The sequence below is a fragment of the Amblyomma americanum genome, chromosome 1, assembly GCF_052857255.1.
Source record: "Amblyomma americanum isolate KBUSLIRL-KWMA chromosome 1, ASM5285725v1, whole genome shotgun sequence".
Taxonomy (NCBI): domain Eukaryota; kingdom Metazoa; phylum Arthropoda; class Arachnida; order Ixodida; family Ixodidae; genus Amblyomma; species Amblyomma americanum.
In genome coordinates, this window is record NC_135497.1 from 183,132,936 (window position 1) to 183,277,114 (window position 144,179).

At 45.7% G+C, this 144,179-nt stretch overlaps 4 protein-coding genes, 2 long non-coding RNA genes and 2 other non-coding genes across 8 annotated transcripts; 5 read left to right on the top strand and 3 right to left on the bottom strand.

Moving 5' to 3' along the window:
• Window positions 1-18,066: 18,066 nt before the first annotated feature.
• LOC144094013 (uncharacterized) lies at window positions 18,067-27,327 on the top strand. Its single transcript, XR_013306376.1, has 5 exons — window positions 18,067-18,286; window positions 20,798-20,914; window positions 21,155-21,310; window positions 25,094-25,204; window positions 27,269-27,327. It is a non-coding gene; the product is annotated as an uncharacterized LOC144094013 (long non-coding RNA).
• A 7,596-nt stretch (window positions 27,328-34,923) lies between these two features.
• On the top strand, window positions 34,924-39,213 carry LOC144114323 (uncharacterized). Its single transcript, XR_013311014.1, has 2 exons — window positions 34,924-35,460; window positions 38,192-39,213. It is a non-coding gene; the product is annotated as an uncharacterized LOC144114323 (long non-coding RNA).
• Window positions 39,214-49,865: 10,652 nt separating this feature from the next.
• LOC144115080 (uncharacterized) lies at window positions 49,866-51,500 on the top strand. The gene has a single exon (XM_077649223.1). The coding sequence runs from the start codon at window positions 49,866-49,868 to the stop codon at window positions 51,498-51,500; it is 1,635 nt and encodes a 544-aa protein (XP_077505349.1).
• Window positions 51,501-51,553: 53 nt separating this feature from the next.
• LOC144115084 (uncharacterized) lies at window positions 51,554-53,518 on the top strand. Its single transcript, XM_077649236.1, has one exon. It carries the CDS (start codon window positions 51,554-51,556, stop codon window positions 53,516-53,518), a length of 1,965 nt encoding a protein of 654 aa, XP_077505362.1.
• A 2,445-nt stretch (window positions 53,519-55,963) lies between these two features.
• Window positions 55,964-98,796, bottom strand: LOC144114324 (large neutral amino acids transporter small subunit 1-like). Its single transcript, XM_077647976.1, has 12 exons — window positions 98,594-98,796; window positions 96,777-96,886; window positions 95,909-96,042; window positions 80,465-80,590; window positions 79,105-79,204; window positions 78,744-78,788; window positions 74,773-74,896; window positions 71,908-72,011; window positions 70,279-70,375; window positions 67,724-67,873; window positions 62,905-63,079; window positions 55,964-59,092 (listed from the first exon to the last, which is right to left on the bottom strand). The coding sequence occupies exons 4-12, from the start codon at window positions 80,526-80,528 to the stop codon at window positions 59,028-59,030; spliced, it is 924 nt and encodes a 307-aa protein (XP_077504102.1). The 5' UTR covers window positions 80,529-80,590; window positions 95,909-96,042; window positions 96,777-96,886; window positions 98,594-98,796; the 3' UTR covers window positions 55,964-59,027.
• LOC144115088 (putative L-type amino acid transporter 1-like protein MLAS) lies at window positions 82,581-83,234 on the bottom strand. The gene has a single exon (XM_077649243.1). It carries the CDS (start codon window positions 83,199-83,201, stop codon window positions 82,581-82,583), a length of 621 nt encoding a protein of 206 aa, XP_077505369.1. The 5' UTR covers window positions 83,202-83,234.
• A 41,364-nt stretch (window positions 98,797-140,160) lies between the features above and the next one.
• On the bottom strand, window positions 140,161-140,234 carry TRNAS-UGA (transfer RNA serine (anticodon UGA)). Its single transcript has one exon. It is a non-coding gene; the product is annotated as a tRNA-Ser (tRNA).
• Window positions 140,235-140,704: 470 nt separating this feature from the next.
• On the top strand, window positions 140,705-140,778 carry TRNAS-UGA (transfer RNA serine (anticodon UGA)). The gene has a single exon. It is a non-coding gene; the product is annotated as a tRNA-Ser (tRNA).
• Window positions 140,779-144,179: the final 3,401 nt, after the last annotated feature.

A 144,179-nucleotide genomic window follows, 5' to 3' on the forward strand; every position in this document is an offset into this window, starting at 1 on the left:
ACGGTACACGGTCATCTAGAACTCGATCGCCAAGGCCGGGACCGAACCGTTGTTTTTCGGGTCGGCAGCCGAGCTCAATAAACAACTGTGCCACCGCGGCGGCTTGCCCTTCACATTAAGAGAGACTTGGTTCAGGACAAATCCTTTATTTCTTCAAAAATCATCGCTCCCGTAAATATCAGCAACAAACTGAAGAAAAATTCGGCGTCAATAAAACTATGTAAAGAAATTAAGCGAGAATTTCAGATATTCAGATAACGTTTACACGATCAGGCTGCAAAAGAATGAGTTTATACTCCGGAAGCACATGGAACGTCCAAAGATTGGGCACGACGCCATATCCAGGAGGCCCACCATGGGTGCGGGTGTCGAAGCGTCCGCAGATATCTTTGGTCTTGAAGAGAAGGGGGCCGTCTATCTTCAGCTTCAAGTACATAATCACGCCAGCTTGGCGCAGAAGCCGCCGTGAGCTCGAACGCCAGCGCTTGCCTCATCTTCTGATTGATGAAGAGCGGCCCATCACTGGTGTTCGAACTCCTTCTCCTTTGCGCCTTCCTGCAGCCACCCCGAAGGGAACTCAGGCGCCATGCTAGCCGTCGAATGCGCCAGCCATATAGCGCAGGACACGCCGCACGACGACACCGAGGACAGGTGTTGCCATCGCCGGAGACCTAAAAGTAGCAAGGCCAATTGCGCGACGGAGTCCTCGAGAGCCAGCGTCTAAGAGAACCAGGCGTAGGTCGGCGAGGTGTTCCGCTTCTTCGGAGACCACAGCGTGCCAGGCGGCGACTTGGGCTATGACCGACCCGCTTGCCACATTGAATAGCGCGGCCATTGTCAGGTGCAGTCACCTCGCACTGTTCGAGAACGGCGGGAATGTTGATCTGCGCAAGACAGAAACGGCGTTTAAGCGACTGGGCGGAGAGCACAACGTATTCTATTACGTCGATGAGATGAACGCAGGCCACAAACCCTCCAAAGAGTGCACGTAGAACGTACCTTAAAGAGTGGATGCTCACTCCCTGGCTGCCAGGCTTGAAGCATGACGGTGTGGTTCCACTGCTGTTGCGACTCGAACCTGTAGGGGCAATTCGGCTTCATCGCAGAATGGCCGACAGCAGCAGCTCCAAGTAGAACGGCGGCTCTCCGCGCTCGGGTACCTCCGTGGGCTCGTGCGACGCGCGAGGATTCAAGAATGGCTCCGCGCCATTGGCAAGGGCCGACATTGTCTCCGAGCGTCGCCGGTGCCGCCAGTAATGGTTCAGCAGAACGCTGGAACATCGTCGAGTTGCACCGAGATGGGGACAGCAAGGCCTAACTTCGCCGGTGTCGTCGATCAGTGCAGCAGCAATCGCGTGGCTCTTGGGGCTCGAAAACTCTCGTGTCCAAAGCAAGATGTTCGACGCGTGACTAGCACTGAGCGTGGTTCGATGACACGTACGCCGCGTTACAAGTGCAGTGGCCGCACCTGATTGGTCAAAACGCCGGAAGCGGATGTGGTGATTCGTATGGGTATGCAGCGAAAAGAGTCGAAGAAATCGGATGGTGACGTCAAACCATGAAGCCGGGGGAGAAGAGGGAGGCGCGTTTTTTTTTATGGAAATAAAAGTTGTTTCAATCAATCAATCAAGGAAGATTTAGAGAAGAGGCCATAGCGCATAGAGGAGGGAAAGCTCAGGAGAGGCCCTCGCTATTCGAGCTGCACGTCAAAAAGTTAAGACAGTAACGCGTTTTCGCAAGCACTACTGGCAGTCTATAGCCGATTGCGCAGCAAAGGAAAACGCTGGACGCAGCGGCGTCGTCTGCTACATTAGGGCCACTTTTTTACCTATACTGGCTACACTAGTGTAGCATGCTAGAATCTTTTTTGCCAGTGTAGAAAAAGTATCGCTCCGCCCATCTACACGGACGCATTTCTTTTACGCGAAGTGTAGCACAAGGACTCCACTTTCTACACCACTTTTTTTTAAGTGTAGGCTAGCAGACGAAAAAAGAAAGCGCGCGTTTCAAACGAAAAATAATAATAAGTACTAATAATAATTGGTTTTTGGGGAAAGGAAATGGCGCAGTATCTGTCTCATATATCGTTGAACCCCTGAACCGCGCCGTAAGTGAAGGAAGAAAGGAGGGAGTGAAAAAGCAGGAAAGAAGGAGGTACCGTAGTGGAGGGCTTCGGAATAATTTCGACCACCTGGGGATCTTTAACGAGCACTGACATCGCACAGCAAACGGGCGCCTTGGCGTTTTGCTTCCATAAAAACGCAGCTGCCGTGGTCGCGTTCGAAGCCGGGAACTCTGGATCAGTAGCCGAGCGGCCTAACCACTCAGCCACCGCGCGGGTAAACGAAAAAAAAAACTTGATTCGTTTTGGTGGAAAGGAAATGGCGCAGTATCTGTCTCATATATCGTTGGACATCTGAACCACGCCGTAAGGGAAGGAAGGAGGGAGTGAAAAAAGCAAGGAAGAGAGAGGTGCCATAGTGGAGAGCTCCGGAATAATTTCGTCCACCTGGGGATCTTTAACATGCACTGACAACGCACAGCACACTGGCGCCTTAGCGTTTCGCCTCCATCTAAACGCAGCTGCCACGGTCGGGTTCGGAGCTACAGGGTCCGGCCTTGGTCATAATCAAGTAGCATTCGGCGAAGGCGCTTATCGCAACTGCGGTAAGCGCGGGAAAGAACTTTCATTTGTTGTAGTAGCCTACCATGGTACGTAGTGTCTTTCGTCGCTTTTGCCTGCTTCGTTTTGAGACGGCGGATGTATGCGCCCCTGTGATCCTTGGAGGCTACACTCGGCAAAATATGCTGGTATACTTACATCAGGTTCATCGTAGTCTCGTGTTAATCGCAGGGCTAGAAGGTTAACGTCAGCAGATGAAGTGAAGGGACAAAGTTTTTTTTCAGACAAACTGTGTATATATACACACCCTCTGCCAAATTACAGAGGAAATAAAACCAAATCTAGCGTACACTACGAACACTATGCTTTTGGTTTTCTTATTTTTCCTGATATATGTTACGCATGGCGCCACTGAAATAGAACTTGTTGCTCTGTGCAATGTGTCATGTTTCATTCCTTTTCTTTAAACTGTGTGTCTTGGATCAAGGTGTGTATTTAATGAAGCTTCCGAACCAACTATCCCACCTTAATGCAGTGTAAAGTACTGCTTTTAAACTTACGCTGCCTGAAAAGTTGTAGTACACATCTACCCTGGAAGCTTTCTGAGTCCAGCTTGCTGGCACGAGGCTTATATCTAAATGGCCCCCTGCAACACTTTGTATTTGAGAGCGCATTGCGTTTTGAGTGTAAAGCTGTAAAATGCGCTCATGATGTAAAACAAATCTTCCTTTGCTAGAATCAATTTATAACTTCATGCATGAGATCCCTGAGCAAGGTTGTTTATGCCGGGTTGTTTGCATGCTATAGTAGAGTAAAAGTGGCCCACATTCTGGCCACATTTTAATCGTGCTCTCTGGTGAATAGCACAACCCTCTCAGTTTTTTGCTGAGTGAGTATGCACGCGCATGGTTTTAGCGGAGTCGTGAAGAATGCTGCCATGCATGGTCACACCTCACCTTAATGTTCAACCTGCCTTTTACCTTATTTATTTATTTCAACTTCAAGGGTCCCTGACGGGACATTACATGAGGAGCGGGCGCAAGAACAGCGGTTAACAGTGAATGTTACATGGGAATCAAGACGATGGCATGGCATCCTCGATGGCAGTCTTGAAATGGGCTGGATCAGGGATTAGTGCTATGTTGGAGGGTAGGTCATTCCAGTCGCGAGCTGTGTGAACAAAAAATGATTTCTGAAAAGTAATAGTGCGGGCACGATGCGGGATGACGCTGTTTGGATGGCCTGTGCGGGGTGTTCGACGTACTGGTAGAATGAGCTTGCTGTCACGGGGTGAACAACGGAAAAACCTGTGATAAAAGGCAGAGACGTGAAATTCGGCGACGGGAAGCGAGAGAAGGAAGTTTTAGTTGGAACCTCATGGCGGATATGCAAGAGTATCACGAGTAGTTTGAAAGAATAACGCGAGTGGCCCGATTCTGAACAGATTCAAGGGCTGAGGTAAGGTTAGACTGATGGGGGTCAAATATTGCGCAAGCGTATTCAAGATTAGGTCGCACAAATGTTTTATAAGCTTGTAATTTTAAGGAAGAAGCTGTCATGCGCAGGTTACGCCGGCGATACCCAATTGCTCGACTAGATGAGTTTATTATGTGGTTAATGGGGCAAGAACATGCTAAGTCACTAGCGAGGTTAATACCAAGATACTTAAAAGAGTTAGCGGAAATAATGGCAGTATCGTTAATTTTATAAGTAGGCGGAGTATAATTTCGGCGGCGGTGAAAAGAAATTTGCACAGTCTTTGTAGTATTTAGGGACATTAGCCACGTAGTGCAGCACTGCTGTATTTTATCCAGGTCATTTTGGAGGATGTAAGCATGCTCGGCGATAGTTATGGGGCAGTAGAGTACGCAATCATCCGCGAAAAGGCGGATGCTAGATGTTACTGTGGAAGGCAAATCGTTTATGTATATTAGAAAGAACAAGGGGCCAAGAAATGTGTTTTCGGGTACTCCTGAAAGAACGTGTGAGTAAGATGATGAGAAGCCATTAGCGGAAACAAATTGTATGCGGTCAGTTAAAAAGCTTCGAATCCAGTTCACGACGCTAGGATGAATGTTTAACAGGGACATTTTAAGTAGAAGGCGAGAATGGGGCACTTTATCGAAAGCTTTCTCGAAATCTAGAAATAGCGCATCAGTTGGCATATTGCGGTCAAGATAGGAATGAATGTCATGCAGGAACAAAGCTAATTGGGTTTCACATGAGTCGCCTTTCCGGAATCCGTGCTGGTTTGGATGAAAAAAAAGTTGACCGATGTTAGAAATGTGGCAACATTAGAGTAAATGATGTGTTCGATGATCTTAGAGCATACACTGGTAAGCGAAATGGGTTGATAATTACCTGGGGATGATTTGTCACCTTTCTTAAAAACTGGAATCACCTCCACAATTCGCCAGTCATGTGCAACGGAGCCTCTATCAAGCGACTGTTGAAAAATGAGGGAAAGAATAAGACTGCAAACATGGTTAGTATTCCTTAAGACTTTGGAATTAATTCCATCGATACCGCAGGAAGATGAAAATTTTAGCGAGTCGATAATATTAACAATAAGATGTGCCTTGAACGTGATGGCATCCATTGGTGGATGCGGCAAAGGCGCGGGATCAGGGACATCACGAGTTTTTTCATTAGTGAAAACTGAATAGAATGCATGGTTCAAGACACGGGGTACGTCGGATACGCCGACTGGTGAGCCAGTGCTGTAAATGAGAGAAATAGTATTATCGACATCGGGGATCATTGTTTTCCAGAAGCGCTTAGGGTTGCTTGGTAACATTTCAGGGAGGTGTAGTGGAAAAAAAAAACGGAGTTTAGTTTGGGTAGCGGGATCGGAATATCGGATGGCAGTGGCGTGGTAATTGTTCCAGGCACATTTAGTGTTAGATAACTTGGCAGAACGGAAAAGGCGCTTTTTCCTATTATTTAAACGCTTTAGTGTAACATTAAACCATGGAGAACGTTTTCGCTCTGTTATGCTGATGGAGGGGATGTAAAGTCGAATCAAACGCAGCATTTCTGACTTGAAGAGAGGCCAGTTCGACTCAGCAGAACGCAAGTGGTAGGTAGAAGCAAAATGATTATGGAAAACAAGGTCACGATTCATGCTATTGTAGTCTCCATTGTCGTATAGCGTTAGTACCTTTTTGGATTTAGGACTTTTGGTAACGCTGGCAGAAAAGAAAGTGTGAAGTACAACGTGGTCACTAAGGCCCGTAATGTACGAAGGAGCACTGAATTCGTCAGGGTGAGTAGCTAAAATAAGGTCAAGAATGTTTGATCTACGGTCAGTCGTGCGGGTGGGCTCAGAAACAATTTGAGACAGGCCTATAGTTAGGCATGAGTTTAAGAATTCACTAGATGCCTGACTTCTTGTTAGGCATGAGTTTAAGAATTCACTAGATGCCTGACTTCTTGTTAGGGTGCGGGACATATCATTCCTATCTATGGACGGAAAGTTCAAATCGCCAAAATACAAAATGGGGGTGCGTGGATAAGATGAGATCAGCGAATCGAGCGTGTCATGAAAGAGCGTTATGAAGGAACTGTCGGTATCAGGCGGTCGACACCATATACCGATGGGTACGCGAGGGCATGAAGCATGACAGCACACCCAAATCATTTCCGATGAGGTTAGTGCGTTAACAATGGAACAATTTAGAAGGCGCTTGGCAGCGATAAGGACGCCGCCGACACGGCAGCCGTCAGGTCTGCCGTTTTTTGTTCCGCAACACAGTGATTTAGCCCCACAGCACTATCTGTTTAAAAGCAGCAGCATCAAAAGATGGAGCGCCACCAGTACTGGTGCCTTATCAAACACTGCGCGGAATGCTACCCTTGCCGTGCTGCCTTATCAAAACCAGTGCGACATGCGTCGTCTGTGCCGGCGTAACTCTTCTAAAACCGTGCCATCGATACCGGAAAAACTTTGGGGCTAGTATCATCATCTGTCCCCATGTTTGTTTGCAAACGTCAAAATCGTGTATAGATCATTTGTCCCGTGTGTAACGTGAACAGCGGCAAAAATAAATAACAAAGAAAAGGAAATTAAAAACATCAATTCCTACATACAGGCTTCTGTCTGCTAGCTGATATGTCTGCTGTCTAGTCCGTCGTTTTCCAGCAGCTTAAATGCTGCTTCAACTGAACAAAAAGAAGCACACTAGAAAGGTCTTTCCGGTTGCTGACATCAGGAAGCGTAACCATATGAGAAGTTGCTTGTGCTGTATACCAGCTACATTTCCCGCGATTTTTGCATGCAAGGGCGCCCACTTAAATTCGGCAACGGAACCACTGACACGCAGACCCTTCGCGAGAAAGGAAACCGTTCCATTTGGCTCTCATCGTGGTCGAAACTGCTCTGGAGGCGACACGCAATGGAGCGGCGGTCCGTGATCAACACAACCGTCTGTTCTTGACCGGAGGGAGCTCCAAAGACAGCTTCGGCCGCAGACTAGGCCACTGTACCATGCAGACAGATAACCAGTATGTATACAGCACGCGGCATGCGCAGCATAGCTGCTCCGCACTTGTCTGTCGCGGCAAGCACTAGCACAGAAATGTAGAATGCCCCCTCTTCGATGGGCAAATCTCTTCTAACTTTTCACTGCTACAATATACCTCTATCTCTAAAAACGGGTTCGGTAAGCACTACGTGGGAGTTACATTGCCAGTGACTTTGGTTTCATCAGTGGAGTCCTCTTCGGTCGCACCTTTTTTGTTCGTTCTGCATTGAGTACTGCATCGTTTTAATTTTTTTAAGGAGACCTTGTTCCCGGTTGCGTCACTCAAGAATAAAAATTTGCAGAGCACTGCAGACTGCTGCAATGGAGAAATGCGAAATCATTTACGTCTGAACGCAAGCATCTTATTTTTTTTTTTTGGCTCGTCATTACTGTCACGTTACAGTAACCACGTGACCCTTGGATGACGCCGGTAACTTTTTTCGCAATTCATCGCTGTCTAACATCAGTACGCATACCCAACAAACTTTACCGTCGTACACACCACAACGCGTTCACTTCGTGCCCCTCTAACACGCTTTAACCAACGACTGTTCTTGGCGCACAGAATTTTTGATACTTTTTTCGAGACAATTTGTTTCTCCCTCCGGATGCCGGTGGAGCTGGCCTTCAGCACTTGCTTGTTCGTCAGCTTGTTTCAAGGTTTTTCTCTTTTAAAACAGCAAACCGTCCTTCCTGCTAGCCGTGTTAAACAGACGATTAGGTGCTCATTTCCCTATTCTGTTTGCGTCCACTGGCATAAGAGAGTGGGCACTTTGTCGTGTTTTCTTAAGTTACCGGCACATTATATTTGCTCACTTTACGGTTTTCCTTCAAATTCCTCCAGAAGACAGATTGCAAAAGTTCTGACTGAGACGTTGATTCCTGTTCCAAAGTATTGGCAGCCTTACCTCTCCTTTCTAGACAACAGCGGGTGCAACGGAACACGTTCAATCGGCCGCAAAGACTTCCTTGTTTAAACTTCACACGTCAACTTTACCTGTCAAAACATGGCTTCGCGAAAAAGGGACTTTTGTGCCATAGTCAATGAACTATCGCTTGTGTCAGCAGCCAGAAACTATTGATCATCGTTTTGTGTCTTGCCGTGATGCCATACTTTTTTTTTTTGGACATTCTTCAACGGAGTCTCAAAAAGGGCATTGAGATTACACGCTATACAATAACATTTTCGCCTAAAGTGGAAGGTTCTAAGGTTCTACTTAATATTTTACTGCTCATGGGACTGTTTAGCCTGTGGAAGAGCAGCATGACAGATCGCCACGCACAGCCGCGCCACGTTCATCAAAGTCTCTGTTCAGGGAGCTGTGTGTATGGTGCGGGGAGTACATGCTGCGCAGGATCGACCCATGCCTGGCTGCCATTACTCGATGCATGCGTGCGTCTCCCGGAATTTTGATGTGCGGGCAAAGTGAGAGCAGGATGCTGGTGTGACTGTGTATGACGGGTTGCGGGATGCGACCTGGCTAAGTCGGGATTGAAGCCTGTAAGGTTGGGTGTAGTTCCATGCAATGGGGAAATAAGACACTTCGTGGCGTATGTGTTGCGTGCCCGCCTTACAACACCGAGGGCCTGGTTTCGAGCCGCAATGCCGGGGAGTTTTTTTTTTTTTCCGACTCGTCCTTTTCGTGCGGACACGGTCTGATGACATGCTCAGTCGACACTCTCTGCTGACAGGTCCTGTACACGTCATTCATGGGACAAGAAATGCTTTCGCATTAAATTATTGCATGACTCCTTCTTGATCACGGTTCATGATTTAGATTTCGTAAGGAGGCCACGATAAAGCCTATTCCATTTCTGCTGCTCTAACGGTAGACGACTGGAAGTTTAAAATCTTTCAAAACTTAAGTTCTTGCCTCAAGGAATTTTCGGGACGTATATTTGAGGAACTGCAGAATGTTCGTGGCCCGATGTACAATCATGATTCTTTTTCAAATGAATCGGTAGCCAACGTATATTTCATTTACTATTCCCGCCTTCAGTAAGCGCGCCATCGAACCACAGCGCAAAGCATAGGCTTTTTTCCTTGCGCATTGCAACGCCAACGGTCCAGTAAGAAAAAATTGTTTTTTCGTACTTATGGTGTATCATACACGGTGAGTGCATAGGCTGCTAAGCACTGAAATTGTATTTTAGGGAAAATACGTACACGGTCGTCCACTTCTACCTTGAGCACCGCTCTGCGTGGCCTGCGCTCCGTGGAGCGCCTCTCGCGGGGGCCTGGAAACTAGCGCGCAAGCGCACTGACAGCTGTAGGCGGCAACGTTTAGGTGGGGCATCAGCTGCGTCGTCTGCTTAAGCGCGGCGCTTCTGCCAAGGTACGCTTGCTTTGCTGTAAAGCTAACTTTGCTCTTGCTATGCGCACGAAAATCGAAAGTCCGGCACGGTTCCTGAAGGCGCAGCAACTGCGCTTGGTTCTGTGCAGCACATGGTTGTGTGCAGCACAAGCGGAGTTCATGTCTTGGCATACAATTAAAAACGTGGCCATCCCAGAAATTGCGGTACTTTCGGTCCTTAGGCAGTCGAGGTGCTCTTATGAGTGCCAAAATTTCCTGTCACTAATTTCATTAAAAAAACAATAGTCGAGTTCAGCTTACAAGCTAAGGTCATTCTCCAGCGAGAGCTAGCTGCATTACTGTGCTAAGCGGCTATGATTGGCTCAATGGGTCTTTCTGCTTTCAGTAACTGCAGGTGTGGCTTTTCGATTACAATAAAAAATACAAGCAATGCACAGTTGTTGCGACCACAACATTTTTTTAATTGCTTTCCAGAATGCCGGACTGATACATTGTGGTGGCTGAAATGAGTGTATCAATGCACTCCATGACAAGGACAACGGTGCAAGTATGCTGAAACGCTAGGTTAATTCCCGTATCTCACGGTGTCGCGGGCTAAGGGTGCATTCGAAAGTAGCATCAGGACAAGCAGACGCATTCATCTGACTAAAAACCCAAGAACCAACCAAGCTAGGTAATCCATAGCTTAAAAGGACATTGAGAACAAATAGAAGTTGACCTGTATAGATGGAGTACCGCGCATTAAGCGAAAAGAGACCCCTCTCCACTAAAATGTATCTTTTATAAGCTAGAAAAGACCATAAAACGAAGTACAGGTGTCGCCATTCCCGGTCGATTTCGCATGTAAAATGCGCACGTCGACACGCAAAACGCTATTCACTTCAAACAGTGGCAACCCGTCCTTTTCGGTATCGGCGTCAAAAGTTCGATTCGACTGATGGCGTCTTCACACTTGGCGCTCTCTTTCCACAGCACCCGAGCCGGTGAAAAAATACCCCCAAAACGACGCAAAAAACTGTGAAACGGTGTCGCCCACAGAGAGGCGCTTGATTTATATGAACTATAGGAGTCACGCGCTGCGCTTGCTAATGCGAAGGCGGCGATGTTTTGCCGAGTTCAGCTGCGCGCTACTGATGCGCCGAGTTTAACGCAATCGGCTTTTGAAGCGTAAGAGAAACGGACGAAAAGCTTGGATTGTGACATTGTATTACACTGTCTCTTATTGCGTACTGCTTTCAACTTCTTCCATGTAGATTCGTGCTTGAGCGAAGCTCTGATTGCTGGAAAAATAAAATTGTATGGTCATGAGGCGGAGCGATTGCCAGCGGTGAATAGTCCAAGTACATACAATGCCAACGCTCTTCTCGTTATCTGGGTTTTTCTAAAGAATTAAACCAATCTTCTTTTCCTGATATTTTGATGAAGAAGTACGGCACGGCGGAAACGCGGGATTCATGCACCGTAGGTACGCTGTAAATTGATTAGGTTACAGCATAGCAAAGTTACCTCTCAAAAGAAATTCTGGGGCCGTATTACGTACCGCTCTCAATATTAAACGCTCACAATGCCCCGCTCCTATTGGTCGGCCTTGGCCGGCGGACATAAGAATGTTCGCGTCACCGGCGGCTTCTATTCACGTAATGAACACTGCTGCAGTGATGACGTTGCGCACTTAATTAGGCGGGCTGAGTGTGACTCAAACTTGCAAGCAAAAAACGTAGCCCCAATAGTACGCCCACAATCTTTGCGAGGGAAAATGGCGACAAACGTAGCAGCGTGCTGCGGCGGCGCGAGTATCGAGAAGAGTCCGCGAAGACGCTTTTGGTTTGCCGGTCGAGTTGCTTCGACGCGAGTTTCGCCTGGACAGGGACACTGCACGGTGGTCGCGTCAAGTACAGCGGAAGTTCATGCCTAAACCTGTGCTGTATCTGTTTTCTTTCAAGTCTGCGACTCCAACCTTCGAATCCTGGCCGCAGACCCGCTGCCCCGGCTCGTGCTACGACGCATTCGCCTGGCGCTACTTGTGGCTGCGATTTGAGGTGGTGAGATACATGTTGGAGGAAAATGAAAATTGATTTTTGAGGAAAGGAAATGACGCAGTAACTTCCTCACCTTTCTCAGCGGACACCCGAACCACTCTGTAAGGGAGGTACAGAGGAGGGAGTGAAAGAAGAAAGGAAGGAAAAGTTGCCTAGTGGAGGTGTCCAAAACGAATCCGACCACCTGGGGATCTTTAAGGTGCACTGACATCGCACAGCACACGGCCGCCTTTTGCGTTTCGCCTCCATCCAAACACGGTCGCCGCGGTCGGGTTCGAACTCCGGCACACCGGCTCAGTAGACAAGCACCTTAACCACTGAACCACCACGGCGGGTGCATGTTGGAGGACGGAGAGTTTCTTCGGGGTAAGCAGTAAGAAAGCACTGTCTCGGTGACATATATCGAGCTACAGTGGTCCGCATGCACTGAAGCTACAAAAATGATGCGTGCTCGTTGCACTTAGGAATACGCATTGCGGTACGATACATACGCCTTGTGCGAGTTGCCCCTGTGTTGTTACTGAATGCAGCAGAAACACAAGGCACATAAAGCATTGTTGAAATTCATAGTATTCCAGGCTCAAACCAAGCCAGAAGGCCGTTGTACGGCACTTGTGGCGTGTTGGAAATAGCAGTGAATCGTTTACATCAACATGAGCTTCCAAAGGTGTCATTTCAGCGGTGTTTGCCTAAACATCTGAGTTGTGCAAAGGTTTCAGACGCTACATCACAAGCCGGAGTGAGCGGCTGTTATCATGGCAGCATGTGCAGCGCTGCACAACCTCTCCTTGGAGGCCCCTACTTCAGCGGACAACGAGGATGCCCCCTGCCCCTGAAGACAATGGCCCGTCTCACCTATACTTCCGGGGGAAAGCCGTGCGTGTACATGTGAGCCAGCTGCGGAGGAACTGTCTCCAGCAGCGACTGGTACAGTTGCACGGGCGATAACATAGGCAATGAACTCGCCGGCCAAGCCTTTGCAGGCAAGGCAGTGTCCAGCCAATGCTTGTGTGTATGTTGTGGTTGTTTTGGCTACAGCTAGGGAAGTGGCAGCTTTTTTTCTTTTTCTTGTTCGCGCTGTGTGTCTGGAAGCCAGCAGTGGCAAAGAAGCAAGCGTGCACACCAGCTGCCATATCATCATAGAGTTCGCCGCGCAGCCACTTCAGTCTCGGTCTCCACTTGATATTCGAGCCGAAAAAACTCCTCCAGCAAGCCAAAAGCGTCTTCATGCACCCTCCTGTGCCGTTGCCCGTGTGGACCCAGCTGCCCCTCCACTGCCGTCATCTTGCAGCCTGCCTGTGCTGTGCGGAGAGCCACCTGTGCTCGCTGTTTGCATGACAAAGCACGTCAATAAATAGTGTAATGTTGAAGCAGGGAGGGCAATGTTTGATGAAATCAAAGAGTACCACCGAACCTTTATTTAGTGCATACTGCACCATTTCACACAGGTGGTCACATGAGCACACGCATTAGCAAAACATATTGCATGCCATAACATTGACAATAATTCCACATGTCTTGTCAAGGGCATCACAAATTGTAATGCTGACATGATAAAAGCAGATTGCAAGACTACAAGCTCAACTGGTAATTATTACAGCTTCTGCACAGCTTGTGCAGGCAATAAGCCCAATTTTGCAGCAAGTGCACAAACGTAGTACACAAGTAGTGCAATGCTCAGTAAGCACTACATAATAGATTTTACGTGACTACAAAACCTTTAACATGTACCAAAGCGTTGATATAGATGATGTAGCAAAATTTTGTTATTTATGCAGAAGACACGACATTACTATTTTCTGCCACTTTGCCCAATCAAGTAATTAACCAGGCATACAGAGCACTCATAAGTATTGAAGAATGGTCTAAATGAAACAAGTTCAATGTAAACGCTAATAAAACATAAGCCGTTCCCTTTCGTCCAGAAAATAGAAATGTATTCATCGATAAAGATATCTGCCATAATAATTCATAGAAATTGTAAGCTCATTTAAAATACTTGGTGTCGTCTGCACGGAACAGATGTCATGGGATGCCCAAGTGGATCATATTTTACAGAAGTTGTTATGACTCGTTAGCTTGACTAATATATACAAACATATCTTCCCTACCAAGGTTAAAACTCTGTTACACCACGCATTGTTCTACTCGCACATAAAATATTGTCACTTAGCCAGGGGAACGACAACCCTAAGTAACATGCATAAAATATATGGACTGCAGAAAAAATGCTAAGAAATATTTCCTGCGCTCCTGATGACCATCCACCTTTTCCGCTCTTTCAGAAACATAACATAATGGCCATATATGATATGTACGCTTAACACTTAGCTGCAGCCTATAAAAACGAAATTAAAAGAATGTCACGGTATGTCACGGTTTGTCACGGGTATGCTTAAGTGCATTCGCAAAGCAATAGAAAGGTTCGGAAACGCATCAATAAGCTTTCTTTCGTGCAGCAACTTCATTATTCCTAGGGGACTCGTGTCCTGGCACACAGACTTGTGCAGAAAGTTCGCAAACTGAACGATTTCAGCGGAAAATGCTGGCTCCAAATCATATTTGTAGGTCTTCACCAAGTTCTCATCCTGCTGTGCCAGAGAGGCCTCGCTCCCAACTTCTGTCAGCAATTTTAAGAATCCGAACCTTTCGCAGAGTTCAGTGTATACGCAGCCTTTCGGACTCGCAAAGCAGAGCCTAGACTGTCAAGTATAACATTGTAGGTATGTACGATAAACTTTTTTCTACCCTGTAGCGCACTATCGCTTTTTCCATCCGGGTGCTTACTCAAAACGATTCGTTAGCCCTCATCCTGATAACATTGATTGGTACTTATTAGCGTGCGTGCTCTCTTTTCGAAGGTATCAAAGAGAGGTCACAAAGAATTAACAAAGCCTTCTAGAGAGCTCAGCAGGTCTACAGAGGTTGAAATGTCTAGGCCTGGTTTCTGAAGTGCTGCGCTCATTTTGTCAAAGCGCTCCAAGATTTCACTCCAGAAAAGCGCCATGAATGCAGTCTCTAGTTTTGTCGTTTTCTTGAAGAGAGAGTGCGCTTCGTTCCTAGTGTCACCGTTTTCTTCCTCGTTCTTTGATATAGCTTCAAGGCAACACAAGACTGCATTGAAATTTTTCAGAATGGCCTTACATGATTCAGCGTGTCTTGACCACTTGGTCTCAGAGAGACTTTTCAAAACAAGCTGCTGGCCAGTTCCGCCCATGCTGTTCAAAATATACCTCCATCGCTTAGGTGAGGCAGCAAAGAACACATACAGTCTCTGAATTACAGTGAAAAATTTGACTGCCTCAAGGCAACTGTCAACGCTACACGCGCCAAGTTCAGTGAATGACCAGCACACAGGACGTAGACTGCCAATTCGTTCAGGTGTTTGATTTGAGCTTGCAGTTCTTTGTATTTTCCTGACATATTACTCGCATTATCATAAGCTTGGCCCCTACAATCATCAATTGAGATGCCATTGGTCGTCAAGAGGGACATCGCGGTATCGAAAAGATACAAGCCGGTACGCGATTCGATTGAAACAAATCCAAGAAAGCGTTCGTACACTTTCCCATCTAAATAGTATCGCAAAACAACTGACAGCTGACCAAAGTGAGTAAGGTCTGGAGTTGAATCAACAAATAAAGAGAAGTATTTTGCGCGTTTCACTTCGTCAACGAGACGTTTCATGACAGCCTTTGTCATATGCTCGATAAATTCATCACGAATGGTTTTTGACAGATACAATGGGCGACCTTTTCCTTTGTTCCCGTAGCGTTTGATGTGCTCCTCTATAAAGGGATCAAACTTGGCAATGGCCTCATGCACTCCCATATAATTGCCATTTCTCGGTGAACCAAAAATCTCCTCACTGCCCCTAAACGCTAGGCGCTCAGCTAGAAGCTTAACTACAACAACTACGCGCTTCAACACCTCTGTTCAGTGAGTGGTCTCTGTGACAAGTTGCTTAACTATCTCCTTGTCAATTGTGCTGCTCGAGTTAGAGCGGGCGAGCCATGCTGCCACGCAGCTCCGATGCTCGACGCTATTTTCATGTGCGCAAACCTTTTCTTCTGCTCTTTTCCAGTAAAAAAAGCCGGGAGTGGTGAAAGCACTGGGGTTCCTTGAAATCGAAAATAGTTTGCACATGAAACAGTAAAGGGAACCTTTGGACTCCGAGTACATTAACCAGTGTCGCTCGTACGCCTCCCCTTTTACAGCCTTTCGCGCGAAAAGATGAGGTGGCATATAGCGTTTCTGAGTTTTGTATTGCCTTTCGGAAGACGGGAAATTTTCCGCCCGATTTTGAAAATACAATGGCCCTTTCTCAAGGCATACACTCCGAAAGCTGTCAGTAATAGCGTCCGGCCACTTAGCAGGATCACTTCGGAGAATCTCGCAACGTACCTCTTGCTGCGGGGGTGTCTGTACTTCTCTGTTGCCGCAACGAGAAGCCGTCTCATTCGTCCTCTCAAGGCGCACTTTGTGGGTGGGAACATGATTATTTGAAGCCAAACTAACAGGAAACAAGTGAGTCGGTTCTTGGAGTGTTGTTTCGTGGCGCTCGTCAGAAGAAGGAGGCTCATCGGGGAGGTTTGGCACCTGTTGATCAGCAGTAGTAGAAATCGGGCGTGGCGGACCGGACACCTGGAGCTCTGTGGCAGGGGCCCGGCCGAGTAGCATAGACGCTGTTGACTCAGGAACAGGACAGGGCTCGGTTAGCGTCGGTTGCTCAGAAATATGAACTACCGAGGTTGGCACCGTTTTCACAGGATCCAGACAACCAAGATGAGTCAAACCTTGCTTCTTGCCAGGCAACCGTGGTGATGGAGTTGGCAAGAACTCCACAGAAGTAAAGTCGGTACTGTTGGGAGTTTGACACGGACATTCAGTAGGAACTTTGTCATCTTTGGTAGCTTCTTTTCACGCTCTTCTCTTTCTAACTTCGCCTTTCGTTTAGACGCACCACTTTGACGCTCCCGACCGAGCATTTTGGCACGAATGGATGCTAATTGTTCACCGCACCGGGCACTTCGTCCGTCCGACGCGACCGCAGGTGTCCAACGGTGGCCGTCCCGATGACTGGCGCACGCTGCCTGGATGGCCCGTGGCTGGCCGAGAGTGGTGCATCCCCCGGGAGCTCTTCAGCGGGCGGGCTTATGCAAGCTTAGCCGGCGGCTCGGGGCTGAATCGACCCGCGATCAACTTCCTTTCATAGACGCGCGCCGCGTCTGTCTGTTACTAGCGCCAAAGCAGGCGTTCACGTAAGCATAAAGTTCCTTGTACAAATTTCCTCCTCCGTACAAACTCACTCCTTCTCCCGTTCCGGTCTCGTCTTCCTATTGGCTAGGAGCAATAGTCTGTTCTGGGAGGTTCTCGATTTTTCTTTCGTCCCGTCGACGCCGAGGGCGAGAACGAAGGGGAGAGTGCGACTCCTAGCGCGGGCGAAGTTACGCGCCCTCCGTCGCCTCTGAGTCATCTTTTTCTACTTCCTTCTGGAAAGTTCGGCAGCCAGTCTGACCTACTTTTTCCGTCGAGCGCGCGCGAGGGTGCGCAGCCACTAGGCAGGAATGGGCCCTGGGGACAGGCCTCTGTGTCCAGCTCTACAACTTCCCTCTTCACTCTTCTACAACCCTAGCCCGAACAGTGAACATTCCATGCCCCACGGCACGCGAACAAAAACACGTGTGACGTCTTCTTTCCTTTCCTGCCTGGACTCTGCCATCAGACTCATCATCATCTGCTATCGGACTCATCTTCCCCGTCCCCCCAAATTACCATCACGGTAAAGAAAAGTCGAATGGGAGGCATTGTTGGGTACTGCAACACATCCTTTCTATGAGAAGGACAGCGGCGGAACTATTTGAGAGGTGAAGGGTGGCGTGGTGGTGACGAGGGGCAAGGGAGATTTGGGTCCTCATCCCACATTGCATGTTTTAGGTGTTTCCCCCTCCTCTCCAGACAGCACTGGACAGACGGACTGACAGGAAACCACGAAAAATCTTCCAAGCAAACTCACCTCGCTTCGTAAGAAAGACGGCCCCGCCGTGGTGGCGGGGGATTCCTGTTTTTGCAGCTCGACAAGCTCTCCCCAAATGATCAGGCTAAACGCGTGCTGTTACATTAGGCGGGGGGGGGGGGGGGGCGTCTGCTCGTTCTGGTTTTCTCGCTTCATACATGTCGTTCGAAGTTACGTTGCCAATGGTTCCACATACTAAACAGGGGCCAAATTACGCAACTGTGACAAATTCTGTCAAAAGTTATTGACGGTGACGTCAAAATGACGAAACGATGAGACGTCACCACGTGACGCAACGAGGAATCAGCCAATTACAGCAGGGCGGCGCCCCGAGAGCATTCGAGGGGCCGTCTGCTAAATTTTTTGTAAAAAGAAATAAGAAACAAGCAACGATGAAAATAACTAATATTTTATTTTGCCCAAACATTGTGTTTAAAGTTCGAAAATAAGAAGGAAAACAAAAAGCGTTCGAAGTTGTGCTGCTAAATTGGCTGGTGGGTAACTTCCAGTGCCGCGGGGGTGTGCTGACGGCAGTAAAAATGCCGCTTTGCACGAAATCAGCTGTTTCACGCCGTGTTATTGTTTTTTGCGCGGCGTCTGGAATCGAGCTACTGTGCGGTTGACCTAAGTGCGCAGAAAAATTTCAACGAATGCAGTGAAGGCTACGTGACTACGAGCAACTTGCAAGGAGCGCACGAAACGAAATCGACGAAGACAACTTGTTGAAGTCTGTGTTCGGCTCTTTCGATCGATGACAAAAATTCCAAAAGGTGAGGTGTTGCAGTATGTGACGAGTGGTTGTTTGTTTATTTCCCCTTGGGAAACATATTGCAGCATGGTTATTTCAAGTTTTAAACTGGCCATTGAAACGACCCATTGTATCACCGCTGGTTACCCGGTGGCACTGGGGATCGAACTCCGCACCTCCCGCTTGCGAGGCAGATGCTCGGACCACTAGGCCACTCCTGTATGTTTTATGCATTTTATAAAGCCATTCACTTCCAAAGTACCATTTCATCTTTATAGCAAAACCACAGTTCGCCTAGCTAGACAAACCTGCTGCATACAAGCCAGCAGAAGGGTTGCACGTACATGCTTCGTTAGGAAAACATAAAAATCAAGCAGAGCCTGCCCTTCATGGTACATTATACCCTGATTTTGAGCAATGATCAAGATGGGCAGATGGTCATTTCATTGAACACTTGCATGATACATTCGTAGAATCGAAAAGACAAGTATTATTGCAAAATCTTCAAGCAGTGTTTATTCTCCGAGAAAACATATCATGAAAAAAGTGTTGGATTAGTTATGGTGCACCTTGTATGGGGAAAGGGGCTCCCACTTTGTGAAAGGCTTAATTTTGGAATAACGACAGCGTTTAGACTAGTTGGGTTACCATGTTTAGATAGTGGATGTGCTCAAAAAGACACTGGAAGTAAGCGCACTGTGTGGAAATCTCTTTCTGTATCCTTATTTTTTTTAGCCCTTTCACAATCTAAACTTAATTTTGCAAGAGAGCAAGGAAAACGGATATTTAAATTCTGATAATTAAGGATAAGAGATCATGTTTCATTGTGTTGCTTAAAGTGTACATTGTATCGCTATTGCTGTATTGCAGCACTTCCGTCGTGACATTGCATTGCAGCCTCTTGACTTTTGTTTATATAATAGGCAGTCCTCTTTTTCATTCGATTGCAACACTTTAGGAGTTACTACAGATTTGTGTGGTAGCGAATTCTCAGATTAACGGTTTGCATTATTACGCCATCATAACTTGCTAAGTGTTTCACTGCAGTCTTGTTACTAGAACAGCCTCTTGAAAGTATTCAGCCTGGTGGTCATTGAGGGTCACTGTTCACAGATCAAAATGCCGGATCAGCTGTATACTCTTTACAGCTACCAGAACTATGGTACATTTCATGACATGCTGGCTGACGAGTGCTGGAGCACCAGACTGGGGATTTGAATATAACAATTTTCAAATGTGTGCTCGGTATCACGCTGTTTTGATCCAGTTGTGGAGAGGTTTTCTTTTCATATTTGTTCTGTCAAACATTCAAATTTTGGGCAATATGTTGTTGCCTTTATCTTGTGTTCGCTTTGTTGTTGAGGTTTAGTTTTTGTGGCACAAGCACTCCACTCTATTACTTTTCAGTATAATTTAAAATTTGTAGGGCACGCCATGAAGAATAAAACTTCTACTTGAATAATCTGCATGTGTTTATGTTCTTCATTGTTGATATAGAAACTAAGTTGAGACAGCTTGTATTTTAACTCTGGCTAGAATTTTTAGGAGAGCCTCAGTAACATAATCACATGACCAACACAAACTCGGTATTATTGTTTGTGCAATAAAAAACAGTTAAAATATTTATTAACAGCTGTCAGTGTAGGACTGGCCTGAAATGTTTTGTGCTCTATGTAGCTCTTCTCTGAGGCAAGATTAATTCATCTGCACCTGCAGCCTGATACCGCCAAGATACCAATTCTTGAGTGAACTTATGATATTTTTTCACTGAGCAAACTTGCATCATCTTGAAGCATGGAACTTGAGCTGATTCTTAACAGCTCTAGTGTAGCGAATTTCATTATCCTCATCGCTTAGTTTACATTCACCTCAGGACAATGCCCTTTTCCAGTTTAATTATCTGTGTCTTGCACCAGCTGCATGCCACACTATCAGAAATCTCCTAATCTTATCTAGTGAGCATATAATCAGCTATCTCCTGCTATACTTTCCTTCCGGTGAAATTCATTTTGTTGCGAACAATGCACAAGCTGTTTCCTGGCGTGGTGCTCAGATTATCTGGAATGAAATGCTTGGGAAATGGGTCTCTGATCACCTTGAGTAGACGAAATTAACTTGTGCTAAGGCACTCTTTGGCCACAGATGCCCTTGTGCCATTAAAATCCATCAAATTCATTCTGTTGCCCTAAGATACCATTGGTGATTCATTCTCTGCATTGTATGCCCTGGCCAGATCCATTTTCTTCTTTTAATTTCTGCCAGAATATTAACAACTTCCTTGTTCATCCCTGTTTTGGTTTCACTCGGTCAGTTATTCTATTAATAATTATAATCACTTTATTGAAAACATAATTTGGGCTAAATGGCATCAAGTTTGCCACTGTGCACAATGATATATATGGTTGGTCTTGTATGTCTTTACTTGTGTGGTAATGTTTATTTTGTGCTCACTGTCTAAACAACCTTATTTGCCTATCATATCCTAAGCCCTTCTATACCTATCTTCCTTCCCCCTGGCTCTTTCTCTTTTCAGTCATTCCTCCTCTTTCCTTTACACCGGCCATTGGTCACAAGGCTGCTGTGGGAACGACAGTCAGCGCTGGACCCTTTTTTGTTCATGGAACCTGCACTGCTACTATTAACACTAATAGTACGTTATCAGTATTTTTGTGATACTGCATTTATTGTTATTTATGAAGTAGTTGGCTAAGGCAATGGTAGCAGTGTTGGATATTACAATATATCATGCATATATCTCGCTTGCAATATATCAGTGTGTTCACTATTACACTACCCTCTATTTCTTTCAGTTGTTATTTGGCTATAACTATATTGTGCTTCTTTCCTAGCTTAGTGCACTCAAACTAAAACTTTGCTCTTTGTGTCGCAGGTAGAATCTACAATGATTGCTGCTCTGTGTCTTGTAAGCAGGAGGCAGTGTTCAATGGAGCCATGAACTTTCCTTGGAATTGAAAAGCCTTTGCCATATTATGCGCTGAACCACGAGTGTGAAGAGGAAAATGTCATGCCTTGGATTTCTGCAGAGGTGAGCCATTGCGGTGAATCCACCAGCGCGAAAGACAGGGATGAGAAAGGAGACAAGACAGGTGCTGACTCTCGACTAAAGTTTATTGGCGTGAACAGGGAATATATAAAAAGCCAAGCAATACCATAAACCGCGCAGTTACAGATAAGCATACAGGACAACATGAGTCAAAAATCGCCCTCAACATCTGCCTGATCGAGATAGTCCAACTCATTGCGTGTTAACACGATAGACAAAACACTCACACATTCCTCACGGAGTCATAAGATGTGTCTAGCCTCGATAATCTCCCATTTAATCTCTGAATTTACTGCCAAAATGCGTGTTGCCAAAAGGAAAGGGTAGCAGACTTCACATCCCGTGCAGTGTACAGCAGAGTTACCCCAACCACCTAGCCAAGCCCCTACCCGTTACTTCAACCACCTAACCTAGCCAAGCCCCTACCCTCTTGTGTTCCCGTAGTCTTACATTCATACACCTTCCAGTTGCACCTACGTAAACCAGACCACAAGATAATAATATCTGATACCACATTCATTTTACAAGGTACATATACATTTCACTCTACATGTGTACTTTTCTCTAGCCACAGTCACAGAATTATTCTTAAAATTTTACATACTTTAGACAGCTAATAGGGGCCGAGAAAGCCACTTTACATCATACCTTCTGGCCACATTTTTCAAATTGTGCGACAATCTATGTACATACGGTAACACAACTGGTCTTTCGGCATCTCGCTGGCTGGCCCCAGCCTGATTGTGGCAGTCACCGCAAAACTGTCTCAGCTTCTTTACCAATTTATCATATGCTCTTGCAGTAGCAAGGTTGGGAAACCCTGCGTTCGTTAACCTTAAAATCTGCTCTTGGAAACTAGTCGCCATGCTGTGAAAGCATAATTTCGTCAATTCTGAGCCCGCGCTAGAAAGTGCAATGCTATCTTTCACTAGCTTGGAATGGTCGACATGTAGCCAGGTAGCAGCTTAACACTCGCCAGCACACATGAAATGTGCAGAACATCAAGGTACGGTCTAGAAACCACACCTCTTTTTCTTGGGACATTTGCTCCAAGGTAAACCTGAAATAAAGGTCTTGCTCCTTAAACAACTTGATAAGATGTACAGGTCCCGAACTATCACAACCTTTATAAAAGACCAGGAAATCATCGACATAGCAAAAGATCTTCCCCCAGCCCATGCACATTCTGGACAATTATTCTATCCACCCTACTCAAGAAAATATCGCTTAGCACAAGGACAACCTTCGAACCACTACATATTCGAGACTTTAGAACATATACCGCACTGCGCTACTCTACAAACATGCTCTTCAAATAAATGCTATTCAATAACATACTCTTCAGATAAATTTCAGAAAGGATTCATGCAAAATTATCTCTGGTTATTTGCAAAAGCATCTGTCTACTTCGCATCATGAAGATCCATTTCTTGTACTCAATTCGCAGTGTGGTTGAGTATCTTAAGAATGACAATCCAGCGGATTGTCTTGTGATTAGTGTCGATGTAAAACTGTTTTATTCTATCCCGTATGAAGATCTTGTGAAAAGCTTATGAATGTGTATATCGGAGCACAACGATGAGCTTGTGTTTAGGAACGGGTGTGTAACATAAGTCTTGTTTGGCACTTGCCTCCTTTTATTTGAAGTGAAGAGCATGTTTGTGCAGTATGGCAGTGCAGCATATGTTCAAAAGTCTGCTAAATGTATCGATTCGAAGGTTGCCCCTGTGCTAAGCAATATTCTCTTAAGCAGGGTGGATGGAATGATTGCCAAGAAATTGCATGGGCTGGGGGGGGAAATCTTTCGCTACGTCTGTGATTTTCTGGTCTTTTACAAAGGTTGCGATAGTGTGGGACCTGTACATATTGTGAACTTGTTTAAGGAGCAAGGCCTTTATCTTAAGTTTACCTTGGAGAAAATGTCCCAACAAAAAGAGCTGCGGTTTCTGAACCTTACCTTGATGTTCTGCACACGCCATGTGTGCTAGCGATATTCACCCAGGAGTGTTAAGCAGCTACTTGACTGTTGGTTGAACGATTCTAAGCTAGTGAAAGATAGCATTGCGTCGTCAAGTCTAGGCTCGGTATTGGTGAAGCCATGCTTTTACAGCGTGACAACTGGTTTCCAAGAGAAGATTTTAAGGCTAATGAAAGCATGATTTCCCAACCATGCTATTGCAGGAGCGTGCGATAAATTGTTAAAGCTGAGCATATAAGATTGGGCAAGTTGGTCAGACATGCTAAAGATAAGAATGGCACAGCATCAAGTAACGAGGACAACAGGAGAGCACACCCACGCACAATTGCCATCCTTGGAGCGGATGCAGAATCTAAGAGCGCATACTTGACATTCAGCGTTGGCAGCCAAGGATCGGGCTCGTTCAAACTTTAGCGTTCAAATCCGTGTTTCCTCGTTTCCTTGACTGTCAACGCTGAATGTCAAGCACGCGCTCTTGGATTCTATATCTGCTCCAGGGTTGGCACTTGTGCGTGGGTGTGCTGTCCTGCTTTTCTCGTTACTTGATGCTGCGCCATTCTTCCCTTTAGCATGTTAAAAGCTGAAACCCCTTCGCAGGGACTGGCGTGATCAGGCCGGGGCCAGCCAGTGAGATGCCAAAAGACTGACTGTGTTACTGTACATACATAGATTGTTGCAAAATTTGAAAACTGTGGCCAGAAGGTATGACGTAAAAATGGTGTGTTCGGCCCCTAATAAGTTGTCTACAATCTGTAAAATTGTTAATAATTTTGTGAATTTCGTTAGGGAAAAGCACATGTGTCGAGTGAAACGTGGCAACATATATGTGCCTTGCAAAATGTATGTGGTGTGTCGGATACCATTCTCATGTGGTTGGGTTTATGTTGGTGAAACTGGAATGTGTATCAATGTACGACTACAGGAGCACGAGACCTATTTGGATATTGGTAGGAATTGTAACTTATCTGCATATTGCAAGGGATGTGAAGGCTGCTAGCCATTCCTTTCGGCAACACGCATTTTGGCGCTACGTTCACAGCAGATTAACCAGAAAATTATCGAGGCTAGACACATCTTATGACTCGGTGACGAATGTGTGAGTGTGCTGCCCATAGCATTAACATGCAGCGGGTTGGACTGTCTAGATGAGAGGAATGTTAAGGGCAATCTTTTACTTATGTTGTGATGTAGCTTATGTGTAATTGTGTAGTTTGTGGTGTGTAGCTTTTCTGTATACTCTCTGTTCACTTCAATAAACTTCAGTTGCGAGTCAGTGCCTTTTTTGTTTCTTTTCTCGTCCCTGTCTCGTGCTGATAGATTCAAGTACTTGTAGAGTAGATTCACTGAATTGTGTACTTGCAGAGGCTTGTGAAAAAAACCAGAGGAATTTTCTTTCCTTTATGCAGAATGGAAGGTTGAAATTTTTTTACTTAAATGTTTGCAGCATTAAATTCTATTCGGAAAGGTAAAACCCACTTTATTGTACATTTTGTGTGCAATGGTTCCGATGGCTGCATGCAACTGAAAACATTCGTCCAGGTTACCTAGCTAGCGTCCTTCTTCCTTGTGCCACATTTTCTGAAATAATATTTTGTCAAATTTATTTCAATCAGAATTTCTAAGAACATATTAATTGCACCAAATTTGGTGATCATATATGACATAATTCAAAGCGTGATGATCATTGGTATTTTTTAGTCTGAGGCAGTACAATGAGAAGTACATAGTATATAGTAAAATTAAATATGACCAGTCTAACATAAACAAAACTACTCTTTTTTTTGGAGGAAAATTTTGTTGCTACCGAAGTGCTGGAGTGACATGGCATTATGAAAACGTGGACAGTGTGCTGTACTCATGATGGCACGAGAACTTGCGTACAGTGCTTCAGGCAATTGGTGAGTACCCTGGTGCTGTGCTTCTGCTAATGTAGCCAAATTATGTTTATAATCTAAGAGTGTATCTGAAAACTTAAGCAAAAATTGAGTAGTATTTAGATATTCGTACACCAGATACCACTGTTGAATTGGTTATTAACGAAGTGTCTCACATGTACCCTTGTCTGCTGAATATAGTAAGCATGGCTTTCGAGCTGAGTGCCTCCGACGTATGAAAAAAAATGGCCACTGGGCTGCTCCACGACGCGTAGAGCAGCCCAGTGTAGCACATTCAGGCTTCATGGAGTGGAGAATGAAGGCAGTAAATAATTTAAGAGTAGAAAACGCAGCACAAACCACAGAACCAGGAAACTGACAGAACACACCGACCCTGATGACACTCTTTGCATGAAGGGTGTTATAAAGTTGCCTGTCATGTAATGCAAGATGGAGGTCGCACAGGACGGGTGTTAAATATGAGTTGATGCAGACACCTGTCATTACGTAATACTCACTATAGAACTCGAGCAAGAAGCAAAGGTAACAGCTGAGCATGGCCAGACTCTTGTGCTTTCCTCCGCAAGCAATCTGGAATTGCACTTAGAAATCTTTTATTCTTTCGCTTGACATATACATCATTGCTGCTAGTGGCGAGGAAAAGTACATACCCTTGATGTCAAGTGACAGTGCACTCACAGGGCTGGTAACAGCTCACTGAGGTGTTGTGATATACCTACAGGGCACCTCATGAGAAATTCTTAGGCATCAGAACATAGAGCCCTTGCAGGAATTCTCTCAAAGTTTGTTGCCACATGGACCTCTTCGTAATCAATGGCCCGAAAAGGCGAGCCTTCCTTTAGTGTCACAAAAAAGGCCTAGGACATTTGTCTTTTTGCTTCTCCATTAGTGCCAAAATGTTTGCTAGCGAGATCTTTCGCAGATATATAAATATTTCCCAAAATGTCAAGAAGGAGACTGAAGCTGTGCCAAGCAGTACCAGTAAAAAACGTATCACAGCTGTTCAAAAAGCACAAAGACTCATGCCTTCATCCTTCTTTTGCATCAGACACATGAGGACACTTCATTTTTCTGGGTCATCATTTTGAAAAGGTTCACATGGCAATGGCCTTTGGTTAAATTTCTGCAAAGAGCCCTTTTTTGAAACTTGAGAAACCGTTCCTCGTGAGGCACACTGCAGAGATATTGGAATGCCTTAGTGAGCTGCTTCCGGTACGTGTGACTGCATTATCACTGACATCAGACATTATTACATTTTCTTGCACATGCTGAGATAATGGAAACTATGAGTGAAAACATGCGGTTTGGGGGAAGTGTGCTTCCTGGGGCCGTATTCCAAGTTTGTGTCATAATAAAAAGCGTCATAATCTGCCGCAACGGGCACACCTAAGTGGTTGAAACGCCAGAAGCGGAAGTGGGGCTTCGGATGCAGCGAAAAGGGTCGAAGAAACCGGACGGTGACGTCAAACATATAGCACATAGTGTACGCAGCAGATGCTCGACAGCCAACATGGCGGCATGCTCTGAAGTGGAGCCTCTCGCTTCGAAGTGAACTCGTCGATATTACTGCGTTTTTCGGCCCGGGAACTGGATATAAACTGAGTGCGGGAGTTTCGCTTCGTCTTGTCTTGCCTATAACAAATTGGATGGACGATAAATTCGGCAAGCGTCCCGCTTTTTTCAGATGTTACCAATGTTCCTTGCTCGCTAAGTTGTGCATTTAGTACTATGTACAGAAAGGCACCTGCATTGAATTGCATCTGGCGCCCATCCTGAGCTACTTTCTATTTGCACAAAATGATAGACAACTGTAAAGACTTCCATGAGCACAGTGCCGCCCGGGAAAGCGCATTTTGTCTGCTTCTTTCTGGACTTGTGGTTTTTACTGTTTACTGTTATGAGAAATGAATTTTGGGCAATAAATTATAACGGGTTGGTTCTCAGTGAATGGCTTTTGCAAGCTTCTACGAAAGCCAATTGTTCAATAGCGGATGGTTGAAATGTATTTGTGAAATTTATATTTGGTGTTGTGTGACTACTAAATGAGGATTTTTTTATGCTTTTCAGATGGATCCGACAGCAATGTGCAGATGTACAATGTGTGTAGTTTGCCATGAAAATAAAACGTATGTACTTGTACTCACCCAAACATTTACCACTCTTTCATTCTAAGCTGCATTCTTTGTACGTATGCAATATATAATATGCATAAAGGAAAGCCTTGTACATAATACTTATTTCTTCGACACCTGGAGGGCTATATCTGCAGTGAACATTGTGGGCAGAAGCTATACGAAGACGCATGTTCATGTACTACAGAAAGTACATAATTACAATACAGATAATTTCCGCTCTAGATGAAATGAGTTCCGAGTGAACGGAGGACGTATGCATACACATTGCGGAAACTTCAATAAGAACAAAACAGAAGCATTCGTTGTGAAAAACGATTTCGGTCTCGTGCATAGCATGGCGTAACTTTCCGTCACCAAGAATGTGACAGTCGTCATACGGAGTCTCTGTTTCTGACATTAAGTCCGTACCTCATGTTGCGGAAAACCCTCCGGCAACGCATTACCAGCGGGTTTCTCTGTACTGCGAAGCATTTTTTTTTTACAGTGTGTCACAGAGGTGACGACGGCACCCACCTCTTCTCTGCACTAACTTTACAAATTGCCTCCAACACCCGTTGTACGCATTTGCTCACCACCGGTTGTGCGTTGCAGACGTACGCCTCATTACCAACGGCAGCTTGAAAGCCGCCCATGGCAAATAACCGCAGTGCACATAGCACCTAGCGCCGTACCGACAACGCGCTCGCACGCGCACCTCCCAGTTCATCGGCGACTTCGTCGCATAGCCACTCCACAGTCTGCTTCTCCAGTCGAAAAAGGTGTCGTAACAGCTCGTCCGGCAAACCAAACGCGTCTGCGTGAGCCCTCCTTCGCCGTTGCTCGCGCCAGAACAGCCACCTTAGTCGTATCGCCACGTACACCGCCACCATTTTCTGTCACAAACTCAACGGTCAAATTGACGGCCTCGAAACTGTCACAAAAAAATGTCAATTAGCGGCTGCATAATTAGGTGTGCAACGTCACCACTTCTGCCACATCCGTGACGTAATCTGCAGCCACCCATGACGCAAAAAAGCAAAATGGCCGCCGGCCACGACCGACCAATAGGAGCGAGGCTTGTTGACACCTTTTTGACAAGTTTTTGACAATTTTCTTAATTGACAGTTGCGTAATCTGGCCCCAGGTTAGAATAAATGGGCCGCCTCCTACTGTCCGAGGTGAGGCCCTGGGCTGCAGCCCCCTAAGCCCCCCCTAGTCCAGTGCTGCGCGTGACCTCAAACATATAGCCTCGTGCTCGATCAAGACAACAACCTCAATTGAAGCCGAAGAAACAGCCATAGCGTTTGCCATTTCCTCCTCCGCTGCCACACTCATTCTAAGTGACTCTAAAACAGCAATCACGAATTTTGCGCGGGTACAGATTCATTCTACCACCCGAAAAATCCTCAATTCTCGCTCCACAGAGCCGCGACCAGTTCAAATACTTTGGGTGCCAGCCCACGCTGGTAACCCCGGCAACGAAATGGCCCACTCTTGCTCGAGCGTATACGTCAACCGAGCGGGGCACTCAGTAGACCGGGGTAGCGCTAGGGACCGGCTCGTCACCTATCATGAAATAACCCTCCATTACAAGGAGCAGACTCGTCTATCCCCCACCACACGTCTACCTCTCGAAAGAACAACAAACTACCTGGACACAGCTGCGGGCTCACAGATTCCCTTCACCGGCTTTGTTAGCTCTTATCCGCCCCAGGCCAATACAGGCCCCAATGCTCTCTTTGTGGGTTTCCGAGGGCCAACTTTTACCACATTTTATATCTCTGCCGAGGATTCCAACCACCTGGAACCTCACGTACAAAGAGGGATGGGAGATCATGGTCTCCAGCTCCGAACCAGCCTCACAAAGGCGGCTGGTAAAGTGGGCTGGAGCTGTCGCCGCACGTCATGGACTGTTGGCCACCACCCGGGATCAAGTGCCAGACCAACCCTAGGCAGTAACTCATCCATAAGGCTCATCAGTAACGCTTTCACCTACCTACCTGTGTGTTTTATTTTTTTCAGGATCCATGCAATATCCGCGGTGACTAAACTTTGTCCAAAAAGTGGATAATGTATCTATCTTATTGTAAAGGAAAAACGCATTTCTAATTTAGAAACTACGTACGGCAGTGTTCTGAAAACGCTTCAGGTCGTCTGGTTTCATTATCGTTGTGGCATGCTGCAACAGCTTGAGCCGCGACATACCCATTTGTCCAGCTTTAGGAGCAACCCAGTCGGAAGTAACCAAACATGCGAATTTCACACCTGCAAACACAGCATGACCGGCGTATCGAGTCCATGCATGCATCATGCAGTCCATGCAGTGCTGTACATATACGTAGGCTCTTTCTCTAATCAGGCAAGCGCGCTCTTCATGGCAGGAAGGAAGGATCTACGCTAGCATCAATGCTCTTGTGTAAAGAGGAATTCATGATCCTTCAAGTTGTGCATACAACTTTTTCCTCGCTTTCCCCGCAACGTCGTGTTGCAAAATAAAAATGAAATTCAATTCAGTATCGCACTAGGAAATATAAAAAAAAGCTGCGTCCTCGCTTGCAATAACTTTGAAATATATACGTCTTCTTTCTTCATGTTAATATTGACTGCTAAGAGAGCAATATTCACTACAGCTGCGTCCAACGTAAGACGCAGTTTCAACTAGGAGTACGCCCGCCTCGTTCAATCAACACTGGCAACGGCGCTCAGGCTCTGACGTTGAAAACCGCTGATGGACATTGCATGTTGCAGTTAAAAGAATGGCATTACGCAGCTGGCTGAGGGTCTCGTGTGCTTATATTGTTATGCACGCAGATGCTAGCTACCGTCGGCGCGCACGATAGTTCGCACTGTCACAGAAGTTAGTCAACATATTTATCCACTCAGCGCAAAATAACCGCTCGCTACCGCACCAGGTGAATATGCGTCCACTTCGAAATAAAATATCGATGATAATGCGCGATGCTTAAAGCGGCGCATTAAAACGACACCGGCACAGTTCGACTCTCGAACCCATTTTCCAGCGCCGATTCTTGCCGTCATCAAGCGAAGTTGAGGACGCGGTAGGATCAAGCTGTGGGCGCGGTGTTGCCAGATCAGTGTTGTAGGCGTTACCGAAAAAAAGTAACTAAATACTACTCGTTAAGCTAAAAAAAAAAGGAGCGCGTTACCGACCTACGTTAGTTACAAAAAAAAAAGGAACGCTGTACTGTTTCGGGAAAAAGTACCGCACGTTATTTCGTCTTTATTTCATGGCCATAAATTTTAGTTAGTGCGTCTTCGCTGCAAGAGCTGACGATACCAATTTAATAAAGTTCATATTTCACGTACCACTTCTGCCCAAACAACGATTTTACGCATGCAGGACTTTAGCAGCGTTTTAGTGGCCTGTAGAGTCATGTGAGCCAAAGTAATGTGATCACTGTGTCAAGCTGACTGAAAAGCAACCACTTTTGCTGCGGAGATGAAAAAAAGAAATGTATATTGACTGGATTTTCTGTTTTTTGATTTGAAAATGAGTGGGCTGACTCTTGTACACCGTAACAAGTGCCTAAGCTGATAAGCAACGAGTTAATACTGACACTCAACCGTTAAATAGCCGAATCAAGAGAAGTTTATTGTACTGTGAAACAATGGATACAAAACTGACAGGAAATCCAGAGGGGAAACAGAGGTCATACACACCTGCATACATGTACTGTACATCCATACACAACATGTGTATATATACACTTTAACATGCACATATATACAATGACAACCCTGCTGTCTTGGCAGGAAAAAAAAAACTACAAGCACAATCGTTATACATTGCGCAAATACCTCTAACATGAATACACAAATACTATGCTCACCTGTTAATCACTGAAAAAAAAAGGGGGGGTGACAATTTAGAAAGTTATGTGGGCATGATGTAGTGCCTGAAAGTGCGTAGGACCCTGCAGATGTCAGTAGGCTGTCGCGACTAGCGACAACCGGCCTTCTTTGATTTTAATGAACCGTGTGTGCCACCTGCGAAGGAAGGCGGCCTCTCCTAGCTCAACTAGTTGACGGTTTAAATGTTCAGCCATCTGACGGCGGAAGCGAAGTAAGAGGGGATGCATGGCTCGCTGCGGGCGCCTGCGCCAAGCAGCTAAGCCACGCAGCTTCCAAATCACGCATGCCCCTAGGCACACAAGTAAGTCTCTGAACGCGTCTCGTCTGCGCGAATGAGCACGCAACCGGATTTTAAACATACTTGACAGTAATCGCCAAAACACGCGCGCCACGACGCACTCGAAGAGTGCGTGGTCGAGTGTCTCAACGCTCCGACACTGGGGGCAAGTGTTTGACGGTATCACTCTCCATGCTGACAGGCGATCCGCGGTCGGCAATACTCGCCAACCCCGAAGCCAACCGAAATCCCGTATATGAGCGGGCAGATGAGAAGAAGTCAGTTGCTTCCACCTAGCCGCTTGGCTTCGTCTGAGGTTATCGGCCGTCAGGCGGCTCACAGCCAGCGCCTCGCTAACGCGGACCGGGGGCTTACGCCAGATGTCTTCGTCCGGTAGTGCGGCCGTGAGCCGCCTGAAAGCGCTTGAGACGTAGCTATAGTGTGCCGGCGGGTTCACGGCTCTCGGGCCTACGTGCTGTTGGTCCGGTTGAAAATGGCGGAGGGAGATCCCCAAAAAATATTGCACTAAGTGGTATCCAGCATATGCCTGGTTTTGCAATAATGCTAATGTTTCCCGTACTGCAAGCACCTCACATACGGTGGCAGGGCAGGGAAGGCCCAAGCCGCCCATGCTTCGCGGCAAACGCGTCAGCTGGCGAGCCACGACCTCCGTTCTGCCCTCCCACAAAAACGCGCCGCACATTGAGGCAAATCTACGCAAAAAACGGCCGGGGGGGCGAGCAATGTGCCCCACATAAAAAAGTGCCGATGACACACTTGTCTTGATTATAAAAACTCGCTCAGACAGGGAAAGCCTGAACTGAGAAGCAACGGTAAACCGCTGTGCCGCTGTGCGGCGAAGTTCTACCCAATTCCGCGCTGAAACCTCTCCTGTGGGGAGAAAGGTCACGCCGAGGACCTTCATCCTTTCTACCCACTGAATGCCGCTCGGCAGTGCTCCCGAGAACGGGCCCAACCGCATTGCGCTACATTTGGCGGGGTTCAAAAGTGCGCCGGAAAGATTGCTGTAAGCCCTGAACAGCTGAAGGAAGGCGACGCAGCTGTCCGCATCGCGCAGGAAGAGCGACACGTCGTCCGCGTATGCCGACACCCGCAGCTGCCCCTGGGGAGGGAGAGGCAATCCCCTAATGGCGGACGAGGCTATGATGCGACTGAGGAGGGGTTCTAGGCAAATTACAAAATGGGCCGGTGAAAGTGGGCACCCCTGCCGGATGCCTCTTGTTACGTTTATGTGGTCACTAAGGGCAACGAAACCCCGGCAACGAAATGGCCCACTCTTGCTCGAGCGTATACGTCAACAGAGCGGGGCACTCAGTAGACCGGGGTAGCGCTAGGGACCGGCTCGTCACCTATCATGAAATAACCCTCCATTACAAGGAGCAGGCTCGTCTATCCCCCACCACACGTCTACCTCTCGAAAGAACAACAAACTACCTGGACACAGCTGCGGGCTCGCAGATTCCCTTCACCGGCTTTGTTAGCTCTTATCCGCCCCAGGCCAATACAGGCCCCAATGCTCTCTTTGTGGGTTTCCGTGAGCCAACTTTTACCACATTTTATATCTCTGCCGAGGATTCCAACCACCTGGAACCTCACGTACAAAGAGGGATGGGAGATCATGGTCTCCAGCTCCGAACCAGCCTCACAAAGGCGGCTGGTAAAGTGGGCTGGAGCTGTCGCCGCACGTCATGGACTGTTGGCCACCACCCGGGATCAAGAGCCAGACCAACCCTAGGCAGTAACTCATCCATAAGGCTCATCAGTAACGTTTTCACCTACCTACCTGTGTGTTTTATTTTTTCCAGGATCCATGCAATATCCGTGGTTACTAAACTTTGTCCAAAAAGTGGATAATGTATCTATCTTATTGTAAAGGAAAAACGCATTTCTAATTTAGAAACTACGTACGGCAGTGTTCTGAAAACGCTTCAGGTCATCTGGTTTCATTATCGTTGTGGCATGCTGCAAAAGCTTCAGCCGCGACATACCCATTTGTCCAGCTTTAGGAGCAACCCAGTCGGAAGTAACCAAACATGCGAATTTCACACCTGCAAACACAGCTTGACCGGCGTATCGAGTCCATGCATGCATCATGCAGTCCATGCAGTGCTGTACATATACGTAGGCTCTTTCTCTAATCAGGCAAGCGCGCTCTTCATGGCAGGAAGGAAGGATCTACGCTAGCATCAATGCTCTTGTGTAAAGAGGAATTCATGATCTTTCAAGTTGTGCATACAACTTTTTCCTCGCTTTCGCCGCAACGTCGTGTTGCAAAATAAAAATGAAATTCAATTCAGTATCGCACTAGGAAATATAAAAAAAAGCTGCGTCCTCGCTTGCAATAACTTTGAAATATATACGTCTTCTTTCTTCATGTTAATATTGACTGCTAAGAGAGCAATATTCACTACAGCTGCGTCCAACGTAAGACGCAGTTTCAACTAGGAGTACGCCCGCCTCGTTCAATCAACACTGGCAACGGCGCTCAGGCTCTGACGTTGAAAACCGCTGATGGACATTGCATGTTGCAGTTAAAAGAATGGCATTACGAAGCTGGCTGAGGGTCTCGTGTGCTTATATTGTTATGCACGCAGATGCTAGCTACCGTCGGCGCGCACGATAGTTCGCACTGTCACAGAAGTTAGTCAACATATTTATCCACTCAGCGCAAAATAACCGCTCGCTACCGCACCAGGTGAATATGCGTCCACTTCGAAATAAAATATCGATGATAATGCGCGATGCTTAAAGCGGCGCATTAAAACGACACCGGCACAGTTCGACTCTCGAACCCATTTTCCAGCGCCGATTCTTGCCGTCATCAAGCGAAGTTGAGGACGCGGTAGGATCAAGCTGTGGGCGCGGTGTTGCCAGATCAGTGTTGTAGGCGTTACCGAAAAAAAGTAACTAAATACTACTCGTTAAGCTAAAAAAAAAGGAGCGCGTTACCGACCTACGTTAGTTACAAAAAAAAAAAGGAACGCTGTACTGTTTCGGGAAAAAGTACCGCACGTTATTTCGTCTTTATTTCATGGCCATAAATTTTAATTAGTGCGTCTTCGCTGCAAGAGCTGACGATACCAATTTAATAAAGTTCATATTTCACGTAACACTTCTGCCCAAACAACCCTAATTTAACAAGAATACTTTGCACAAATATGCAGGACTTTAGCAGCGTTTTAGTGGCCTTGTAGAGTCATGTGATCCAAAATAACGTGATCACTGTGTGAAGCTGACTGAAAAAAAAGAAATGTATATAGACTGGATTTTCTGTTTTTTGATTTGAAAATGAGTGGGTTGACTCTTGTACACCGTAACAAGTACCTAAGCAACGAGTTAATACTGACACTCAACCGTTAAACAGCCCAGGATGCCAAGAAGAAGTGTATGGAAAAAGCACAAAGCCACACAATGGACCTGTTCGAAGTCCCTACGGTTGACCGTGCAAATAGCCCACACCACTGCGTAAGCGCACAGCGACAAAGCTGTCGAGTTCTAGCACCTGTTCTGATGCGCCTGCTCCTTCAGCACACTGCGCTCTTGGAGCACTTGTCTTCTAGTGAAAAAAAGCTAATAAATTCATAACCTGCTCACAATTTTCAATGCGATCACTCAGAATCACGACAATCCACGGCGACTCAGGTGGTCACCCTGGCGGTGTCGTCGCGAAGCCCGATGGCGTGTCTCCTTTCCAGCCTTCATCGAATTCAACAAAGCCAAGCCAAGTCGCCATCGGATTCAACAAAACATGGCGTCACGGCGAGGCCCCGTCACGTGAATTTTGACTTCGGATCGTTCCTGTGGTTTCGTTTGTGTAGGCATTGCTTGCAGACGTGCAGTTTCGACCTTTCTTTCCTCAATACCAACGCTCACATAGCTGAAAAAATGGTGTTGTGCACTGCCTCAAACTGCAGTAACTTCACTGCAACGGAATGTAACATGCTACGAGTGCCGTCAAGTAGCGAACGGCGCAAGTATGTATACTATACTACGCCGTTGCGATCCGCTGGCAGACTGCCTGCTACGAGCTCCACGGACAACCCTTGGCTTTGCTTCGAGCATTTTGTTGGTGGTAAACGTTTCAGAGCGTTGTGCAAGCTTGAGAATTTGGTTAAGTAGGCTGTTTTCTCTCCTTGAGGAGCACCAATTTCTGTCTCGGACAACTTCGGCCACAGCCGGTCTCGCATGACGGCGGCAGAACCGCGCGGTCGTTGGTGTGCAGATATGTGCTATTCGGCCTCCGTCACTACAGCTCGACAAGATGTTAAAGGACAGAACGAGTTATTCCTCAGAAATTTGTGCTGGATGCGAGTTGCTGGAATTCAGAGCTAACACTTCAGGCCTATGCGATCACCACCGTCAGCTGCCGAAACGGCGACACCGGCCACGGCGGGGTCCCGTCGCCTGTGATTGCTGGTCGCAGTATATGTTTACGAGCACTTTTAGGAATTATTAATTGTTATATGAGAATATATTTGCTAACTTCATGCCCAAAGTGAAACACACATTTTCACCAGCAGACCAGTCGACATGTGCACGCAGCAAGTATGGAAAAATTATAAGCGAGCTGTTACAGTTCCCCGTTTGTGTGGACCGGCATGTTGCAGTTATGCTTCTCCGTTTCCTGTGTGAGGAGAGGGAGGGTGACAGACAAGGTGATCGCATTACAAAGTGATAAGAATTATTCACCACCATTCTTTTCATACTCTGAGGCAGTAAGTTATGAGCACGGTAGAGCGTAAAAAAAAATCATGCTTCGGCTGTTCCAGCACACACAGAAGCTTGATCAGAGTTGTTTTCAGCACATAGGAGAATTGACATCCGAGACAAATGTTATGATATTGAACTGTCGCTGCGCAGCAAAGCATCATTTGAAAACTGTCTAGGTGCTCAACATGCATGTGAAGTAGATAAATGTCTGCGTCTATAGCTTACGTGTGATGCATTGCATGCTTGCATGTCGGAATATTGCACTGAATGGTTGACTTATTTAGAGAGACATTGGTGATTTCAAGAAGTGCAGAATGCTGCAAGGACGGCAGAGGCCGGTCTGGTGGTCATTGGGTCAATTATGCGCAAGAATAAAAAGTAATAAACATGCTATAAAATTGCTAGTTTTAAAAGGCCAAGGAACACATTGTGTTCACAGACATTCCAGATTTTTTGGTACCACGTGTCTTAGGGACGGTTTACCAAAGTCAGTTAACATACAAGCTATGCCGCAGTGCTCATGCCAAAACTCAAACTGGGTGGGAACGCCTTTGATTCAACATTGCAGAAGATTTGGTGAAAGGAACTTGTAGAAAATGCTGAAAACAACTCCGATCAAGCTTGTGTGTGTGCTGGGAACAGCCGAAGCATGATTTTTTTACACTCTACCATGCTATTTATTATAATTTACTATTTGTCGCTCAGATCTCCTGCATTAAACTCATTTATTACGTGCTGTGCTGTATAAAATGTGCCTGCAAGAGTTCTTGCAAGACAACGGTTATATCAGATGTTATTACTCACATGACAAGAAGAGTTACCAGTTAACAGCCGATGAACTTTCTCATTTTGCAGTTCAACAAACAGTAAAGCTGCCTAAGTGAAGAGTTACTTCTGCTTTTGGCTGCGGTCTGCTTTCTGTTTTGTCTTTATGCCTATGTTGTGGTGCCTGTAGCGTAGCTGTTGCATCAGGCTTTGATGCCTTTTTCTGATTTGAGGTTTTCATTAAGAAAAACTCAAAGCAAGCTCATTTTCTCCCTAGCTGCTTGTGTTGTTAGTTGTTACTAACCTACCTTACCTTGAACACTTTGCACACAATGCATAAGCTATATAATCCACATTTATGTACATGTGTATCAGCAGCTGAGGTGCCTGCCATTGGGGATATCTGTCCGTACATTGGCTGGTGGTTCTTCTTCGACCAGGCTCCGAGCACTAAGTTCACCACTAAGTTCACGACAGCAAAATGGCTACAGGCTCTCCTCTGCCTTGATGGGAAGCCACATTGATTTACTTTCTGAAGCTAGTGAACATTGATCAAGAGATGCCGTATAACAAAGCATTTATTTTAGTACTTGTTTTCATCTACACAATGCAGCAACCAGCATTTGGGAAATCAAGCTCAGGAATTCTTAACATTCAGAGCTGCGAGTTATATGTAAATGGCATGTAATGTCCCACACCACCATGCAGGCCATGAAATGCATTGCAGTGCATAACTACGCATGGTTAATTTTGTGTGTGAGAAGTTCTTATGCATGTGCCAAAGCCTCAGTAAATGGGTGCACCTCTCATTGCTGGAATAGATGTTATGTCACTTGCCTATACATGCCCTTGACGCACATTTGTAGAGGTTTTTAGCCACAAAGTCTCGGCACATGCTCGGTGCAATTCGTACTGGCAGAAATAATACAGTAGGGCTGAAAATGCAAGACATTTGTCATGCAGTTGCATTTCTGCATTATAGACAAACTGAAATTCAGTTGCTTGAGACAGTTGTTATGCATGCCAGCTTGTGCAGTAATTATTCCATAAGCCATAGCAAATATTTGACAAAAGCAGTTGAGCTGGCAAGAACATTAATCGACAGCAAAACAGATTGTGCACCTTTGCTAAGGTCGTGAAGCATTAAGTACGGACTTGTGGGAAGAGCTCAACACGCCGCATGTGCCAATTTTAGCGCAGAAAATAAAATGCGGTCTACCTTGCTTGCAGGCAACGACAGCTCCGTTGCTGCCGCATGGCAAGAAACCCTCCGATGAAGTGCTCGTGAAAGCTTTGTAAAGGCTATAAAATCACAAAATATTGTAACTTGCATGGTGTTACGTCTAGAAGTGATACATGGGCAATGAGGGACGCCATAGTGAAAGGCTTCAGATTAGTTTAGACGGGTTCTATCGCACAGCACACGGGTGTCTTTCGCATTTCGCCTCCTTCAAAACGCAGCCGCCACGTCCCAGATTTGACCCAGGTCCTCCGATTCGGCAGCCGACTGCCCTAACCACTAAGCCACTGCGGCTGGTGTAGAAAAAGCACCGCAAGTACTCAGAGGATTTGCATGATGCAAGCTCTTCGCCATCGCAGCCACTGTGCTACAATGTGCGCAGCAGTGTGCTCGTATGTAATGCTAGAGTACGGTTGCTGGTAGTCCATATATTCAGCGCCTGGTAGCGTGTAACCTCTCGAAAATATGTACCCTAACATATATTAGAGATCAATGTAGCAGCCTCATGATAATTGCAACATGATAATTGTGCATGATAATAGTAACAACAGGAAAACTTTTCAGTGAGTGAATGAAGCGTCTTAGACCTCTGCGCGAACAGACGACGCATGCCGAAACGATTGCACTTGCAACGCTTTTTCGCCAATAATTCATATACGGAACGTCGAGCGCGGACATAATAATGCACGTACAGTATCCTGATTGCTTCTACGGCTTCATGCGCGTGTATTAACGCATAAAGAGCCGAATTAAAGTTTGCAAGTTCTGCATTTCAAGCAAAGCGCTGTACACAAGCATCTCGCCGAACGACCTGGAAGTCGGAGTACCCAGCATGACTTGCGGCCCGTTCAGATTGGGCACCACCTATTACGTCATGCTCAACATAGCTGTTCACTGCAGATTCTAGAGACTGGATAAGTTTAGTGTCTCTTTTTAGTGTCGCGGTGGAATTTGCGTGGACCAGGTTGCTCCCGAGCAACCTCACACGACTAATAAACCCAATAATACCTGCTATTATGAAGACGCGTCTTTTATGGGTACCATCGAGTGTCAACACGCACACACACACATAGTGTGCGCAGGCAGGTTCTATAGCTCAATAGCGAGAGAGAGAGAGAAGACTTTATTTACACCGGCATGGATCTCGGGGCAGGGGCTCAGCCAGGGAGGGTCTCCCCTTGCTGGCCCTCCTGCATCGTGACCACAGAGAAGGTTTTGGAGTAAGCCTCCTCTACCAAGCGTATTACGATTTTTTGTACATCTGCATTTGGGCTGCGGATGTAGGACTCTCAGGCAACTTGATCAAGGGGATCAGTCTGTTTAGCTCCCGGAGATTCGGGGCATTGCCAGATTAGATGATTTTGACTCAGAGGTATGTTGCAGAGATTGCAAGCCTCTGGGTCACCTGTAAGCCCACTATGCAGAGTAACATAAGGGAAGAAGCGCTTGGCCTGAATTTTTCGCCAGGCCCTACATTCTGTTTGGGACCTATCTAGTGGTGGATAGATCTTTCGGCCTAGTCTGGGAGTCTCGGAGAGCTCCTTGTAGGTGATGAGGGGGTCTTTGTCTCAAGGTAGTGGGGTCTCTACGGCTGCTCGGGTGCATACATCTCGAGCGACGCAATGGGCAGCCTCATTGCCTGGTAGACCCTCATGAGCTTGAACCCAGATGACTGAAACCTCCCGGCTTAGCGGGTGCTTCCTCAGTAGACTGGCCGCCTGCTTGGAAATTAGGCCCGTGCCAAAGTTCCTAACAGCCGCCTTATTGTCTGTAGTACCGGTACATGCTAGCGCTATCACAGCCTCTTCAGCTATTAAAGCGTTACGCATATTGACAGATCCAATTACCTTCTGGGAGTGGTTACCATCTACCACTGCTATGACCACGGCCACCTCTAGCCCACTGGCAGCATCGCAATAGGCTGGTTCCTCAGGAAGGTCTTTCATTAGTTTACTTTGAATAAATTTTGCTCTATGCCCCCTTCATTCCTTGTCATGAATCGGGTGCATATATTCTTAGGAATTGGTGCAATTTTGAATAGTTTCCGCGTCTCAAGCTCCAGGGGTTCAGCACAGGGGTGGCTCTTGTGACGGAAGCCATAGTTCTTGTAGTATTTTTCGGGTGGAGTTGAGCCGCCAGGTCTGTTACATGTCATATGTGGCATGCCATAATCCTATTATTAAAATCTGCCCTTGTATGCAAGTTTATGGGGGGTAATAAAACAACTTAATTTTTGACATGTTAAATGTATTGATACGTGCTAACTGCAATTTTTCTTAGGTGCCCCTTCAGTACTTTTTCTGGCCTGCAACTTAAGAAGAACCATGCATTGGATAGTACTGCAATACCTTCACCTAATTGCACTGGCAGCCTGATGCACCCCAATGCTCCTGCTCACATTTTGGTCCCAAGCTTCGATATAGTTTCATTTTTTTCTTGCAGAAAATATGGATTCTGGTTCTCGAGAAGCAGGTAGCGAGCTTCTGGGGCATGCTGTTACAGGATGGTATAGTTGCAGCTACGTATCTTATAATTTATTTCTCACTGTGCTCCAGTGTAGCCCTGTTGTTGAGGGTGCTTTCAGTATTCAGCATGAAGGCGGCTTCACATAACTTGAGCAAGTCAAGTGCTGCCTTTGATGGGGATACAAGAGGTATGCTACCAGGCACAAAATACTTCACACATAACCAGCTGTTTTCAGGGAGGTTCACATTGCTACCTGTGATGGCTGGAGCACAATCATGGCATGTTTTAAAGTTCTTCACCTGGCTAACTGCATGGGCACATATGTACAAAAGCCCTCCACAACATCCTTATCCTTGCTCTGAATTAAAGACTATTTTATTTTAGTCATTGTTTTCATATTACATTATAAGGATATAGCTAGCATGCTTGCATATTTTTTTTAGGGGCGCTTCTGTTAAATGAGTCATAGACACCTAATTTTAGGTGCGTGTTTTATTCTTTCAAGTGATGCGCTATACAATGGAAAACATGGTTCACCATGTGGTATTTGCCTAGGACCATTAAATAATATATAATTCAATTTCTTTTCTCATGCAACATGTTTCGGTTTCATCAACTGAAGGATGGCTGTGGAGCCATCGGAAGAAAAAAAGAATCGTGAGCAAGGTTGCTAGGCCGCAAAACTTCCATCCCGTACTTCAGAATACTGTGCAATGACACAACAAATACCCGATAGTGTTTTTTTTTCTCTGAATCTATGTCACGCTGATGCGCTAGCGATGGCGCAGACTTCAAGAGTGAGCATTTGCTCAAATTTTAAAATAGGATTAAAATATATTCTAGACCTCCCTTGAGTTTAATACTTGGCTCCAGTGGTCCTATTTGGTCCTCACATGCAAAGGAAACATAAGACAGCTTTGTAAAACCTTGTAATTTGGTATCTCTACCCCTTTAAAGGGAGTCTACTGTAGTAACAGTCAGCTGCCAATCCTAAGTTCTGTACTATATCGCTGTGAATTATTAGAATTTAGCTAACCAGCCTACTATAGTTATCACATTCACTATTTTCACACGTCTTCCGCTACTCGCACTACTACGTTTTGCAAAGCCATTTTTGATGAGAATGCAGTTTTGTTACATATCTGCAAAGAAACCATTTTTTGCAACCAAAATTACATTAACACAGTGATTCCAAGAGGCAGCTTTCTTTGTGGTGCTATTTCCCTTAGAAAATGCTTACACCTATAATTGATGCTTACAAATGCTTACAGATTTCACCTACAAAATGCTTACAGCTTTTTTTTATGCATGCAGTGTAATAAAAATGCTGTTAACCCTTTCCGACTCAGCGATTTGGAATCACAGACATATGCATGAGATGAGGAAGAAAACGCCAACTGTTTTTATGGCAAATCCAGCATTTATTTAGCTGTTTATATATATTAAAAATAAAAACCGTAGGCAAATAATATTTTGTAAGAAGGGAGTGCGAAAACTGCTTGCACTCTGCTGCCACCATTGATGGATACCACTGCCTCCCTTCGGCCGTATGGAAAAAATAAATTGGCTGCGGCTTAGCTCAGCTAACCCTGGTTATGCAAGCGAAAGCTTTGGTACCGCCCAGTTAAGCCTTGGTGTAACTGTGGTTAGCAACGAGCGAGGTGAAGGTACCGCTCTTCATTGGTTTCGGCTGCCTGTTTAGTGCATTTACGCTTCCTATCGATTGCTAAATCCCTTACACAGTTGGCAGTGTCGACCAGATGATCAGACTCGGCCTGATGCCTGCGAGTACCCACCTTTGAGGACGTTGGCTCCGGCTAACTTGCTTCGTCTGTAGCAAGACGCTGGATAGGGAGTGTGCAGCGGTCTGCAACGATGATAGCGCACATGGCTGCACCTGCTGCGAGGCACGTGGTACGTCACGTGGTTACTTAAGCAGCTCCGCTCCTGTTCAAGGTCATGTGTACAGACAACAGCGAAATGGGCGCAGCTAAGCTAGTAAAGCTTTCGATTTAAAAAATGGTGTTTGTTTTAGAGGTGGACTAGCAGGTGACGTTATTCCTTCAAAGTAAATTCTTTCGTAAAAACAAGTTAACGAGAGCTACAAGGGTTCGCAGAGATCAGTGATTCCAAATGGAATGATTGGAAGGTGTAGGCCCTAAAGTAGAACGTGCCTTGCAGTTGTGTTTGAGTTCTGTAACAGTTTGTGTTGTCTAAATGTCGCCTTTTCTGACATTTCTGCACCTTATATATCAGGAGAAATGCTTTTTCCTCCAAAGCAGACATTCAGAACACGAGACCTTTAGAATGCAAGAGCTGCCCACCTCATGTGATGAGGTGTTGGACATTGATTCACCAGATGCTGACCAAGCAGTCAGATGCTGACCAAGCAGTCGTTGCATGAACCCGACAAAAACAAGCAGAAGAAGATGATGATGATGATGGATTTTTATGGCGCAAGGGCATCTACGGCCAAAGAGCGCCATGGAACAAGGTATTTTTCAAATTCTCAAGGTGGGGTCGAAGACCCATTTCCCAAGCATTTCACCCTAAATAAGCCGAGCACCAGACCAGGGGAAAGCTTGTACCCATTGTATCACCGGTGGGTACCCGGCGGCACTGGGGATCGAACACCGCAGCTCCCGCATGCGAGGCGGATGCTCAACCACTTGGCCGCTGCGGTAACATGCAGAACATGAAAGCGATGAACCTGAATGCAATTTCTGCCCTCACATGAAATTGAAAACTGCAATATAATGAAAAACCAAGTGGTTGTGCAACGACTGCTCTAAAAATAAACGCCAAAAAACTCAACAGAAAAAAACCATTTTGACACAGCGTGGTAAATGCTTACTATGACAGAATTTTAAAAATAATGCATAATGCAAACTCCGACAACAGGAAGCACCAGCTTTGCCTCCCTGATATGGTGAAAAAAATTCTGCCATGATTCAATCTTTCAGAATTCCATTTTACCTGTGGTGAACTTCATAACCGTTAGAAAGTCCAGAGCAAAAGCCCGATGTATCCGCCGTAATGCCAAAAGAACTTCATGGCAAGATTACGTGTCGTCTATAAACAGCTCAACCACATCAAAACAAATGTGGGAGAAGGTTAGAAAGATGAGTGGCAGCTACTCCCCATTCACAATTCCCTTTTTCTCAGCCCCTGGTATACAGACAAATATAGAAGAACAGGCAGATATTTTGGGTGAATATTTTTGTACAGTCTCCAGCTCATCTCACTACACAGAATCATTCCTAAAATACAAAAGCACAACTGAAAAACAGACCGCCGACAAGTGGCGGTACAAATGAATCCTATAATAATTTACTTGCAGTTCAAAAATTCATCCAGTACTATCCGCCGGCAAGCAGACTGCACCTGGCCCTGACGAAATACATTATCAACTGCTAGCCCATCTTTTTAAACCTGCTGTAGAGGTACTTTTAATATCTTTTTTTAACAAAGTTGGGTATCGGGGGGGAAAATACCCAAAGCCTGGAAAAAAGCTGTTATTGTTCCACTTTTGAAAACCGGAAAACCACCTGCCCTTCCTAGCAGCTATAGGCCCATAGCCTTCACCAGCTGTCTAGTGAAATCCTTTGAAAGTGATGTGAATATCAGATTAACCTTCGTGTTAGATGTCCGTGAGCTTCTGGATGTCCACCAATGTGGTTTGAAAAAGTGTGCTCCACTGCCAACCACCTTGTTCGACTTGAAAATACTGTTCGAGAAGCTTTCATACGCAACACTGCCTTGCTGTCTCCTTCAATTTAGAGAAAGCATATGAAAAAACCTGGAGGTTTGGGATTCTTCAGGACCTGACTGAGCTTGACATCCACAGCCAGAAGTTGAACTGCCTTAAAGACTTCTGTCTAACCATTCATTTAATGTCTGCCTAGCTCAACCCGTTCGAGGAATTTTATTCAGGAAAATGGAATACCTCAAGGATGAATTTAAGCACAACACTCTCTCTTTTAAAAATGAATTCTATAAGAAAAATAATCTCTCCAGGTACGAGCTTCCCCTGGCCTGGTGCTCAGCTTATTCAGGGTGAAATGCTTGGGAAATGGGTCTTTGACCCCACCTTGAGCAAATGAAAATACTTTGTGCCATGGCGCTCATTGGCCATAGATGCCCTTGCACCATAAAAATACACCATCATCATCAACAGGAAAATAATCTCAAAGTCCATTATGCATTCAGTCTATATAGCTCTCCCCCAAATGATCAGGCTAAACACATGCTGTTACATTAGGCGGGAGGCCCCGCCTGCTCGTTCTGGTTTTCTCGCTTCGTAGATGTCGCTCGAAAGTCTGTTGCCCATGGTTCCATATATGAAGCAGGTTAGAATAAATGGGCCACATTCTCCTACTGTGCGAGGTGAAGCCCTGGGCTGCAGCCCCCTTAGCGCCACCCCCTCCCCCCCTAATCCAGCGCTGAACACAACCACGTGAAATGTGGTTCCCCCACAAAGAAATTTTCAGGTCACACCCCCGAAGAGGTTGTATACATACATTTCAATCTTTTGGCGTGCATTCTCTTCTCGGAGCTACAAAACTACAAAATCAGCGCTTCAGGCATCATGAATTTCTACCCTTCCCACTTCCTTGTCGAGGGCAACGCGGTAATTCAAGAGAGAGAGAGAGAAAATTTTGTCAGGGAGATGGTGATATTCTTGGGTCACTTCAGCCGCTCCGGTTACCTCTTGCGTTCTTGCCGTGGCCCGGGACTGAACGTCCGGGTTCGGGCTGGCGAGAACAGCTTCCCATTTTTCAAGCGTGAAAGATGCCGGAGGCGGATCCTCCGTGGAAACTTATTCAATCGCAATGATCGCAGATTTCCTTTTCGTGGCTCCAAGAGGTTGACCACCGCTCCCTTGGCAAATCAAGAAAGCCTTGGTCTAACAGCGGCAGCGTGCTCAGTAGGATGCGCCGCGTTGAGAACTCGCTTGCACAGGGTAAGAAAAGTAAACAATTGCGATGCCCACCCTACAGCATGCTGCATGGAAGGCTGTAAAAGTATAGTATGCTAAAAACATCTGGCTTCAATGCGGCAAACTGTTGCCCGAACACCCATTTCAGCACGAGGCACTTGCTGCCAGTGACATCATAAAAAGAAACGCGCTTAATTATTAACTAGCACGAAGTTCGAATAGGGACCGCCGTTGTTTCTTTCGACGACAGTTTTAAAAACAGGGCCCACTCCGACGGCGCACAGCTTAACTATGTGCTGCCGCGATCTCAACGCTCATGCACATTTCCTCCAAGACTGTCCGAGGCGAGAGTTCAGCCAGGTTTGGCAAACCGTGCCTTCTTGTCCGATATCGGAGATCGTGGCAAATTTAATTTTCCTATGCCTATGAAATGACGCCCGTGCAGCTAATATACTATACTGACATAATGTAGCGCGTCCTCTAGTGGAGATCAGTGATGAGTCTTTCTAGAGCTACAACTTTAATTCCATGAATTACGCGCTGCTGGTAACGCTTCGCTGTTTTCCATGAATATTCGCATGCCTAGCGAATAATCCCACAAATACCTGATTCGTACTGATTCAGTTTTCAACTATACTATTCATATTCGATTCGGCAGCAAAACTACGTACACTATCCGTGTTCGATTCGCTATCGAAAAAGTACTATTTGCACACACCTAAATTAATTTCCCACGCAGAGCGCTAGTGTGACCTCCAAGCGAAAAGCAGTCGTAGAGAACATTACTGCCTTCTGGATGCAAGTTCTTAAAGTTGACTGCCTTTAAATATAAGAAATGCTTTGCTTAGCTTCGTTCCTGATTATTGCTAGCTGAAGTTTCTGAACGTAACATCACATCGTGCATCAGAGCGTGGTTAACTGAAATAGGCGAACTGCTACGTAATAAATGAAATTCGCAAGTGAGAGTGCCATAGGGAAGTTGCGGCAAAGACGGGTACTTCATTTCCTTTTGCAAGTCAGAATTCTACCCCTGGCGCATGTAGCAGATGAGCTCGCGCGCGTCCCTCTCCGTGGGTCCATGGTCATGGTAGTGAAGTCATTGTGTACGCTCCGTCTCGCAGCTTGTTCACAGTAGTGGAAGCTGCGAGCACGAAGAAACGACTTGCAAACCTGCGTACTTGGCTTACGAGCGCGTGCGAGCAGCACACCTGTCGAAGCCGTCGCCTCGTGCTCGTAGTAGCTTCCACTCCGCTGCAAGTCCGAGTATCAACATCCACACAGCAGCATGTGCTCCTCCCTACACACCTCTATGACTTCTCGGGGGTAAGTTTCGGTCAACTAAGCAAACACTTCTGCACCCTACATGAATGATATCTGCACGAGCGGGCACGCTGGCGAGGCTGTACCTGTCTAACAGCTCATGCTTCACTCCAGCTTCAGACTCCTCCGCTCTTGCGAAATCAAAGAAGCTTTTATAGGACTGATCATTCGGTTGCGGCTGCACACAGCTTGATGAGCTTCCACACACGAGGAGGCGGTAACTTAAATGCAGATAAAAATCCTGCGTTAGCAGTAACGACTGCCGACAGTAAAGACAAACGCTCAAGGCAAGGCCAGCAAGGCGCAGCGCGAATCGCCGCTGCCTGCTAATAAAGGCATGGAGGAGGAAAAAAAAAAAACAACGGTCGCACGCGTCGCGCCCTCTGGCGCCACGCTGGCGCGACGCGGTGAAACCCGGCGTAACTGGAACCAGCCGGCGGCCATGGCGCGCGCACACTTGCGGCCATGGCGCGCGCACACTTGCGCCCAGTGCAACCCGTCAGCGCCACAGACAAGATGCGTGCCGAGACAGCACAGCACTGTTCGCGAGGCATGGTACTTACTTCTCAATGTGGTAGTACATGTAGCCACCCCTGTCACTGCGCTTGAGAACGCGCCGCTCGGCGAGTCAGTCGCTTCGTCGGCAGACTCCAGCTTGACGCGCTGTCGCCCCGCACCGCAATCGCCCGAGCGCGAGCAAGCAGCAGCACTTTTCCTCTCTCGTCTCTGCCGCCCTGCCCACCAAGCTAGCTGGGGTCCCCCTTTCCCACGCAACCTGGCCGTGCCCTTCCTGCCACATCCCCCTCGTCTCTTCTCATGGATACCCCCTCCCAGCCCTTCCGAAAGAGACAAAGGAGGAGGGGGGGGGGGAGGCAAAAAAGCGGATCCCGCTGCAAACCAATGACGCACCGCCGTGTGCTGAAGGCGAGCCCCTCGCGAAAGGCCGCGCGTAGAAGAAGCGAACAACGAAAAGACAGCAGCGAGAGAGGACGCGAAGCGAACGGGGAAGCAGAAAGAGGAGGAAGGAGGCGGAGGAGGAAAAAAAAACGAAATGAAGAGGGAGGACAGAGGGAGTAGGGGGAGGACCGACACCACGGGAGAGATGAGGGCCTTCCGCTCGCCTCGCGCCCCTCGTTCTCGAGCTTCGTGTTGGTGATTTTCATCGAACTGATTTCCTGTGAGGCTACAGGACCACCAAATGGCCACTGGGTCGTCGTCGAGCGGTGCGACACCGCTATGCGGCACCTACCCGAATGCATACTCTCCAAACCCGTTGCACGACGACTCCGAAATGGATTCCCGTGACACTTCCCCGCAGAACCAGGATCTTCTGTCCTCTTCGTCCGTGGAGAATGCGAGCTCACCTCTTGGCGGTGGTCCAGGCTGGCAGCACGCACTCAACAAGCGACGGGCAAAGAAGCTCCGCAGACAGGCCAGGCAAGCCCAGAATCCATCCACTCCGGACTCTTCTGCCTCCGTGGGTGGAAACCCGCCGAGCACGTCAGGACAGTCATCGAACGCAATCCGTCCACCGGGCACTCACCGTCCCAAGCTTCAACCCCTTCCAAAAAATGATATAAAAGTCGTCATCCGACCGACACGTGGGCTAGCGCTCAAGACCTACCCGACCCGTGTCATTTCGGCAGCGCTCGTTCATTCCTGCCGAGACCCGACCAAGGTGAAAGGCAAATACATACTCCGACCTCATGTCGGGTCCAAAATCCTCGTAATCAGCACCCTGCACGAAGAAACAGCGGCGGAGCTCTGTAAGATCACCCACCTCACCCTGGACAAGAGCCCCCACCCCGTGCGAGCGTACGTCCCTTTTCCAGCTACCACACTCCGAGGGGTCATTCACGGACTCGATCCCCAGGAGACACGCGACACCCTCATGGCGGGGGTGCGCATCAGGGACAACCGTATCGAACTGTTAGACGCCAGAATCCTCGGCTCTTCAACGACAGCCCTTCTCACGCTCGAAGGAACCCAACTCCCCCGATCCGTATACTACGACGGCTGCGAATACCCGTGCTTCACGTACAGGCCAGCCAGGCAATTCTGCCATATATGCATGCAACCCGGACATTGCCCGGACGTCTGCCCGACACCAAAAGTTAGAGTCTGCCGCCTATGCGGGGCCCAGGACCCGCCCATAACACACCAGTGCCAACCCAAGTGCGGACTGTGCGCCTGCCAGCACGAGACGGGATCCCGGGAGTGCCTAAAACGTCTAAAACCAGCCAGAACACCACGACCCGCTACTAACAAAGGCGCCAAGAAGATGACTCACCAGTCCCGTAAAGACGCGGGACCCAGGATCTACAACAACAGATGGTTCTCATCGGACGACGAGGAGACTACAGGTTGTAACCAGAGCAGCAGCCGCTCACGGAGCCGTTCCAACTCCAGACCCCGGACGAAGACACCAGTCCCGCCCCCAGCCCTTCCGGCCGCGGACGAGGGAAAACGAAATAAGAAGACGCCACCGCAAGGCCAAAAGCAAGTGAGCTGGGCAGAGAAAGTGCAGGGACCTCCCGCTCCTTCAAACGACCCCCGTTTCGAATAGCTGCGGGCTACCATTGCGTCGCAAAGCGCCAAGATAACCGACCAAAACACGAAAATTAAGGTCCTAACGGGCAAATCAGAACAGGTCCTAAAACAGAACCAAACAAACAAAACACCTTCGCACCCACATAAAGACTCAGAGCCACCCCTCGCAAAACCGACAGAATCCGTAACCGTCCAAATGATCCGCGACACTGAAGAACGGATAATGAACTCTCTGCAGGTCTCAATGTCCACACTTCTCCAAACACTAACAGAGAATATAGAAACCATTCACCATACACTCGCGCGACATGAGACTATTCTCAATCAGCACACAACTGCCATCCAGGCGCTTCAAACTCAATACCGTAAACGAGCCTCGTCGGACGAACATGGCCAGGGCCCCTCGCAGTTACGCAGTCGCACCAGCTCAGTCAGCAGCGATGCGGGTCGCACGTCATTCCGACACGTCCAAGATGGGCACGCACCCTAAAAGCAGCCAAAATGCAGAACACATAGAAATTTGGCAGTGGAATTGTAGAGGTTACAAGCGCAAAGCGGGTCTTCTCAAACAGTTCATTGCCACCACTCCAATCCGTCCAGACCTTATCTGCCTGCAGGAAGTGGGAGCCGATAAGGCCCCGACGCTGGCGGGATACTGTACGATTAGTCAGCCCCTGATGCCATCGGTTGCCATCCTAGTGGCAAAAGATGTAACTGTGGTCGAGCACGCCCTGCCAGTACCGGACGCCGAACACTTGACGGTCGAGATTGTGCCCAACAAGCGCGGCCGAGCAAGCACCTTTGTCATAAACGTCTACATGCCCCCCAAGCCTAGGAAAGGGGACTTTACAGACCTACTATTGGCTGCCTCTCACAAAGCGCAGTGTAATCAGTTCGTGATCGTAGGAGATTTCAATGCACCCCACAGAGAGTGGGGGTATTGCGATAACACGGCAAGAGGTCAGTCTATAGTGAAAGCGATACACACGCTAGGACTGGAACTTCTAACTAACCCTGTCTTGCCTACACGAGAGGGAAACAGCGTGTCTAGAGACTCCTGTCCTGACCTCACCCTGGTCAAGAACGTAAGCCACTCGAAGTGGACCAACCTAATCGAAACATTGGGGAGCGACCACTGCATCCTAAGCACCCCTATCCCTTCATCCAAAATCCGGAAAAGCATTGGACCAGCCAGAATAACGGACTGGCCAAAATTTCGCAATTCGGAATTCCCTACGGGACATATAGAATCTATCCAGGATTGGAGCGCGGCCCTTCGCCAGGCTCACAGCACCGCCACCGAAGTCGTACAGCACACAAACGAGACACCTGAGGCAGACAGGCACCTACTCAAGTTATGGGATCAGCGCGCGAAACTCGTTCGCCGTTGGAAAACCAAAAAGTTGAACCGCCAACTTCGAACCCGCATAGTCGAGCTCACGGAAGAGGCACAAACGTACGCCACGCAACTCTCGCATCAGAACTGGCAACAGTTCTGCGAGTCTCTGCGAGGCACTTTGGGCACGTCTCGGACATGGGCAATTCTCAGAAACTTGATAGACCCAACCAAGTCCAAGTCCGAAGGGACCCGTACACTCAAGCGGATTTCCCACCTGTTCCCGGGTGACGACGCAGCTCTTCTCGCAGCGCTCCGCGACAGATACATAGGAAGTGCGACTACAACACCTAGCACGATTACCTACCAGGGCAGCCCAAATCGAGCTTTGGACGCCCCCATAACGACGGCAGAAGTATACGCTGCGGCGCGATCCTGCGTTCGTAATACGGCGGCAGGTGCGGACAAAATCACCAACGCCATAATACGCAACCTCGGCAAGGACCAAATTCAGGATCTAACTCAGTACATTAACGATGAGCTCTGGGAAATGAATATCATCCCTCAAGAGTGGAAACACTCCGAAATCATCGTCATCCCAAAGCCGGGGAAGCTGCCCACACTTGAGGCGCTCCGCTCCGCCCCATCTCGCTCACGTCGTGTCTGGGCAAGCTCTACGAGAGGGTGATCCAAACTCGTCTGCAGAACTATATCGAAGACAACAACCTCTTCCCTCCTTCCATGATCGGCTTCCGATCCGGGCTATCTACTCAAGACGCCTTCCTTCTACTCAAGGAGGAGGTACTGGCGCACGTTCCCAGCGGAGGGGAGCAGCACCTTGTGATGGCCCTTGATCTCAAAGGTGCCTTCGACAACGTGTCTCACGATGCCATCCTCAGAGAACTGAACAACCTAAATTGTGGGGAACGCATCTTTCACTACGTCCAAAATTTCCTATCGAACAGAACAGCTACGATCGGCATAGGAGGTACACGGTGGGACCCCCAGGACATGCCGCACAAAGGCACGCCTCAAGGTTCGATCATCTCCCCTCTCCTTTTTAACATCGCGATGGTTGGCGTGGCCAGAAGCCTTCAAACAGTACCGAACATCGGATTTACACTGTACGCCGACGACATAACTATCTGTACTACTAAAGGCTCTCTGGCGACGAAAGAAGAAACTCTGCAGCAAGCTGCTACCTGCGTCGAGGACACGGCCTCCCAGTGCGGACTGCGCTGTGCGCCGGAAAAGTCAGAGATCATCCGCATAGAAGGACGTAACTACAACTCTCCAGGAGACATTCAGGTCCTCCTACACGGCGTCCCCGTCCGAGAGACCCGACATATACGCATCCTTGGCTTATGGCTCCAGAGTAATCGAAAAGCCACCCACGCTATCAAGCTGTTATCCACCATAACACAGCAAGTCGCCAAAATGATCAGAAGAGTGGCACGCAACCGGACAGGCATGCGCGAGGAGGACACGCTACGCCTCGTCCAAGCACTTGTGGTGAACCGCGTTTCTAACGGCCTACCGTACCTGCAATTAACTAGACAAGAACTAACCAAAGTCAATGCCATGTTACGTACTGCGTACAAATATGCGCTGGGCATTCCTATCTACACTTCAAACGCCGAACTAGAGGCCCTCGGCCTCTCTAACTCATTCGAGGAGATCCAGAAGGCTGTTCTCCTCTCGCAACGTGCACGCCTCCTTCGCACGGACACCGGAAGGCAAACTCTGGAGCGGGTGGGCTACCCGGCAGACGTCCAGATAATACAGAGCACGACCAACCTCCCAACAACATATCGCTCGCGGGTGCACATCTCCCCGATTCCCAAAAACATGTCGAGCGGAGCCGGGTCGGGCAGACGCTCAGCCAGAATAGATTACTTGAAGCGGACAGCGGCACGCAGCCCCCACACGGTGTACGTCGACGCGGCAACACACAGCGAGGTCGCGCGGGCGACGGCAGTTGCGGTGAACTCCTCCCACAACGAGGTTGTCAGCGCCTCCTTGAAGCACACGACGATCACGGGAGCAGAGGTGGCAGCAATCCTGCTGGCGATCCAGTATGGCGACGCCCGCAACCAGGGTGTACACGTTATGACCGACTCCCTAGCAGTCTGTCGGCTCCTACTTGCAGGCAGAATACCCAAAAAGCTGTTGGGCATAGTAACCAACTCTATGAGCGCCCATTCCTCCCTAAGACATCAGATAACGTGGGTGCCAGGTCACGCGGGATTAGAGGGCAACGAGGTCGCAGACGCACTAGCTCGAGGACATACCAACCGAGCGGGCTCCAACCCCGCCTCAAGCTTTCTCCCCGAAGTTCCCATCACCTACAACACACGACTCCACTTCCTAAGAACACAACGACAGCACTTCCCCCCTCCACATAAGAAGCTTAACGCTCAGGAAGCTTGGGACTGGAGGCAACTCCAGACCTATACTTTCCCCAATCTCTATAAATACAGCATCATTTTCCTCGAGCGCTACAGAGGCGAATGCCCGTGGTGCGAAGACCGGCCCGATGCATACCACATTACATGGGGATGTAAGGGCCCGAAACCCCCGGACATCACAACACATAGAACGAAGGAGCAATGGGAGACCTCTCTGCTCAGCTCGGAGCTTGCTCAGCAGCGCACACTCGTTGCGCAGGCTAGAGCGGCGGCCAAGGCCAGTGGAGTCTTGAAATGAAGACACCACCCATTGTATATTTCTCCTAGTGTCTTTTATTTTCCTTGTGAATAAAGTTTTCTACTACTACCGCGGGAGACGGCGAGAGCAGAAACGCACCTCGCTGGAAAAAAGAAAAATGCAAGCAAAGGGGGCGAGCGAAATGCGGAGGAGGAAAGAAAGGTACAGACGACAATTGATGGAGAGAGAGAAGCAGGAGACAGGAAAAAAGTCAAGGGAGAACGAGAGATGAAGCGCGAGGGAGGAGCGGAGCGGTTGCGCTAACACGTAAAACAAAAGACAAAAACCAAGTGCACACAGAGAGGAAGTGAGCGAGAACCGGCGAGCCAAAAGAGAAGACAAAGAAAAGCTCAACAGAAAGAGTGAAGCGGGAGACAGAAGAGGAAGCGAGGGAAAGAGATGGCAGCGAGATGAGGGTGTGCGACTCACAAGAGAAACAACAAAAGACTCAACGCGCCGCCGCCACCTCCTCCTCCTTCCTCGTCAGCCGTTTCCCACCGGCTTTCCGCCACCCTTCACCTCGCAGAAACGCCAGCACGAGAAAAACGCAGCGTCACCGTCAATCGATGCCCAGCATCATCACGATGGCCATCCTAGCTCCCTTACTGCTGCTGGCGTAAAACTGACACGCTCAACTCTGCCATGAAGGCACAAATATACAACGGGGACAACCTAACCAACCCAGATATCACAGCGTCGCGAGTGAATGCATCTTACTGTACCCGTTAGAGCAGTCATTATACAACCGAGTGAAAGTCGCAAGAAATTCGTGCCCAAAAATATTTGTTGCAGAAGTTTATTCCCTTCATTTGCCACATCCCAGAATGATTCACGTCTGCAAATGAAATTGCTCATCACAAACTCCCCCTCTCATTATATACAAGGCACCCTTGGTAGCAATGTGAATACAACTAAGCGAAGTACTGAAATCAAATGCATATGCCCTCGTTAAACCACGTTTTACGGCACACAGCACAATGCTACCGTGTGGTACCCGGCAGTACAACAAGACAGTGGTCATGCAGCCACGCACAAAACTTGCTCACCCAGAAATTTCCAACAGCAACAACAGCACACAAAGTGTGCTATCAAAAATAGAGTGCTCCCATGTGTCAGAAACAACAGCCTCTCATGCATGACAGCATTATCAAAACAGAAGGCACGCATCATTATGTATTAAAACACAGGGACAGACAGGGGCAGGAGAAACCAAGTAGGCAGGGAGTGTGATTCGCATGAACACACATCTTCCAGCATTGCTGAAAACTGCAAGGAGCTAAACTTGAAGCGCAGGAAATATTACAGCGAAAACTCTGCAGGCACTTGTCAAGGCCTATGAAGGCTCCAGCATGCCAACTGGCAAGCCATTCGGCAAGTGTTACATACCTTTGGACAGTCTGTCTTGTTTACAGCAACAAGGAAACGCATTAGCGCGCAACAAAACACACGCGAAGTACTGTCCCACTGGATGCCATCGCAGCAGTATTCAGAATCCGCACCAGGGTCATGCGAGGTGTGCATGGAGGTGTGGGTGGCTGCTAAAAGCAAGTAACTGGAACGTGGAAAGCACCGCAACTATTTTGTATTCGCCGCCGCGCCACGCATTGGCCAGTTCTTCTCACGCGGCCATATCCCGGCAGAGTGCGTTTCCAGCGAACATGTGTGTTCGCAGCGGCTACGTTTCAGTGTGCATCGCTGGGCACAATTATTGCACTTCAGCCAGCTACGACTTGCTTGAGCCTGTGGCTGTCACGATGCAATCGGAAAACTTTCCCGTTTCCATTATGTTTTCTTGTACATTAACATTTGCACTGCAGAAGTGGGATTAGTTAAGGTTTTAAAAATGCCCTAATGCACCATAAAATTTGTGGAGGTGAAAGCAAGTGTCAAAACAAATTAAGTAACATGAAGTGCCAAACCAGAATCGAAGATACCGGCAGAAAGGCACAGCGGTGAAATGCAAACGAGAGGAAGGAAGAACAGGATGAGAAAAAAGGAAGGACAGGCATCCCGTGTTTCACCTTTGCCTCTATGCAAGCTGTGCCTCTCAATGTGTTACTAACTAGCGGAAAATTCGACCTTCCTCTGAATCGAACAATGTGCCAAGTGGCTGTTGAAACACTGACATAGCCCCTTTTTGTATTTCTAAAACAGGTACCACTCAAGTCTGCTTTATTCATAGAATGTCATTCTCATGCAAGATGCTGTGCACCCTTAATTGCCATCAGTTTAAAAGCAGTTACCTTTAAGCAGGTCAACTAAACTGCAAGGTACAGTCTGCAAGTGCCATTTTATCTGCAATAGGTAATGTGGCAGAAAAGCACAGGAGTAAAATCCCATGTTCCAGTTAAGCAGGAACATCAAGTCCAGTTCATGTTGGTGAAATAAGTCATAAATCGTTAGAATGTTTTACTCCCTGAAGTACATGCCAGTCCATGATAGTAATTATTTCAAATTGAAGTATTTTATTTCCATGCGTGCTGGGGGCATTATCAGATATGCTACTGGTTCAACAAGTACAGATTTGAAGTAAGATGTCACTTTAGATGTCTAATAAAAGCAATTCGCTGCATAGTACACAATAGGACTTGAAAGGAACTCATCCTTTTGCCTGCCTTGTCATTCATCAGTGGTACTATTCTCCACTATAACCACACAATAGAAAACTAGAGTTTCTGTGTGGATGTTTTTGTGCTTCCAATGTGTCAAGCTTGCCTTCATTTGCTGTGCTGAGACAAACCTGGCAACAACAACAAGAGTCCAACATAGCCTGGAGCTGTCTACTGATTGTGATACTTTCCAGGTTCCAGTGATAGCCATGCTCACACATTTTCAGCGAGCATGTAAAGAATGCTGGACACTCGAGCAATGTAAACTCAATTCAATTCGTATGAACAGTTACTCTTACCCATAAGGCAAGGACCACTTGAAATTATAAAAAGCAATACAAAACCAACACAACCTTGTTTTCACAAGCCACACATTTCACTTTGGCAACAGAGCTCAGGAAGCAAAAATCAAAATAAATTCACATTCGCATGGTCCCTTTGGATTTCATGTATCTTGTGCACACTAAATCTGAATATTTGACAGCACAGATGACATACGCATTCATAACTTCCAGCATAGATGGAAATTTACACCAACCTTTCATTTATAGTAAATATCACTGACAACTAGAAAAAAAAAACAATGTCAAAATACGGCAGCATAACGCAAACACGTTGACAATCCAACTACATCAAAACAAAATTTTTCGCATCTGCAAGTCAATAACTGCTCGTGGCAAACACTATCCAAATATTTAAAAGTACATACATCACCACAAGTTTACACAAACATGTCTAAATAAAAAGTTCTGAAATGTGGCCTCTCAGTTTTCAATATGTGGGCAGATGTTGCAGTTGACAGCCAACACACTCTCAATGCAAGGATTTTTATAATACAGGAACAGCCACAACATAGTGTTCCCAATAAGAAGCGCGACTCACCATGCTACAGCAATCAGTCCACATGCACCACCGCACTCACAATGAACTAGAGGCTCTTAACAATACCTATTGAAAAACTGCAGTCCAATATCCGCGCATACCCAGTGGTCATACTCCAGAGATTAGCAGCTATGATATTTGCTGCCTGCAGCACCCTGAAACTTTTTATGCATGTCAAGACCAATGCCTTGTCCTTCATTTACCCACAGGAGATGGCGCCACAGGCTGCTAGACTTGAAATTTGCAACAGTGAGCTTCCCCAGTTTTGAACCACTGCACAATGCAACGTTTGGCGAAGTATTTAATAAACCTGAAATTATAACTGCCAAAACTCGCACAACAGCCCTTTTAAGTCTTCTGCAAAACATGAAAACCATTCCTCCATTTCAGAAATAAAGAACGGGAAAGTAAGAACTACACCACATACCTGTGCTAAACTTGTGAACAATTTTCTTTGGCTATGCAATGGAGGCTATGAGTGCGAGCTACCAGCTTGTAGGACTTCATTTGGTGTGCGAGCATGTCAAAGCCATCACATCATGCTCATGGCTTCCATTGCATAACCACAAAAAGTCATCCACGAGTAGATTTGGCTCGGTACAGATGATTTAGCACATCTACCCACACACACACGCTAGATTCCCATCCATGGCAACGTGTAAATTCTCAGTACTGAACACTGTGCAGTGGCTGGAAGCATCAACAGGTGCATCTATTTCACAAATGCCCCTCAGCCCACACATACATTTCAAGGTAACAGTTACGAGGGAACAATCATTGCGACCTTTCGATCACATTAAAACCAACGTTATGTCTGATTTTAATGCCCAGCAACAAAACACGAACTATGGCATAACTCAGTTCAGAAGAGCTAGCTTAAGTAACTGCTGTTATCTGGACAATTTGCTGCAACATTTGCACAGAAAAATTAACTGCTTCTGGTGACATTAATATTACTGTACCTGCTATTTATCTTAAGCCAAGAAAAAAAAGGCTTTTGAAAAGTATGTGGAAATGTGAACAAAACTATCTGGTACACACGTAGTTGCCACTTAATTTATTCCTATGAACTATATAAACACAGTGAAATATGTGTGACAGGATTGCATATTAGCCTAATTGCATTCGCGGCCACAAATTATTAACAGTACCATTACATTATGCACCTAGATATAACAGCTCTGGCACCTACGAAAAAATTCATGGCCTCATAGGGAGCAACGCGAAAGAATTATTATAGTTAAGAAAAAAACACCTCGCAGATGTCACCAGACGGTCTAAATAGAATCAAGGTGAAATCACAAGCATAGGGCCCTATCTTTCCCCCATTTCCTTCAAATGAAATCTAATAATCTAGTCATATATACAAGCACACAACGAAGTGCCACCATGTAAACACTAACATCAGAAGCGCTCTGTCTTGAACTTAATATTTTCACATTACAATAATGTGAAACTTGCAAAAATGTCTTTTGGACACCTGAGCTTTTTTCAAACAGACCAACTTAAGTACAATAGACTATGACACAAAAAATGTTCTTTACAAATCTTCTTCACCTCAGATGCAACATTTCCAGCACCCTTCCATGCTGTCAACAAGCAATAACAAATGTATACTATATTAACTGAAGCACTAGAACTCCGAAATGCTGCATACAAAGTCAGAGACAAAATAAACAAATAAAAGAAAAAAGCTCTTACATCATCACTCACATTTTGCACATAACCAAATACAAGTCAAGGTAATGATTATAAGAAATAAAAAGCACTATTTGAAGTTCATTCCACTGGCATTTTTTTTTCTTCTACACTGAACCACATTCTGACAAACCATTGAATATATCATGGAATATAAAATATGTGTAAAAAGTGTTCATGCAAAGAGTTATGCTCTTCAAGACTAGCATAACATGTGCCTCATAAAGATGGTAATTTCAAGTAAGATGAGAACATGTTCCAAGTGATGAATGCATCTTTCCTGGAAATTCTTGCTCTGTAGAATGTGTGCTGTTATTCATTTATCCCACCTTGTCTTCTTGGGGTACACTGTACAATATTCTCTGCACATACTCTGTCACCACATCTGCAATCAGAGATATAATAAATGCTACATCATCACATTTTAAACACTGCAATACTTTTATTGAGAAGCCTTCTATATGCACTCCAAAACATCCAAGAACACAAACCTTAAGCATAAAGTTCTTTTGTAATGATGGTTGGCCACATCATTCTCATTTCAAAGAATTAGCCTCAAAGTTCCTCAGCCATATACCATGATTGTGACACCGCTTTTTTTATTTTGCTTGCAAGGCATGTTTAGGTTTAAGTAAATGTAGCTGACCTTCTCTTTAAAATATCACCATTCAGCAACATTATACATGGCATACAATGAGACTAGGTAACAGCCAGAAAAAGTATCTACTTTGGCAACTATCACAAGAGCCTTTCAAAGAGTGCAGTAAAGCCAGAATAAAACACAAACACTCATTAAGCCATACTTTTCTACTTTGCAGTGAGATATTACTTTCCAACAGCTTTATGAATATGTACTTCAGTAGATCCTTTGCCCAGAAACATGAATCATGCTAATTGTACACTGCAGCTAAAAGCACACATCAAATATTTTTTTTTGTTCACATGCACTGTTTATGCTGCATTCCAGCCTGGCTGTACACAATTATCATTGGTTCTTTGTGCTGCAGAGTCAGAGAAAAAAAAAAAAAAAAACTTGGCAAGAGTCCCGGCGGCATTTAATGTCAGCATATAACTACCAGGCCCAGCACCTACATCAGCAGGTTTATGTACCTTTCTCAAGGCCGTAGTTGCAGTTTCTATCCCCAAGTGTTTATATTTTAACAGTAATTGCTTCTACATTGATTTTTTTCTTTAAAAAAGCAACTTTTATCCTTGGTAAAATTTTAACCACAAATTGTAATCGCTATAATAGCATAAAAGCCCATAAGTATGCCAGCATCAATTACTAAACACTGCCTTTTTTTATGTCACGTTCAAGCCAAAAAGCCTCTCGTGTAAAACAGTAGTGCATTCTCTTCACACTTTGGCTGACATCTATATGTGCAAAATGAACAATTTTCTGCTTCAACCCACGCAACCAATATCTCATGTGTGACTTTAGATAAGCTCAAAAAGCAAAACAAGTCGCAGGGCTAGTTGGTGATGCATTTTTTCTACAAAAGTAATTCAGCACTACTTTTTTAAGCATATGGCTTACAATTTTAATTTCCTTGAGAATATTAAATGCAGCTACCTGACAAATTTGCTAAATAAGTCAGCTAGAATTCATTCTTTTAAAAACAAACAGGCGTCATGCAAAGGCAGACTACTGAAATTAAATGCACTGGTACTCTGGCTGACTATGTGAATAAGTAAAAATAATATTACGGAAAATACCAGTATACCACACGTAGACTACACATGTTTAAAGGTTCAAATTCTGGGTATTGAGTATTTTCTATAAGTGGGGACTATACAGCATTTTCGCCCAATATAGCACGAAAATCCCAAAGAGATTATATGCTTCGGGTGCAGATTATATGCCAGCTACGGACTATGTACCGGATGCAAACAATCTAGTGAATACAAATCTTTTCACGCAAAATTGTGCACTGCACACTATGCACTAGGTGCAGAATGTATACTGAAAATTAATACTACAAGTGTGAAAATTCTCATGGCCAAGCTCTGTATGGATGAGACTATGGGAAATTATGTTGGTGTTTTCGAAAAGCATTGTTTTTCCATGTCTTATTCTGTACAAAGTTTTCAACAAAACAATACAATATATTCACAAACATATATGCATTCCGACCTACTTATTAATGCAAAATAAACTTTAAGGAAATACTGCATCATGAAAATGATGCTGATTAATAAAACCTATCTTCAATATTTTAAGAATTTCATCCAGATGTATGCACTACCATATAGAAGTTAAAGATCACCAAAAACCATGTATTTGTTGTAGCTGTTATAGTTACTAGCAATTTTGCCGGAGTAGTTTACATCCCATTTCTCACATGCAATATGTCCAAGGAAAAAGAGAGAAAACATTACTAATTACTCAGGTTAGTATAAAATTGGATAAGTAGGTTCTTGAACAGACACAGTGCCTATGCACGTTGCCAAGCACATACAAACTTCATTCTTGACCACAATAAGGTAGTGAATACTAAAGTACATGATAAATGTCAAGTAGGCTCCAATGAAACTGACTTAATATGAAAACAATGCAAGAACCTTTTAACCTGCATTCATTTTCTAATGTTACAGACATTTGAACACAAATTCCCAGTAATATGATTCCTTTGTGCATAAAAACCTCCATCAATGCAGAGTATCATTTCTGTTGCATATCATTTCCACATAAGTTATGCTAGTAACGATTTTTACAGTTGCAGCACATTCTAAGAGAGTGAACACAAAGGCAGGCATCTTCAGTCAACTCATATTATCCAGTATCATCAAATGCAAATACTTTGTATACAATCATAAATGCAATATGTACACCTGAAAGCTTCACAAACAGAAAAATTTAGAGGCCTTTAGCAACTCAAATGCACTTCAAGAATTGCCAGTATGCAAAGTATTAGTGCTTGATTCTCAAGGATGCTTGTGAATCTCTCCATGCTCAGTTCTTGTTAAGGGTCATGAAGTATCTGGGCCATCAGTTTTGTTTTTTATTAACCAGCAGCTATTTTTATTTGCCACAGCATAGTGCAGCCACATATGAGTAAAGTTTGACAAAAGTTGTTAGTGAATACAAATCTATTGATAATTAATTTTCTGTCATCATAAAGCCTGAAAAAATATAGGCACTTACTATTTGTGCCAGTGCTAAACTTGAACTTCTGTTTTGCAGTAAAATCCAAGCCAATGCTTACATATTGCATGCACTCCACTATCTGCGGGCAGCTATAAGCTTGAACCCACCAGAAACAAACTAACAATACACCTTGCTAGTGGCACTGAGTCCTTTAAATTACGTCAGCAAAAAATTACACTGCAACTACTACTCTCACCTTTAAGAATATGAAGTTCCCTTGATATGGGCAAATGGTTTTTTGAGAGACTGATTCCATTAGTCTTCGTACCACATTATTCACCATGTCACAGACTTCATTGTTATTAACAATGCAATGACAACACCACATTTATCAACATAGGTTTTTCTATGTATTTCTTCAGAAAGAAAAGAGCCCTAAGTTCAGCATAATTCGTGTATATGCATAGCTGACCTCGTGGGCTCAGGAAAGCATATCCCACTCTGTCACACCGTTTTATTATTCATAGTTCCTGTGCTCACTAACACGTATCAGATAAGACCTGTAAAATGTTCTGGTAATATTTTGACTGGGAACAAACTTGCTTGCAATAAAAAAACTTCAGCAGCCTTTTCAGTACAATTCTGCAAACTTGTAAGACTGAACACAGTGTGGAACATTCATTCTACTTTAAAGGAAAAGGAGGCCACATATGATAGCTAGGGTATTCAAAAAATGTGCGTTTGGCTCAGATATCTTTTTCAGGCACCAGTTAATGTTATCATCAAGCACTTGCTCCTGGCTGCAAAAATAAGACATTTGCAACAAAAACATGCCAGCAAATGTCTAAAGTTTTCCCATACAACAATCAATATTTTTCAGGATTGAAATCAATTCCACCTGCTTCTCGCCTGCTCTGTGCTCTGCGAAGTTACTTCTAGCGGTTACAACAATTCAGCATAATAGTTTGCCTGGCATAGTGACATGCACTTTAACAAAACGTATTTAAAATGCCGAAGTTTTACTACACAGCCTAATGGCCTACTGTGCATCTCTTTCCCAGAACAACGCCATCTTCCCTGTACCCAAATTACAGAAGGTGGACACTCACAAATTGTTTTCCTGTATGCAAGAGGTTTATCCTTCCAGTAGATGGTGAGAAAGTAAACTGGAATTCCAGAAAGCATTATGCCTGCACCAATGGATGTTTCTAGGGGCTGGCTGGAGAAAGGCAGCACCACGAGGAACAGCGAGATGAGGAACACCACCGGCAGAATAATGTTCACCTGCATGGCGAAAGTTGTCAGTAAATCACGCCCAAAACAGAGAACAAAAATATTTGCAAATAAACACACACAAAAAGATTGGTGCCACTGCTGAACAAATTCACTTTAAGAAATTCTCTAAAGAAGCTCCTGTATACTATAGAGGCTATCTTCTCCATCTGCTAGTACTTCCTCTTCATCCTCCTATTCTTCCAGGATCACCTGGATGACAGGAATAACCTACCCTCCAACCTATGCGGCCATGTATTCATGTACACTAAGCATAGTCATATATACATAAAGCCCTTCATTTTTGGGTTTAATTTTTCTGGAATTCAGGGGGTAAAAATCAGGCGATGTTTTTTAAACTTCAAATCTGGAAACAAATCACGTTATTCAGTCAAAATTTCCATAATTTGGGCTCTTTTGGGGCTTTTTTGCAGCAAAAGACAATTCACCATTAGCGCTTGTTTTTGTGTGGGACAAAAAATGCCCTTGTTATTGGTCAGTATTCCCAGACAGCATCGAAATGGCAGGTTACCTTGAAAAACTACTTACCAAACCAGATTTTTTTCCTCAAGTATTACGATTAATTCTTCGCGTTCAATAACAATCTCCAAAGCAGTATTTCCACATGGGTGCAAGACCTGCCTGTTTTACATACTGAGAAAATAGTCACTCAATATCACAGTGGCCATTTTAAATATGCAAGAGCCCAGGAGGAGGGTGTCATTAGCCTGCATACTGTTTGATACAATCATGTCAAGAATAAGAAGTGCTAAGAGCGGTTTAAATCAACATTTGAATAAAAACAACCCTCTGCAATGAGCATATGATATCCGCTTATTTCCATACAGTGTCTTCAGCTTTGTGCACTGAAAAATGTATGTTCTCTAGATGCTTTCACAGATGCACTTAATGAGCCCCTCATCTTTCTGCTTCTATGTGAAATCGAAATCTGTTCGGGGTGAGCTGAGACTTGGGACAGTTATAAGGGTGAGCTCTGCAGCGCAGATGCAACAGTGTTGCCACAAAGTGCAAATGCAAAAGTGTTGTGAAATGCAGATGCAAAAGTGGGTTAAAATTTGACATGAACGACTGGAGAGATGCTATGCATCTTTTCGGTAGCCCCTAAGCTGCAGAAGAAACTGTAGGAATACAAGATTATAAACTAAAAAGAAGAGCTGAAAGTTCCTACTTCATGAAACATTTTTTTTTTACTTCCATTAATGCTTACAAGTGCACAAATAGTGCACCATTTAGTTAAATTTTTTTCTGAGAGAGTAACCAACCAATTCACATCATAATTATGTGCTTCACATAAATGAAATGCAACTTGCCTGTCATATTCCCGAGGAAATGGTGAAAAAAGCTACATAAGCATACATAGGTAAAATGCTGCATAGGCACACTGCTTAAGAAGGATGTTCTTATGTAGAATAGTGAACAACTGTCGAGTAAAAAATTGCACACATGAATGTCATGCTTATTTATTAGTTCTTTGTGCTATATGCAGTTGGATAGGTCCATCCATCGTGGTTTATCAGTTGAAGGCCACAGCAGTGCCGAAACACTGAAGAGCTCAAAAGTAGCTCATGGACCTTGTGCGTGCATTGCTAATCCATTCTACCATCTATCAAATGACAATGCTATACATCAATGCGATGTATTTTGGATCAATGATGGTGCAAAAACAGGCGCTATCACATTCGGGAGTGGGTTTCATCAACCAATTTTCTTTTTAAATCAACTAAACCCAATTGAACATACCATAATAGAATCTAAAATCCAATTAAGATTATTCAGATTTGTTTCAATTGCTACTTGCAACTGAAAAACAAGCTTATTAAAAAGGCAAGCAATAGGTCGTCAAGGTAAAATCAGATTTTTTAGATTTATTCATTCCTCACCTCTATGGTGAGCTGTACATCCGTTAAATAATGTACATTTGTATAAACATTCCCAGGACATCAACAACTAAGCCCCAAAGTAGACCTTCAATTTTTCTCTCAAGTTGATGAGGTGGATACCTATCAGGTACCTCAGCAGATCTACCAAAAAAAAATTTAAAGTTGTCTAGTATCATGTGCTCCCGTTCTGCTGAAATAAAATTTTTCTAAAAAAAGGTGCTATACCTTAAGAAATAGACATGTAGACTGAATCAGTCTGTTGCAGGTATGTTTATGGTTTGCAGGGAGAGAGCATCATATGCACCATCATGTTCCAAATATTTACTGTAGCCGAATTCTGACACTAAAATTTCAGTCTTGATTCTGAAGAGCCAGAAGCAAAATACACACTATTCATAGGTATCAGTATGGGTTGGTATTGGTATGCAAAATTTACCCTGAAGCAACACATCGGCTATTTGGGACGCCGTAGTAAAGGGCTCCAGATAAATTTAGAGCACCTGGGGTTCTTTAATGTGCGCCAACATCGCACAGTACACGGGCGTTTTTGCATTTTGCCTCCATTAAAATGCATGGCCAGGATTCAATCCTGTGACTTTGGGATCAGCAGCCAAACAGCAGAGCCAGTGAGCCACCACGCCTACATCATAGTAGGTATCCAACATGGAACCTACATGACACTGACGTGCTATGCTGTAATTACCTCAGTTGAATAGTATCACAACGATGGCAATTTTAACAGGTCAGCAGTTAAAAGCAAGGTGAGAAATGTGGACTTCAATATCAAAATAACTTATTCATTTTAGCTGTTACTTATTGGTTATGCTTTTCGAAAGTAACTGTGAAAAGCACAGTAGGCATATGCTGTCCCTGAGGTAATGAAAGGAGTTAGTCCTAGTTCTCTGAACTACTACACACTTTCTATTTTGCAAAGAGCATACCTATTTATTGCGAGAGCATTACTCGGCTCATTGCGCGAAAACGCCGCCATCATCAGAAACCCCAGTCCAAACACAGCGCGCAAATGATGTCATCACCCCTCCTGGAGCAATAGGCCACCATCATCCCCACTGCCACATACCTGAAAGCAAGATTGAGGTGTCCACTGACCCTGGGAGCCAGTTATTCGCCTTTCCTTTCCTCAATCAAAAATGGAGTCTAAACCTTCCACTTGTTTTGAAAAAAAGGAAAGGCACATAACTTTCTCAATATATAGGTGGATGCCACCCCCTACTCACAGCCCGACTGAGGTGTCCACTAATCCAGTTAGCCAGTCACATTTGCTCTCAAATTTACACAAGAATTGCTTAGGTGCCCCCATAATTTTTAATGGCTATTCAAGTGCCTTTGTTCATATATATATAACATGCTTACTTTCACCTCAGTATAAAAGAGTGCACCTTTCAATCTTTTTTGCGTATATTATAAATGGTGCAGTATCCACCACAACTCAGCAGGCACAAAATTCTGTAGCTAAGTAATAGTCCATTGGCTCAATTTCTGGTCATCGGGCCACATTTTAATAGGAGAAATTTGAAATCACTGGAGTAATGACATGTTGGTGCACAGTGAAAAAATATTAGATAGTCGAAGTAAATCCGGAGCCCTCTATTTTGGCATGCATTAGAGTCTGGTTGCAGTGCAACATGTAAATATGCATTAATATTAAAGAAACAGTGTAGCAATGTGACCTTTGCTACAGAGTGCAAATTGGCTGAACAACTGAGAAAGCAATAGTGAAATAGCAAGTGATTCGGCATAAATAACCATCAATGGCAGTATATAGTACAAGGAATGTCCCTAAGGAACCGGAATATGAAAAAGAGGGTTTATTTTAGAGCTTATGGGGGTTTAACATCCCAAAGTGACTTCGGCTATGAGAGATGCCGTAGTGAAGGGCTCCGAAAATTTCGACTACCTGGGGTTCTTTAACGTGCACAGACAATCGCACAGTACACGGGACTCTAGAATTTCGCCTCTATCGAAATTCGACCGCCGCGGCCCGGATCGAACTCATGTCTTTCGTGTCAGCAGCCAAGCACCATAACCATTGAGCCACCGTGGAGGCTAATACAAAAAAAGAATAACTGCCTTTAACAACTTAAGTGCATGGTTACACACTAAGCTCAATGTGCAGTTGAGGGTCAGTTTTGTAACCACAGTGGCCAAATGATTTTTTTTTATATACGAGAAATTAGGACATCTCAATTATTCAAACCGCTTTATTGTTACCATGGTGTAGCCCAAGCTACACTACTACACAAAATTTCAGTCCCATTCAGAAGACAAATCATATACAAAACTGTGTATAACTGAGGCAAATATAGCATATGGCAGAAAATAATGAGAAATGAAAATGAATTGCTAGGTTTTGTAATGCCATCTAATATTTCACTGCCCATACTTAAAAAATGTAATTTTTTAAGACTTTGAGGCACCTGTGCAGTTACCGCCGATTACTTCCACCTCTGCCTCTTAAATGATCAACCACTCCTAGATCACTAGTAGATGGGATCATTCAGATACTGAAGGAACAAGCATTAAGCAGACTTGTTGCAAAGTAACCGAATAGGATTCTAACCTACATACAGCTTTTGAACCACTAAAACCTTTGTGTATAGCTCAACAGTTTAAATAAAACATTATAAAGCTGCACCATTCTGCACACTTCTGATAAAAATAGCCATAATTTAACAACAGTATGTGAACTGAACCCTCAGTACACCGAAAATTGTATTCAAAGGAATTTTCATACCTTAATTGGTCGTTTTGTATTAGGCTGCTTTATCCGAAGCCAGAGAAGCCCACCCACAGACAGCATGATGAACATGGCCTCACTAAAGGCAGTGTACGTGATGAGAGCAAACACATTAGTGTTTGTCAGGTACAGCAGGCTGAGAAGGCACTGAAAATGTGAGGGAAAAAAATGTAGATTCCTTATAAAGAGTGCAAATCAGTAATAGCTTCCTTGTAATTTTTTTTCCAAAATTCAAGATATACTGTTATTGAACATTATATAGTAAGCAGAGCAAAGCAACCAGTGCATGGAACTTTTTACACAAAAATTTCAACATTAGCAAGCAAAATCTCAAGCTGGAGTTGTTCACATACACTAACATATTCCAATTTCAATGGTACGATAACAAACATGGCTGAAACAATAAAAAAGTACAGCATAGACCTGCAATAGTTTCTGTTGAACCTTGTGCTTCTATACTGGGTTTCAAAAAGAGTGATGGTACCGTATTTACTCACGTATAACCCGCCCATGCGTGTGACCCGCACCCTTAACTTCGAACTCCACGAAAAAAAAAAGAAGAAACCTCGCGTACAACCCGTACGTTTACCTGAGAAAAAAAATGAGCACTACAAAGATACAACTGCACACTCAGTGATCATTTCGTTTTCAGAACATTTATTCAAACGACCACCACCACGTCACTGGTTAACCGGTTCTCAATCGTCGCAGCTCTCACTGCTGCCATCCAAGGCTTCATTGCCACTCTCAAAGACGTAACGTCCTCGGAACCCTTCAAGGCACTGATGGCATATCTTTTAAAACTTTTGTGCACCAAGTTGGCCAGTATCGCTTTCCACGCATCCACGATCCACTGGCACCGCAATGGAATATTGGGCCTTCGCACGCGTCCCGTCGGTGGGAGGCCGTAAAGGCCGTCGGCCATCCACTGGGCATACAGCCGCTTCACGTGTGCCTTGAACTGCTTATTCACGCACACGTGAAGTGGCCGTAGCATGGATGTCATGCCGCCAGGTATTATAACGAGGTCGGTGCCGGTCTCGGCAAGGCGAGCCTTCACCGCATCAGTGCAGTGGCCTCGGAAGGAATCCAGTATAAGCATCAAGCATCCAGTACGAGCAGCAGCTCTGTTGGCGATTTCTTCAGCAGTGGCTATAATCTTTAACTTCTCTTTCGCTGTGAAACACTGTTTCTGAGTCGCACTCATGACATCAAAACAAAGCAGGCAAACAGTGGAAACTGGGGTGTAGTACACAAAACAGGACCTGACACAAGGCTCAACAACGCTGGCTGAAGAAAACGTGGCCAATGGTGTGGGGAAGAATAAACAGACTATGAATGTGGATTTGGCTATGCCTTTCGTTTGACCCTCATCGGCTTGACAAGAGTCGATGACTATGGGGATGACGGACTACACGGGGGAGGCCGCCGTGCATTGCAGTGAACCCGACCCCACCCCCCAAAGCAAAAATTCATAGATAACCCACACCCCTACTTTTTAAACGCATTTTTTTTTTTCAAAGTTTGGTGCGGGTTGTACGCAAGTAAATACGGTATGTCACAGCTGGAAAAATTAGTTATGGCTAAAGCAGTACAGTTAAAACTTATCACTCGTAGCTTGAAGCCATTTTTTTTGTAACTCTTGTGACCAGTTCACCAGTACAGAAAAAGGAGTAAAGACACCTAATTTTTAGGTGTGTGCTTTCTTCTTTGTAATGATGCATAAGGCATTAGTATAGATGAATTACCATGTGGTATTTGCCTACAAACGCAAAATAATTTACAATCGAATTTTTCTCACATGCTGTTTCGGTTTCAACGACCAAACGGTGGCTGCATGCGACTTCAAAGTTGTGTTTGAGTCACGCGAGGCATGAAAAAATTGCGATATGATCGCCACATCATCAGTTTAATTCACTATGACGCTAAATCAAGCTTGCCTCAATAGCTGGAATGAAAACAAATGAAGAAGCAGTGATTAAACTGCAATTTTTAATGCCTCACATGACCTCAACGTAACTTCGACATCACAGAGCGGTTTAAACCGAAACAGCATGAGAGAAAAATTCGGTTACAAATTAATCGGCAGTCGGTGAATACCACATGGTGATCCACGTATAGTAATGTCTTATGGCATCCCTCTAAAGAAGAAAACATGCTACCAAAATGAGGTATCTATACTCCTTTATTACAAAGCAACAATAACACAGCAGTAATCAGGGCAAATGGCTAAAATAGCAAAAACAAATACAACCAGCAGTGAACACTATGACTTGTATTGGATATGCATACCAAAATCCATCATGAAAAAGATTCCAGTACAGGGCTTCAAATATATCAGTCATTTGAAACTGACCATTAGTATGCAAGCCTCAAGCAGGTTAGAATTGTGAGAGTTACAGTAGCCAGTACTTGTCAGGAACACATGAAAAGAACTCAGAATAAAGTTGTTGAGTATGCGAACATTATTATGCAGTGTTATTATATTTTGCAGTGTTGAAAACCTTAAGTGAAATCACTAGGAAGCATGCGACATCTAACTTTACACTTACCAAAAAGACTAGGCTGGGAGCTGGTGTAAAATGAGTCCTATTGATCATGGCGAGACAACTAGGCAGGTGTCCCTGTCTTGCGCCAACAAAAAATAGGCTGTAAGGAAGGAGTAAGCTACAGTCAGTCATACAAAAAGGAGAACAATAGCAATAGTACAGCAAATTCAATGCAAGATAACTTTTCGTAGAGAAAGTCATAACACTCCACTATCCCACACTATTCCTTTAAAATAGTTTGGTTTATGGTTTGGTTTATGGGGGTTTAACGTCACAAAGCGACTGAGGCTATGAGAGACGCCGTAGTGAAGGGCTCCGGAAATTTCGACCACCTGGAGTTCTTTAACATGCACCGACATCACACAGCACACGGGCCTCTAGAATTTCGCCTCCATCGAAATTCCACCGCCGCGGCCGAGATCGAACCCCCGTCTTTCGGGCCAGCAGCCGAGCGCCATAACCACTCAGCCACCGCGGCGGCTATTCATTTAAAATAAAAGGAAATGGAAACACCAGAGTTGTAGCATAGCTATAAGAAGAATGTTCCAATCATAGTAAAGCAAAGTAAATTAGTCCCAGTACCATAGTGAAAAGTCAGAAGGAATAAAAAGACACAATATAATATACGAGTTCACCATTGTGGCGAATGAAATAACTCTCATAATACCATACAAGCCTGCCTTCTGCAGCTCAATTATCACAAGTATCGGGTACAGCAAGGGTTTTTTTATTACCAGGTGACGAGCCATAACTAGGCTACAACAGCTGCCATATATCGCATGTTTGCAATTATAGTGCCAGAATAGTCTGTGCCTATGAAGCCTGCTTCTTTGTTGAGAGCCCTTACTGACTCCGCTAATAAGCGCTGCTTAAAGTTTCTTTATATAATGTACATGCCACAAATGTCCAAGAAAAAAAAAGCTTATGCATTAAACTTGCAAAGTTGCGTCAATAACCTTGGTAGTGTGGCAGTATAAGTCAACTGAGCGAATAACTCTGAAGCTAGCTGCACGCAAACACCGAAACCCACAAAGCTGCCAACCACATGTTGAAAACCCAGAAAACCAAAATTATTATGTTAAGGCACAAATCGCACGGCTTTGTGATGATATCACAGTCACCATACAAACATGCTAGGAAATTTTGTTGTCCAGATCCATAGTACAATGTGCATAAAAATAAATATTTAAACTTTAAATAAAATCCAAAGGCTCCTATCTGTTTTACTTTAAAAAAAAAGGTCCATATTGACAATCGGCCTGCATTTTTGTAGCATGCAGGGCATCAGCGCAAGAGAAAAAAAACAAAAAAGTAACATGCAGGACAATGGGGACTAACAACAGCTTTACAGACATGAACAATGTATATAAAGGCAATATAACGAAAAACAGAAAAGGCTTTAAAAAATGTCATTTTCTGTACCTAAGTTTTGTGAAATTCTTTTTGACTGTCAAAGAAAAATATATATGCTGCTGCTCATGTTAGTAAAACTGTTATTCAGCAACATCCTGTATTACTGCCACATGTGCAGCGTTCCTTTGAAGCTGATGTTTTTCACTATAAGTACCAAGCAGCTCAGTTTACACCCATCTTACATTTTTATAGCCTCTTTCCATACACAATTTCACCCACCGGGATGATGCGAAAATTCCACCATTGAGGCCGCCAAATGTAGACAGTGCCACAGAGACCGGCATGATCCACGACACCACACCAAGAACCTTTTCTTCAAATGTCTGCAATGCAAACAGTAGGTCCAATAATAAGAATAAACCTACAAAGTTGAAGTTAACGTATGTACAAGGCAAAACGTGATGCACTTATAGCTTTTCTTGTCACAACCATGCACTGGCTTATGTATAACCACATTGTTATGGAATATGCATTAAAAACAAGGTACCTTGACAGCTGCATTTTTTTACATATACTAATGATAATCCCATGAATCACATCTAAAAGGCATTCCACAAATACTTGTGGCAGTTATGAAAAGTGAATATGGTGAGAATTTTTGGAACAATTTTTTCGCACACATCTGCTCAACTCTTTGCATACCATGCTCACTGCCCATCATTGGCCCGTTAACAATGGATGCAAACGCCAATTTCAAATGCTTTCGCACGATTCCTGGACATGCTGATCCATCTGCCTTGAGGCTAGAAAACTACAGTTTCATTTCCTCTTTGTTCTGTCTTTTTTTGGCATAGCAGCACCTTTTGAACCACTTGAGAAACAGCAGTGTGGAAGTATTTAGCGAGGTTTTTTAACAGCGATTTGTTCTGAACGTATCTTTGCATGTATGTCCACGTACTTGACACAAACAGTCAGCAGATGTGAACTAACGCCGCAGTGAACCTAAGTCCAATATGCATTTTTATGCATCTTTTATTTCAGTGATTAGTGACGACAGAGCTAGTCATGTACATGACTTAGCGTCAATTAACATAGGATAATTGTGCATGGCCGTTAGGGCAACAGGAATGTCCACGTAACGAACGTTGCAAATAGCATTCTTCTTCGAAGTCAGTATAAATAAGAGTAATAAGAGCAATTTAGAGTGCGCTTCAGACGTACCTACGTAGTAGAGCTCGAGACAATTTCTACAACTATGCTGGTTTCAAGCTCCATGCACACCGCTGGCAGAAACTGATGAACTGATGAAAGTATGGCAGAAACTGATGAAGCGGGTTTTCTTGCCTCATTTGCATGTGTATTTATGCTGCAAAGGGCAGCTGCCCGCCCTTTACAGTTAGAGCTGTACTGCACAAATCTGAGCAAACAAAATCTGCAGTTCTAAAAAAAAAAAAGGCCGCCACCATCTGGAAGACGAAGTAACGAGTGTTAGCTTTATTGGCCACGCGTAAAAACGAAAGTCTTCCGCATCCAGTGGGGCCAGTGAAGAAAACCCTGAGCGGTTCGGAAAAGTTTCCACTTAGCGGAGCGATCGACGCCTAGTGCCATCTATCAGAGATTACGATGCACGTCTACCCTTTGTCAAGTTACACACCCTAAGTCCCAAACGGAATTTGCTGCGTTTGGGGCGGTCAAGGTGGGCCTAGAATTCGGCTTGCGGTGCGATATGGTAACGCTTTAATTAGTAATTGCATGTATACAATGTTTACCTAATTTTTAATTATGGTTTTATTTCTATACAAACACCCATAGGGTTTTATTTGCCTACCAAATTAGGTACGCAACTGCCCCCGGATGGGTGCCCCTTGTCGGAGAATATATAGCGGAACGAATGCATACATTATACATGGCGCTTCAAGTCTCAATGCAAGATGTGCTGTTTTCTAGTTGCTGCCACAGATGGCACTGTGATCTCAGTGTGATAGCGGACCCCACGAAATCTCTAAACAAGATGAGTAAGAGCTAACGCAATTAAAAGCATGAGCACTAAACCTAACGAAATCCCACTGGTTGTCTCTAGAGGGTTCTAAATATAGAGCATACTGATCTTGAGTCTATAGGCTTCACATAACCAGCCGCTCTCAAAAAATAAAACTTTCTTAACGAGTTCTTGCAAAGAAGTTTTCTGGATCTTTTTTGGTGGAGCACTAGCAGGCATATAACACCTCTTTTTGCTCCATTGTCTGCAGAACATCTGAAAATAGATTTCTTCTAGACATTACCATATACTTTTGTAGACGTTTGTTACACGTTGCGTAGCCCTTCCTGTGTTTTGTGGGAATGCAGTTATTTTTCCTACCTCGGGGGTAAGAGTAATATGTTTCTCTGAAAAATGCTTCCCCATGCATAAGGTAGCCAACTAGACATTATCCTGATTAACCTTCCTTTATGCCCTTTTCCTTTCTTCCATTTATTTTCATGTACAAGGATTTCTGCTGGTTTCTAAAAACTGCATATCACATTTTTTCCCTTCACAGCTGTTCCCTTCTTGCAAGATAGCTACTTAACACAACGAGCAGTACATAGCACACATGGTGAACTCTATTAATGCAATCAAATCACAAGTTCCCCCTTTTTTTCAGTAATGAAATTATTAGTAGCTATACCCAGCCATACCAAGCTCACAAAAAATAATCAACCAATATAGCACTCAATTCAATATGAATGTTCTACGGTATATGGAGCCACACAGATGCTTTGAAAATCCTAAGTACAAAGGATAATTTCAACGTAGCATCGAGGCTTGGTTTAATAAAATTCAACAGCACGAGAAACTGCATGCACTTAATGCTTATACTATACAGCAAATTTAAACAAAGCACTTCTTAGGAAAAGTTATTTGCAGGTAGTACTACATGCAGTGCGCATCAAATTTGAGCTACCATACTTTAATTCTAGCTCATGTGGCAGCCTTCTCACAATACAGTAATCAAGCACGCAATTATCAGCAGACATTTATAAGGAGTCAAAATATTTTTCAGAATATGTGCCATTTTTCATTAACTTAGCAAGTAAATGCAGGAGTAAGCTAAGAAATATGATGAACTTCACTTCAACAAGTTGCTTCGGATGAACTGCACTTACCACAGCCACTGCATTTGCCGACTGAACTTCGTCAGCAGTGAGGACCACAAAGTATGAAATATTGGCAAGAAGATAGATGATTGTCACCATGGGTAATGAAATGTAGATGGCAAATGGCAAGTTCCTGAAGAAAGAACACACATATAAGCATAGAACAAGGTATAGTCATGCAATAACAATAACAAGCTCTTCAAGTTCTAAGGCAGTACTTGAGCTAGAGGGGTACAACTGCCTTAAACCCTACAACTGACTTAAACCTTACAAATGCCTTAAACCCTACAAATGCCTTAAACCCTACAAATGCCTTAAACCCTACAAAAGCCTTAAACCTACAATTGCCCTAAACCTACAATTGCCTTAAACCTACAGTTGCCTTAAACCTACTTGCAAAGTTTCCACAAAAAGGAGGAGAGCGCAATAGAGTGAGCCCCGCTGAAAAGTTTAAGGGCTACACAACACTTGGCCTGCTAGATGATAGCCGAGTCATGATCAAGAAACAGTATCTTGGTACCCGGTGCTTTCCAGAGCACTCATGTAGCATAATTTGCCTAGCACTGAGATGTTGCTTTCAAAAGAGCACTAGCATGCATAACTGTAGCCACGTCTGTCCCAGAACTCTGAAGTGTACTATCCTCTTCATAAAATTTGTACACAATGTACTGATGTGAAGTCCACAAGTATCCACTGTTGTCACATATTCAGGTGTGCACCTTAGGGTAGCTGTCTCACGGACAGAATTATTTTGTAACTGAAATGCACTGAATTTAAACAGGAAGTCAAAGTTGCCACAAAAATAAAACAAAAGCACTTGAATAAGCAGCCATAGTGAGCAATATTTTGTAGATGTCATTGCTTAGTGCTAATATTCATGTTGTACCACACTAATTCTCTTTACAAACAAACTCAGGAATATAGCCACCAATTTCGCTCTTGGCAAGTATAGCATGTAACAAGTAACCCTGATGCAAGTAATACAATTTTCGTAAACAAATGTACTCCTTCCTAAAACCACCTAAAAACAGAAGTGAAGGAAGACCCCCCCCAACAGCCCTAATGTATAAAACAGCAACTGCTTACACAACACAACAGCATGAAAAAGTGTTAATGGAAGATACTGCCAGTGTATGTGACTGTGCGTCAAGTTGTGCTTACTTTACTTTTACTGTTTGCATATACCCAATGACATGAAAAGTAATATAAATATATTTTAACAGGCAACACCAATATTAAACTACTCTGCAAACTTCAAGAAAGGATGTCACTAGCATGTTCAATGAAGACGTACAATAACACAATGTTAGTTAACAAACATAAAAACAGAACTAAGGTGGAAATTTCTGAATAAATTATTTCGTGGCCTCATGCACTCAAGTGTATGTGCCTTATCTTGACATAACCTAAAAACTTGGGCAACGAAATTTCATTCATTAGTCTTGAAATATCAACACTAATGGTAATCGTGGATTTCTGACTTACAATAGCATGACAAAACTAGCAGCACATGCCAAGTACTGACGTGCAATGCTTGTGCACGCTTACCAAGAAAAAAAAGGCAAATGCCAACAACGAGGCACTATTTGGTAGTGTATGTGACACTATACCCAAGCTATCACTGCTGTGTCACTGCTGCTACGGGCGTACATTTCCACTAACTGAATGAACGATATGGATCCCAGCATGTTTCAATGACATTCCTCACATAAGGTTACATGTACAGACTGTACAAGTGTCACATATCCATTGCACTTAACAGCCTCTTCTAAAGAAGCAAACTGCAACAATTATAAAAAGATGCTCAACAGCATAATATTAATCAGACATCACTACCCATCTAAATATTCCGTATCTATGAGCGATACAAAAAAAACAAGATGACATGGCAAGAAAAGATCATCGCATCAAAGAATAAGTCATGATCTATTAGAGAGCATAACACACAAATAAAAATAAACACCTGAAGACAAGAGCATTTATAACTAATGCAAGGTTTCTTTATTTTTCTTTTATATTTGACTCCTTGCAGCAAAGTTTGATTTTTATGCAAGTCCTGCACATTTAGTTTTGATTGGCAAACACTCTGTGCATGTTTGTGGCATGGGCAGAGGCTGATTCCCGATTACTTTCATTTGCCCACAATGCATACTATTTTCACTATCGCCTAACCCTGTAACCACCGATCCCAATTTCTTTCAGATCTACAAGATACCTCTAAAACACTAATATGAGGCAACTTGATCAGCTTATTATAAAAATAAATTGGGATGTGATAACTACAAGAACCATGACATGCCTGATATTGCTCAAATGACAAGTGGCCCAGACATATGTGCACATGGATCAATTTCTCTGACTGCTGTGTAGCAGAAACAGCACAAGCTGTGCAACCTCCAAGGAAACAAAAACTATAGCATTTTTTACAATGCTAATCTACAGCACCCATACTATTTCCGATCACTGGTGCAATGTTGCTATCAACCTCACACATTCATCAGTTATGCATAACTGATCCAACCATCTACCTCATAATGCATAAACTTCAGGTGCTTCACAACCAATTGAATTTGAGATGTAAGAGCCCACATATCTAATATACATTGCATGAATATACTATATAAGAATGGATGTGCCATTCACAAACTATAAATCATAATTTGCATGCATGTCAGATTCTTTTGTTATTTTCTATAAAAATTATAAGAGAATATTTATCGGCTTAATACAGATCTTAAATAGCTGCATCAGGCCTTGTGTATCATGTCAGTTTTACTGTTTTTTTGGTTGCAAAGTCACCTATATCATACTAATCAGTCTTGTAGATCTGTTAGATTCATGAGAAACCCTGCTATACAATCTACAAACAGACTGATTAGAGTTGTGTAAAAAGGGAAAGCATCATATATTTATGCGTGGATAGCTGCTACTTTTGAGTTTAGTTTTGTTCAGAGAGAAATCATAATCTTCGGCTAACTGAGCATACTAGGAAAGCCTGAAAAATTGTACTGAATACCAAACATACAAACATCAACAAAATTAAGTTAAATAAATTTGGTAATCAACAGTTCTCTGCTAGCACTGATGGATACACCTTTCTCAAGCAGTCTATGAGCATGAGTGAAACTTTGCCAGAATTGGGTGAGAGCCCAGTTCTGCACACTGTTTCTCCTTCTCTGGTGAGCTCGGACTACAAAAAGATATGTGCTCGCAAAGGAGGCTCTGTGGCTTTGTTAGCCCCGTAATGTTGCTTCACGGTGCCATGAATGCTATATGCACCACGCAGAAATGTACTATATATATCACGATATCATGCATGCACTATCACTATCACGATTCAGGAAAAAGTTTATTGCAGTTCTCCGTCACGACCTCGTTGTATCGGATTGTTACTAATGGAGAGAGCATGCACATCCCTCATACACTAACACACTGCAGGCGATTGGTTTAAGAGACAGGGCCAAAATAAATTTTTTTCTGCAGACTTGTGTCCCATAATCTTTTGATCATGATAGAACAGTGAATGTTCTAGTAATGTTTTGGTATACATTGTTGTAGTGCTTAATTTTAACAGAAAACTATGTTAGGATGTTTTTTCATCGCTTGAAACAACCAAAAAATTATTTCAGAGCTACCTTGGTTACCACAGTAACACATTTACAGGCCAATACAGCTATTTGCAACCTAATGACCTAACTGCTCTTCCACCTGACATTCGTTAACCACAGTGTTCCACAAAATCTCCAGCATGTTCAGTAGCAGCATCTATATATTACATCAGTTAAACATTATTTGGATGGCTACATTGCAGTGCATGGTACCAAGCTTTTCTTTCGTTTTTTATAAAGAGGGCTGTGGATGTCCAAAGGATACACATAATACCTGCAAAGTATGCCTTCTAGACAGTCTGTAAATGATGGATGAGACTCACATAATGAAATAGAGTATACTCTTAGCTTGAACAAAAGAAACACACATACCTAAATGGATTCTTCAATTCCTCTGTCACAAAGTTCAGATAGTTCCTAGAATAATACGAGAACAATATTATAAAGCATTCAACACAAGTCTGCGCATCATAAACCAATATAGAAAAGCATGCTGCTATATATTAAGTAATCCAAATCTGAATACCAATAAACTTGAGCATTCTTCTAATGCTGACGTTTATGCAGAGTACTAGGTACAATTCCACCATTCACACATTTCTAAAGAATTTAATAGCATGGCAACACATATTCAATGTGCCTAGAAAGGGGTCGCTCAGGTTTGTTGCCGCAAACAAATAAGGATAAAGGAGCTACAGTTCTGCTAATAGGTAAAGTCACTTTTCCAGCTTACCATCCTGCATAAGGAAAAAGCCCTACATAAAATGACAAACAAATGAGTCCAGGATCCGTTGTTGTCCCTTCAAACATGTTACTGAGGTTTCCTGTGTTCCCTGCAACACACAACAGACAAGATTGCCAGCAAGGTCTCAAATGGGCCATGTGGTACGCAACTCAAAAGCAAAGAAATAAAAAATACAAGTCGCAATTAATGACACCTGTCATCTCAAAAGAACAGGGTACTTCAGCATGTGTAAAGACGAGAAAAAAAAGAAGACTTCTCTACAAGCTTTTCTAACAATAGTGTTTTGAGGCAGATGGAAAAAATAAAGTTCACGTGGTGCCAGCTTGTGTTTGCTGCTTTGATAAAAGGAATTCATCTTGCAAAGGATGACATTAGTAATTATGACCTCTCCTACTTGTGCTATCAGTGCCTGCCTTCCTCACTCTGTAGTATTGGCAATCACTTCATTCTTTGCCTTCCTTCAAGACTGCCATGCAACTCATAAAACTGCCCAAAACAGAGGCCGAAGCACACCTAACTTATTAGTTTGACTTTGAGCATAGCAAGGTGAAAACTATACGGCATTCACCTGTTTTTTAACATAAAACACTCTCTTAGGAATGGTTATCATGTGCAAGCAATCATATTTCAAACATACAATTAGTGAGGTCTTTTTTTCACACCACTTCAATTCCTTTATTTTTATGGACTGTCAGTGTACCTGATCAGCAGCATCACCCAAGCTGCACTTTATTCATGTAATGGCGTGTATAAAATATTGCTATTCCTATTTACTTAAGAACATCACATAAAAGAAGAGACTCCAGCATGGTAAGTATGGACGAGGAGGCTAATGCGGCGCTGCTACAGAAGCATATGGCGTGCGTGACGCAGCCACATATATATAGCGTCATTGTCACTTATGCCTGCACCCATACTGAAATTTTGTCTACATCCACAGAATATGCTTCCTTTTCGTGTCTTCCTTCTTATTAGTGCGTAAGCACTAATGTCCGATGGCTACCAACCTTGAGCACAATCGTCCGTTGCCTGTTCGCAACTGGTCTAGCGCAAGCGCTCTGTACTGCGGCACTGCCCGCTCATCGTCGTCTTCTACGTAGCACAAATCCGTGCTTTCACACTAATTCAAATGTAGTAAACATTCTCTGCAGTCTTTAGCCGCTTTCTTATCATACATTATCTTCACTCCGCCAGTTTCATCAGTTCGGGAGACTGAAATATTGCTCACCGACAACGCCAATGAGACAAAATCATGCTTCATTAGCCACCCCACAACAAAGTTTCGTTGATGAGAAGGCTGTAGAATGTGCTGCGACAGTGATTACGAGCGAGCAAAAAGCGAACCTACCTTGAGCAAGGTGCACAAAGCCCGCAATAACGATGATAACCAAAGCGATGACCTTGGCAAACATAAGAGAGTCTTGCACAAATGTTGCCCATTTGACGTTGTAGCAGTTGATGAACGTGAGCAAACCTAAAAGCAAAAAAAGGGTGGGGGAGAGAAAGCACAACATGAGCAAGCTCCACACATACACAAAAAAAAAACAGTGTGCATGCAGAGGGCATGAGAATGATTATGGACGACAAAATTACTGTTAATTATCATGATGCAAATGGGAAAATGAGTCATCTGTCAACAAACAAGAGGCGTTGAATGCCTTGCTCGCAGTACAGCGGAACGCATGACCGTATAGAAAGAGGAAGCCACAGTTTCACACTAATCATATAGCATAGAAGAAGATTATCAGCACACAGGCTCCGGATGGGAGTGCGGAGTTGGTGGCTCTGCTCACGAGACTCCATGCATCAAAATGCATGCACATAGACACATGCGAGCAGTGATCAATCCGCGTATTTGTCTCGCAAATAAGCTATTGCTCATTAGTCTGGTTGACAACAACTAAGACCAACCTAGAAAAAATTTACCTTCTGCAAAAGAAAGCTATACGTCACATTGCTAATCTTGATTACCTAAGCCACACACGGCAAGCTTTTGAAACATTCAGTGTGTTAAAAATTCAAAGTATGTATGAATTCCGAATATTGCTTTCATTTCATCTGTCGTCATCCTTTAGGTCTATGATAGAAGGCACTGCGCTACTGAAACAGAACGATCACACAGTTGATACTCGCAACACAGACACTTGGTTAGTTCCCCATTTTCGCACTGACTATAAGTTCCAAGCACTACAGCACAATCTTCCAGTAATTTTAAATAGATATAAAGACATAAATAACCCTACTAAGAAAGCATTGCGTGAATTATTTCTTCAAAAATAATTCGTTACGTATAATTCGCGCCCAAGTACAGCTGCTCCCTTGTATCTTATGTATATATGTTTTCTGTATTTCCCTATTGTAATTTATTGATGATTTTGTGCTTTCTGGCTGTCCTGTTTTTTGTGAAAACTGTAAGCTGACTATGTGTTCGTTTTTTTTGTGTGTGTATGTAAATGTTCTCAACAAAGTCTGCTTCTATGCCTTGTAACGGCTGCCTGGGCCTCGTCAAGCTGTATACCTACAGCTTTTAGTCCAGGCAGCCGCCAGAATTTTCTGGAAAATAAATGGAATTGAATTGAATTGAATTGAAGCTCAAAACGACTGCTCATTCCTCTTCCTTGAACAGGGGCGGTACGCACAGCACACACGCACTCTACACAGCCCCGCCGCGTTGACTCGGGGGTTAGGGCGCTTGACTGCCGAGCCCTAGGATGACTGCCGAGCCCTAGGGTTCGATTCCGGCTGCGGCGACCGCGTTTTGACATTAATGCCAAGCTCTCCACTACGGCGCACCAACAAAGCCCATCTATTTTCGAGACATTAAACCACATATACCATACATACCACACACGCGCTACACTAATTCGGTTTGCAGCTTTATGCAAGCACGTGCGCTGCACGCCTCGCATCATGAACAGAAACGTGTCCTTCATTGCAAGCATTTAGCGCAGCCTGCCTGCTGCGACGACACCTATGAACCCACCTCGCACGTCGCGTGCATTGCAAATAAACGCAGATTGTACAAGGTATAATCATCGAAGATTTCCAATATTAATAGCTGATAGAAAAACCTGAGATGCTTCCCATACTAAATGGCATAGTGAAAGCAGCGCAAAAAAAAAAAAATCACACGAGAGCTAGAGGACAGGACAGGGCTGTCATGTCCCAATAGCTTTCTCGTCCCTTTTTCACGCTACTGCCACCACGGAATAACCGCCCCCCCTTCACCCCAACTCGCTATTCTCGTTAAATGACTTGTTATTCGCTATAGCACTGACAGATGAACTGGGTCGGTATAGAAAGCTAACGAGATTCTAGCAGACCGACTCGCGACGTATTCCATCCTGACCCAAGAAATCCAAAAACAGAAAGGAAGTAATTTTGAATTCAGGCATCTCACGAAAGTCATTATCGGAGCACCATCAAAGTTCAACCGTCCGAATGGGACACAGTGGCTGTACAAACTAACGTTCTTGGACCAAGTCCTTGGTGTAAGAACGTTTTGGTAGAAACCTTAGTACCGCCGACTTAGAAACAAACACACAGCAAAAACGCCCTGAATCCTTACACAACACAAGGGCAGCGATGAGCATGACCGCCGATGAAGGCGGATGACAGTCCACATCATCGTAGAACGGTCGCAACACGTAATTAGCAAATGTGAGCGCCACAATGGCATTGCCAGCTGGCTTCACTATGACCAGCATGGTCCAGAGCTGAAGGAATGCGGGAAAAGGTCCGAATGCCGCCGAGATGTAGGCGTAGTCTCCTCCCGACTTTGGAATCATGGTGCCGAGTTCGGTGTAACACAGCGCGCCGATCAAGCAGGCCAGGCCCGTCAGCACCCACACGACCAAAGCCAAGCCGATGGATCCAGAGTAAAGGATAACGCCGGCGGGCGACACGAAGATTCCAGCTCCGACAATCGTACCGACAATCATTGAAACGCCATTGGAAAGGCCGAGCCTCTTCTTAAGCTCCATGGTAGATGTCCAAGTACGGTCTATCGGAAGCACATCTTGCTGGATAGAGGGGCCCTTTGGCAGAAGAGGCGATGTTTCGCTTTGGAAACCGTTCTCGGCCATTCTTCAAGCAAGCGGCACAGCGGGACGCAGAAATTTTGTACTACGACAAAACCCGACTTTTCTCGCAAGGAACTGGTACGAAGGCCGCAGCGATAAGGCTAAGCACACAGCACTGCAAGCGCCAGTGCCGGCCCTCTGGATATGACGGACCAACCACGCACATGGAATCGACAACGCCCAGGGATGCAGTTCTTTCTGCACAAAGATGATCTGCTTCTCTCGCTCTCTCCCTTCGTTTCCCCTTCCCCTCTTCAGTTTATCCCATCTGACTTACGCTCCATCAGCTTCGCTCGTGGTTAAGCCCAGGCAGTGAAGATTATAAGCGATAACGCCACTGTAGCGGAACGCCGGACGAACAAAATTATATCTCGGGGAACATAGTATCACAGACGCGACGCCAGAAAGGAAAAAGCGAACGCTCACCTGTTTCTCACTGACTGTCAGCTAACTTTGTTTTGTTTTTTAGAAAACATTTTCGCTTTTTTCTTTCGCGCAGTTTTTATGTCGCGCCAACACAATTCAGGACAAGCATTTATTTTTTTTTTCTGGCTCAGCTCTCTTGTCAAGCCAGCTTTACCAAAAACTTCACCGTCATCAACACCTCCAGTCGTAGTAAAAGGCTTAATTTATGCACACGTGGCTGTTCCATGCTTCTACCACCAGTGGCCCGGTGGCCCGGACAGCTGTTGCAAAGCCGAGCGAACACCACTTAGTTCAGCCTCAGTAGCCTTGGTACGTTAAACCCCACAAAACCAACCATTTAGTTCAAATTCTTCGCTCGCGGTAAATAGTCCCCCCCCAAAAAAACCCTGGGCTTCACGAGAAATGGTTTGCGTCATTGGCATACATCTAGAGCTAACATGGAATAACGAAGCCACTGACAGAAGTAATTTTACAAATGTCTGGCATGAATTAAAAATTCTCGCCACTCAGGATGCGTATCCGCTCAACACTTGTTCCTTGCTTGTTCTGCGAGGTAATCAGCTCCAAATACAGTTTTAAACAAGTTACATCCAAAAGCTTACTGTAAAGTCGCAGTAAAGGCACCCATCCGAATAAGCACTCGGCTTGGAAACCGCTGGGAGCCGGTTTTCAGCGCGCCACCGAGCGCGGTTGCTGGGCGGGTAATCAAAACGGCGCTCGCATGAGCTCGGGCGCAGGCGCAATGAGATGTCGCGTTATCGCTGAGTGCGACGAGCAAGCTGCACCTTCACCACGGTGCTGTTATTCTTACACCGTGACCTTCGCCAATGGTTTCACTCCTTGCCCACGATTGAAACGTTCTCGCTGGGATGATGTCGGATTTTTTATATCTGCAAAGAGAACGACGCGCTTCACCACTTTCATGCCTGAGGCAAAAAATGACACCTCAGGTTTCCATCATAGGTTTACATGTGTACGCTCTAGCAGCGGCAAATGGGGGCGATTGACCAGGACTGTACGCAGTAGGCGACTTCATTTCACTAAGGTGTTCCGCAGTCCATATGCAGTGATCCTTTAGTGTATCCTGGCCCGACAACGCCATGCCGGCCCTCAGGAATGACCGCGTGCCAGTCCATTTCGCACCGACGGTCTTGGGTTCGATTCCTGATGCGCTGAAGCCTGTGTATTTGTATCCTGCAACTCCTGTGGCTGAGCGCGCATGTAGTTGTACTCTCTGCCAAAGCATTGCTGAATGCGGTATTTACTTCCCGTGCAACGTAGGCCAAATAAACACCTGCTAAAAAGAGAGTACAGCATCCGGTTTGCATTTTTTTTTTCTGTAATTAGTTTTTTAAAGTGGCATTCGGCGGTATTTGGCTGGTTTCAAACACGGCTAGGCAACTCTCGGCGGTAATATCGCAGCCGCGCATTACTAGAGCATGCTCTGTACGCCGTCAGTTGCGTGCCCATAAACTACGCCATCTCATCGGAACGAATCCGATGCCCAGTCATGCCTGTGCGCGTGTCAGCGCGTCCACTTGCAGAAGGATGCAATACGGAAGAGAGACGCGTATGGCGGAAACTGTGCAGCTATACTATACACGGCGTCCCAGATAACTTTAGCCAGGGTTTTAAAATACACCGAGGCACTCTAAGGCTACGCGATCAAATGCATACTGCTGGCTATTGTACGGAGCATGTCACACTATTTTTATATTGTGCTTAATTGCGTAGTTAGCCGATAATAATTGACCAATTTTGCAAGCAACGGAGATAGGCGAAAAAGGTCAAAGTGAAAGTTGTAGAACGGTCCGCAAAACTTCCGTTTGAACACTTTTAACTCTCAATGTACTACGTATCAGCTTTTTTTCCGCTGGCTGCAAATGCCCGCGAAATGCAAAAAAAAATACCACATGACATGCCGGCTTGCGCACCGCGATTGAAGTGCTCTCAAACGTTCCGGATAGGAACTAACAGATCTTTTAGCCCCGTGTGTTGCCCTTTGAAAGGGCAGCGACGCAGCAGCTGGCTGTGCGAGTTACGCCAGCGGTACGCTTCGCTCGCGGCGCTTGATGATAGCGACAAGAAGCCGCAGTCCTTATCGCTTGCGCCCCCGTAATCGCACAGCCAGAGCACGCGTCGCAGCCCTGTTACTTTTTAAACAGCAGCACGCCCGGCTAAATGAGCTGTTCGTTTGTTGGGCGCAACGTTTGAGAGCACTGCAGCCATTGCGTGCAAGCGGGCATGTCACGTGGTATTTTTTATTGTATTTCGCGGGCGTCTGCAGAGAGCGAAAAAAAGCCGATCCGTAATAGATGGAAAGTTAGACACTGTTCAGTTCGACGTTCCATGGACCGTTCTACAACTTTCTCATTGGACTTTTCCGCCTATCTTTGTTGCTTGCGAAGTTTAATTAATCTTGACTAATTGTGCAGTTAGGGCCAATACAAAAACAGTGTGCGTTGCTCCATAAAATAGCCAGTAACATGCAACGGGTCGCGTCGTCTATAGTGCCGCGGCATATTTTTAAACCCTGGCAAACTTAGCTGGGACGCCCTGTATATGGTGGGAAGCGTCGTCGGTGCACAAACTGAAATGAAGCCGGTTCACGCTCTCTGCTGTATATTCCAGTGGTTGTAATCGCGTCGGCAGTGCGACAGCGGGTCTATCAAAAAAAAAAATATCTTAGGGCACTTAAGTCTGCTTATGTGGAGGAATGCGAAAGCATGTATTTTGAGGAAAGGAAAGGACGCACTAACTCGCAGATCTAGACATCTCGGTGAGCACCTCAACTGCTTGATGTGCATATGTCGTCGATCCGAACCCCGGTCGCAAGTCTCAGAAAGCATGCAACAGAAGATGCATACGTCATTGGTCCGAACCCCTGTCGCAAGCTATAGCTTTCAACTTTACTAAAACATGTTAGATATATGCAAACAATGCTATCACACCAACCAGAATGCTGTACGACGAACGGTTGCTTGAAATTCGAAGGTCAACTGGTGCGACACCATGGTGGACCACTTATGGCAAGGCCTATATCCACACTTGACCTCTGGTTCGCTAGAAGGTCAACCGCCAACGCACGGCGAAATCGGCTTTACATAGGGTGGTGAAGCTTTCGCTTCGAAATGCCTCGAGCGTGGATTCACTGCAGATAGTACTGGCATGCCCCATACCAATGCATATTGCGTCGAACAAAATTTGCCCCATAGATTTCTTGTAAACCTTTCCCCTTGCAAACCCCGCCACCGCTATCACGCGCTCGCGGCCATGAACGCGAGATAAACAAATACCGACCTGCATGCACAAATCTCAGTCTTTATCACGGACATTGTATTAAGACATACAGGAGCTGAATATCGCTCAGAACATCAGCGAGAATTTCCTTCGGAGTAATTTAGCCGCCGCGGTGGCTGCGTGGTTATGGCGCTTGGCTAATTTCATTTACTATTTATATTTCATTTACGTATATTTATTTACTATTCCTGCCTTCAGTAAGCGCGCCATCGAACCACAGCGCAAAGCATAGGCTTTTTTCCTTGGCATTGCAACACCCACGGCCCAGTAAGAAAAAATTGTTTTTTTTGTACTTATGGTGTATCATACACGGTGAGTGCATAGGCTGCTAAGCACTAAAATTATATTTTAGGGAAAATACGTACACGGTCGTCCACTTCTACCCTGAACACCGCTCTGCGTGGCCAGCGCTCCGTGGAGCGCCTCTCGCGGGCGCCTGGAAACTAGCGCGCAAGCGCACTGACAGCTGTAGCGGCAACGTTTAGGTGGGGCCTCCGCTGCGTCGTCTGCTTAAGCGCGGCGCTTCTGCCAAGGTACGCTTGCTTTGCTGTAAAGCTAACTTTGCTCTTGCTATGCGCACGAAAATCGAAAGTCCGGCACGGTTCCTGAAGGCGCAGCAACTGCGCTTGGTTCTGTGCAGCACATGCTTGTGTGCAGCACAAGCGGAGTTCATGTCTTGGCACACAATTAAAAACGGGGCCATCGCAGAAATTCCAGTACTTTCGGTCCTTAAGCAGTCGAGGTGCTCTTATGAGTGCCAAAATTTCCTGTCACTCATTTCATTAAAAAAAACAAACAATCGAGCTCAGGTTACAAGCTAAGGTCATTCTCCAGCGAGAGCTAGCAGCATTACTGTGCTAAGCGGCTATGATTGGCTCAATGGGTCTTTCTGCTTTCAATAACTGCAGGTGTGGCTTTTCGATTACAATAAAAAATACAAGCAATGCACAGTTGTTGCGACCAGAACATTTTTTTAATTGCTTTCCAGAATGCCGTACTGATACCTTGTGGTGGCTGAAATGAGTGTATCAATGCACTACATGCCAAGCACAACGGTGCAAGTATGCTGAAACGCTAGGTTAATTCCCGTATCTCACGGTGTCATGGGCTAAGGCTGCATTCGAAAGTAGCATCAGGACAAGCAGATGCATTCATCTAACTAAAAAACCCAAGAACCAACCAAGCTAGGTAATCCATAGCTTAAAAGGACATTGAGAACAAATAGAAGTTGACCTGTATAGATGGAGTACCGCACATTAAGCGAAAGGAGACCCCTCTCCACTAAAATGGATCTTTTATAAGCTAGAAATGAGCATAAAACGAAGTACAGGTGTTGCCATTCCCGGTCGATTTCGCATGTAAAATGCGCATGTCGACACCGAAGCTTGGGCGTGGATCCCACAGGCTACGCAAAAACGCTATTCACTTCAAACAGTGGCAACCCGTCCTTTTCGGTAACGGCGTCACGAGTTCGACTGATGGCGTCTTCACACTTGGCTCTCTCCACAACACCCGAGCCGGTGAAAAAATACCCCCAAAACGACGCAAAAAACTGTGAAACGGTGTCGCCCACAGAGAGCCGCTTGATTTATATGAACTATAGGAGTCACGCACTGCGCTTGCTAATGCGAAGGCGGCGATGTTTTGCCGAGTTCAGCTGCGCGCTACTGAAGCGCCGAGTTTAACGCAATCGGCTTTTGAAGCTTAAGAGAAAAGGACGAAAAGCCTGGATTGTGACATTGTATTACACTGTCTCTCATTGCGTACTGCTTTCAACTTCTTCCATGTAGATTCGTGCTTGAGCGAAGCTCTGATTGCTGGAAAAATAAAACTGTATGGTCGTGAGACGGAGCGATTGCCAGCGGTGAATAGTCAAGTACATACAATGCCAACGCTCGTCTCGTTATCTGGGTTTTTGCAAACAAACCAATCTTCTTTTCCTGATATTTTGATGAAGAAGTACGGCACGGTGGAAACGTGGGATTCATGCACCCTAGGTATGCTTCTAAATTGATTATATTACAGCACAGCAAAGTTACCTCTCAAAAGAAATTCTGGGGCCGTATTACGTACCGCTCTCAACACTAAAACGCTCACAATGCCCCGCTCCTATTGATCGGCCTTGGCCGGCGGACATCAGAATTTTTGCGCCACCGGCAGCTTCTATTCACGTAGTGAACACTGCTGCAGTGATGATGTTGCGCACTTAATTAGGCGGGCTGAATGTGACTGAAACTTGCAAGCAAAAAACGTAGCCCCTATAGTACGCCCACAATCTTTGCGAGGGAAAATGGCAACAAACGTAGCAGCGTGCTGCGGCGGCGCGAGTATCGAGAAGAGTCCGCAAAGACGCTTTTGGTTTGCCGGTCGAGTTGCTTCGACGCGAGTTTCGCCTGGACAGGGACACTGCACGGTGGTCGTGTCAAGTACAGCGGAAGTTCATGCCTAAACCTGTGTTGTATCTGTTTTCTTTCAAGTCTGCGACTCCAACCTTCGAATCCTCGCCACAGACCCGCTGCCCCGGCTCGTGCCACGATGCATTCGCCTACTTGTGGCTGCGATTTGAGGTGGTGAGATACATGTTGGAGGAAAATGAAAATTGATTTTTGAGGAAAGGAAATGACGCAATAACTTCCTCACCTATCTCAGCGGACACTCAAACCACTCTGTAAGGGAGGGACAGAGGAGGGAGTGAAAGAAGAAAGGAAGGAAAAGTTGCCTAGTGGAGGTGTCCAGAACGAATCCGACCACCTGGGGATCTTTAAGACACACTGACATCGCACAGCACACGGCCGCCTTTTGCGTTTCACCTCCATCCAAACGCGGTCGCCGTGGTCGGGTTCGAACTCGGGCACACCGGCTCAGCAGACGAGCACCTTAACCACTGAACCACCACGGCGGGTGCATGTTGGAGGACGGAGAGTTTCTTCGAGGTAAGCAGTAAGAAAGCCCTGTCTCGGTGACATATATCGAGCTACAGTGGTCTGCATGCACTGAAGCTACAAAAATGGTGCGTGCTCGTTGCACTTAGGAATACGCATTGCGGTACGATACATACGCCTTGTGCGAGTTGCGCCTGTGTTGTTACTGAATGCAGCAGAAACACAAGGCACATAAAGCATTGTTGAAATGCATAGTATTCCAGGCTCAAACCAAGCCAGAAGGCCTTTGTACGGCACTTGTGGTGTGTTGGAATTAGCAGTGAATCGTTTACATCAACATGAGCTTCCAAAGGTGTCCTTTCAACGGTGTTTGCCTAAACATCTCAGTCGTGCAAAGGTTTCAGATGCTACAAGCCGGAGCGAGCGGCTGTCATCATGGCAGCATGTGCAGCGCTGCACAACCTCTCCTTGGAGGCCCCTACTTCAGCGGACAACGAGGATGCCCCCTGCCCCTGAAGACAATGGCCCGCCTCACCTATACTTCCGGGGGAAAGCCGTGCGTGTACATGTGAGCCAGCTGCGGAGAAACTGTCTCCAACAGCGACTGGTACAGTTGCACGGGCGATAACATAGGCAATGAACTCGCCGGCCAAGCCTTTGCAGGCAAGGCAGTGTCCAGCCAATGCTTGTGTGTATGTCGTGGTTGTTTTGGCTACAGCTAGGGAAGTGGCAGCTTTTTTTTCTTTTTCTTGTTCGCGCTGTGTGTCTGGAAGCCAGCAGTGGCAAAGAAGAAAGCGTGCACACCAGCTGCCATATCATCATAGAGTTCCCCGCGCAGCCACTTCAGTCTCGGTCTCCACTTGAAATTCGAGCCGGAACAACTCCTCCAGCAAGCCAAAAGCATCTTCATGCACCCTCCTATGCCGTTGCCCGTGTGGACCCAGCTGCCCCTCCACTGCCGTCATCTTGCAGCCTGCCTGTGCTGTGCGGAGAGCCACCTGTGCTCGCTGTTTGCATGACAAAGCACGTGAATAAATAGTGTAATGTTGAAGCAAGGAGGGCAATGTTTGATGAAATCAGAAAGTACCACCGAACCTTTATTTAGTGCATACTGCACCATTTCACACAGGTGGTCACATGAGCACACGCATTAGCAAAATATATTGCATGCCATAACATTGACAATAATTCCACATGTCTTGTCAAGGGCAACACAAATTGTAATGCCGACATGATAAAAGCAGATTGCAAGACTACAAGCTCAACTGGTAATTATTACAGCTTCTGCACAGCTTGTGCAGGCAATAAGCCCAATTTTGCAGCAAGTGCACAAACGTAGTACACAAGTAGTGCAATGCTCAGTAAGCACTACATAATAGATTTTACATGACTACAAAACCTTTAACATGTACCAAAGCGTTGATATAGATGATGTAGCCAAAATTTTGTTATTTATGCAGAAGACACGACATTACTATTTTCTGCCACTTTGCCCAATCAAGTAATTAACCAGGCAAACAGAGCACTCATAAGTATTGAAAAATGGTATAAATGAAACAAGTTCAACGTAAATGCTAATAAAACAAAAGCCATTCCCTTTCGTCCAAAAAATAGAAACGTATTCATCGATAAAGATATCTGCCATAATAATTCATAGAAATTGTAAGCTCATTTAAAATACTTGGTGTCCTCTGCACGGAACAGATGTCATGGGATGCCCAAGTCATTCATATTTTACAGAAGTTGTCATGACTCGTTAGCATGATTAATATAAACAAACATATCTTCCCTACCAAGGTTAAAACTCAGTTACACCACCCATTGTTCTACTCGCACATAAAATATTGTCACTTTGCCAGGGGAACGACAACCCTAAGTAACATGCATAAAATATATGAACTGCAGAAAGAAATGCTAAGAAATATTTCCAGCGCTCCTGATGACCATGCGTCTTTTCCGCTCTCTCAGAAACATAACATAATGGCCATATATGATATGTACGCTTACCACTTAGCTTCAGCCTATAACAACGAAATTAAAAGAATTTAGTTTCTGAACGAACTAGCTTCCTTACAGAGAAAAGTTATGCATTATCCTGCCCATTACCCACATATATGGAATAAAGAGTTATTTTGCACAAATTATGAAATCACCTTCCTCACTTGTTGAATTTACAAATTAAACATGGCCTTCAACTCCAGCAAGCAATGAAACCTGATATCAGATTCGCTTTATCGAGGGCTGAACCTCTTTCCTGATATTTTCTAGATATGTTCCAGTAGGAAATGTTTTTGTTTGATTTATTTTCTGTGATTGTAATTCATCATTCATTTCTCTTCATGTAAAACCTGTGTTTTCTAATCTAAAAAGTGGCATTTGTATTGTTGCATTTCCTTATTTTCAGAGTGCAAAAGCTCGACATGTGTTCAAAGCTTTGAACTTTCACGTTGTCTAACTGTTTTGGGGATAGTGGGAACAAAATGGGTCCTTTTTTGTTCGCTTATCTTTTTTTTTTCTTGCATAAATGGTGACCTCACTTTTTTTGAAGAACCAAATTTCTGCGAATGTTTCGTGCAAATGTACTCAATTTTGTTTGTGAATCTCGAGCGAGAATCCATGATTATAATGTGTCGTCGAGTGCACCTTTATTTTCTGCACATGCTACACTGTTTAGCTGATGCATCTTTCTCACTTTTTTATTATTTCTGGAGGGGGGGAGCCAAGCCAAGAGCCCAGTTTTTTCTTCCTACCTCCCCCATCACTATGATGGAAAATAAAGGTATTACTATTACATTACAAATGGCCATTATCACTGCATATGATGAACAGTGCAGCAGTTTCAATGAAAATGGTGCATCCCTAAGTGTATGGCACTTAATGCAAGTCGCAGTGCTCGCAATGAATGCAGCACGAGGAAAAAGTCCTCATACATATATAGAGACGTGTAAACATCACAGTTACATCAGTTAGGTGGTATGCTTGTAGAGGTTTTCACTGAACAGCAGAACATGGAGCACAGTCATGCCGAGTCGAACAAAACATGCAGCTTGTTACAATGCAGGCAATACTGCATGAAAAGTCCCCTGGCAGCAGCTCCATAGTTAGGCCATTAACACTACAGCATCTTGCAGAAGTAAAACAATAACATCAGAAAAAAGCAGATACAGACTTACTAGATGTCAGACATCTCCATCTTGCAAAATTTAAAAAGGCACCATTACAAATATGCAAAAACAACCTGACTAGAGAACATCATATGCCTTCTGCGTCACACACTGACTAGAGAGTATCACACACCTTCTCTATCTTGCAGAAGGTCAAAAGGCACCATTTCAAAAATACACACAGGCTGACTAGAAATTATTACAGACCTTCTGCGTCTTGCAGAAGGTAAAAAGGCACCGTAAGAAAAAAACCACACCTCCTACGTCTTGCAGAAGGCTGCAAAAAAAAAGTGTGCCAGAAAACAAGATTGAAAAACAATAATAAATAAAACTTATGTTGATGGCGGCTGTAGCTGGTTTTTGTAGCAGCACCACCATGAAGGAGATGCCCAGTACAAGCTGCTCATGAAGGCGCGCTGATTTCCTTCTCGCGTCCCGCACTGTTGTTGCTGGGGTCTGACATAGTGGCTGTTATGGGCCTGTCACACTAGGGCAACAGTCGGCCGATTCGGTCTGAGAAAACCATGTTGTCGTGATGTCTGGCTCTATGTCACACTGCGACGACTAAAACAGTGGGCCGACTGTCGGCGTCGGCGCCAGGTCTCCCACAACACGGCAGTTGGCCGATGGTCCGCCAACTCCCATGTCACACTAGCGAGACAGCATGAGAGACCTCCCGCCGACTTGGCCCTTTCTCATTCTCACTCTTCTTTTGTCATTTCCTGCTATGCAAAATTCATGGGCTGGGACGCTTCATTTTTAACTCTTTTAAATAAATCCCACCATAGTAAAAGAAACTCATTAACAATCGTGATTATGAACCTAGGCTGAGTGCACCCCAGTATTGAGCGGCACTTATTGCTGGGGCAGAAAGGCATGGCTTGAAAAATAAATCCAGTCGCTCGAGGATAAACAGGACGGGAGAGATTATTTAAGGCTAAAATAATAAAAAGAAAAAAGAAAATTCTCGACAACGCGGATTCGAACTAGGAACCTCTGGAATGCGAAGCTACTGCTATACCCACGACGCCAAGGAGAACAGAGGATTTGTTGCCTTCAGAGGTGCTGATAAGCACTCTGCAGTGTGACACTCGCGACAGAAATAAAGCAGGCGACCCATGTGCGAAAACTCGGCCGGCGCGCTGCACCGGTCGCTGCTTGCGAACTGCAGCCGCACTGCAAGCAGGGACACATGGAGCAGCAAGCATCGCTGCGCCGCTCGACTCAAGCACTCGAGCTCAAAGATATGCTTTGCCACCCGCAGCAGTCTGATTACTGCTTGGCTTGGTGCTGAAGTTCGCACCAGAAAAGACAAAATATCCATATCATCAGACAGACCGCCTGCTATACACGAGTAGCGACAAAGCATGCTTGCGCTAGTAGCGAGCTTTCGGCAACGGCACCGCCCGCTGCCCCGCCAGGCGACGTACTGCGCTGCTGCCTGGCGCAGCGGACGCCGCTTCGCGAGTAGCCTGCGCTATAATATCTCTTAATATCGCTTTGCTGTTAACAGTATAATCGCACCATAAACTAAAATTATGGTCAATTTCCGCGACACCTTTGGCTGCGGAGTTAGCGGACCGTTGCGGTCGACAGGCGAGCCGGACCGCAATGGCGGGCCAGCGGCAGCTTGCGAGGCGAATCTGGCGAGAAATTTTGCTCGTATCAAAGTTGTTGCTTTTACCAGCAACTCAGCGTTGATCAACCATCCTCAGAAATGATACATTTGTCACATTTCTCTGTGTCATCGTTTATTGCTTACGTCAAAACCAATCTTAAGCTGATTTTTATTACGGCGGCAGACGGGGTACAGGCTGGCCTGCCGGCGAGCAGGCTCAGTTTACTTCACGTTCGCACCAAAAAAGGCAAAAAAGCCATGCTATCAGAAAGGCCGCCTGCTATATTCGAGCAACGACAGCATGCCTGCGCAACAGCCGCGCTTTCGGCAACGCCGCCGCCTGCGGGAGCGCCAGGGCGATGAACTGCGCGGCTTCCCGGCTGCCGTACTCGCTGCTAAGCCTAGCTGGTTTCGCATCGATCCCGCAGCTCAGGGCGCTTTGTAACTAGCCAGCGCAGTAATAAAGGAACTTCCCTAGTCACCGCATTACTGCCAATCTGTCCCATAATAAAATAAAGTTATGCTCGATTTCCGGGACGGCTTCAGCAGAGGATCTAGAAGACGTCAGGCGAGCTGCACGAAGCAGCAGCAGCACCAGGCGGCTATAGGATGAAATTTGCTTGTATCGTAGTTATCACTTCAACCAGCACCTTGGCATTGGCCAACGATCCTCAGTAATGATACCTTTTCGGACATTCATCTATCCCAGAGCTTGTTATGAACGTAAAGAAACAGTTCTATAGCGGAATCGTGTTCGTGTCTGGTGAATGTTTTTGCTCGGCAACCGATCTCGCGACGACGCGGTTGGCAGACTGGTTTTGTCGGCGCCGCGGGCGTCAAAGCATGTCACACTACGAAGACATCTGGTAGTCGGACGCGTTGGCGTAGTTGTCGGCCTAGTGTGACAGCTTGGTCTGCCACAGATAAGGTCTGCCGACCGGGTTGGCCAATCTTTGGTGTCTTTGTCAGGTCGGCGTCTGCGGCGTGTCGGGCTAGTGTGACAGGGCCCTTAGCTGCCTTCTGTTTGCAGCAGCCTCGTTGAGGTGCTCAACATACAAGAAAGTTCAATAGCAAATTTTAGCTCCTAATACATTCAAGGCTCATTTCACTTCCATGTTATATATAGATCACTTGCTGAAATATACTGCGCCATATCCTACAAAAGGCGGTCACAGTGAGGTTAAGCACAGGTTTGGAACGGTGGACGTAGCAACATTACGTTGCATGCAGCAGGTTCTGTTGCACAAAATGTGGTGCATCCTGTCAGCCCATATCTCCAGGAGGCGTGCCTAAAAATTTGGTATCCTGCCTGTTGCGTGCCTTAGTGAGGTCTGCTGTGCGCCTTGTCTCCCTAAGCAGCTCGTCCACCTCCTCGTCCTGCTACTTCCTCCACCGCAATGGACGGCCTGGAACTGCCGATGCGGGTGGTGCAGTGGGCTGCTGCTGGCGGGTGCCTGTCGGAGGGGAAACAGACTGAATGTACACTTGTCATACGACACAGCACGATGTGCAATAAGCAAGCTGTTTGCTGCAACGTCTGAGGGGAACAGCAGTACATAAAAGCAGTTGCACTCAGTGATATGACAAATGCAGCATTGTTTCAGTGAACTCAATCTGCACGTAAGCCTTGTCACGGCTCCTGCTATAAGAGGGAAAAAGCATGCACAACGTGTCAATATGCCGGATCTGAAGGAAACTATTGTGGACATTGTAAAACAACTGTGACTGTATGGTGCTCCTGCAAATGGTATTTATCAGAAGCACCTTGAAAAGAGCGCAATGTGCAGCCTGCATACTGGCAGGTGAACTGACTGGCTGTGTCAGCACGCTGCCGATGCTGTTATGCTCCTCCACCAGCAGTTCAGCAGATGTCTCCCCCGTCTCCTCCAACCAGGACATTTCACTGGCGTCGTCTACATGAAATCATTACACAAACACAACTGCATAGTAAACAATTTTAGTAAAGTGTGAAATGTGTATGACTAAAATGTGTTTAGTCATTACTGTGGCTGAAGGCAAAAATGCACTACCAGAACAGGAAGGCAAAGAAGCTGAGGCTGTATTTACAGTCTCCAGTTTACGCACTACTACATCTTCAAAAATTAGCAAAAATGCAAATGACGTCATCAGCAGTGTACACATGCTATAAAGCATACACATAAAATGGTTTGAAATGCAGTTCACCTACCAGCTGCAGTCTGGCCTCCCTCTGCAGGCTGTTCGTCCCCGGCTCGCTCCCCACTGAAACTCTGACGGAAAGAAAGGTGTGCTGGGGGGGTGAGGTGTGCTGGGCTGCTCCTGCAAGAAGGCACAGTGACTCACGTTCAAACATGAATGTCTCTAAGTACATCATAGGGTTGCATTGCTTACAGCACATGGCCCTGAGGTTCTGTCAAGAATCCTTCATCCCTACCAAGCTGCAAACTTTGCAACTGTCTGTAACTTCACAGCAGTTGACTAAAGAATGTGGTCATACCTGCTGTTGACGGGGGAGGGGACAGCTACCTGCTCAAAATAAGATCCCGCGACGCTCACTGGCCCGATCGGCTGAATGGCTTGGCCACCCAAAGCCAGCAGTCTGCCGCCACCGGCGCCACTGCGACAGGACCGTTCACGCGGACCTCCACAGAACAATTTTGACAGGCTTAACCTGGCCAGCTTGCAGCAGCGCCAACTCCGCTCGCCGCGAGCAACCCACTACAAGCCCAGTTGCGGTGACCCCTTCGACGGAGGCAGCTACTGGGCAGAGCTAACCCCTATTTTCTTACCCCATCCCCTGACCAGTACCTAACAATAATATATATATATATATAGAGAGAGAGAGAGAGAGAGTCACTGGCTGTGAGATAATACTCTCAGTATGTTTATGGCGGCTTACGATAGCTGGTGTGCGGCTGACTTTGCTTTTTCTCATGGGCCCGATCGCCTGTGCCCTTGCGCGCTCTGCATTGGAGTTTTCTTATCGCAGGCACCCGACATTGCGAGCTAGGCTGCCTCAGTTTGCGCGCCTTGCGAGTTTGGTCCAAAGGATGCAGTCTAAAAAAATAAATACTATGAGCAGTGTGGTGCGCTGCATGAAATTCTGGCATATATGTGTGAACTTGTAAGGGCAATAAACTGCTCAAAACATTAATTTTGTTGGATCACCGGTTCTCGCACCAAACTCGCAAGGCGCGCGAGCTGGGGCAGCTTAGCGCGTTATTTCGGGTTCCCGCGATAATAAAACTGCAACGCGCTGCCTGTGTGTGCGAGCAAGCATCGGCGAGCAAAACACAGAGAAACGCCCCCTTAACGCGTGTGCCTATGATTGTGCTGTCTACGCGGCGATCGGGCACAGGCGAAAGAGCAATACGAAGCTGCGCACAAACTATCGCTAGCCACTGTGAACGTGCACACAGCATTATCTCGCACCGATGACTATCGCTTGGCGGCACTGACGCCTGTCGAAGACACGGTTTCCATCGTTCGTGTTAAGTCTTGTGGCCTCCTGTATACATGCCACGAATGGCGCCAATGTTCAGCCGAGTTGAATGACAGGCCTTCTGTATTTAAGGCGGCGGCAGTTTACCCCCAAAGCTCCCGCTTGCGAGCCGCCGCGTACTCAGGCGAGAGCTCTGACGCAGCCCGTGCCAAGGGCGGATGCTCTTCGAGCAATTCGATGAGCACCCGCTTTTGGGCGACGGACATACGTGGCCTCTTTGGTGGTGTCGCCATTTCAAACGATAACGGTATTTCACCCCGATTCCCAGGGCGATTTCTTGCTATCGGCCAAGGAAATTTATTCTTTGGCCAGGAATATAAATTGGGGAATCTACAATAGTGTTCATTCACTTGCATATACGTGCGCTGCATTAAAACAACTTGCCGTAGAGTTACGAAAAAGCAAGGACGAGTGAAATGGTTTAAACTGTGCACCTGACCGTTTTCCTCGCCCTCGTTCTTTCCCACAGCCGTATTCGTTCAGTTCTGTCATCGATAGTGAGCGACCACCGACAGCAAACTTACCTCAAGAAGTGGTCTTCATTGACTTTCGTGCCAAGAGCTCCTTGCGAGCTTATTTCTGTGCACCTACGGCCTTCACTGTATTCAATCACATTTTTCTGCGCTTAAGACATCGGCACAATGCCTTTATTTTAGACGACACGAAAAAAAGCAGGAACTTGCCGTCGAATCAGCTGTTTTCAAGCAAGTCGCCATGCTCTCGCTTTACTACTACCAGCGCGCCCTCATGGCAACAAAACCTACCCTATAGAAAATTTAATTGCGAAACTGAGAGCGCCTCCCATTTTCCTTCCTGTTTTTTAAGTTTGCAGCACACTTTATCAGCAAAATAGAACGTCATTTTTTTAATTCATTGCGTCTGTTTTTTTTATGCTGATTTGTACACGCCGCTCTCAGCGCACCTTCGCCGCAACAAATGTTCTTGAAAGAGCGAATTTCAAAACTGAAAACGCTTCTTGTTTTGATTAAAATTTTTGAGTTCGAAACGGTGTTTTGATAAAACAAAGCATTGCTAATTTTATTTGCGACAGCTTCACAACAAAACGTTAGCACATGGCCCCTTGTACAAATAAATGCTTCATAGGCGGAGCCTTGCTCGTGTCTGGCTGATTCCATGATCCGTCAAAAGTGCTGTCAGACACTGTTTGGCAATTTTGACTTCACGCTCACAAACTTGCGGCACGCAATACGGCCCCAGAAAACTGGAAATTGGTTTTGGGGGAAACGAAATGGCGCAGTATCTGTCTCACTTATCGGCGGAAGCCTGAACCGCGCCGGAAGGGATGGGATAAAGGAGGTACTAAGAGAAGAAAGGAAGAAAGCGGTGCCGCAGTGGAGGGCTCCGGAATAATTTCGATTACCTGGGGATATTTGACATGCACTGACATCGCACAGTATACGGGCGCGCCTAAGCGTTCGCCTCCATCCAAACGCGGCCGGGTTCGAATCCGGGTACTCCGGATATGGCCTGGCTGCTTTTATTTTTCTGGCTGTCATGTTCACGATGAATGATTCTCTGCATGAATTGATGAGGCTGAATCCTTCAAATTGGGAAGCAGCTCACGCCACCTAGCCAACGCTTTTCCGCTGTCAACGCATACCTGCACGGTAGAATGAAGTGACTGAACAGCCAACTTGAATGCAAAACTGAGAGTACTTCTTATTTTGCTTGGTGTAGTTGAGTTCTAAATACAGTTTCTAAACAAAATAAAGCATCATTCATTTTATTCACTGCGTCATTGCAGCAAAACTAGCCTACGGTCCCTTGTCGTGCAAAAAAAATGCTACCGGCGCGGAGCTACCGCACAGTTGTTGCTAATTGGCTGATTCCACCGTCAGAGTCTCGTGTTGTCCTTTTACCGCGACAGCGTTAAGGAGCTCGTGTCGCAGAAAAGCCGGTGTCGTCGGCGGCGTTAGCCGTGAGCGGAAAATGACGCATCTCGGTGGACACCTGAACCGCTCGGTTCGGGTGTCCACCGAGATGAGACAGGCGTCCTTTCCTTAAATTGTCCAACGGGCCATGCGTCGCGCATACGGGCGACGGCGTTCCGTGCACCCCTTGGCAACGCTGCAACACGCTGTCGCGTCTTACTCTTAAAGACGAAGCTTAAGCGTCCTCCAAATTTTTTACGTCACGCTCTCAAAACTGAGAGATATATTGAGAGCGCTCCGTAATTCGGCCCCAGGTCATGTTAGAAGTCGAGATGGCAGTTTCCCCTTTAATTTTTTTGCTTGTATTCTTTAAATTGCTGCCGCGCAAAATTATCGCCAAAATAGTGCTAACAGCTCTCGATATTTTAAAAGGCTTTTCGTCTTGCAGTTTAGGCAGCACGATTGTTGGTAGTGCAGCGTACGAAGCGCAAAAGGACGTCGGACTCATTAGAGACTAGCAGCGCACGCGTACAAGGTGTTTCGTAGTTCGCATGTGTATTCTCTCATCCGTGTTCAATGCCTTCTTGTGCTTTGATGACCTCATGCAACCTTAGCAATCCCACCCAGCAACCTTTGTTAATAGTTGCAGACTTCCAGCACTAGAAGGGAGATTGTTCAGGCTAGTGGGTAATTCACACGAGGTTCCATAGCGCAAAAGCAGGGACTCGACAGAACACGAGCGCATTAAACACATCCCCTTGATATTCTGTTTGGCTTACGAGTTTATTTTGTGGGAGTTTAAAGTACCGAAGCGACTCAGGCTATGAGGGACGCCGTAGTAAAGGGCTCAGGAAATTTCGACCACCTCGGCCTCTTTAATGTGCTCTGACATCGCACAGTACACGGTCATCTAGAACTCGATCGCCAAGGCCGGGACCGAACCGTTGTTTTTCGGGTCGGCAGCCGAGCTCAATAAACAACTGTGCCACCTCGGCGGCTTGCCCTTCACATTAAGAGAGACATGGTTCAGGACAAATCCTTTATTTCTTCGAAAATCAGCGCTCCAGTACATATCAGCAACAAACTGAAGAAAAATTCGGCGTCCATAAAACTATGTAAAGAAATTAAGCGAGAATTTCAGAAATTCAGATAACGTTTACACGATCAGGCTGCAAAAGAATGAGTATATACTCCGGAATCACATGGAACGTCCAAAGATTGTGCACGACGCCATATCCAGGAGGCCCACCATGGGTGTGGGTGTCGAAGCGTCCGCAGATATTTTTGGTCTTGAAGAGAAGGCGGCCGTCTATCTTCAGCTTCAAGTACATAATCACGCCAGCTTGGCGCAGAAGCCGCCGTGAGCTCGAACGCCAGCGCTTGCCTCATCTTCTGATTGATGAAGTGCGGCCCATCACTGGCGTTCAAACTTCTTCGCCTTTGCGCCTTCCTGCAGCCACCCCGAAGGAAACTCAGGCGCTATGCTAGCCGTCGAATGCGCCGGCCATATAGCGCAGGACACGCCGCACGACGACCCCGAGGACAGGTGTAGCCAGCGCCGGAGACCTAAATGTAGCAAGGCCAATGGCGCGACGGTAAGTCGGCGAGGTTTTCCGCTTCTTCGGAGACCACAGCGTGCCAGGTGGCGACTAGGGCTATGACCGACCCGCTTGCCACGTTGACTAGCGCGGCCATTGTCCGGTGCAGTCACCTCGCACTGCTCGAGAACGGCGGGAATGTTGGTCTGCGCAAGACAGAAACGGCGTTTAGACGACTGGGCGGAGAGCACAGCGTATTCTATTACGTCGATGAGATGAACGCAGGCCACAAACCCCCCAATGAGTGCACGTAGAACGTACCTCAAAGAGTGGATGCTCACTCCCTGGCTGCCAGGCTTGAAGCATGACTGTGTGGTTCCACTGCTGTTGCGACTCGAACCTGTAGGGGCGATTCGGCTTCATCGCAGAATGGCCGACAGCAGCAGCTCCAAGTAGAACGGCGGCTCTCCGCGCTCGGGTACCACCGTGGGCTCGTGCGCCGCGCGAGGCTTCAAGAATGGCTCCGCGCCATTGGCAAGGGCCGACATTGTCTCCGAGCGTCGCCGGTGCCGCCAGTAATGGTTCAGCAGAATGCTGGAACATCGTCGAGATGCACCGAGATGGGGCAGCGAGGCCTACCTTCGCCGGTGTCTTCGATCAGTGCAGCAGCAATCGCGTGGCTCTTGGGGCTCGAAAACTCTCGTGTCCAAAGCAATATGTTCGACGCGTGACTAGCACTGAGCGTGATTCGATGACACGTACGCCGCGTTACACGTGCAGTTGCCGCACCTGATTGGTCAAAACGCCGGAAGCGGATGTGGTGCTTCGTATGGGTATGCAGCGAAAAGAGTTGAAGAAATCGGATGGTGACGTCAAACCATCAAGCCAGGGTTTTTTTTTTTTTGATGGAAATAAAAGTTGTTTCAATCAATAAATCAAGGAAGATTTAGAGCAGAGCCCATCACGCATAGAGGAGGGAAAGCTCAGGAGAGGTCCTCGCTATTCGAGCTGTACGCCAAAAAGTTTGTCTTAAGTAACGCGTTTTCGCAAGCACTACTGGAAGTCTTTAGCCGATTGCGCAGAAAATTAAAACGCTGGACGCAGCGGGTTCGTCTGCTACATTAGGGCTTTTTTTTTTTACCTATACAGGCTACACTAGTGTAGCATGGTAGAATTTTTTTTGCCAGTGTAGAAAAAGTGTCGCTCCGCCCATCTACACGGACGCATTTCTTTTACGCGTAGTGTAGCACGAGGATTCCACTTTCTACATCGCTTTTTTTTTTAAGTGTAGGCTAGCAGACGAAACAAGAAAGCGCACGTTTCAAACGAAAAATAATAATAAGTAATAATAATAATTGGTTTTTTGGGAAAGGAAATGGCGCAGTATCTGTCTCATATATCGTTGAACACCTGAACCGCGCCGTAAGGGAAGGGAGAAAGGAGGGAGTGAAAAAAGCAGGAAAGAAAGAGGTGCCGTAGTGGAGGGCTCCGGAATAATTTCGTCCACCTGGGGATCTTTAACATGCACTGACAACGCACAGCACACGGGCGCCTTAGCGTTTCGCCTCCATCTAAACGCAGCCGCCACGGTCGGGTTCGGAACTCCCGGGTCCGGCCTTGGTCATAATCAAGTAGCGTTCGGCGAAGGCGCTTATCGCAACTGCGGTAAGCGCGGGAAGGAACTTTCATTTGTTGTGGTAGCACACCATGGTACGTAGTGTCTTTCGTCGCTTTTGCCTGCTTCGTTTTGAGACGGCGGATGTATGCGCCCCTGTGATCCTTGGAGGCTACACTCGGCAAAATATGCTGTTATACTTACATCGGGTTCATCGTAGTCTCGTGTTAATCGCAGGGCTAGAAGGTTAACGTCAGCAGAGGAAGTGAAGGGACAAAGTTTTTCTTCAGACAAACTGTGTATATATACACACCCTCTGCCAAATTACAGAGGAAAGAAAACCAAATCTAGCGTACACTACGAACACTATGCTTTTTGTTTTCTTATTTTTCCTGATATATGTTACGCATGGTGCCACTGAAATAGAACTTGTTGCTCTGTGCCATGTGTCATGTTTCATTCCTTTTCTTTAAACTGTGTGTCTTGGATCAAGGTGTATATTTAATGATGCTTCCGAACCAACTATCCCACCTTAATGCAGTGTAAAGTACTGCTTTTAAACTTAAGCTGCCTGAAAAGTTGTAGTACACGGCTACCCTGGAAGCTTTCTGTGTCCAGCTTGCTGGCACGAGGCTTATATCTAAATGGCCCTCTGCAACACTTTGTATTTGAGAGCGTATTGCGTTTTGAGTGTAAAGCTGTAAAATGCGCTCATGATGTTGTAAAACAAATCTTCCTTTGCTAGAATCAATTTATAACTTCATGCATGAGGTCCCTGAGCAAGGTTTTCGATGCCGGGTTGTTTGCATGCTATAGTAGAGTAAAAGTGGCCCACATTCTGGCCACACTTTAATCGTGCTCTCTGGTGAATAGCACAACCCTCTTAGCTTTTTTGCTGAATGAGTATGCACGCGCATGGTTTTAGCGGAGTCGTGAAGAATGCTGCCATGCATGGTCACACCTCACCTTAATGTTCAACCTGTCTTTTACTTTATTTACTTGATCCTCAAGGGTCCCTGACGGGACATTACATGAGGAGTGGGCGCAAGAACAGCGGTTAACAATGAATGTTGCATGGAAATCAAGACGATGGCATGGCTTCCTCGATGGCAGTCTTGAAATAGGCTGGATCAGGGATTAGTGCTAAGTCGGAGGGAAGGTCATTCCAGTCGCGAGCTGTGTGAACAAAAAATGATTTCTGAAAAGTAATAGTGCGGGCACGATGCGGGATGACGCTGTTTGGATGGCCTGTGCGGGGTGTTCGACGTACTGGTAGAATGAGCTTGCTGTCACGGGGTGAACAATGGAAAAACCTGTGATAAAAGGCAGAGACGTGAAATTCGGCGACGGGAAGCGAGAGGAGGAAGTTTTAGTTGGAACTTCAAGGCGGATATGCTAGAGTATCGCGAGTAGTTTGAGAGAATAAAGCGAGTTGCCCGATTCTGAACAGATTCAAGGGCTGAGGTAAGGTTAGAATGATGGGGGTGAAATATTGCTCAAGCGTATTCAAGTTGAGGTCGCACAAATGTTTTATAAGCTAGTAATTTTAAGGAAGAAGGTGTCATGCGCAGATTACGCCGGAGATACCCAATTGCTCGATTAGATGAGTTTATTATTTGGTTAATGTGGCAAGACCACGATAAGTCACTAGCGAGGTTAATACCAAGATACTTAAAAGAGTTAGCGGAAATAATGGCAGTATCGTTAATTTTATAAGTAGGCGGAGTATAATTCCGGCGGCGGTGAAAAGAAATTTACACAGTCTTTGTAGTATTTTGGGACATCAGCCACGTAGTGCACCACTGCTGTATGTTATCCAGGTCATTTTGGAGGAGGTAAGCATCCTCGGCGTTAGTTATGGGGCGGTAGAGTACGCAATCATCCGCGAAAAGGCGGATGCTAGATGTTACTGTGGAAGGCAAATCGTTAATGTATATTAGAAAGAGCAAGGGGACAAGAACTTTGCCTTGGGGTACTCCTGAAAGAACGTGTAAGATGATGAGAAGTCATTAGCGGAAACAAATTGCATGCGGTCAGTTAAAAAGCTTCGAATCCAGTTCAAGACGCTAGGATGAATGTTTAACAGGGACATTTTAAGTAGAAGGCGGGAACGGGGCACTTTATCGAAAGCTTTCTCGAAATCTAGAAATAGCGCATCAGTTGGGATATTGCGGTCCAGATAGGAATGAATGTCATGCAGGAACAAAGCTAATTGGGTTTCACATAAGTGGCCTTTCCGGAATCCGTGTTGGTTTGGATGAAAAAAAAGTTGACCGGTGTTAGAAATGTGGCAACATTAGAGTAAATGACGTGTTCGATGATCTTAGAGCATACACTGGGAAGCGAAATGGGTCGATAATTACCTGGGGATGATTTGTCACCTTTCTTAAAAACTGGACTCACCTCCCCAATTCGCCAGTCATGTGGAACGGAGCCTGTATCAAGCGACTGTTGAAAATGAGGGAAAGAATAAGACTGCAAACATGTAGTATTCCTTAAGACTTTGGAATTAATTCCATCGATACCGCAGGAAGATGAAAATTTTAGCGAGTCGATAATGTTAACAATACCATGTGCGTTGAACGTGATGGCATCCATTGGTGAATGCGGCAAAGGCGCGGGATCAGGGACATCACGAGTTGTTTCATTAGTAAAAACTGAAGAGAATGCATGGTTCAAGACACGGGGTACGTCGGATACGCCGACTGGTGAGCCTGTGCTGTCAATGAGAGAAATAGTATTATCAACATCGGGGATCATTGTTTTCCAGAAGCGCTTAGGGTTGCTTTGTAACATTTCAGGGAGGGTAGTGGAAAAAAATCCGGAGTTTAGTTTGGGTAGCGATATCGGAATATTGCAAGGCAGTGGCGTGGTATTTGTTCCAACATAACTTGGCAGAACGGAAAAGGCGCTTTTTCTTATTATTTAAACGCTTTAGTGTAACATTAAACCATGGAGAACGTTTTCGCTCTGTTATGCTGATGGTGGGGATGTAAAGTCGAATCAAATGCACTATTTCTGACTTGAAGAGAGACCAGTTCGACTCAGCAGAACGTAAGTAGTAGGTAGAAGCAAAATGATTATGAAAAACAAGAAGGTCACGATTCATGCTATTGTAGTCTCCATTGTCCTATAGCGTTAGTACCTTTTTGGATTTAGGACTTTTGGTAACGCTGGTTGAAAAGGTAGTGTGAAGTACAACGTGGTCACCAAGGCCCGTAAGGTACGAAGGAGCACTGAATTCGTCATGGTGAGTAGCTAAAATAAGGTCAAGAATGTTTGATGTGCGGTCAGTCGTGCGGGTGGGCTCAGAAACAATTTGAGACAGGCCGATAGTTAGGCATGAGTTTAAGAATTCACTAGATGCCTGACTTCTTGCTAGGGTGCGGGACATATCATTCCTATCTATGGACGGAAAGTTGAAATCGCCGAAAAGCGAAATGGGGGTGCGTGGGTAAGATGAGATTAGCGAATCGAGCGTGTCATGAAAGAGCGTTATGAAGAAACTGTCCGTATCAGGCGGTCGACACCACATACCGATGGGTACGCGAGGGGATGAAGCATGATAGCACACCCAAATCATTTCCGACGAGGTTAGTGCGTTAACAATGGAACAATTTAGAAGGCGCTTGGCAGCGATAAGAACGCCGCCGCCACGGCAGCCGTCAGGTCTGTCTTTTCGGAATATATCAGTCAGGAAGTTCGGGCAGGATTTCGGAATCTAAGATTAATGAATTTAGCCATGTTTCAGTCAGCAAAACGACGTTACTGGATGATGCGCTGATAAGACTACATAATGAATCACGCTTGGGTATTATACTGCGATTTTTAGTGTAAAAGAGGGACAGATGATCGCTTTTGGACCGTACGTTACTGCTGAGGGGAATTGGTGGCTGCTATGTTTTACGTTCGAGCACCTTCTCAGCGGTGTGATCAAAGATGTACGTTTTACCGACAGAGACTAGCCTATTGGGACGGAGCTTGTAGGGAATGTGGTTAGCTTTCGCAAATTCATTGAGGCGTTTACGGGCGAGTCGGGTGTTAGCGGAGAAGTCTTCGCTGATTGCGTTATCAGTCGATTTAAGCTTATAAGCTGATGATAAAACACGTTCTTTGTCCTTGAACTGCAGAACTTTTACTATGATTGGCTGGTGCTTTTCTCTTTTGAATGTGCCCAGACGATGCGCTCGCTCGATATTATTGCTTTCAACGGTCATATTCAGTTTCTCCTGGGAGTGATCAATTATTAACTTTTCAAAATCACTCCAGCTTTCATTTTCGGCATCTTTGAGCCCATAGAACACCAAATTGCTTCGGCGAGACATGTTTTCAAGGTCATCCATTCGGGCAGTCAAAGTAGATACCTGAGCTGAGCAGTTGTTGATATGCTTTGTACTGTCAATTTGAGATCTTACATTTGAAATAGACTGGGAATCTGTCTCAGTCTTCGCAAGCCTAATGTTTAGGGGCGCAAATGCTTTCTGATGCTCTTCAAGGGTGGACTTGATAGAGCCTAGCTGCTCAAGGATTGTTGACTGCCCGGATTGTAGAACTGTAAGCGTGGCAAGTATATCATTGGAATTGTCAGCAGCAGAGGAGGGGGGAGGCCCTGGATTTGTTTCCACATCCCCGGCCAGCAATAGTAGTTTCAGCAACATGTGGCAACACTCGTAAAACATAGCAATAGATCGCCGTGGCCCCGGCAGCACAAACAGACAGCGGTTACTGGAGCGCTTGGCGTAAATGCTGTGATAATTAATTACCTGCGTAACGAAGAAGCGAAGGCAGTTAGGGCGATCCATTCTGTAGCGCTGCCGAGGCCAGTAAGCGATGCGACGGTTTGGTCGGGCTTTATGTAGCCAAATCCAGGGGCGGGCACGGTGATTGTCGCAGATAGCGATGACGGTGGCCAGGGGCTATGAAGATAATGCAGTAGAAGCAAAGTATCCGTAGTTGTAGGCAGAGGCTCGCACTTCGCTGTCCAAGCTTGATCGTGCAGCGGTTGTTCCATGTCGGTATGGGCATGCGCAGAGGGAAGCACAGGCAACGGGACGACTGTCGATGATGTGCAGGCGGACAGCACTCCGAGGACAGCGAGCAGACGGGGCCAGGAAAGTGGGGTGAACCGCGCAACGAAGAAGCATAGGCAGTTAGGGCGATCCATTTCTGTAGCGCCGCCGAGGCCACTCTTGATGTTGAATATGTCAACCTGCCGCCATTGCGTATTCTTCGGCAGCTGGCTTTGTCAAGAGTGCCTTCTGCTGCAGCAGTGAGGACAAGAAAAATCCTGCAGTATTTTGTTTTTGGTTTTGAATTCTGTATTTATGTTCATAGCATGTTTTCGTGCGATGACTTTTGATTCACAACTCCAAGAGCCACTTATAGAGGTGACAAAAATGGAGAGGGCCGTGTTACAACCCTGCTCGGGACGGGACGTTTTACCATCCGTTGTCCCCATAAAAAAAGGATGCCTGGCTGTGAAAGTACCTGCGGAGGTTTTGCCACGCTTGACTCGGGGGGAATGACCTTCCCTTTGACTGGTTCCCAGCAAGAGGCGACCGACGATGGACAGACGACAGGGGAAGGCGGGAACGGTGCCTTCAAGCAAGTAACCGTGTCTGACAGGATCCGGCCCTCTCAGGAGAGAGCTTGCCGCAGTTGTGGCCCGCTCCGCCGCACGAGTCACCTGTGTGCCGCTTGTAATACGGTTTCACTACTGTGCGAAATAGCAGCGGACTTTTGATTTCTCCTCGCCCATATGTGTTGGGACTCCGCTCGCCACGAGCTGTGCGACTTTTCCCATCATGGAGAAATGTGCCTCGTGTTGAATTGGCCACCACCTGGCGAAGGAGCGGACCTTAGGGGATTTAAGGAGCGAGCGTGCCGAGTGAGAACGAACGCTCTGGGCCCTGGCGACAAGGCTCATCCAGTCGCTGGACGCATGAACTCTTGAATTTTGACTGCTTGTTTTTCTTCATAATGTAAACAAGTTTCTTCAAAAGTGCCAGTAAACCCGCTTGTTTTCGTTTTCCCAAACTTTGTGTTCCATATTTCATCAACCCGAAGTCTCGGACACGCTACCCAAAGGAGCCCGTGTTCGAGTAAGCCCCTGCCCCACGACAGCCGACAGGGCTTATATTATCATGACATGGAATGATTCATGGGGGCAGGTGTGTAGTACCTCCACCCCTTCCAAAGCGTGAAATTTTACATAGAAAAGCCACGCTGAACCCCTTTTTCTCCACGAAAAGTCCAAAACATACATGCTTGAAATGGGGCCGCCACCCTTTAAGAATGATCCAGAAATGAACCCTTGAAGCACTGGAACATAACATGTTTCCCATCCACAGAACTAGTTTGGTGCATAATATACATGACCGTAGCTTTTCAGACAGGTTTAGCAGTACCCCGTGGCTGCAATATAAATTTCACAGTGTTGTGCATTACTTGAATGCTCTTTTTCATGTTTAACGCGCACAGCTGACTCTGTACGTGCCATTTTTCTCTGTTTGGTGAAGTACTAGCTTGTAAAGCACTGCATAGTAGCACACTTTACTTGTGATCCAGAATACAGACATTCAAAGTCAATTTAATGGATGTAATGAAGGGATCAAATTATTTACCATCAACATATATAACCACATGCATCACTAAAATTCAATGCACATGTGCATTCTCAGTTCACTAAGTATATTTTTTCCACATATAACACTATCACAGGGCATGGACACAATAAACACGTGTGAGAAAAGGCATCCAAATTCAGTTAGACCATCATTACACTGTGAAAGCTCAGGGGAGCAACATTCCTACAATACATGAAAGGGGCTCTGAAAGGGGCTCCATTAAAGTTGCGGTATGCCTGGGATGTTAAAGCACGCCGCTTCTGGAAGAATTGTCCCGGAAGAATTCTTTAATGCGCTTTGTAGAAACAGGGTTATCTCTAGTCAAAATTTGAATTTCAGCGTCTTCGCGCCTTGACTACTCCCTATGTCCTTTCTTGCTATCCCCTCACCTCTTTCGTTTCTCTTCTTCATACTGCCTTCTATCCTTCATTTCCGCTGCCCCAGCTCAGGTGCCGCCGATACAGTGATGGCAGATGCCGGGGCGAGCAAAAATCTTTTAACTTCTTTTTTATTGTATTTTTTTTATTAAACACTTACTACTTCTACTTCGCGCCTGTCCCTCTCCTCTCGTCACTTTTTGCACATTGGGAGGTTTCGCCGGCCCCACCTCCGGGCGAGAGATCCCTGACCTGCCGGAGCTACGCCGCTTATTGGCCGCGGCCTTGGTAGCTGCCTGACGTGTGAAAGAATCTAACCAATAGCCATCTCTCAACATGTGTACGGAGATGCGAGCGTTGTAGGAGGGTGCGAACACGAAAAAGTCGCCAGGTAGGGCTCGCCAACTTTCGTGCGTGATTGCGGGTTCTCTGCTGCTTGCAGAAGTGTATTATTTGGCTCATGTGCTCGTGGTAACACAATGCAGTGATTGAGCAAGTTGATGTCCTCTACTCGTAAGGTGTTTCAGAGCCCCTTAAAGGGTGGCAAGCGAAATCCAAAAATTATTTGGACAGTTGAAACATTTTCGCGGTCGTAAAGTGCGAAAATGCGTCGCTTTTTCGCACTTCTTTAATATAACCTAAGCCAGAAAAGGAATTTCACAACCAGTCACAGGAAGCGGACCTAAAAATAGCGCGCGATCAAAAATACAGACTTGATCCTGATATCAAAAAATGCACTCGAGCCCAACCCGTCCCAGAGGAAATAGCTCGCTAGAAGGTTCAAACGCTACACGCTTCAAACGGGCATGCAGCCACGTTTCAAAGAACAAAGCGAACGCAGCTGCTTCCTTTGCAATATCTTTGCAATAGGGTATAGGTGATATGATGATGTAATGCGAATTCTATTTCATTATGATTATTTTAACGTGACAGCGTTACGTGTCCTTTGTTGCAGAAAACCGAGGTCATCGTCGTCCTTGAGCAAACCACCCACGAAAAATACTCAGAGGATGAATCTAGGAGGTAGGTGGACCACTTAGATCACGTGACCTTGAGACGTTATCACAACCTACCCATCGTGCCAGTTGGCAGTTAAATTTATGATTGGTCGCGAGAGCTTGATAATGACCAATTCCGCATATACGGGGATTAAATGCATTATTAGTATCGCGTCATACCCTTACGGCGGAGCTGAAGTGTCACCCAGTTTTTGTGCGAACGCAATACTTCACACGGTCGAACCCAGCCCCGAAAATTGTGGCGTGCATGACCTTGAGCTCGATCTTGTTAAACCTGCAGAAATAAAACAAATATTGCCGCGCCTGGGTCTCGAACCCGCGGTCGTCCGCACAGTACAGCTTCGCTGTCCACTGCACGAGAGCACTTTGCTATCGCCGCAGTCAACCGCACCCCCGGTTGTTCCCCTAACACGCTATCTCTCTGAACATTGCACGTCGTCGTCTAGGGGACGTTCACTTGGTACGAAAGTTTAAGAGAAATTATTCTCGAGGACAATGCAAGGCAATGTCTTGGCAAGAGTCAAGAGAATTCGAAGAACATGTTAAGACAACGTGTTGGCAATGGTCAAGAGAATTCGAAACCAAGTGCTTTCGCACGTCCTACTCGATTTAATGGCGTTAAATGTGCGATTTTTTCCCACTTCGTTATTGCTGCATGGCACTGCTATCGCTCTAACCAGTCAGTCAAACGGGCGAATAATAAGAGTCGATTACTATCCAAAAGAAATTATTTTATCACAGTGACACTACATTGATTCCGCGATTTCTGTTCACTACCCTACAAACCAGAAGTCGCGGTTAATCACTCCCAAGAGGCGATGTCACTGTTATCGCTTTCGACCTTTGCTGACAAAAAAAAACATATTTGAAATAGGACACGGTAAATGAAATTTATGAGGACGAGGAAAGACACAAGAGAACAGCTCTATCAGTTGCAACTCAAGTGACATTGATTGGCCACGTCTTCCATTTCGTTTTGTGCGAAGCAGCATGACGAGCTGATAACCGCACGGTCTTGCTTGCCTGATATTTTAGTTTTTATCATTCACCCGTTCAGAAATGCCTTCATCCTCGATGCAATTGATTAAAAAACCTCTTAGACAAATTAAAAATGAACATTGCTTTCGATGAAATGAAAGGCGAAGTAACTGTCTCACTTATCGGTGGACAACTCAGCCGAGCCGTGAGGGAAGGCAGGAAGGTGGGAGAGAAAGAAGAAAGAGAGCAGGATTTACTGTAGTGTAAGGCATCGAAACGCGGCCACGGTCGGTTGAATTTTACTGATAAAACTGTGCCTTTATGTCTTTTCTCGTCCTCATAAAATTAATTTACGATGTCCTCCTCCAACTAAGAGTACTTATTTCTTATCATGTGCAAAGGTCGAAGGCGAGAACAGAGGCGAGAAGGCTTTCCCGCGCACTGTTTCCTTCAGAGCCATTAACCGCGACTTGTGGACTCGGCCTTCCAAAAGATGCCTTGCAATGTAAATCAGGTCGTAATTCTTGCTGATAGCCTTTCTGTGCTGAGCCGTTCCCTAACATTTTTCATTACCCGCCGCGGTGGCTGAGTGGTTAGGGCGCTCGCCTACTGATCCGGAGTTCCCAGGTTGGAACCCGACCGCGGGGGCTGCGTTTTTATAGAGGCAAAACGCTAAGGCGCCCGTGTGCTGTGCGATGTCAGTGCACGTTAAAGATCCCCAGGTGGTCGAAATTATTCTGGAGCACTCCACTACGGCACCACTTTCTTCCTTTCTTCTTTCACTTCCTCCTTTATCCCTTCCCTTACGGCGCGGTTCAGGTGCCCAACGATATATGACACAGATAGTGCGCCATTTCCTTTCCACAAGAAACCATTTATTATTATTATGATGATTATTTTTTTTCCGCCGCATGTGAAAGAAGTGCCTTTTCGGTGGGTACCCGGTCGTTGCGGCATTGATGCTACTGTGATGGCTGATTTTTAGCAAACTCTACCCTTTGGGGACTTGTGGTACCATTAATTCCTGACACTGTTCATTTGACAATAGCCCGATTTCAACGGTTCCTGCTACTGCACTCCTTGAGTCATGAGCCTCTCCTTGCTACAGCGGATTTTCAGCATTTGACTTTTCCTTAGAGTGTCCGCTTATGCAGTTCAAGGCAATGCGAGGCACCTATGACCGTCTTGCGGTGCAGAATACCACGATTAAATCTTTATTTGTGCCGATCAAATGATGAAGTACATTATCTCTCCTCTCTTGTCGGTGGTGTGTGTATCTGCGTAAAATTCATTTGCAGATTCCCTTCGCTCGATTAGGCCTTCCACTGTCTATTCCGGTTCTTTTCTCATCTGGGGCAAACGCCAGGGGATATGTCCTAAAACCAGTGAGCGATTATCCTCATAAATACATCATTGCGTCAGGGAGATTCCTTTATTAGTTACGATTGTCTGATTTTTTCCCACTACAACAAAATTAAATCTACGTCAATCTTAACTGTTCCGAATGTTTGAATGTGCAAGACACCCTGGCATATCCCCCATTGTGCGTGTGTGCCATTCCTCCAGAGGCCAAGAACAACAACGCGGCGGCCGCGTTTCCGTGGAGGCGAAGCGCGAAAGGCTCCCGCTTGCTTCAAAGCGCCCGTCGACCACTCTCCCGTCCCGCTTCCACGCCGGCCAATTTCAAACACCAGACAGCGGTCTCTTCCTTGTAACCGGTGTATTCCTTGATACCATCGAGAAAAGACTCTGGGGGTACACAATGGTGTCACCGTGACAAACAAGGGCCAGTTTATCCCAAAATAAAAAGAATCGCGATGCTGTGCGGGCTGACCCCGGAGGGAGTCCTCTGTGGCGTCTCTATATTGAATCAAATGTGGCGCCTATCTGTGTCGTGAAAATCGCCTATAGCTGCAAAGGCGCTAGACGGACGCATCCCAACCAGGAGACACATTGCTTATTTAACGCAAAAACCCAGCAACCAAACTAGCCGCTGCGGAGGCTCAGTGGTTACGGCGCTCGGCTGCTGACCCGAAAGACGCGGGTTCGATCCCGGCTGCGGCAGTCGAATTTCGATGGAGGCGAAATTCTACAGGCCCGTATGCTGTGCGATGCCAGTGAGCGATAAAGAACCTCAGGTGGTCGAAATTACCGGAGTCCTTCACTACGGCGTCCCTCATAGCCTGAGTCGCTAGGCCCTCATAAACCATAAACCAACAACCAAACTAACCAAGCTGGGTAATCCATAGCTTAAAGGCACACTGTGGACGAAGAAAAGTTGCCCTGCATTATTAGGGTCACCATTATCATCATACGCCAGACTACACCCACTGCAGGGCAAATGCCTCTCTCATATCCCTCCATTTTACCCGCGCCTGTGCCTGCGGCGGCCCTTCTCCATCGCAAACTTCCTAACCTCATCCGCCCCCTATCCTTCTGCCGCCACTGCTGCGCTTCCCTACGCTTGAAATACAGTCTTTTACCCTGAGGACCATCGGTTATTTTGCCTTCGTATTACAGGCCCTGCCCGAGCCTATTTCTTCCTCTTGATTTCGACTAGGATGTCATTAACCCACCTTTGTTCCCTCCCCCACTCTGCTCTCTTCCTATCTCTTGACGTTACACCTATCATTTCCCTTTTCATTGCTCGTTGCGTTGTCAATTTATGTTGAACCCTTTTCGTTAGCCTCCACGTTCCCGCCTCATAGGTGAGTACAGGAGAGATATAGCTATTATATACTTCTCTCTCGAAGGATATTGGTAAACTGACATTCACGATGTGAGAGTACCTTCTAAATTCACTTCACTCCAACCTTATTTTTGTAGTTATTTCATTGTTGTGGTCCGGATCTGCGGTATCTACCTGCCCTAAATACCCATATTCCCTTACAACTTCCAGCGCCTCACTACATATTTTAAACTGCTGCTCCATTTCAGGGACTGTTCAACATTATTTTTCTGCATTACGATTTTTCGACTCACCGTTCTGTTTTCCCTGCCTAGCTCATTGATCACGTCTTTCAATTCGCCCCTGAAATGAACAGGAAGGAAATGTCATCAACGAGTCGCAGATTACTAAGATGTTAATCATTTGCTCTTATCCCCAACTGTTCGAAATGCAGGTCTCTGAATACCTCGCGTAAACAGGCGGTAGATATCTCGCTGCCTGGCACCTTTCCTTAATGGGATATTATTACTTTTTTATGGAGGTTTATGGTGGCTGTGCACACTTATAGATATCTCAGAATTTTTATACGAGGCCCCTCATACACCCTGATTTAGTAATGCATGCATGACTGCCATTTCACTGACTGAGTCACTTGTTTCCTTGTAATCTATGAAGGCCACATATAGGGGTTGCTTAAATTCTACGCATTTCTCTGTAACCTGATTGATGGTGTGGACGTGGTTTATTGTCGAGTAGCCTGTACGAAAGCCAGCCTGATCTCTTGGTTGATTGAAGTTTAATGTTGCCGTGATTCTATTGGCGATGATCTTACTAAGTACCTCGCAGCTAACGGACAGTAAGCTGGTCGGTCTGCAAGTTTTCAAGTTCTTGATGTCCCTTTTCTTATAGATTAAAATAATATTAGCGTTCTTTAAAGATTCGGGTACGCTTGAGGTCATGAGGCACTGCTTATACGGGGTGACCAATTTTTCTAGCATAACCTGCGCCCTGTCCGGCCCCAGAGTAACCATATCCTGTTTCGGTGAGGGAATGCGTCGTCGGCTTTGGCACAAAAATCAGGCCACACCTCAGAGAAGGCTATACAATTCCATCAACAGGCGAATTTTTTTATATATCCGGCGGAGAACTGCGAGGCACCGGGATTCGAACCGCGGTCCTCTTGTGTGCGAGGCTGATGCTCTAGCTTTACTATATATCATTGCGCATTCTTGATTTCCCGTTTAACTTTGCTTAAAAGGATGTCATTAACTCTCGTTTGTAAACTGACCCAGTTGCTCTTTTTCTTTGCCTTAACGAGTACCGCCTTCCAATGACATAGAGACCGCACTCAGTGAAAACTGAGTTTTTTTTAAGTTAGCAAAGGCCAGAAAACGAAATGGCCGCGTCGCCATCCCCGGTCCATTTCCAAAGTAAAATGCGTGCGTCGACACCGAATTTTGGGCCTATATCCCAGAGGATGCGATACACCACCATTCCCTTCAAAACGGTGGCAACCCGCCCTCTGGGTAAGGATGTCATGAAATTGAGGATTTTCGAATAAAGTTTCTTAGCAGGGCGTCTTGAGCGCGAACGTTGAGCGTTGAGCGAATAAACTGCTCTCTTGCTTGGCATGGTTCCGTCCGGGCACTTGGTTCGGTCTTTCCGAGCGCCGCACCTGCGCCGTTAATAGAAATAGGAAGCCCGCAAAACGCGGTAAATAACCTCGAAAGGTGTGGCGCACGCAAAGGCGTTTGACTGAGATAAATTAGGAGCCACGCACTCAGCTTGCTGGTGCGAAGGCAGCGTTGTTATGCAAAGTTCAGCTGCGTGCAACCGACGCGCCGAGCTTAGAGCAATGTTCTTGCAGCACAAAAGAAAACAAAGGAAAGCTTGGATTGTATCATTGAATTACGCTATATCAAGTCCAATCGACTTCCTGGAATAAGGGGACAGAGCACGAATTTCAGTTGCAATCAAAATGTTTTCATCGTCATCTCATTCTGTACTGTTTTCAGATTCCTCCTTCTCGACAAGTATTTGCACGCAGCTTGGATGGATGAAAAAAAAAAGTACCTGTATGCTCCAGAAACAGAGCAACTGCCAGCGGTTAATTACTAAGTGCAACGACACCGTTCCGTTTCAATCTTCCCGTCCTCCCAATAACCTGAGGTAGATCTTTTCCCGGGATTTTGCTTGAAAATTTTGACAGGGTGAAAGCGCAGGATTCATGCACCGTCAGGTGTACTGTTAAATTGATTATATATTCCAACACAGTAAAATTACATCTCAAAACCAATTGTATTACTAATTGTTTTGTGCTATCATAGATTAATACGCATTTCACTTACAATTACAATTCACCTCAAGTGACAGGTGGTTATGAATTGTGGTGTGAATATTCATCTTAAAGGCATTTCTTGCAAAGCAGCAGCGACCGTGCCTTCTGTTCGGCGTCACAGACTTTTCTGCGTGAAAGCAGGCAGATCGTATCGGAAGTCGAGATGGCTGTTTCCCTTTTACTCATCAGACTGGTCCAGGCATCCGCCCAAGCCACCGGAGTCCTGAACTGAGGAGTCCGCCTACCTGACTCGTAGAACACTTCAATGAAATGATAAATGTTTTATCTCTCTCTCTCTCTCTTACTTCTTGTTCGTCTTTTTCAGAGTTTTTGGCTTGCAAAGCTCTCGGTGTTTTAGAATCCTTAGCGTCCTGCAGTTTCGGCAAACACGATGGTTGGTAGCGATGCGAATGAAGCGCAGAGAGTCGTCAGGCTCATTAGAGACTACTAGACCACACATACGAAGTGCTCCGTAGTTCTTGAGTGTACCTTTCTCTCGTCCTTCATGCGCTTTATTGAAATCGTGCAACACTAGCTATACAGCCAAGCCACAAACGTTAATATTGGCACACTTTCCGCACTAAGGACCACACCTTGCAATTCAGTGAAGGTTTTTTTTCTGGACAAATCTTGTATTTCTTTACAAAACAGTACTCCAGAAAATATCAGCAATACATTGGAGAAAAAACAAGCAGTTAATAACATTGAGCCAAGACATCTGAGCAACAATTTGAAAAATTTAGACGTAATTGCCACGTTGAGACCGTAAAAAGATAAATATTCTATGAAGCGGAAACACATCTAATGTCCAGATACTGTGAAAATGTGAACGGTGCCATGTCCACGAGGTCGATCATGGGTCGAGGTTTTCATGCGTGCGAAAATGTTTTTGTCCTTGAAAAGCAGGCGGCCAGGTCTACCTTCAGCTTCAAGTACATAACCACACCAGCGGGGCGGATGAGCGCAGAAGCCGCGATCGCACGTTGGGTCTCCAGAACACGAACGCCAGTCCTTGCCTCATCTTCGTTATTCTGGCTCACTCATTCGATCTGAAGACCCATCACTGGCGTTCGATCTTCTTCCCCTGTGCGGCGTCCTGTAGCCACTCCGCTGGCGATAACGTCATGCTAACCGTCGACTGAGGACGCGCATACGGCAGGGCATGTGGTAAGACGCAACGAAGGCCAGGTGGTAGCAGCGCGCAGACCTACCAGCAGCAAGGTCTGTGGCGCGGCGGAGTATTTGAGCGCAAGCGTGGACGAGAACCGGGCGTAGGTCGACGAGGTGTTCCGCTTCTTCGGGCTGCTGTTGGCAAGCGTCGGCACAAGGTAGACCGACGGCGGGGTCACTCGCAAGACGGAGGCAGACGAGGACCACGACGAGGACCGCGGGCGCAGGCGAGGACCACGACGTGCTTGGCGTCGAGCGCGGTTACGACCGACCCGCTGCACACGTTGATCAGCGCGATCACCTTTGCCGTCAGGTGTAGGCACCGCGCACTGACGGAGAATTGCGAAACGGTTGGTCTGTGCAAAGGCACGAATATGTTTCGGAGACTGGACGAAGAACACAACGTTTTCTGCTGCGCCGGTGAGGTGAGCTCTGCTCACAGCCGGACAAAGAGCACGTGCAGTACCTCCATTGACTAGTGTCCGCTTTCTCCCTGGCTGCCAGGCTTGAAGCATGAAAGAGGGCTTGCACTGCTGTTGCAACTCAAACCTGCAGGGCTGCTGCATCCTCATTGGGGCAGGGCACACGACAGCTTTTCCCCGTTGAACTGGGGCGTTCCGAGCTCGGCTACCACCGTCGGCTCATGCGCCGCACCAGGCTTTGAGAAAGGCTCCGCAGCAGTGCCAAGGGACGACGTGGTCGTCTCTGAGCGTCGCCGGTGCCGTCAGTGCTGGTTCTACAGAGCGCTGGAACGTCGTCGCGTTGCGCCGAGTTCGAGACAGCGATGCCGTACCTTTGGCGGTATCTTCGAGCAATGCAGCAGCAATGACGCTGCTCTTGGGGCTCGAAAACTGTCCTCGGCCTGCGCGAGACGCTCCTCGCGTCACTAGCGCCGAACGCAACTTGAAGACGGGCGCCACGTGACGAACGAGGGTGAAACGAGCTCCCTTCATCGTTGTCTTCGTCGTATCTCGAACAGTGCCCGGATACCGACTGATGTGCTCTTTGTGGGCAGGAGATTGCTCGATTTTGAGAAGAGGGCTTTTTATACCGTGAAGCGGATTAAGGGACATTATTCGGGATAAATGTTTGTGTAATCTGCCGCTTCGTGACGTCATCAATGAAAATGAACTATAAAAGAAAGCGGATGAATAATAATAAGCAGTAGGGAGAAAAAGGGAATGTCTGAAATTGTTCTGGTGCGGCCCATGACCTCATTGGTGGACATTGTCTTGCCGAATTAATCCAATGCCAAATTAATGTTTCTCCCATTGTTAAATAGTATGTTACAAGACTACTTGATGACCTTCCGCTCACATGTTTCAATTGCGACTGATGCCCCGATGTGTCAAGAAAAAGCAGATCTTAGGCATTTACTCCCAATCCCATGACTGGTCTTTTTCCCTCCGTCTTCAACATTTCACGCCTATTTATTTGGCCGAGTTTCTCGAGGTGGTTCTTGCGCTGCGCAAGGTACCGAGCTCTTTTCCCGAAGTAATAAAAGTTATGGTCTCATTATCCTTATCCATTTCCTTGTCCGCCTGTACTGAATCACAGCCATTTCGAATACTAAAATTTCTGATCCCTCTGCATGTCCAATAAATTCGGTTTGTTTGGGGTCCTGGACACAGGGGCCTTAATTTAAATGAATCAGTTCATGTTTTAGCGAAGGCAGCGCTGTGTGGTCTGATCGTTGACCCCTTCCAACCTGTGCGTTCATTACGGCGGCGGGGTTTCTTACATATACATTTTGAGAGAACTTGGCGTATCAGCACTTGCTTCCTTGGACGATTTTCAGCACCTCCTGTTCCCTTGGAGGAGTAAAGTCTGGCGATCTCGCAAACTTGAAGTTTTCTTCACGCGTCTACGTTGCTGTGTGCCGCAACTAAATTTTTACCTCTACTGGCCTGGTCTTGCGATCTCCCCATTATGTCCGTATTGTGCTGAGCTGGAAACAGTAGAACACTTTCTTCCCTACTGTCTTCGCTACTTGTCGCTAAGGAGGCGACTGTTAGAAGTCCAAGTATAGAAACTCAGTTTGCGTCTGTTTTCTGCGGTTGTTCTATCCATTGGCGCTTGCATGCTTGGACATACCAATCGGAATGTTTGCTCTGCCGTTCAAAATTTTCTTCTAGAATCAGAACGCCTACCTCCATAAGCTTTCGTAATGCCCCTTTTACCCCTCATTTTGGTATTTCTTTTGGTATTCCTAAATGTTTCTTTTTTCCTTCTTTCTTTCTTTTACTCAATCCCTCGCATAAATTTAAGCTTGCTACGCCCCCTTACCACCATCAACCACTTCTGTCACAGAAACTGAGTCGCCCAAAATTTTTTAGATCATCCCAGGTTTGCCCAATGCAGTTTGCAATAGAGGTAGTCGCTGCCTGGTAATGGCCAATCCCCTTTGTGAGTATGTGCCATTATATGAGGCCAACAACAACAATATCAGGACTAAAATATGCAGTTGGTCCCCCTATTCCGAGAGTCTGTAGGATCTTGCAGCCGCTCTTACCCTTTGGTTAGCTGATGCTGATCTTCCGGTTCCTAGATGGACAGCATTTCCTCGCGCCGCTCGATCGTCGGTTCTTCTATCCTTTCTACTTTCGTGTTGTCTCGAGAGGCTCACACCACGTAGAATAGGCCCGCATCTGCGACACAGTCTGCGCAGGGTGTCTCACAATGCGAGAAGCTTCGGCAGCGGGAATGTCCAACCTTTAGGCTTCGCGGTCAAACCAAGTTTCGGCGTCGCTGTGAAGCTGCACCGGCGCCAGAGGGAAGCATTCGAACCAGCAGACACATGGCTCATGTAACTCTTAAAACCTCGCCCAAAATAAACCAGGACTGGTAAGCACATATCAAGCTTAAATCCAATAAACAGCCGAATTAGCCGCGCTGATCCATAGCTTAAATTGCACTGAAGGCATATATATATATATATATATATATATATATATATATATATATATATATATATATATATATATATATATATATATATATATATATATATATATATATATATATATATATATATATATATATATATATATATATATATATATATATATATATATATATATATATATATATATATATATATATATATATATATATATACATATATATATATATATATATATATATATATATATATATATATATATATATATATATATATATATATATATATATATATATATAGATTTAAGAGAAGTGGGCACTTCTACAAAGACACTTTTATTTATCAACGTTTCGACCGCGGTGCGGTCTATATATATATATATATATATATATATATATATATATATATATATATATATATATATATTGGCCTGTAGCAGTATGGCGCCTCATTCTGATCAGAAACCGACCACTCATTGAGAAAACTAAGCTTTCATCAGCTAGGAATGACCAAAAATTGGAATATACACTTAACCTCCGCCTAAAGGATATGACGCCATAGCGTAATGCGTTAACTCCTATATATGCAGAAGGTCATTCTGTACTTTGCATACATAGATCCCTGGGAGTCCCCATACCCCTCGTAATGCAGTGGTGCAGCGGGAAAGCGATGCGCCGCTGCCCTGCGATGGCACGTGCTCCCAGCGGTGGGCCTTGTGCGACCCCAGGTTGCTCTTCCTGATGGACCAATCTTTAATTTTAATGCCAACTGCCACTATGGGCGTGGCGGTTTGCTCACTATCCGGTTGACAGGTTGGGATGACGTCGCAAGGTCACGTGACATAGGTGGCTCACAAGCCTCGTAGGTTGCTCCTTGTTCACCACCTGCCAGAGCAATGTCCGTGATTTTTCGCTCAGGAAACCAACGCCGACAACGCCAACACGGCATTTTCTGGAGAACCGGGCACATAACGCTGTCGCGTTACCATGTGAGCGTGATCACCGGGTTGTATTTGCGGATCTCCGCGGATAGCAACGCCTCCTTTCGGTTCAGTGTTCTAGCCGATGAATGCGTCTTTTCCTGCTGGACGCTATAAAGCACGTACTGACACGTTTTAGCGGTCAAACTAGCGAATAAACGCAGGCAGGTGAAGAAAAGAAGTTGAGACATCCTGTGTACATTTTTATTTCTGATACTCGATTCGTTCCTGGTTTCCACCGCAATTTTCCCGTTCAGCGCGGATAGCAATCACAGTGGATTGACACGCCTGAACTACGCTTCGAATCTCCCTTTGGTAATTTTTCAGCCTTGGCAGCATCTTTTGGCTCATTTACCACCCCTCCTAAAGCTTTATTTGAATGCATGTGGCAACTAGCATTGGATCTAGCGACTTCTAAAAAGCGAAGCGCACCTTCCGAGTAATCGCTGAAGCGTAGAGCGCCCTTCAGTGCTCGTGACTTGGCGGCGGTGGAGGCATCGAGGCACCCAGTTCTCGACTCAGTCGCTGAGCCAGCTGCTGATGACGATGTTTTGCCGGAAGCGAGGGGGGGGACCCTGCACCTGGTGCAAGTCTGCCATCACGGTGCTGAGCTGCCTGACACCTGCAACGTGCGCAGTCCAGTTACCTCTTCAAGTGCTCGACGCTGACAAACCACTGGAACGTGCGCACAAAATACGAAAGAGGAGCGCAAGGCGTAATTCGCTCGTTTCATCTTTCCATGAAAATCCGCCGCTCATTTACGCTGGGCGTATCCTTTCGAGCATCTGTTTTGAACGAAAATCGCGCATTTAGGGGTGAACTAAAGGATAATGATGAACAACAAAAATTGCAAACCGTGCATGGACCCTTATTTCCCTTTTGTAGCGCTCAGAAATTGTCAGCGCGTTGACAGTGTGAATTTTGGACTTCAACCTAAGCTTTTGCTTTCATAGTTAACTGCACTCGCATTTCATTTTATTCTCAGAATTTTTACAATCAGAATTTGTACTCAAAGTGACAATGCCTGGGAGCGGAACGCAAGGCTCTGCTACACCTACGGCTGTGTCGGTAACAACGAAGGAAACGAAAAACAAAAGGAAAATAAATATAAGATAATTTACAAACATGCTTAGGAGCCAGTTCCCCACGCACAGGATTACACAGTCAAGAGTGTGAATTAGCGTTTTTTTTAGGCGACGAAAATGGCGCAGTAACTTCCTCGCTTATGACCAGACACTTCAACCGAGCCCTCAGGGAAGGGAGGAAAGTGGAGATGAAAGAAGAATAGAGAGAAAGAGTTGCTGTATTGGACGGCGCCGTAGTAATTTCGAACGCCTGGGGATTATTAACATGTATACTGATAATGCACAACACACGGACGGGTTATGCGTTTCGCGTCCATTTAGAGAGTCTCATAATTTAAATTTTTTTTCATCAGTCTGACTACGCCCACTGCAGGTCAAAGGCCTAGCCCATGTCTCTCCAATTAACCCCGTCCTTTACCAGCTGCGGCCACCCTATGGATGCAAACTTCTTGATCTCATCCGCCCACCCAACTTCCTGCCGTCCCCTGCTACGGTGTACACAGGCGCACGCAAATTTACTACACACGGTTTTGTCGAACGTTTTTTGTTCGGCAACACGGTGATTTAGCCCCACAGCACTTTCTGTTTAAAAGCAGCAGCATCAAAAGCTGGTGCGCCACCAGTACTGGAGGCTTATGAAACACTGCGCGGAATGCTAACCTTGCCGTGCTGCCTTATCAAAACCAGTGCGACATGCGTCGTCTGGCCCGGCGTAACTCTTCTAAAACCCTGCCATTGATACCGGAATAACTTTGGGGCTAGTATCATCATCTGTCCTCATGTTTGTTTACAAACGTCAAAATTGTGTATAGATCGTTTGTCCTGTGTGTAACGCGAATGGCAACAAAAATAAAATAAAAAAGGAAATGAAAAATAACAATTCTGCATACAGGCTTCGTGTCTGCTGGCTGATATGTCTGCTGCCTCGTCCGTCGGTTGCCAGCAGTTTAAATGCTGCTTACACTAAACAAAAAGAAGTACCCTAGAAATAGTTATTTCCCGTTGCTAACATCAGGAAACGTAACCATATGAGAAGTTGCTGCTGTATACCAGCTTCATTTCCCGTGATTTTTGCAAGAGCACCCGCTGAAATTGGGCAACGGAACCATTGACACGCAGAAACTTAGCGAGAAAGGAAACCTTTCCATTTGGCTCTCGTCGTGGTCGAAACTGCTCTGGAGGCGACACGAAATGGAGCGGCGGTCCGTGATCAACACAACTGTCTGTTCTTGACCGGAGGGAGCTCCAAAACAGCTTCGGCCGCAGACTAGGCCACTGTACCATGCAGACAGATAACCAGTATGTATACATCATATGGCATGCGCAGCATAGCTGCTCCGCACTTGTCTGTCGCGGCAAGCATTAGCACAGAAATGTAGAATGCCCCCTCTTCGATGGTCAAATCTCTTCTCCCTTTTCACTGCTACAATATACCTCTATCTCTAAAAACGGCCTCGGTAAGCACTACGTGGGAGTTGCATTGCCAGTGACTTTGGTTTCATCAGTGGAGTCCTCTTCGGTCGCACCTTTTTTGTTCGTTCTGCATTGAGTACTGCATCGTTTTAATTTTTTTAAGGAGTCCTTGTTCCCGTTTGCATCACTCAAAATAAAAATGGCAGAGCACTGCAGTCTGCTGCAGTGGAGAAATGCGAAAGCATTTACGCCTGAACGTCAGCATCTTTTTTTTTGCGCGTCATTGTTGTCACGTTACAATCATCACGTGACCATTGGATGACGTCTGCAACTTTTTTCGCAATTTATCGTTGTCTAACATCAGTACACATCCCCAACACATTTTACCGTCGTACACACCACAACGCGTTCACTTCGTGCCCTTCTAACACGCTTTAACCAACGACTCTTCGTGTATACAAACTTTTTTTACTTCCAACGCGCACCGTAGGAGTTCAACGGATGTACATTAAATAAAACGTAAAAAACTTTTTTTTTACTTCCAACGCGCACCGTAGGAGTTCAGCGGATATAGATTAATTAAGCCGCAACAAACTTTTTTATTTCAACGCGCTCCGTAGGAGTTCAGCGGATGTAGATTAAAAAAGACGTAACAAACTTTTTTTACTTCCAACGCGCACAGTAGGAGTTGAGCGGATGTAGATTAAATAAGCCGCAAGAAATGTTTTTTTTTACATCCAACGCGCACCGTACGAGTTCAGCGGATGTAGATTAAATAAGCCGCAACACACGTTTTTTTTTACTTCCAACGCGCACCATAGGAGTTCAGCAGATTTAGATTAAATAAGCCACAACAAACTTTTTTTACTTTCAACGCACACCGTAGGAGTTCAGCGGATGTAGATTAAATAAGACGCAACAAACGTTTTTCACTTCCAACGCGTGCCATAGGAGTTACGCGGATATAGATTACATAAGCCGCAACAAACTTTTTTTACTTCCAACGCGCACCATAGGAGTTCAGCGGATGTAGATTAACTAAGCCGCAACAAACTTTCTTTTCTTCCAACGCGCACCGTAAGGGTTCAGCGGATGTAGAATAATTAAGACGTAACAAACTTTTTTACTTCCAACGCGCACCGTAGGAGTTCAGCGGATGTAGATTAAATAACACGCAACAAAATTTTTTCATTGATACTTTTTTCGAGACAATTTGTTTCTCTTTCTGGAGGCCGGTGGAGCTGGTCTTCAGCACTTGCTTGTTCGTCAGCTTGTTTCAAGGTTTTTCTCCTTTAAAACAGCAAACCGTCCTTCCTGCTAGCCGTGTTAAACAGACGATTAGGTGCTCATTTGCTTATTCTGTTTGCGTCCACTGGCATAGGAGAGTGGGGACTGTGTCGGGTTTTCTTAAGTCACCGGCACATTATATTTGCTCACTTTACGGTTTTCCTTCGAATTCCTCCAAAAGACAGATTGCAAAAGTTCTGACTGAGACGTTGATTCCTGTACCGATGTATTGGCAGCGGAACACGTTCAATCGGCCACAAAGACTTCCTTGTTTAAACTTCACACGCCAACTTTACCTGTCAAAACGTGGCTTCGCGAAAAAGGGACTTTTGTTCCATAGTCAATGAACTGTCGCTTGTGTCAGCAGCCAGAAACTATTGATCATTGTTTTGTGTCTTGCTGTGATGCCGTACTTTTTTTTTTGACATTCTTCAACGGAGTCTCAAAAAGGGCATTGAGATTACACACTATACTACAAGATTTTTGCCTAAAGTGGAAGGTTCCAAGGCGCTATTTAATCTTTTACTGCTCATGGGACTGTTTAGCCTGTGGAAGAGCCGCCACGTTCATCGAAGTCTCTGTTAAGAGAGCAGTGTGCTGCGGTGCGGGGGGTACATGCTGCGCAGGACCGACTTACTCGATGCATGCGTGTGTCTCCCGGAATTTTGATGTGCGGGCAAAGTGAGAGCAGGATGCTGGTGTGACTGTGCATGACGGGTTGCGGGATGCGACCCCGTTAAGTCGGGATTGAGCCTGTAAGGTCGGGTGTACTTCCATGCAATGAGGAAAAATGCCCTTCGTGGCGTATGTGTTGCGTGCCCTCCTGACACACGGAGGGCCTGGTTTCGAGCCGCAATGCTTGCAAATGTTTTTTCGAATGGTCATTTTCGTGCGGACAGGGTCTGATGACATGCTCAGGCGACACGCTCTGGCGACACTCTCTGCTGACTGGTCCTGTATACGTCAGTCATGAGACAAGAAATGCTTCCGCATTAAGTTATTGCATCACTCCTTCTTGATAACGGTTCATGATTTAAAGTTCGTAAGGAGGCCAGGATAAAACCCATTTTATTTCTCCTGCTCTAACGGCAGATGACTGGAAGTTTAAAATCTTTCTATGAGAAAACGAAGCAGCACGAAAAAAACTGGGACGACAAAGACACACATACGACATACGACATGCTGCTTCGTTTTCTCAAGATGGATCATTACCAACTGGCCCAAACTTCGGTGCTTTTGCACAAAATCTTTCAAAACTTAAGTGGTTGTCTCAAGTATTTTTCGGAACGTATATTTGAGGACCTGCATAGTGATCGTGGCCTGATGTACAATCATGATTCTTTTTCAAATGAATCGGTAGCCAACGTATTTACTATTCCCGCCTTCAGTAAGCGCGCCATCGAACCACAGCGCAAAGCATAGGCTTTTTTCCTTGCACACTGCAACGCCCACGGCCCCGTAAGAAAAATTGTTTTCTCGTATTTATGGTGTATCATACACGGCGAGTCCATAGGCTGCTAAGCACTAAAAGCATATTGCAGGAAAAATACGTACGTCGAACTGTCTAGTGATTAACACGCAGGTTTGACCGATTACGTTTGCAAGCCGTTGCGATCACTCGAGCGTTGACACAAGCGGAGTTCATGCCTAGGCACACCATTAAACACGTGGTCATCGCAGAAATTCCGGTATTTTCGGTCCTTAGGCAGTCGAGGTGCTCCTATAAGTGCCAAAATTTCCTGTCACTATATACATTAAAAAAAATAGTCGAGGTCAGCTTACAATCTAAGGTCATTCTCCAGCGAGAGCTACCTGTATAACAGTACTAAGCGGCTATGATTGGCTCAATGGGTCTTTCTGCTTTCAGTAACTGTAGGTGTGGCTTTTCGATAACAATAAAAAATACTAGCAATGCACAGTTGTTGCGACCAGAACATTTTTTTAATTGCTTTCCAGAATGCCGGACTGATACCTTGTGGTAGCTGAAATGAGTGTATCAATGCACTCCATGCCAAGCACAACGGTGCAAGTATGCTGAAACGCTAGGTTAATTCCCGTATCTCACGGTGTCGTGGGCTAAGGCTGCATTCGAAAGTATCTGCAATCCCAAATCATGAACTTTTTTGATGAACTGCCTGTAGGTAGCTCCTACACTCTAAACAGAAATGAGTAAAAAGGAAGTAAAATGCCTTCTGACGAACTCCCTTTTTAGGTGGGGCGTCCATGAGACATGCCCATAAAATATGATTAATCGGCCTTTTGGCCACATAGTTTACATATGGGGGAGTATGGGCCAGAAACATGGCCGCATATAGCGCCGGGTAAAGGAATGATCCCGATTCAAGTTGCCTCCATAGGATTTCTTAGGCTTCGGTTACGGACTTGTATCCCTGAGGGTCTGAGCTATAGAGGGCAGGATGTTGCAATTCTTAGACATAAAACCATGCGATCCCTCGCGGTCCTCAGCGAATGGGGAAGATGTTGCTCCCTTGCGTGATCCGTTAATCCTCGATATGTATTGTGGGCAGCCTCGTAATCGCGGAGTGAGGAGGTGCGCACGTGCACCCATATGAACTGCATAGGCCGCGTGCGCTGCTAAAGAAAGCGCTTAAGAAATCAGATAGCGATGGCGGATAACCGTGCCTTGGCGTAGTAACGAATGGCTGATCCTGAAAAGAAAGAAAACTCAAGGGTGAAAGATACAAATGCTTTGAAGGACGGCAGGTATTGGAGGAGAGCCGTTGGTTAAGATAAGCGAAGGGTACAAGAAGGCTGTCACCCAGCAAAGACGGGCCCGCAGCCGATCATTCCAAGTGTTGCCGGTTTCTTAACTGCCAGTGTTGAACTGCCATCAACTTCAGTCTGTGTGCTATGGATACAGAACACTCCGCTCACGCATTGGCCTCTTCAGGGGCCCCATAACTTTAAATCAAGAGTGGTGCTCCCTCTAGGCAGTGAAAATCGCGAAAAGCTGCAAAAGCGTTAGAGGGAAGCATCAGGACAAGAATGCACATTGTTCATCTAACTAAAAAACCCAAGAAACAACCCAGCTAGGTAATCCATAGCTTAATAGGACATTGAGAGCAAATAGAAGTTGACCTGTATAGATGGAGTACCACGCTTTAAGCGAAAAGAGACCACTCTCCGCTAAAACGGAGCTTTTATAAGCTAGAAAAAACCATAAAACGAAATACAGGTGGTGTCGCCATCCCCGGCCGATTTCGCATGTAAAATGCGCACGTCTACATCGAAGCTTGGGCGTGGATCCCAGAGGCTGCGCAAAAACGTTATTCACTTCAAAACGGTGGCAACCCTCGCTTTTCGGTAACGGCGTCACGAGTTCGAATGGACTAATGGCGTATTCGCACTTGGCTCTCTTTTTTCACTACGACACCCGAGCCGGTGAAAAAATACCCCCAAAACGACGTAAAAAACTGTGCAGCGGTGTGGCCCACAGAGAGGCGCTTGATTTGTATGAACTATAGGAGCCACGCGCTGCGCTTGCTAACGCGAAGGCGGCGATGTTTTGCCGAGTTCAGCTGCGCGCTACTGACGCGTCGAGTTTAACGCAGTTTTTGAAGCGTAACAGAAAAGGGTGAAAAGCTTGGATGGTAGCATTATATTATACTATCTCTGATATTGCGTACTGCTTTCAACTTCTTCCGTGTAGATATGTGCTTGAGAGCAGCTTTGATTGCTGGAAAAATAAAACAGCATGGTCGTGAGACGGAGCGATTGCCAGCGGTGAATGGTCAAGCACATACAACGCTCATCTCATTCTCTGGGTTTTTCCAACCAAACCAATCTTTTTTTCCTGATATTTTCATGAAGAAGTATGGTACGGCGGAAACGTGGGATTCATGCACCGTAGGTACGCTATAAATTGACTAGATTACAGCACAACACAATTACCTCTCAAAAGAAATTCTGGGGCTGCATTACGTACCGCTCTCCGTACTATAACGCTCACAATTCCCCGCTCCTATTGGTCGGTCTTGGCCGGCGGACAAATGAATTTTTGCGTCACCGGCGGCTACTATTCACGTAGTGAACACTGCTGCAGTGATGACGTTGCGAACTTAGTTATGCGGGCTGAATGTGACTGAATCTTGCGAGCGAAAAACGTAGCCCCTACAGTACGCCCACAATCTTTGCGAGGGAAAATGGCGGCAAACGTAGCAGCGTACTGCGGCGGTGCGAGTAACGAGTTTCGACGCGAGTTTCGCTTGGACAAGGACACTGCATGGCGGTCGTGTCAAGTAATTGCCTATGAACTGGAAGGTTTGCGAGCAATTGCGCTGTCAGTGGAGCGGCAGGCCTTCTGTGTGCGTTTCACTTTTTCGCCAGCGACGGTTTTCAAACCGCGTCGGGATAGTGCAACCGATGGTGAGCAAATGTGTACGGCAGGTTGCCGAAGCCTTCGTGAAGGTTGGGTCGCGGAACGGGTGGGTTCGCTTTCCGGCGACCCCGAAGGGAAGGGGGTGGCGAAGGAGAGCTTCCATCACCACGGTAGCATCCCCGGCGTCGTTGGGTGTGTCGATGGCACACTAATCGCCATCAAGGCGTCTCGGGGCAATGCTGCACAAAGGGCAGCCTTCTGGATCCGCAAGGGCTATTACGCCTTGAACACCATGATAGTGAGTAGACTTCATCCTCTGCTGTTTTCGACTGCATGTCTTCGGCTCTAAGTCCGGGCCGCGACAGCGGAAGTTCATGTCTAAACCTGTGTTGAATCTGTTTTTTTTTTCAAGTCTGCGACTCCAACCTTCGAATCCTGGTCGTAGAACCCCGCTGCCCCGGCTCGTGCTACGACGCGTTCGCGTGGCGCTACTCGTGGCTGCGGTTTGAGGTGGTGAGATGCATGTTGGAGGAAAATGAAAATTCATTTTTGAGGAAAGGAAATGACGCAGTAACTGCCTTACCTATCTGAGCGGACACCAGAACCACACTGCAAGGGAGGGATGAAGGAGGGAGTGAAAGAAGAAAGGAAGAAAGAGTTGCCGCAGTGGAGGTGTCCAGAACGAATCAGACCACCTCGGGATCTTCAAGGTGCACTGACATCGCACAGCACACGGTATATGAGACAGATACTGCGCCATTTCCTTTCCCCCAAAACCAATTATTAATTATTCACACGGGCTATTTTGCGTTTCGCCTCGATCCAAACGCGGTCGCCGCGGTCAGGTTCGAACTTTTTTACTCCGGCTCAGTATACGAGCGCCTTAACCAGTGAACCACCGCGGCGGGTGCATGTTGGAGGGCGGGGAGTTTCTTCGGGGTAAGCAGTAAGCAAGCCCTGTCTCGGTTACATATATCGAGCTACAGTGGTCCGCATGCACTGAAGCTACCAGAATGTGACGTGCTCGTTGCACTTGGGAATACGCATTGCGGTACGATACATCCGCCTTGAGCGAGTTGCTCCTGTGTTACTGAATGCAGCAGAAACACAAGGGACATAAAGCATTGTTGAAATGCATAGTATTTCAAACTTAAACCAAGCAAGAAGGCGTTTGTACGGCACTTGTGGCGTGTTGGAAATAGCAGTGAATCGTTTACATCAACATGAGCTTCCAAAGGTGTCCTTTCAGTGGTGTTTGCATAAACATCTCAGTCGTGCAAAGGTTTCGGACGCTCCATTACAAGCCAGAGCGAGCGGCTGTTATCATGGCAGCATGTGCAGCGCTGCACAACCTCTGCTTGGAGGCCCCTACTTCAGCGGACGACGAGGATGCCCCCTGCCCCTGAAGACAATGGCCCACCTCACCTACTTCCGGGGGAAAGCCGTGCGTGCACGTGAGCCAGCTGCGGAGAAACCGTCTCCAGCAGCGACTGGTACGGTTGCGCAGGCGATAACATAGGCAATGAACTAGCTGGCCATGCCTTTGCAGCCAAGGCAGTGTCCAGCCAATGTTTGTTTGTATGTCGTGGTTGTTTTGGCTACAGCGAGGGAAGTGGCAGCTCTTTTTTTTTGTTCGCGCTGTGTGTCTGAAGCCTGCAGTGCAGTGGCAAAGAAGCAAGCGTGCACACCAGCTGCCATGTCATCATAGAGTTCGCCGCGAAGCCACTTCAATCTACTTCTCCACTTTAAACTCGCGCCGAAACAAGTCGTCCAGTAGGCGAAAAGCATCTTCATGCACCCTCCTATGCCGTTGCCCGTGTGCACCCACCTGCCCCTCCACTGTCGTCATCTTGCAGCCTGCCTGTGCTGTTTGGAGAGCCACCTGTGCTCGCTGTTTGCGTGACAAAGCACGTGAATAAATAGTGTAATGTTGAAGCAAGGAGGGCAATGTTTGATGAAATCAGAAAGTACCACTGAAGCTTTATTTAGTGCATCCTGCGCCATTTCACATAGGCGGTCACATGAGCACACGCATTAGCAAAACAGATTGCATGCCATAACATTGACAATAATTCCATATGTCTTGTCAAGGGCAACACAAATTGTCATGCTGACATGATAAAAGGAGATTGCAAGACTACAAGCTCAACTGGTAATTATTACAGCTTGTGCACAGCTTGTGCAGGCAATAAGCCCAATTTTGCAGCAAGTGCACAAACGTAGTACACAAGTAGTGCAATGCTCAGTAAGCACTACATAATAGCTTTTACATGACTACAAAACCTTTAACATGTACCAAAGCGTTGATATAGATGATGTAGCCAAAATTTTGTTATTTATGCAGAAGACACGACATTACTATTTTCTGCCACTTTGCCCAATCAAGTAATTAACCAGGCAAACAGAGCACTCATAAGTATTGAAGAATGGTCTAAATGAAACAAGTTCAATGTAAACGCTAATAAAACAAAAGCCGTTCTCTTTCGTCGAAAAAATAGAAACGTATTCATTGATAAAGATATCTGCCATAATAATTCATAGAAATTGTAAGCTCATTTAAAATACTTGGTGTCGTCTGCATGGAACAGATGTCATGGGATGCCCAAGTGGATCATATTTTACAGAAGTTGTCATGACTCGTTAGCTTTACTAATATAAACAAACATATCTTCCCTACCAAGGTTAAAACTCTGTTACACCACACATTGATCTACTCGCACATCAAATATTGTTACTTTGCCAGGGGAACGACAACCCTAAGTAACACGCATAAAATATAGGGACTGCAGAAAAAAATGTTAAGAAATGTTTCCAACGCTCCTTATGCCCATCTGTCCCTTCCGCTCTTTTCAGAAACATAACATTATGGCCATATATATGTACGCTTACCACTTAGCTTCAGCCTATAAAAATGAAATTAAAAGAATGTAGTTTTTGAATGAACTGGCTTCCTTACAGAGAAAAGTTAAGCATTATCCCAACCGTAACCCTCATATATGAAACAAAGTGTTATGCTGCACAAATTATGCCAAACAGATGATATGGGATCACATTCCAAACTTGTTGAATTTACTAAATAAACATGGCCTTCAACTCCAGCAAACAATGGAAGCTGATATCAGATTAGCTTTATCAATGGCTGAACCTGTTTCCTGATATTTTCTAGATATGTTCTAGTAGGAAATGTTTTCGTTTGTTTTATTTGCTGTGATTGTGATTCTTCATTCATTCCTCTTCATGTAAAACCTGCATTTTGTAATCTAAAAAGTGGCAAATGTATTGTTGCATTTCCTTATTTTCAGAGTGCAAAAGTTCGACATGGTGTTTAAAGCTTTGAATTTTCACTTTGTCTCACTGTTTTTCGGCTAGTGGGAACAAAATGGTTCCTTTTTTGTTTGCTTATCTTTTTTTTCTTGCATAAATGGTGACCTCCTTTTTTTGAAGAACCAAATTTCTGCGCATGTTTGGTGCAAATGTCCTCACTTTTGTTTGTGAATCTCGAGCTGACAATCCATAATTATAATAAGTCGTCGAGTGCACTTTCATTTTCTGCACATGCTACACTGTTCTGCTGATTCCTTTTTCTCACTTTTTTATTATTGCTGGGGAGGTGGTTGGGAGCCACGTCAAGATAAGTGCCCAGTTTTTTTCCCTACCTCCCCCATCACTATGATGGAAAGTAAAGGTATTACTATTACATTACCAATGGCCATTATCACTGCATATGATGAACAGTGCAGCAGTTTCGATGGAAATGGTGTATCCCTAAGTGTATGGAACTTAATGCAAGTCGCAGTGCTCGCAATGAATGTAGCATTACTAAAAAGTCCTCATAGATATATAGAGACGTGTAGACATCACAGTTACATCAGTTAGGTGGTATGCGTGTAGAGGTTTTCATTGAACAGCAGAACATGAAACACAGTCATGCCGAGCCGAACAAAACATGCAGCTTGTTACAATGCAGGCAATACTGCATGAAAAGTCCCGTTGCAGCAGCTCCATAGTTAGGCCATTAACACTTCAGCATCTTGCAAAAGTAAAACAGTAACATCAGAAAAAAGTAGGTACAGACATACTAGATGTCATACATCTGCATCTTGCAAAATTTAAAAAGGCACCATTACAAATATGCAAAAACAACCTGACTAGAGAATATCATATGCCTTCTGCGTCACACACTGACTAGAGAATATCACACACCTTCTGCGTCTTGCAAAAGGTAAAAAGGCACAATAAGAAAAAACCACACCTTCTGTGTCTTGCAGAAGGCTGTAAATAAGTGTGCCAGAAAACGAGATTGAAAAACAATAAAAAACTTATGTTGATGGCGGCTGTAGCTGGTTTTGCAGCAGCACCACCATGAAGGAGATTCGACCAGTACAAGCTGCTCGTGCAGGAGCACCGATTCCCTTCTCGCGTCCCCCACTGCTGTTTCAAGGTCTGACATAGTGGCTGTTAGCTGCCTTCTGTCTGCAGCAGCCTCGTTGAGGTGCTGCACATACAATAAAGTTCTAAAGCAAACTATTGCTCCAAATACATTCAAAGCTCATTTCACTTTCATGTTATAGATGACCAACTGAAATATTTTGGGCCACATCCCACAAGAGACGGTCATAGTGAGGTTAAGCACAGGTTTGGAACGGTGGACGTAGCAACATTACGTTGCATGCAGCAGCTTCTGTTGCACAAAAAGTGGCGCATCCTGTCAGCCTATACCTCCAGGAGGCGTGCCTGAAAATTCGGCATCCTGCCCGCTGCGTGCCTTAGCGAAATCTGCTGTGTGCCTTGTCTCCCTAAGCAGCTCGTCCACCTCCTCTTCCAGCTACATCCTCCACTGCAATGGACGGCCTGGAACTGCCGATGCGGGTGGTGCAGTGGGCTGCTGCTGGCGGGTGCCTGTCGGAGGGGAAACAGACTGAATGTACACTTGTCATAAGACACAGCACGCTGTGCAATAAGCAAGCTGTTTGCTGCAACGTCTGAGGGGAGCAGCAGCACATAAAAGCAGTTGCACTCAGTGATATGACAAATGCAGCATTGTTTCAGTGAACTCAATGAGCACGTGAGCCTTGTCACAGCTCCGGCTGTAAAAGTGAAAAAGCTTGCACAACGTATCAATATGCCGGATCTGAAGGGAACTATTGTGGACATTGTAAAACAACTATGACTGTATGGCGCTCCAGCAAATGGTATTTATCAGAAGCACCTTGAAAAGAGGGTAATGTGCAGCCTGCATACTGGCAGGTCAACTGACTGGCTGTGTCAGCACGCTGCCGATGCTGTTATGCTCCTCCACCAGCAGTTCAGCAGATGTCTCCCCCGTCTCCTCCAGCCAGGACGTTTCAGCGGCGTCGTCTACATGAAATCATTACACAAACACAACTGCATAGTAAACAGTTTCAGCAAAGTGTGAACTGTGTACGACTAAAATGTGTGCTTAGTCGGTACTGTGGCTGAAGGCAAAAACGCACTTCCAGAAAAGAAAGGCAAAGAAGCTGAGGCTGCATTTGCAATCTGGAGTTTACGTACTACTACACCTTCCAAAATTAGCAAAAATGCAGATGAGGTAATCAGCAGTGTACACAAGCTAAAAGGCATACACATAAAATGGTTTGAAATGCAGGTCACCTACCAGCTGCAGACTGGCCTCCCTCTGCAAGCTGTTTATCCCCGGCTCGCTGCCCACTGAAACTCTGACGGAAAGAGAGGTGTGCTGGGGGGGGGGGGGGGGTGAGGTGTGCTTGGCTGCTCCTGCAAGAAGGCACAGTGCCTCACGTTCAAACATGAATGTCTCGAAGTACATCATAGGGCTGAATTGGTTACAGCACATGGCAGTGAGGTTTGGTAAAGAATCCTTCATCACCGCCAAGCTGAAAACTTTGCAACTGTCTGTAACTTCACAGCAGTTGACTAACGACAGTGGTCATACCTGCTGTTGGCAGGGGAGGGGACAGGTACCTGCTCAAAATAAGATCCCCCGGAATAGGACCGTTCACGCGGACCTCCACAGATGAATGTTGACAGGCTTACCCATGGTCAGCTTGCTCGTCGCGATCAAGCCACTACTGCTGGATTGCTGGTAGCGCCACGAGCAAATCCCAGTTGCGGTGACCCCTTCGACGGAGGCAATTACTGGGCAGAGCTAATCCCTATTTTCCTCCTCCCCCATCCCCCGACCAGTACTTAACAATAATCACAATATATATATATATATATATATATATATATATATATATATATATATATATATATATATATATATATATATATAGTGAATAAACAGAGACCAACGTTTGAAAACAATGTAATTTGACGTTTCGGCTGTGGAGTGGCCTTCATCAGAATAACAGAATAGGAACGGAGGACACAGAATATGACGGAGGGTGCAAAAAAAGTACAAACATATAATGCACAGAAGATTAAAAACGTATCACACACGTGACTAGAACGCGAATGTGGGTCTCAATGGCTGAACAGGAGGGCTACGTTGCGAAATTTAGCGCGTTAACACTCTATAGCTACAGAATGCGATGACAGATGATTAAACGTGTCATGATTACAGTGCGAAGATGAGAAACTAAAATTACTGGACAGCAAATTCTTAAGAAACCAGAATTTGTACACTCTAAAAACACTAAAAAAATACCATCACTAAAAAGCACAGGTCACGATAAAGCAGCATAAACGGTAACAGTATTAGCTTTTATTACATCCTGACAAAATAACTCATGACGCTATCTGCCTGTTCTGTCCGAGCACAAGAAAAGAATAAATATGAAGCACACCCGTGCGGTGAGGTAAAACATAAACGTAGCGAAATTTTAGCTATATGATGGAGCAGGAAGGTAAACATACAGGCGCGATTAAACGCAAACGCGGGGTGCGATATACATGAAGAAAGAGCACGAACAGAATAGCACTTAACATCGGTGGATATCAGGATGTTTTAAGTGGTAGGGTGCTCAATTTCCGCGCTTTAGTTCAAACCAGAAGATACTGTATTAAACTTATAGATCAGGAAAGACTCTCTAATTTCTAGGTCGTGATTAGATTTAAATGCAGATTCCAGAATAGTAGCTGTAATGTGATCAAATGAATGGCCTGGGAGCTGAACATGTCTTGATAGGGGCAGGTTTGGGAGGGATTTAACATGGGCTCTGTGGTTATTGACGCGTAATATCTAAAGGGGGTTTCTGTCTGGCCTACATACTGAAGGTTACATATCGTACACTGGAGTAGGTAAATAACGTTCGCACTATCGCAGGTGAAGTCACCCTGAGTTTTTAAATGAAAGTTAGAACTCGTACTGCTAACGCTCTGAGACATAGTCATATGCGGACAAAGTTTACAGCGGCTCTTGTTGCAAGGGTGGCAGCCTGTGAGTTGCGGAGGACTAGTTTTTGAAGACGTTAGTATGTCCCGTAGATTTCTCGATCTTCTATAAACAGCCCTTGGTGGCTCTACAAATATTTCCTTCAGGCGAACACTTTGCATGATAATATTATAGTGTTTTTTTAGGATTGCCGAAACTTTTGGTGCGGATGCAGAATGAGTGAGGACAAGGTTGGTATTCGAGTGGGAAATATCTGGTTTTTCTTTAGCAAGTAGAATCCTTCGGGATTGTGTATCTGCACGCACTATAGCGTCATCGATAAGCTGAGGGGGGTAATTTTGTTTAATGAGTGCGCTACGAAGTGTGGCGCAGTTGCTTTTAAAGTCAGATTGTTTCGAGCAGATACGTTTGAACCGAAATGTTTGACTGTAGGGGATGCTGGTTTTAACATGTTTGACATGGCTACTATCAAAGTGCAAATATTGCTGGCGGTCAGTAGGTTTTTGGTACACCGTTGTAGTCAATCTGTCTCCGTGAAGCAAAACGGTGTCGTCAAGAAAATTCACTTTACGTCTAGAGTACGTATGGGAAAATGATATAGAATAATGCAGGTTGTTGAAATCGGCTATAAATGAAAGCAGCTCGTTTTCTCCATGGGGCCAAATAAAAAATATGTCATCAATGTAACACCTATAGTAAAATGGTACTAAAGACCGGCTTTTCAAAAATGCCGTTTCCAACCAACCCATAAATATGTTTGCATAATTAGGCCCAATGCGCGTGCCCATAGAAGTGCCACTAATTTGAACATAATGCTTTCCCTCAAACTCTAAAGTTGTTAAGTTTTAATATCAGTTTAAGTAAGGTGGCCAGTGTACCACCCTCCACTATCCTTTCAATGCGAGCTTCACTGTAGACGGTCACGACTGCTCCGATACCATCTGCATGCGGAATGTTCGTATAGAGTGAAGTGACGTCGAGGGTGACAAGCAAAGAACCCTGAGGAATGACAAGATCAACGATATCGGACAGGAAGTTAGTAGTGTCCTTTATGTAGGACGGAAATGTGGGCGGAATTCTATTAATTAGCGTATCGACGTAGCGGGATAGATTTTCCGTAACAGTGCCGACACCAGAAACGATGGGTCGACCCGGAATGCTTACTTTATGGATTTTTGGTAACAAGTAGAATCTACCAGCAACCGGGCTTAGCGGAATGATTGAGCGAAAAACGTTTTCTGTAATTTGGTTACCATTATAACGGTCTAGCAATGTATTCTTGAGAATTTCTTTGAACTGATTTGTGGGGTCATAGTCTAGAAGTCGATAAAAAGAACTGTCTGCTAGCTGCCTGTATGCCTCTACGACATAATCACTCTTGTTCATTACAACCACAGCTCCACCCTTGTCAGCAGGCTTAATGATGATTTCATTACGAGATGCTAACTGTTTCATTGCTCTAGTTTCGCGAACTGAAAGATTACGGTGGAAAGGTACCTTACTCTTGTACAGTTGTAGAATATCTTTTTGCACAGCACCAATATACAACTCTAGGCACTTGTCCCGCTCTGTTGGGGGAGCCCAGTGCTTGTAAGACGGCAATGAATTTCGCGGGGCATTAGAATTAGCTTTGTCGTAAAAAAATTCGCGCAGGCGCAGGTTGCGGGCAAAATTGTCCGAATATTTCAGCAGCTGGAACTCGCTGTAGCCGCCTATAGAGGGGCAAAAACTAAGGCCACGGGACAACACGTTGTTTTCTTCCAAGGTTAATTTGTAAACAGAGAGATTCATTACGGTCGAAGTATTTTGACTACCAAGTTTTTTGTTGATGGCGGGCACTTCCGAGAAAGCAGAGGGCCAATCTGTGGCTCTTGAATGAGGACCGAATTCATAACCATTAAGTTGTTGCTGGGGAAAAGAGCACTCCACTTTGTCACGAAGTAACTTTCTTGTTTTTAAGGCGCTAAGTTCAGTTAGTTTTTTGGTTTCATATTTTTCTAATACAGCTGGTTCGACACAACCGAGTTTGTAATAAGAGCGCATTTGGTACTCTCTGTTAACAAGAACTTTCTTGGAAGAGGCATAGTGCTCTAAGACAACACTGGTTAGTTCAAGTGAAGCGGTCGCTAGTATTGTGTTCCACTTTGTTTTATTTCTGACGGACATTTCACGTATAGCTGGTTTTACTGTTAACCGAAGGCCCTTCGGGGCGATTGAAGCTGCCAAGTAGATGCTAAGGGTGGAAATATATATATATATATATATATATATATATATATATATATATATATATATATATATATATATATATATATATATATATATATATATATATATATATATATATATATATATATTAGCAGACAAGGCAAATGAAGTGAGGGGCTCGTTTAACAAACATATTAAGGAAGCCAACAGTCACCGAAATCAAAGTGCATAGGGGAGTGTTTCTTTTTTTAATATCTAGTGCCAATCAAATAGTTTTTTTTGTTAAAGAAAATTACTTATAAAGCAGCAGAAAAACAACCATGCCGCCGGTGGGATCCGAACCCACGACCTCCGAATATCACGTCCGGTGCTCTTACCAACTGAGCTACGGCGACGGCTGTCCAATCTGCTGCTTTTCGTGGGTAATTATGTTTTGCGTGTAAGCAAACCTTGAGAGTGTTCACCAGCGCCACCCTCGTCCATAGCGGTGGACGTAGCACGTCCTGTAATACCGCAAGTGTGACGTAGAACGTCATCTAACGGCGAGGGCGGAAACTGTGCGAGAGCCCTCTTGTGCTACCTATGGCATCAAGACTGCCAGAACCGAGACCCCCGTTAAGCTATTAGCAGACAAGGCAAATGAAGTGAGGGGCTCGTTCAACAAACATATTAAGGAAGCCAACAGTCACCGAAATCAAAGTGCATAGGGGAGTGTTTCTTTTTTTTAATATATAGTGCCAATCAAATAGTTTTTTTTGTTAAAGAAAATTACTTATAAAGCAGCAGAAAAAACAACCATGCCGCCGGTGGGATCCGAACCCACGACCTCCGAATATCACGTCCGGTGCTAGCAGATTGGACAGCCGTCGCCGTAGCTCAGTTGGTAAGAGCACCGGACGTGATATTCGGAGGTCGTGGGTTCGGATCCCACCGGCGGCATGGTTGTTTTTTCTGCTGCTTTATAAGTAATTTTCTTTAACAAAAAAAACTATTTGATTGGCACTAGATATTAAAAAAAAAGAAACACTCCCCTATGCACTTTGATTTCGGTGACTGTTGGCTTCCTTAATATATATATATATATATATATATATATATATATATATATATATATATATATATATATATATATATATATATATATATATATATATATATATATATATATAGTCACCGGCTTTGAGATAATGCTCTCAGTATGTTTACGGGGGCTGAAGATAGCTGGTGTGCAGCTGGCTTTGCTTTTTGGCATGTGCCTGATCGCCTGTGCCCTCCCACGCTCTGCGTTGCTGTTTTCTTATCGCAGGCACCCGAAATTGCGAGCTAGGCTGCCTCAGTTCGCGTGCCTTGCGAGTTTGGTCCAAAGGATGCAGTCTAAAAAAATAAATGTCATGAGGAGTGTGGTGCGCTGCATGAAATTCTGGCATATATGGGTGAACTTGTAAGGGCACCAAACTGCTCAAAACATTAATTTTGTTGAGCCGTCTCGAACTGACGCACGTTCGCATCGTTCCGACTTTTCGAAGCTTTTTGGCCCGGACGTTTTTGGGCTAGGCTCCCAAAAATAGATGGGCCAGTGCCATCGTGTTCCTTGTCACCTGTGGACAACAGTTTCAATGCTTCCATGTCGAAGACTACCACAGGAAACCATCCGGATACATCCGATACGCCCACCGCCGATGCCGCCAACATGGCTCCCGGGGCGCCGCAGCAAGCCGCCGAGGCAACATCGCTTCGTAGCGGCACAGATAACGCGGCGCAATCTGTCGCTGTGCTTGACGCCGACGCAAGCATGACGGACGACGAATCCAGCCAAGTGGTTGCGGCGATACCTGTCTCCAATCCCTTCTCTGTTCCTTCCACGGAAAACATGCCTGGAAATAACCATTCTCAGGTAGGATCTTGCACTTTTCCATTTTCGAAATTTGCCAAGCAGTCTAGGATGGGGTTAGGCACTTCTCAGATAACTCAAGAAAACGCTCGCTTGGTGAACAAACGACACGGCGTAAAATTTGGCCGCTCGCAGACAGCAATAAATGGTTGCTACGCGGATACGCATTTTCAATCGAGGGGCCCTTCCTCGGCCCCCATGGTCACCACATTCGGCAGAACCGATCACTCGGCTGATAATGACCACTCTGAAGAGGATGACTGGCAGCCTGTTAGGCTAAAGAACAAAGCTGCAGCTGCCGGTCCAGCCTGTGTTAATCATGCTGTGATAATGAAGCTAAGTTCACCTGGACAACTAGGCTCACTCCCCGCACACTGGCTGCACAGAGCCATTGCCGATGAGCTTCAAAAAATCCATTTTCACTCAGGCTTTCAAGTACGGCCTCTTGAAAGAAGCAGTCAGTTTGCGGTCGACGTATCGCATACGCATGCCAGGGACCATCTTCTTGGACTGCAGTCTGTCTTAATTTCTGGAAAGCCTACATCTATACAAGCCTATGAAACCATTCGCTCCGGCCAGATCCGCGGGGTCATATATCGGGCCAACGGGCTAACAAGCGAACAGCTCATGGCCAACCTCACGTGCTACTCGTGCAAGGTAATCAGTGCCAGACCAATGGGCAAGAACGGAGCAGCTCTCATAACATTTGAGGGCTCCAGCCTTCCCCGCAAAATCCATCTATACAGCATACTCCTGCCGGTCATACCTTATCACCCGAAATCTGTCATATGTGAGACCTGTCATAAAATCGGACATAGGACAAATTCGTGTCCACTAGTCGACCAACGTCGATGCTCGTTCTGCGGTCGCCCCTCACATGGAAACCTCGAGGTATGCCCGACAGAACCACTATGCCGTAATTGCGGAGGTCATGACACGTAGCTACAGACCCGAAGTGCCCTGTTCGGTGACAGGCTACCAAAACCCTGAGGAACGGCATTGTCCGCCGAATTCGAGTATCGCGACGAAAGGAGCGCAAGCAACAAGCCGAGCGTCTACATGGCAACGAAACGTTTTCGACGGCTGCGCACAAGAGCCCTGCCAGCGCACAGCGATCACCCTCGGAGCAAATTGTGCTTGTTAAGGAGGACTTCCCTCAAATACAAAGTCAGCCGTTACCAAAGGAACGAGGCAGTGAACATAAAACTAGAGGGAAAAATGCGCACGGCCGCTCTACACAAACTGAGAGCACTAGTCTAAGGAATGCCACACCTCCATCCCTAACGAGATCTCTTGAGCATTCCGCGACGGCGCCAAAGCAAGCACACATACACCGTGCTTATGCTGAAACTCTCCGTGCTACACAGCGCGGAGCAGAAACGCATCTGGCGCAAGATCGCTCACGCACGGTGCACTTAGATGACGACCAACTCAAGCACATTATCGAAATGGTCACTGCTGAGGTGATCAAGCGCATGCTTCCACTCTTAGGACTGTCGCAGGCTTCTCCGAATCAAGAGCCCGGAATTGGGCACACATCATCTTCTCTTCCGCGCACCTTCCAGTTTCAAAATGGCGGGCACTAGCGCGAAACCTCATGACATTTTTGCTTCGGACTCTCCTATATGGTTCTTACAATGGAACTGCCGGGGAATCCGTCGCAAACAAGCAGAACTTCAAAGGAGACTGTCCATCACGCCGACGCTTCCTCTAGCTATCCTGCTTCAGGAGACTGGTACTAATAGGCCCAATCTAATAGGGTACAAACCTTACTGCACCCCTTCCATAGAGCCCCGACGTCCTGGGCCAGGATCGCGATCCGCGAATCCAGTAGCCTATGGGCAGGCATGCGTACTTGTTCTCTCTCGCGCTGCCCACACCGAGCTTGATACGTCCGCGTGGTGCACGCAGACGCAAGAGGTAGCGGGAGTGCGCCTTACATCAGAAGGGGACCAACAAGCATTGGTTTTTTCGGTTTATGCCAGATCCTTCGGTACTACGACATATCGAGTAGATATATCTTTTATAGAACACTTCTTAAGGATATATCCTCAGGATCGCGTTATAGTTCGGGGTGATTTTAATGCCATGCACACCAGCTGGGGATATCATCGCTCAGATGCTAGGGGAAGGCATCTATGGCAGCACATTGTCAAAGACAAACTGACCATCGTTAACGACCTTACGCTGCCCAGTCGCTGTGGCCAGCACAAAGGTCAACAAGACACTTCTCCAGACCTGACATTTGTTTCCCATCCTAATGAGATCATATGGTCACGGGCTGATGATGTCATGGGCAGTGATCACTATCCCGTGGTGGTGTCATGGGCCCCTCGAGGGCGAAAGTCACTAAAGCGGCAACAACGCCATCGAATAGAGGAGCACGTCTCATGGGACGATTTTCGCAGAATGCTCGGTGAGGTGAACGTTCCCACAGAATTAGACGAAC

Bases quoted from the DNA above. Each gene is read 5' to 3' on its own strand.
- LOC144115080 (XM_077649223.1), top strand. From the start codon at position 49,866: ATGGCCAGGGCCCCTCGCAGTTACGCAGTCGCACCAGCTCAGTCAGCA.
- LOC144115088 (XM_077649243.1), bottom strand. From the start codon at position 83,201: ATGGCCGAGAACGGTTTCCAAAGCGAAACATCGCCTCTTCTGCCAAAG.
- LOC144115084 (XM_077649236.1), top strand. From the start codon at position 51,554: ATGATCGGCTTCCGATCCGGGCTATCTACTCAAGACGCCTTCCTTCTA.
- LOC144114324 (XM_077647976.1), bottom strand. From the start codon at position 80,528: ATGTTTGCCAAGGTCATCGCTTTGGTTATCATCGTTATTGCGGGCTTT. The intron at 78,789-79,104 runs GTAAGCTGGAAA...GTATTATTCTAG, and splicing joins CTTTTTCCTTATGCAGGATG to GAACTATCTGAACTTTGTGA. The intron at 70,376-71,907 runs GTGGGTGAAATT...CCTTCCTTACAG, and splicing joins GGAATTTTCGCATCATCCCG to CCTATTTTTTGTTGGCGCAA.